General features: G+C 38.2%; 1 protein-coding gene and 3 long non-coding RNA genes across 9 annotated transcripts; 2 read left to right on the forward strand and 2 right to left on the reverse strand.

The window, feature by feature from the left end:
• Positions 13,600-31,168, forward strand: LOC110392537. Its single transcript, XR_002434462.1, has 3 exons — positions 13,600-13,682; positions 30,443-30,520; positions 31,083-31,168. It is a non-coding gene; the product is annotated as an uncharacterized LOC110392537 (long non-coding RNA).
• On the reverse strand, positions 23,128-43,410 carry LOC110392536. 3 transcript variants are annotated; one of them, XR_002434461.1, is made up of 5 exons: positions 41,696-43,410; positions 33,287-33,484; positions 31,087-32,936; positions 29,801-29,854; positions 23,128-28,823 (listed from the first exon to the last, which is right to left on the reverse strand). It is a non-coding gene; the product is annotated as an uncharacterized LOC110392536 (long non-coding RNA). The 3 variants fall into 3 exon arrangements; XR_002434460.1 differs by lacking the exon at positions 31,087-32,936; XR_002434459.1 differs by having other exon boundaries at positions 31,087-33,484.
• LOC110392535 lies at positions 43,673-45,419 on the reverse strand. Its single transcript, XR_002434458.1, has 3 exons — positions 45,361-45,419; positions 44,973-45,073; positions 43,673-44,622 (listed from the first exon to the last, which is right to left on the reverse strand). It is a non-coding gene; the product is annotated as an uncharacterized LOC110392535 (long non-coding RNA).
• On the forward strand, positions 45,485-107,726 carry POT1 (protection of telomeres 1). Of its 4 annotated transcripts, XM_021384776.1 has the most exons (22): positions 45,485-45,614; positions 46,747-46,832; positions 51,593-51,724; positions 55,873-55,945; positions 58,230-58,315; positions 60,580-60,690; positions 61,487-61,534; positions 62,116-62,230; positions 73,046-73,176; positions 78,663-78,953; positions 81,930-82,085; positions 91,145-91,308; positions 91,966-92,054; positions 93,093-93,137; positions 93,569-93,725; positions 95,921-96,126; positions 99,884-100,019; positions 102,270-102,364; positions 102,813-102,904; positions 105,184-105,289; positions 106,327-106,467; positions 106,624-107,726. In XM_021384776.1, exons 3-21 carry the CDS (start codon positions 51,602-51,604, stop codon positions 106,437-106,439), a joined length of 2,337 nt encoding a protein of 778 aa, XP_021240451.1. In that variant the 5' UTR covers positions 45,485-45,614; positions 46,747-46,832; positions 51,593-51,601; the 3' UTR covers positions 106,440-106,467; positions 106,624-107,726. The 4 variants fall into 4 exon arrangements, with proteins under 4 accessions (XP_021240451.1, XP_021240450.1, XP_021240452.1 ...); XM_021384775.1 differs by having other exon boundaries at positions 106,327-107,726; XM_021384777.1 differs by lacking the exon at positions 45,485-45,614 and adding an exon at positions 45,650-45,859 and having other exon boundaries at positions 106,327-107,726.

The raw sequence follows: 144,179 nt of genomic DNA on the forward strand, positions 1-144,179 counted from the left end.
GTGGCAGGACAGAGGAGACCTCTTACATGGCAGCTTCACAAAGGTGGAGCTCAGCTTCAGTGCAGTGCCCCAGCCAGAACCTGGGAATCACACGGCCATCACACACAGGTATAAAAGCAAAGAATATTATGTATTGTTGATCAGATGAGATCAACAATGAATAATAAATAAAAGTGACATGCAGTCCTCCCATGACTCTAAAGGTGCTTTCATAAACCTGCCCGTACCCAATGTAGAGTGTCTTTCCCTACAGAAAATACAGGCTAAATCAGAAAAAAAGAGTTACTTTAAAGATTTACACACAAATGGGCTTTCCCAGACTTTTCTGTGGCACTTCATTATAATTCAGGCTTAAAAGCAGGTATATGATTGTCCTCTGCAGATGGCTATGGCATGATTGATTCAGGGAATTTAAGAAACTGGAGAACTATCTTATTTTGTTGAGCTGCAGTACTATTGCTTGCTACTAGAGACTGTGATAGATTCCTTATGATTTGTGTACCTTTGCTTAAATTGGCAAGAAATCCTATACAGGGATTGATTTGATTATGTTTTCACAGAACTGCAGAATTGCAGAGGTTTGAAAGGGCCTCAGGAGATCATCAAGTCCAATCTCCCTGCAAAAGCAGGTACCCTACAATAAGTCAGACAGGTAGGTGTCCAGATGGGTCTTAAATATCTCCGTAGAAGGAGACTCCACAACCTCTCTGGGCAACCTGTTCCAGTGCTCTGTCACCCTTACCATAAAGAAGTTCTTCCTCATGTTTTTATAGAGTTTCCTATGTTCAAGCTTTAGAACATTACTCCTTCTCCTATTGCTACACACCACTGAGAAGAGCCTGGCCTCATCCATTTGCCTCCCGTCTCCCCTTAGATATTTATAAACATTTATCAGATCCCCTCTCAGTCTTCTTTTCCCCAGGCTGAACGGACCCAGGTTACTCAGCCTTTCCTCATATGGAAGATCCTCCAAGCCCTTTATCACCTTTGTGGCCCTCTGCTGGACTCCTTCTAGGAAATCCCTGTCTTTTTTGAACTGGGGAGGCCAGAACTGGACACAGTATTCTAAATGTGGCCTCACAAGGACAGAGGGGGAGGATCACCTCCTTCAACTTGCTGGCTGCTCTCTTTTTAATGCACCCCAGTTGTGGCCTTCTTGGCCACAAGGGCACACTGTTGGCTCATGGCCAACCTGTTGTCCACCAGAACACCCAGGTACTTCTGTGCAGAGCTCTTCTCCAGCAAGTCATCCCCTAACCTGTACTGATGCATGCAGTTATTCCTCCCCAGGTGCAAGACTCTACACTTGCTCTTGTTAAACCTCAACAGTTTCCTCCCTGCCCAACTTTCCAGCCTGTCCAGGTCTTGCTGAATGGCAGCACAGACTTCGGATGTGTCAGCCACTCCTCCCAGCTTTGCATCATCAGTGAACTTGCTAAGGGTGGACTCTCTTCCTTCCTCCAGGTCAGTGATGAAGATGTTGAACAAGATCGGACCCAGCAACGACCCCTCAGGAACACCATTAGTTACAGATCTTCAACCAGACTCTGCATTACAGATGACTACCCTCGAGTTCTGCCAGTCAACCAGTTCTCAGTCTACCTCACCATCCACTAATCTATCCCATACTTTCAAAGTTTCATAACAAGGATGTTTTGGGAGACGGTGTAAAACACCTTTTTGATGTCAAGGTAGACAGCACCCACTGCTCTCCAACCATCTACCCAGCCAGTGATGACATCACATAAGGCTACCAGGTTGGTCAAGCATGATTTCCTCTTTATGAATACATGCTGACTACTCCTGACAACCTTCTTCTCATCCAATTGCTTGGAGAGGGTATCCAGTACAAGTTGTTCAATCACCTTTCCAAGGACGGAGATGAGGCTGACTGGCCTGTAGTTTCCCAGATCCTCCTTCTTGCCCTTTCTGAAGATTAGAGTGAGATTAGCTATCCTCCAGTCTTCAAGCGCCTCTCCACTCACCAAGACCTTTCAAAGATAGAGAGCAGTTTTACATTTATTTTCTGCAGTTTTCTATTCATCTCTATTCAGTCGTGTCCCACCTCCTTTTCCAAGTTGCTGCCAAGACAATATTAAGAGCTCTTAATATTCAGGATGAAGCTGGAAGGGGACAAGAAGATGGTAAAAAGAATGGAAAAACTGTAAAGGGAACAATCCTTGCAGCAAATAGGCAAATAGAATCCTCTCAGAGAAATCATACAGAGTGTAAAACCTGCTCGAAGAAAATCATCCCAGACAAAAAACATTTGTCCTCAAAGATCAGTACCAAGCCTGGAATCATACATACTGCTGCATACTTCAGAAACAATATAACAGGGCCACCTACTGAGATTCAGCATCTCTTTTCCATAATATTTATTTCCTCTGTAATACTGAAGCAGCATAATAAAAACAAATTAATCATAGACACTCCAGGGACTTATTTCACAGTGTATCAAGCAATTATATATTGAAGGTGATGAAATAATAGTATCTTTGATATAACTTCCTACATAGGACATGAAAAAAAAAGAAAAAAAAACACACCAGGAAATAACAAAGAGAAGAAAGTTAGAAAGAAAAATAATAAAAGTAATTATAAATTAACGGCTAAGACTACATTGCTCTAATGTTCCTTCCTTTGCACTCTGAAGAGATTGAAACTGTTTGAAAAACAACTGACAAAGATCAATCGAAAAGGAAGAATGAAGGGGAGAAGTTTATTATTTTTAGTAAGCAGAAAAGACTAATAAAGGATTAACCCTATTATTTATGTATAATATAATATAACTAAATTTAGCTGTTTTTTCCTATCCTCCAAAAAGAGGAGCTATATACTGATGATTGATTAAAAATGCACAGATGCTGCAAATAAAATGCTGCATATCTGCACACAATAAGCATAAGGCTGATGCCAAGATAAAATATTAATATGTCAGTAAATGTGTAACTGTAAGTGGCCACAAATTTGGCAAGGAGGCAAAAAATGTTCACATAGAAGAGTTCTATGCCAGAAGATAAAGAAACTAAACTGAAGAAGATGAATTACATCCATCAACAAGCTGGCCATCTGTAGCATCATCTTGCGCTCTCCAGCTAGCGGAAACTCAGGGCTAGCCCACCAATTTGTTCTATTTTTAACAGAGGCATATCCCTCAAAGAAATTAGATTACAGTAAGTAAATAATTAACTAAAGAAATACACTTATTACTGTGCTTACTTACTTATTAAGTGCTGGTGATTTCTTGCAAAGGGATAACTCTACCTTGGATCTCTAAAATGCAAACAGCAGAAGACAGATCTGCAGCTGTCTTGCAGAGCCTTGACAGATCTTTTTCACTTTAAATACCAAACAATTCAAGGAAAAAGATACTATTAATTGATAATGGCAAAACTGCCTCCTACTGATGTTTGTACACAGGAGGTACAGCAAAGAACAGTACTGCTGTCCACCTATTAACCTCTGCTGTGGTGTAAGATTTCAAGCCCATAGGGACAAGAAAGTGTTGCTTTTAAAACCTGGATATTGCTCAATGGGAGCATAGCTGTTACCCTGACCTCACAGACCTCAGAGATCATGGTGCAAGAGGCAAGCTGGTAATCAGCTCTTGGTACTGAGACCAGACTTTTGCAGGAAAAACAAAATATAATTACAGGCATCCCAAGCATCTTTTAAATATGGATGTCTTTCCTCTCCTCTACGGCTGACAAGGTTACACCTAAAAATGCACAGACATTTTCTGCTCTATGGTAATCCAATCTATTTTAACTCATAAAGTGTTACTCATCCCAACAATATGGGACTGTTTTTTTTGCACCCATTACATCCATACTTACCCCTCAAAACAGCAGAAGGTTAACGGAATTAAAAAAAAAAAAAAAAAAAAAAGATCAAAATGGGAATAATCATGACCACCCACAGTAAGTACTGAGACCCAGTTACATGATAGTATTCATGTGAAGTTCTAGGGAAAATAAGTTGTGGTGTGGATCCCCACATGGCACTCTAACCTCCCATGTAATATTAGAGCTCAAGAACACTGTGAAATGATCAGACATACATTAGAGGAGTTTTGTTTTCTCTAGTAATCATCTAGGAAATCAGTGTTGGCTTTACCAAAACTGCCTGAAGGAAACCTGGATTTCTTTTAAAGATCAATTCAACGAAATACTAGAAATTAAAGTTTTCCTTTTAAGTGTGATGAGTGATGTACTGTATTATGAGTTAATTTAGATAAAAGCAAGGAAGAGTTAACTTCTGATACTGTTTTATTAACACAACTGTGCAGCAGACAGTAAAAGAGGACTTACTTCCTCTGCTTGCTCAGTCTCCATGCTGAACTCCTTCATACTCTGATTAAGAAGAAGCTGCAGTATTTGAGTCAAATAAGGAGACCATCATGTAGCACTAATCCCCATGTTAGCTGAGTACCACAAGAGTAAACAGAAGCTCAATTACCAAAACTGTGCCAGAAGAGAATGTCCAGTTGATTCGTCTACAAGTGACATCAAAACCGAACGTGTATATCTATTTTCTCACACATTTTGCAGCTCCCTCAGACAGTAGAAAAAATAAATGTTTGGAAAGCAAACCATGCTACATGGCATATATATGAGCTAAGTCAGGTTAGTGACTGAATTTGTTGGAAAAAGATTTACTGAAAAAATAACATCCACAACTGAAGTTGTTAATTCCACAGTGAAACTATTGCAGCTTGCATATTTCTCTGTAGTATTAAGGCCAAAGTTATAATAAACTTTGCTGTCATATTAACTTTAAATGTAGAGAATCATATGCAATATTTTTTCCTCACCAACAAGCTTCAGATAGAATAATCAATTTAAGGTAACACGTTTTTTTTGTAGTGCCTGATAAGACAAATATGTCATGGTTATTATAAGCCAAATAATGGACCACTATTCTCATCTGTATATTAGCCTATGCTAACTTTATATAAAGTTCTTATTAGCTTTGTGAACTAAGAGTAGACTTTGATATGCCGACTTCATAATGCTTACTTTGGTTGAGTTCTTTTATTTTTTCCTCCTTAAATTACCACTGCATCATTGAGAATGCTATTTTACGACAATATCCTTCTGATAAATCGACACATGATGAGCAACCATTTCTCAGATAAACCATTTTAGTACAAAGAAGATGCAGAAAATGCAGTAAATGTAGTGAAAGTGTTTGTCATTTACTTAGCTGGATGTACAAAACAAATTTGATGGCCTTCCCCTCCACTATTATATCTTTATTATCTGTTCTAATGTTTCTTTTTTTATTATTATTTTTAATGAAGACAGACTTGGAAATAATCATTCAAAATACATTTACACTGGTGTTTATGCATGATGTGTTGGCATACTTGTTTCAGAACCTTCCAGCATTCCCAGAGCCTCCTCTCTTGAGTTTGCAAGCAACAGTCAAGTCTTGAGATATAGTCAAAGAGAGATTGAAATACTCAAACACGGCCTTTATCTATAAAAGCAGGATAAGGCAAGCTGTCCCAGTGAAGACACTGCAACCTACCCACCATTCAAACTACGGAAACAGGACCTAGACCCTGGGAGAAGCAAACTCCAGCATTTTTCTGGTGAAATATTAGTTTTCAGTTCTAGCTCTGAAAAGAAGCTTTTTGAGGGATGTTTTAAACAAGGGCATTTTTGATTCTCTGCTGCACTGGCCTCCCTAACGGTATGAAGTATCCTCAGAAGCTCTGGGCCAGTTGTTTCCTAGCAGTATGTGTAGTGTTCCTCTTTGTAGCACCTCCTGTCCTTCTAGGATCCACAGTCTGGCTTCTACTGCCAACAGCCCGCTAGTGTGTGAATCCAGCTTCTGATTTTCTATGTTTGTAATACATGAAAATGTAACAGGACAAAGTTCTGGCCCTAAAGTATTTTTTATAGTCCTCTCATCCACAAGCACGCAAATAGGCAGTACAGAGACTTTTCCTTCCATGTGCCTGTGCTGTCCCCTGTTCTTCCTATATGATTCATCAATATTCCAGCCTGTTCATGTCTAATATATTCATCCAGCCACTGCTGAACTTCACTTCATATAAAATGCTTCCAGTCTTCATTCATTGGTCCACCAAATCTTGCACTGGTCTACTTTTGTCCATTTAAAGTACCTGTTTAGGACACTAATCACATTTGTTGGTCTCAGGAGTAGTTTTTAAGCAGCTTCTGTTCTAACCCCTTCTGCTAACTGTCTTGCTTGATATTGCATGCTTACCAGATTGTATGATGACCCTATAAAATGTCATAAATTAAACAGGGTCGTGTTAAATGACAGAACTCTAGAAAGGCTGAGTAGTGGAGAAATACTGCTCGTATTCAATGAATGTTATTTACTGATAAAATTTATTGCTAAACAACCGAGCTCTTGAGATAAAAAGGGAACCAGAATAGGAAAGGGATTATAGTGATTTTAGTTAGTTGGAAGCTACTGGTGTTTCCAGTCTGTCTACCTACACGTTTCAAACATAGATGCCTTTATTCATTTCATAGTAGTCTGATTTTGGTTTTCATACTGTCTAGTTCCCTTGTTGACTACTACTTGATATTAATTTAGAGTAAAATTACACATCACTCTACTGCCTGTCCTTAGCTGCTCTACATCTGTCTGAATATGGTTGTGTTCCTGTAGTGGATGAATAAATCCTATTTACCTACATCTCCATGGATTTGTGACACCTAATTTTTTCTTGAAAAGCTCTCTGAGATTGATTGAGGAAAAAAAGCCCTTCAGCCACCCCAAGAATCATAATGCAGTACTCCTAATAATGTCTCCAATTTAAATGTCTGAGGTACATTTTCTCTGAAAAGAACTGCAAAGGAAATAAGTTTTCATCATTCTAGCTTTTTTTTTTTCATCATCATCTAGATCAGTCAATTCAACTATCATAGCAAAACATCTATATATCAGATCAACTCAAAACACAGGTTTTATCTTCCACATAGAACATTCAGTCATCTTTAGAGCACAAATTCAGTTCCCCATAACACCTATCAGCTACCAAGATTAAAATAGATCTTTGACAGAAACTTTGTATGGAGCATACCTAGGGACTGAAGAAACTCTGTAACTAGAGATAGGTGTTTGTATTACTAATTGTTGTTTTGCATACTGAAACTTCTCTGCAACTGGGACTCCCAAAAGTCAATCATAAATTAACTCCAGTAAACTGCAAAGAAATCCAAGATTAGATTTTGGTTCTAAAGCTTTAACATTACTCTAGCTTTAGACATCACAGGCCACAGAAGTGATTGCTTCCCAAGACTTCTACTGGGCTGCCAGAGAAAGAATGAGGGGATCTTTTCACTTCTTGAAGAAAAATTACACTTTCTGAGGATTGTCAGAATAAGATGCATTATCATCCAAACAAAATAGTGCTTTATATCCCTCAAACACCCTGCATGGGGAGAAGCTAAGTCACTGAGGTGTAATTTTGGCAGTGCTGGCACTATAAAAACTACAGACATCCTCACATTGTAGAAATCTTAAGCTGGTCTGTAAATGGATTTTTCAATATTTTTTTTCAAATCCATCAAGTCCTTAGGTGCTATTTCTTAGAAACATACACAGTTTTACTTCATGCCTTCCCAGCTCCACCAGCAGCGTCTTTTATATAGCTCCAGAATCATGAACAGTCATCAACTTTGTTAAAAAATCAGTTTGTTCCCATAACTTACCATACTGTGGCATCATAATTACTCTAGGCAATTATGATCTTTAGCTTAATGTCTCACATAATCAGAATGTAGGTGCTTGTTAGTACAGCTGCCACATGTCGCTATTTAACAGCCCAATCCATGACTTAATAAAGAAACTGACTACTTATCTCCAAAAATTTTGAGCCAGAAATCTTAATATGAAGACATTTACTCTCTAAAACATTCAAAAAACTACTCCAGATTCTTTGTCCGACATGAAAGTTGACTTCAGTCAATAGAGGCTAAAAAGAGGATATTGTTTTCTCAAAATCAATGCCCATGACCAGTTCTTCTAACTATACAGATCTGTATAATATACAAAGTCATAATCACACAAGTTTAATTACAAAAAAAACTGAATTGGTGAACTGGTCTGTCACTACCTTCTGCTGCACTTCTTTATCAGAAGCATCAAGTAAACTTCTTTCTCAAAAACACCTCCTTGAGTTGGAGGACTGCCACCCCCAGTAATTTCTCACACTGTCCAATTGCTCTGGCTGTTATGGACTTTTTGCTTATCATCTAACTTAGCTTTTTCTTTCTTAGCTTCAGGCTATCGCTTATAGTCATGCCACCTTCTCACACAGTGTAATTCACTTAATTCATATTATTGTTACTTAAATGGTATTTACAGACCGTGATCATGTTCCTCCTGAACCTTCTCTTTCCTAGACTATAAAATGTCACTTTTTCCCTGCACGTACCCTTGAATTGGATTATTCTTATTGAATCTTACTGCACTTTCTGACTCCTTCTCTTCAGTATCAGAGGTGCCTGCAGTTTGTCAGGCAAAACACCCAGTGACCCACTGACACATCCAGCACATTCACATCCTTGTGGGGCATCACCAGGATGCATGAGCTCCTTACTTCATTAAAAAAATAAAAAGTTCATATTTAACTAAGTAATATTAGATTTTATTCTCACCTGCTCTCTCAGGGCAGATGAGGCAAGACCTTGCAGCCATGGTCCATTTGGTGGTGGGATGGGTCTATCAGTAGGGTTCTGCCCTTAGTGCTCCCAGCCAGGAGCAGAGCGGCTGAGGGAGTAGCAAAGGACAGACCCTGGGCATTGGCCACCTTCCTGGGGGCAGGGATGGGCCCTGACAGATGTGTGCTTCTTATTCTCTTGCCTTAGAATTAACTTGTTTGTAATGATTGGCCACAGATTTCATGCAACTTTTAGTCTATTGATATAGTCAGGTCAGTCTGCAATTAGTTTTTCCATCTAAGTGGCTTTCCTACCTAACCAGAGTCAGCCTGTAAAGAATCTTTCAATTTTGCTGAAAAAAAACAAGGCAGAGGACCAGGGTTAGAAATAAAGTACTGAATTTTGATGAGCTGGGAATTCCAGTCTCTCAAACCAAAAGAAGTATTTCCAAAATATTAATGTAAATGTTGCAAAAAAGAATGAAATAACAGATGAAAATATAGGACAGATAACATTAAACATCTTTTTTTTTTTTTCTTTCAAAAGCTCCACTTTTACCAAATTATCTCCTTCCAAGGAAAAACAACCAGCAAAAAAATATTTGTTCCATTTAGGTGTGATGAACCGCTAGAAAAAGATACAGAAAGCATAGGGTAACTATGAAATAAACACCTAACAATTTCAGTTGGCTAGGTCTCTCTGATTTCATTGTCGTTAGGCTACAGCATGCTACTGTAACCTGAAGTAATTTGACAAAAAAGTAGTCTTATGATGAAGCAAATCAGCATTGGGAAGTAATAACAAAGTTAAGCTAGAAGTGGGCATGGTTCTGAGCTCTGTGTTTCCTTTGCATGGCAGATGCTATCTGCAAACATGATCATGATTTAAGTTGCATTTATTCTACAAAAGTGCAACTCATTTCTCTTTAATAATCCTATTCCCATTTCTAATCCTGAGAGGTTCTTCCGTTTATTATTTCTCCGTCAGATAGAGAAATATATACTCAAATCCATGCTATAGCATTTTCATTCATCTGTGATACATCATACAGTATGCTATTCTACAATTGATAGATAGAATTCATTCACTGAACTCATTTTATCAGATATCGAGGGCAAGGGATTCGTCTCATTTGGCAAAGTCTCCTTAGTAAACCTATCTAGCTCATTAGCTACCAAGGGCCATTTTCCAAAAGTAGTTTAGACAAGTGGACATGTCCTGGGCCTTAAGGCAGTGATGCAAAGCCCACTGCATACTTGTCCATACAGACATATAGTTCCAGTGGCACATCCACAGAACCTTCCCACCTTCCCAACATCCATCCCTTTTTTTTTTTTTCTTTCCTATATAATCCATTGGTAAGGGTAACCCAGATGACAGACAAATCATGGATTTGTGTAAACAGAACAGAAGATTAAGCTGATCTTCTTTCTCTGTATATCTATATGTGGGTGCCATACCAAAGGCAGATTTACTGCAGGAAGGAGAAACATAAAGGTCAGCTTATACTGAGCAACCATATCATCATATCCAGAAAAGGATGAAATTCAGCAGTGTGTGTATGTGTATATTTGTTCACTTCTGTTTTCTTCTTAAAATTAGCCTACTGGAATTGAGTTATACTGACCTTTCTCAATGTCCTTCCTGACTCTCCTCAGTATGAAATATGTGTATACATGCAGACATATATATATTTTTCAAATATAATAGATGAACTAAAAGAAAATAACAGAATAATAGTTACACAGTTCCATTCCACGCCTGTCATTTCAGTAATACAAACAGTACATTACTTTTTTGTTGTTGTTTGCTTTTTGCTCTGCTGGAATGTGAAACAGGGCAGAGGAAAGAAGATTCCCACACTGCCAGCCATTGATTAGGTTGCTAGATCAGTCAATAGCCAGACACCATCTTCAATGTGTATGGCATGCTACTGGGAGAGCTGATGGTCAGAGAAATCACAGTAAGAGTTCAAACACTGTTTTGCCACCCAAGATGAACACTCAACATGACTCCTCTTACTTTGACATCAGAAAGAAAAGGCACTGCTAAAAAATTACAGCATCCTGTAGAACAAAATATAATCACTGAGCAGATGATCTCTCTTTAGTAGAGACATGCTTAATGAAAATGTTTGAGAAAACACTCTCATCTTCAGCCAAGTTATGCTGGCTCCAGTGCCTACTGAAGTCCGTGACAGAAGAACCTCTAGAAACCAAGCTAGATCCTCTCTGCTCACTGCTATGTTTTTATGCTGAACACACTCACTATTTCAATGACTGTCTGGTTTTACAAATAGTTTCTTCACTGTTGTTATGAAAGATGAAGTAGGAACAAAGTCATTGTATAGTTGAATAAAAGGAAGTGGATCAAAAAAAAGCTGAAGGCCAGGGTATGGATCAGTCCCAGCAATGCTGCTCTTAGCAAAAATGTCTCTTAAAGTCTTTCCTCTGTTCAAAAATTGTTGGTGTTACGTTTGAAGTAGATAATAGATAAATTTGAAAGTTCTCTCTTCAGTATGAATCTCATTTATAGGGTATCCATATATGTGCTTGTGTTTCTATAATCAAATACATTAGTTTAAAACAACAGCAAAACCAGCCCACTATGTTATCTTGCATTTCTGGTAGTGTTTCCTCCTTTACATTTATGGCCCATTTTCCTTCCATTCTGACATTTGTCTACAGTGCTGCTTGCAACTCATTATTATGTGCAAACATCAACAACTCTGTGGGACAGTGTTGTAATGAGGACACAGATGCTCCATCTGAAAGATCAGGAAGAGGAGGGAAGGGAAGGTATTAGCACCACATTTTTCTTCTAAAGTTCCTCTTCTATCAATCAAAGGAAATCAACCAATGTTACTTTTTGTTCTAAAAATGTACAATAAAAATTAGCTGTAAGTAATTTTTACAAAGGAATGTCCAATGGATTTAATCATGAGGAAAGACTGTGACACTTACGGAATAAATATGACAGTATATTCAAACCTTTTATGTACCCTTCACTCACCAGAGATTACTGAGTTGACCCCTCTGCAGCTGAGGAGTCAGCAGTTTGATTTTTAATGTCATAATCAGAGCAATTAGTACATAGTGTCTGGATTTTAACACATCATGCAGAGACAGAAGAGGCTGAAAAATATGGCCTAGAAAGAGAAAAACAAACCAAACATTAAAAAAAAATAAAAATCAACCAACCAACCAATAAGCAAAAAGAATTAGAGCAATGCTACAGAACTGATATGCAGATGGATCAGTGTCTCCAAGTGACTCAGCTTCATAGCCTGTAGCACGATTTCTGGGTGTCATATCCCAGGTTTATTAATCTTTTAAGAGTTTTTCTACACACTGAATTACTTTAAATTTGTCATGAAGCCAACACACCGATTTGGAGGACAACAGAAAATTACTTGCATGGTTTCTCCATGGGAGAACAGGGCCACTGAGCACTCTTCCTTTCTTACCATCTCTTTGATTTATCACTTCCTCCACCTAGTGAGGCATATGTGTTTTTAGTTCATGGAAAAGGCCACTGACTGACTGAGTATAACATTTGTAGTAGGATAAGAGAGACTTGTTATCTCAACAACTGCTAATATTCAGTGGTATAACATGTGTGATTAGCCAATCCTACTCCATGTTGTTATTTTGAATAAAAGAGCTCTTTGTAAGTAACCAAGTGTGTATTATGAATACATTTAAAATCATTCATAGATTCATCTGTACAAATTCTGGCACAGGCTCCAGAATCAAGGAGAAGCAATCAGATCTTTCAGCTTTCCTTCTTCATCTTCTTCTGGATATAAGGGAGACAAAGGACCAAGAGTCTTGCAACCAAGTTGTGAGTCATTATTCAGGATTTCTTTTCAGTTCAGTTTCAAAGCACTGCTGCTCTTTCAGCTGCTGCTTCTCACTGAGAAAGGACTGAGTATAATTTGACAATATTAAGGTATATTTTGACAGGCTTTTTTTGTCTGTGATGGAAGGTGGAGATAACAGAATGGCCTCCATGGCTAAAATGTTATCTGCTTTTAAGTTAACGGGACTAGATCTCATCACATGACAGTGGGAGCATGCTAATCAACATGCACTACTGCAGAAGTTATGTAACTCTTCATTGTTGAGCAGTTTCACCTCAAAGCAGTTGCGGGTCCCACCTTCTATTCAACAGAAGAGCTGAATTTCAGTTTCAGTGGTCACTAAATACATATTCTTAAAATAATTTCAATAAGTGGTTATGCTAAACAAATATCTCAGGACAATATATACATCCAGAGTAATTTGGGGAGGTCAGTTGACTGAGTTAAAATTTCATCTTCACCTTTCGTTTGACCTAATGTGAGTTTCACTCATTTAATAGCAGGACTTCTTTCACTTAAGTAGGTGCCTAGTCAGGGCTTGTCATTGTTCTCTAACTTGTGGAGAGAAATGAGCATGGCCAGAGAGAAATGAATCCCATTCTGTGTTGGAGATCTATTTTCGGCTGTGATGACCCACACTCAGAGGCATCTAGACCAGCACCTTAGGCTAGACATGTAATTTTCAGGTAACTGAAGTTAGATGAGACATATCATATTAAACTGTCAATGAAGTTATCTTCATAGCATTTTCCATTCTAATAGCAAATAGCTATCCACAAAATTCACATGCACAAATCTGTGTTAGAAATGAAAACACGTTTTCAATTGATGTTTTCAATGTTTCTCAAGGAAGTACCAAGTTTCATGCAAGCAGCTATTTTGGAAGCCCAGAGTCCCCCATGAACACTAGCCACTGCTCTGTGGTTAGAGAAAATTTATAAAAAATTCCTCTTCTGGATTCTCATAATGTAACTTGCGTAGTAAGGAATTTTACTGAACATCTGAATCCTTGAAGGACAGTAGGGGCGGTGTTTCCACACCGGGGGGGGGGGGGGGGCAGCTGCCCGCTCACTTCCCCTCCCCCAAGGAAGAGGGGGAGCAAATACAATGAAAAAGGGCTGAAGGGCTGAAGTAAGGACAGGGAGATCACTCACCGGTTACTGACACAGGTAAAACAGGCTCAGTGTGCGGAGATTAGTGTAATTTATTGGCTATAACTAAAAGACTAGGGCAGGGATAACTAAAAGCAAACTAAAAACACCCTCACCCCTTCTACCTTCCGCATCCTCCCCTTGAGCAGCATAGGAGAACGAGGAATGGGGGCTATGGTCAGTCCCTAATGCTTTGCTGCTCCTTCATCCTCACTCCCGGCCCCTGCTCCACGTGGGATCCCTCCCATGGGGTACCGGCCTTCCCGAGCTGGTCCTGCGCGGGCTACCCACATGCTGCAGCTCTCCCAGCACTACCGTACCTCTTTAGGCCGCATCCACTGCCGCACCGCGGGCCTGCTCCTCCGTGGGCCTCTCCTGGGCTGTAGGGAGCTGCTGGAGCACTTCCTGCCCTCCTCCTGCCCTGAGCTCGGTGCCCGCAGTGCCGCTTCTCTCTCGTTTCTCACCCCTCTCTCCCAGCTGCCGTGCAGCGGTTGCTCTCTGCCAGTGGCAGGGCCCTGTTGGAGCAGCTGGAGCTGCTCTTCTGTAACATGGGGCACTGCGGCACTCTGCGAGGCACTGCTCACACAGGCCACCCCGCAGGCCCCTGCTACCTTGCCACATAAGCCCAATACAGTGGGTGAGATATTTTGTTGTTAAAAGTGGACCTTATTAACTTATTGAAAGTCCTTTTGTGTAGGCATTATGGACAAAGGCTAGAATACTCGCTTGTAAAAGTGTAAGCAGGGCAAAATTAAACTCCTAAATTTCCCTTTTCTTTCACCTTAATATTTGTAGAAGTTCAAAGCATAACACAAGTCTGTTGGCTGTACATTAAACTAATTCGTGCTGTTACTAAATCCTCCATGTAACATGCAGTAATTTCTGGCTGTTAAGACAATCTACAGACATCTTTTTCAAGTGTTATGGATTTCTGTATGCAAGCAGCGTGCAGCAGTAGTGAAAGGTACTTTGTTCTTACTGCCAAAACCAGAACAAGCTTCTTACATTTTCTCTAACCTGGTTTTATAAGGAATATCCTCTTAAGTGGGACTAATACTATCTGAGACATTTATTTACATTTATACTGGAAGATTAAAGATGGAATTTGTAAGCCAAAAGATTTTTTGAAATTATCTGACGGTGTTTTCCAAAACCAGAGACATCATGATGCTATTTTTACGCTAGTCCCTCTGTCAAAACTGTGCTGTCACTATGAGATGTGCTGTCAGAAAGGAAGGCAGCAGAACACAGTACTTATTTTGTACGTGACAGCCACGTCCTAAACCTGTTCCTTACCTATAAAATGTGAAATGTTTGTCATGTTATTGGCATGAACGCACCAGTCAACGCAGCTCTGCAAAGATGATGACACAGGCTATGAATAATTTCTTTTTCTGTTATGTTTTCTTGTTACTCAGTGGGCTACGTATGCTAGACATTGTTTTCTTTGCCTGATATACATAATATTTGGAGTTGTTAATGCTGAAGTTAAGATCAAGTTTACTGATTCATGATCACAAATCTGGAAACCCAGTTTAGTTTTAGTGCATCACAGAGTCCTGGCTCTGTCAGTACTGGAGAAGAAGAACAAGAACTGAGGCTTTGAAAGGCCTAGGATGACATTTTGCAAGGAAAGGGGTTTGGGGCTTTTTTTCCTCTAATGTTTTGAAGCTGCGAAAAACACTGGTTAGAGTGTTATTGCCCCTCCTGTGCCTACTTGCACACTATATGTAAAAGACTTACTAGTGTGAGAGACCATGCCAAGAGCTGGAAAACATTTCTTACTCTTTCAACCCAGTGTACCTGTTAAAATAGTCATTATGTTCATTTGAGAAGCCTGAAGACTCTCAAAAGAATGGTCATGCATATTTCAAGCCCAGTGCTGTCAAGAGGTTCTTCTTATATTCTGAAATTGCATCTCCCCTGAGCTACAGAAGTGCAATTTCCATTTAGCTCATCTGAGGCGTGTCAAAGCAATATAATACTATATACTGCCAAACTGGCATGCACCATTTTCATTTATTCTTCCTTCTCATAGAAAAAGAACACATACAGTAAATGTTTATGTGTTGTCTTGGGATAATGGGAGCATACGAGATGGCATACAGACAGACCACAGCATATACTGTTGAAACTGAAAGCTCCTGATTTCAGTACAAAGGAAAAGGAAAACTAGGCTGTCACGCACAGTGAAGAGAAAGACCACAAGAGAAGGAAAACTGGTAGAGCTACAGGAGAAAAAGGTATAGTGTAGAAACACAGTCATTGACAGAAGGTATCCTAACATATTTGGAAAATTTGGTGTGGGCAGTAAAAAGCTAAGAAAGCTTGTGCAGTGTTGAGATGAACAAAACAGAAGGATCTGAATTACATTCGTAGAACATAAAAAACATATTTTACGAGCAGTGGACAGGCAAGAATAATAAAACATAGTTTCTGAAAGGTATCTATTATTAAAGATAGCTAGAAATAAAAGTGCTGAGGAAACACTAAGTAAATAATGCTACAGGGAGAAGTGATACAGCAAATAAAACTGAGTCAGGCACTGGAAAATAGAATTGAGGAATCTGTATCAAGATCCAGAATCAGCTTTAAATATAGAGACTGTCTGAAATCCTATGACTATTCATTCATTTTCATTATGGAGAAGATTGAAATAATTCTGAGAACTCAGACTGGAGCCAGTGCTTTTTATGCAGCATTTTGGTATTCAGTTCTGTCTCATTCACTTTCTTTTTTCGTGATTTGCTTTGAGCCTCTCTTCTTACTGTTAATCCAGGGCCTCCAGCTATGAGCTAGGCACTTGTTTCACCCAGACTGGACTGCTTCTATGCATAAATACGAGACTGAGTTCAAAATGATGACTTCAAATTAAGTGACTAGTCACAGGGAATAAGCTTTCTTAATACTTAAATTGTATGTTCCAGCAACATGTCTATATTTCACCAAATAACAAAATTTTTGGTTGCCAAAGAAAGACATCTGAATCTCATCCATCCTCAGCAAGATTTTAAAGACAAAGTTTGTTAAGATCTTCACTTCCATAAAACTTTTTTTTCATAGCACCAACATTTCTTTTGGGCTTAGATCTTCTACTCTTACTTGTTCCCCTAAGCTGATCTGCATTACTCGTGGAGGAGAAGTGTTTGAGGCAGAAGCAAGACAAAACAAACCAAATAAGTAGTAGCATATTTTATTTGAAAAGTCAAAGACAGATTAAGAAAATGGGCCATGCTCTCAAAAAACAAACAAACAAACAAAAAAAAAACACAACCATTTTTTTTACCCCTGGCCAATTGCTTATGCAATTATTTGATTATTTATTCTTTTTAAACCAGAGATAAGGAAGGTATACATTTATGAATGCCACGTTCACTTCTAAATTCATTTACAAGTGTCTATACAAATTTGCCAATGTGTAAACAACTGCGTGTTTACCTGAGGTGAATCTAATAAATGTTTAATGCATTCCAAAGAAAAATAACCTTTTCAAGCCAGTGCCACAGCTGAGTCTAATGCTTGCTGACAGACTCTATTTTGGCAATTATTTTTAAAGGTCTGTTTCTCTTCATTTTATTAGTGCATGATAAAGTCAAGCCCTAAGGCATCCAATTTCCTAGGTAAGTGATGAAATACAGTAGTTACTGAAGAGGACTAAATTAAAAAGATAGAAATGATATTGTATTTGAAAAAAGATCTCCATGCAAAGTGAGTTTTCAGAAACTTGGTATCTTACAAACTGTAGCTAATATAAGCTAGTATTTTATTGGCAGCCCATGCTTTATACTTAAGTTTGTATGTCTTCCTGTTGTACTAGGTGATAAGATACATGTTGCAGAATGCAAGGGAGAAAATTAACCTCTCTGACTTCGTGCTGTTTGGAGATAATTGTTAACTGACTTGGTAGGAAAGGTATTGATGGAACTAGTAAGAAGGGCAGAAAGCTGGCAAACCATCAGCATCTATTCTGAGAGCTATTGATGATAAACCTCTTCATTCTGGAATTTCAATGACAGACATAGAAGTCTGAACAGAAAAACTGTCTATCATTTCAGAACATGTCTTCTTGTCCAATAAAAAGACAGGTTTCATTAATTATCTAGATGTTTCTAACACCGGGGGAAAAGGATTTATAGCAGAATGCTGTTTCATCTTCCTGAGACTGCTTATTTACATTGTATAGAAAAGTCTTAAGACTAAACAATGTTGTGAAATATATGAATTTAAAGAGAACGACTGTTTTTTGGATGCATAAAAAATATCAAAGTGTCAACAGAAAACTAATCAATACATATAAACATCTTTTGAATGTAGATTTATAAAGAGGCTTGTGAGATCAGCAGTAATCCTGGCTTATATTATTCAAACTAAATGGCATCTAGTGATAGCACAGCAACACTACTTCTAAATGGCCTATGAGTCATAGTATCATAGAATCACTTAGGTTGGAACTAAATGATCTTAAAAGTCCCTTCAAACCCAAACCATTCTATGATTCTATGATTCTATGCAAGATCATCACATCCAACCATCAACCTTATCTACCAAGTTCCATCACTAAACCATGTTGCTTAGCGTCATGTTCACATCTCTTAAATACTTCAATGGATGAGGACTCCACCATTTCCCTGGGCAGCCCATTCCAACGCTTAATAATCAGAAATCAGAATAATCAGAAATTCGTCCTCATGTCTACTCTAAATCCCCTTGGTGCAATTTGAGGCAGTTTCATAGAATCATAGAATGACCTGGATTGGAAGGGACCTCAAGTATCATCAAGTTCCAAACCCCTTGCCACAGGCAGAGCTGCCAGACACTAGATCAAGTACTAGATCAGATTGCTCAGGCCCCCATTCAACCTGGCCTTAAACACCTCCAGGGATGAGGCATCCACAACCTCTCTGGGCAGCCTGTTCCAGCACCTCACCACTCTGTCGGTAAAAGTCTTCCCCCTGACATCTAATCTAAATCTCCCCTCCTTTAGTTTAAAACCATTCCCCCTTGTCCTATCACTATCTACCCTTGTAAAAAGTTGATTTCCCTCATGTTTATAAACTGCCTTTAAATGCTGGAAGGCTGCAGTGATGTTTCCCCACAGCCTTCTCTTTTCCAGGCTGAAAAAGCCCAGTTCCTTCAGCCTGTCTTCACAGGAGAGGTGCTTCAGCCCTTGGATCATCTTCATGGCCCTTTTCTGGACCCTCTCTAAAAACTCCACATCTTTCCTGTGTTGGGGGCCCCAGACTTGGACGCAGTGCTCCAGCTGGGTACTCATAAGAGCAGAATAGAGGGGGACAATCACCTCCCTTGCCCTGCTGGCCACCCCTCTTCTGATGGAACCCAGGATACCATTGGCCTTCCAGGCTGCAGGCACACACTGCTGGCTTAGTTTCATCATATCACATCATTTGCCACCTGAGAAAAGAGACCAACACCCTCCTCACTGCAACTTCTTTTCGGGTAACTGTAGAGAGTGAGGAGGTCTCCTTTCAGAGATTTCTCCCTTTTTCCAGATTAAACAGCTCCGGTTAATTCATCCTTTCCTCATAATTCTTGTTTTCTAATGTCTCCCACAGCTTCCTTACTCTTTTCTGCACACACTTGGGCAACTCAATATTTTTCTTGTAGTGAGGGGACCAAAGCTGAACACAGTACTAGATACAGTACTAGATGCGCGGTCTCACCAGTGCCACATAAAAGGGGACAGTCTTCATAGTGACTGGTATGGTTCTGTGTTTTGGATTTAGGAGAAAAACAACATTGATAATACACTGATGTTTTAGTACCAGCTGAGCAATGCTAATTGTCAAGGACTCGTCAGCTTCTCCTACTTCCCTTCCAGCAAAGAGGCTGTGGTACATAAGAACTGAGAGGGGACACAGCCAGGACACTGGGTTGTGGTATTTATCATGTTAGAGTTCTTATCTTAAAATAAACCAGATCAAATATTACTGCTTTTCCCTTTGATGTTATGGGATATATGCTGTGAATATCTCAAACATAAATATACCCAAAGAGAATATGATGAATTCCATCTCCAAATACAGTAGAATTGAGTGGCCTGTGTACATATCCATGTATGAGAAAGCAAGAAATGGAAAACATACCTATTTTAGGAAGCACACACTTTCACCACATGAACACCTCTTCAACTTGAGTGAACGGCTTTCTGCAGTTCCATTAGTAAGAATGTAATTTTAAAAAGCTTCTTCTACCTCACTGACAAGTTCTAACATCTCTTTTTCAAGTAAACAGAAGTATGACTTCCAAAATATGCAAATTAAGCTAGTGAAGTTTATTCAGTTATGGTAAGAATTCATCCATAGTGAGATGTTCCAATCAGAGTGTTGTTCTCCAAGAAAGATGCAGACCAAAAGAAAAGATGAGAGGAGAATAATGAGAATACATAGAAACATGCCATATGAGATAAAGCCTGAAGAAATAGGATAACTAAGCCTTAAAAAAAAAGGTGGAACAAACATACTTGCAATCTTTAAATAAATAAAACTGTTGAGAAAGGAAGTAAATTGTTCTTATCTTCTGCAGTGGATAGGAATAATGTGTTTCAGTTTGGCAAGAGACATTTAGACAGTAGACAGTAGGGAAATATTTCATAGAATAAAATGATTAAACATTGCCAGTGTAAGCTAGGTTGTCTTTGTCACTACAGGTTTTTAAGTGGTCAATCAAGTCCTCATCAGAAATCATTTACCTCTAGTTGATCTTGCGTAGCAAATGGATTTCATGGCCTTGATCCTTTCAGGTGTATCATCTATTAGGCATATTTGCTAGACTTGAAATTCTTCTTACCAGAATCTAGGAGAATTTACCATTCAGAAAAGGCTCATTCTTCTCTACCTTCTGATCTCCCAGCAATTAAACTGTCCTCAGCAAAGACAGACTGTGAATGCACTTACTCAAACAAAAATAAATAAATCTATTTGAAGAAAGAGGACTTGACTCACCAATATTGTAATCATAATTCAAGTTCAGAAGGATCTTTGGATATCATCTTTTGGATATCATTTGGATATCATTCACTTCCTCCAGGCAGCTACGTAAGTGCACCAGCAGGGTTCAGTTGCCCTGACCACACTGTAACTTTCATTCTATGTAATCTCTTTGCCAAGGATTTGCTGTCTGTGTCAAAGTTAGCTATGATATGGCACAGCTGTAAACCTTGGCTCATACTTCTATGAAGACAAGTTCTGATAAAGAGCAGTGAGAAGCCTTACGTGGTTTTTCTAACCATGCACCCTGTGCACATTGGATCCTAAGCTGCCTTTGACCTAAGGCTCTTGCTTTTCATCTCTGACTGAGCTATAACGTAGGTATGCTGTGTGTGCCTTGTATGTTGTTGATCCTGGCCTTGTTGACTTCAGTTTCTGGCTTGACCTCAAGCATGCCATGTCACCACAGAGTTCTCTGGTGATCAATGGACTGTTGGATGAACCTGCCATCACAAGATCTGCTTTCCTTTTCTCTTTAGGGTACTGTGAGACTGTGTCCCTCGTCTGCAAGGGAGCAATTTGTCTGCAAAAAGCAATTTGTCCCTGCTGCTGCTTCTCCTATCAGTGGGCACAACACAAAACAGTATGGCTCCATCTTTTCATTCTCTCCCATCAGGTATTTACAAACATTGATAAGATTCCCCTGAGACTTCTCCAGGCTGAACAGCCCCAGCTCTCTCAGCCTCTTCACTTATAAGAGATCCTTTAGTCACCTTGTTGGCCATATAATGGACTTGCTCCAGTATTTCCTTCTCTTATACTGAGGAGCCCAGAATTGTACACCAGCTTTGGCCTTACTAGTGCTTAATGGACTGGAAAGTCCCTCTGACTGGCAATACAACTGTCTGGCATATAAATCATTCCAACCACTTTTGTATCACATTAAACTTGCTGACAGTATACTTTATCCATTGTCCAAGTCACTAATGAAGAAGTTAAGTTGTATTCTTCCCAAGACCAAATCATGAGATACTCCGTAAGTGATTTTTACACCAGTGATCACAACTCTCTGGGCCATTTGCTTAACCAGTCTTCAATCCAGCTCACTGTCAGCTTATCTAACCTATATTTTGGCATCTAACCTATGAGGATGTTACAGAAGACTGTCAAAAACCTTACTAAAGTTAAAATATTGTAAAAGACAATCAGGTTGGTAAAGCATGATTTCCCTTTTGTATGTCCATGCTGACTACTCCTGATCACCTCTTTATGCTTCACCTTTTTCTGCTTCTTGTGCCTCAGAACTTGTGAGTGCAATACATTGACTCATGTATTTATGTATGTCTAGCTTGTTTAAGTTCTCCCTAACATTGTCTTCCTCTGCCATACAATTCTCTGATTCTATGAAAGGTAAGTCTTCCTTGTTCTGGACTTTTCCCTGGTCTCAGGATCTTGGAATTCCTGAAGGTTGGTCTTACCAGTAAAGACTGAATCACAGAAGGCACTGTGTCTTCAGAAAAGACCTCAGTCTTTTCTGGATCCTTTGTCAGCCGTTCTCCTTCCCTAATCAACATTGGGCCCAGATTTTCTCTACCCTTTCTTTTGTTGTTTATATACTTCTATAATCCTTTTTTTTTTTTTTTTTTTTTGTCCTTCATATCACTTGCCAGACTCAATTCCAAGTCATCCTTGGCATTCTTAACACCATCGTTGTATAATCATACAGCAGCTCTTCTTGCAGGGCAGCCTGCTCATGCTGCTCCCTGGCACAGAGCTAACCTCCAAGGTTGAAGCAGGTTTCTCAAGGACTTGTCCAGTTGAGATACTGCAGTCTCCCTGTGCAAGTGGTTCATGTCCTTAACTGCTCTGCCTGTGAAGATGCTTCAAACTCAGCAGAATTTATGTTCATTTCTGACTACTGTGATTTGTTCTCTCACAGTGCATCTCCAAGAAGAGTCTAGCTCAATCTTCCTCATTTCAGCCTCAGCCTAAACAAATTCAGCTTTGCAGCCCCTACATCCACATTGTATGCTAAAGTTCAATAAACACCTTAGTGGTCCTCCACTGGATTCTTTCCAGTTTGCTGATATTTCTCTTCTACTCAGGTAGCCAAATAGGCTACCTGATTCTATGATTCCATGATTCTATACCTGGTTAGTAACACATATCACAAAAATAATATAAAATATCTATTCCTTCTCGCTGCCTTTTCTCTAATTCATAGCACTGGGATGAGGTGGAATGAGAAGGACATTCAAGGAAGAACAGAAACAGGGAAACTGAAGTAACAGTAAGGCAAAACTGAGATGTTCTGCTTTTTCGAATATACTTTCTGTCTCCTCAGGTAGTGAAATTCTTTTGCATTTTCTTTTGTTTATTCTTTCCAACAACAAAAGAAATAAGAAAAGGTCTTCAATTGTATGATTTTTCAAGATGCTTTCAGTCAATGTCATAGGACTCTGAGTCAGAGCTTTCATCACTCTCAAGAAAAAAATAATAGCATACAAAACCAACAATCTAGTACAATCTTGTTTTAATAAGATCCATGTGAAAAATTGGACCGGAAACTTTAGGCCAATTGCTGAAACTCATAAAAAAAATCAGGAACAACTTTTAAAAAAACCAACACAATAATAAGGAAAACAAAACTTATAGCATTTACTTGTATAAAGATGACCACAGCATTATTGATAATTTTCTAAAATATAATAAAAACCAAATGAAGTCATAAAAATATATGTTTAATCAACATTTAAAACATTAGCTAGCCCTCATAAGCCAGATGCTGGAAGGTTTTACATATCTTCTTACTACACGTTACTACTGTATTTCCAAAAAGCAACACTTTAAGGTTTAATAGACATAGTCTATAATAAAATGGTTAAAGCAGGTAGTTTAAAATGCAAATTGTGTATTCTCATGCTTTGTGTGAAGTGGGCCCGTATGTGCAATACGCTTATGATGAGAATTTCCTGACAGAAAGAAAGATTTGCCTATTTTTTCAGAGGTAGTTAAGAAACAAAACAGCAATGAAACAATATTAGCATCATGAAAAATTCCCAGCCTCTAGTTTGAGGAGAGCTGCTACTCTCAAATTATAATTATTATTTATGATTAATTCTTCTCCCATACAATCTGGCTAGGATCACTGATTTTCCACAGAACTTTTCAGCTTATTGTCTCAAAGGAGTACATTTAAGCTAATAGCAAACTAGACATGCTGTGATGGAACTGATGCTGACGTGTTTAAACAGAAAGGGTGGAAACACAAAAATAGAATCGAAGCAAAAGGACAATGTGCAAAATTTACATCTTTGTTCTTGCTTTTCAACAAAGAAAAGCAATAAAACACCTGTCTTAAAGTCTGTTTGCTCCTTTCATTATCTTTGCCTCTTTGTCTTTTAAAAATAGCTCTGTTGAAGAATGACTCCAAGCTTTGCCTTCATACTGAGCTCATTTTTAGTTTCTCATACTACATAAATTGTGGCACATAGACAGTTTGGTTAAAAAATACATGTACTCATTCACGCTCACACTTATTCCAACCAAATAAAAGTTCTCGTTCAGACCCACGGCAGATTATTCTGAAAGTTCTGTTTAAACCCTCTCTGCTTCCACTGCCATCTGTTTGATCATTTAAACTAACAGATTACATGACTGCTTGTGCAGATGAAGTCTTTAAAAGCATAAAAAACTTTAGCCTATGCTTCCCTTGAAACAATAGGGAGTTATCACTGAAATTTGTGGGTGCTAACTTGATGTATATGCTTTTTTTTTTTTTTTTGAGGCATTTAATGATTAGGATAAATAATTTCTGTAATGATAAATCACAGGAATAGTAGGCCATTGGAATAGAATTCAGCAAGGCTTTCATCTTAAAATGAAATGACAGAAGTGGGATTTGGGAGGCATTCCAGTCCAAATCAGCCTTGATGATGTGGCTGAACTGTGTACCAGGGGCCCAGCTGCTCTGGGGATAGAAGTATATCTCCCACGATGCTGTAGGCCATGTGTCCTGTTGAATTTAGCTTTACAAGATGGAAACAGCCACTGGATTAACAAAAGGTCCCCAGACTAAGCCCCATTCCTTATCAAAACTACTGCTGTGGAGCAGAAAGGGGCAATCTGCTCCACAAGGAGGTGAAGCCACAGCTGAGGTCAGCTAAGCAAAGGCAGCAGTCTCCATCAGTGCACAGGTCCACAGTATCTGGGCAGGGTAAGCATAGGAGAGATGTCCACTGAGAGTCCAATGAACCAGACAAACCTTAGGAAACAAATCAGGCCTAGCAGCCATCCAGCAAATCAAATCAACAGCTCAGGAATGGCAGTGGACAGGACTGGAAACAGGCAGATGTACAGTGTAGCAGTGATGCAGACAAGGGGTCCAGGATTTAGGTGAAATGGGGCTCATGGCTGTGGACAGGGTGGGTGGATGGGGGCCCAGATGAGGCACCAAGGTCTCTCAGTGCCCTCAGAGTCCTGTCAGCTATTTCACATAGGAGTTCAGGAGCCTCAGCAGAAGAGATTTTCACTGCTAGCAAGAGGAAAATGCTCTCAGCAGGGCCTCTAAGTTGTCCCCCTACTTCTGTAGCAAAACATCCCAGTCTCATTAAAGTTAGAATTACCCTGGGTAACAGACTGTGAAGGAAAAGTAAATGACTGTAGATAGACCCATAAAACCAAAGAAATAATTAAAGAGGTCCTTGTGGATAAGTAGCATTCCAGAAAACACAGCAATGGTTCAGCCTATTTATTATTTGGTAGATGGTGTTCTGACTTTATGGGAAAGTGCTTATTACTTCTCCCATTTTCAGTATTGATCCTGGTATTGTAAAAAATAGTACTTGGATTACAATGCCAGCTGGTTCCTGGAAAGATATAAAGTACAAAAACACATACCATCCTGGTCATTTCATCCATGATTAGAGTTAGTTAAATTTAGAAAGAATAAAAACCTAGAAAAATAGATCAAAAGAGATATTCTTGTTCACTGATTCTAGACTCGTACTTTCGATTCTATAATTCAATTCAGAATCGACTAAGTTTGGCATTTGAAGTATGGGTGCTTTTGCCATCACTGTTTTTTCGTTTGGTTTTTTGTTTGTTTGTTTTTATTTTTGGAAGGGTACTCCAGGCTACTTCTTTGCATACCCTGTAGTCAGGATGTGCAACTGTCAGCACTAGTGGGTCTAAGAATCAAACTTGCCTAACGGATTTTAAAAAGAAATGATTAATTATGTGACTGGCAGTAACAAGCTATGAAAAATAAACAAATAAGTAAGTGATCAATTCTTAAGCTTCATTGAATCTGTAAATGCAAAAGGAAAGAACATTACACAATTGATAAGTAAACAGTGTCACATCGAGTGGGGCAGGGGTGAATCACTGCAGTGTCCTCAGAAGCATCACTGAACCACTCTTAATGATGTTTATCAAAGAAGTTAAATAAATGTTCTGACCAGGATTAACAGCTTCATTTGATATCCAGATAGCCATGAAGTTTTGCCAGTAACTGTGGTAGAGGGACTCCTCAGCCAACAAAAATTCAAGACAGTACAAGCTACGAAGTGAGATTATTCTGTTTATCAGTTTTGCTTCACTCTCTCTGTCCTCCCCCAGCTTTTCTTCATTCAGTGGCAGAGAGATGCTAATAGTTGCCCCATAATGGATTAACATTTAAAAGCGTTTGCTTTCCTCCAATTCTACCAGTTAGTTCAACTATATAACTATTGCCATTCTGTGGGTATATTTATATTTAAACTACTGTGGCTACACCACCACCACCAACAGTGAAAGGTCACTAGAAGCAGCATTAGTATTGGCAAAACAGTTTGAGTGCTAGAGTAATGGCTTTGCTGTGCAAATTTGGATAACCTCAAGCTAGTCTTACTCATAAGAGAAACTAAACTGGCCTCTGGCTTTCTAGGATCACAGAAACATAAATTTACCTTTGAGTGCTGTTCAAGGGAAAAAGTTTGGGCTAATACAGCTATTCATTAGTCTTGTGTAATGTCTGATTATTTTTTAATACAGTTATAAGGAGATTTATAAAAAGTAAACATCCCAAGAAAAAAAGCTAGTTTCTTCCATTTCAATTGCCATTTTCCACTCTGAATGTTGTGAGCTGGATTCATATCTTTGTGAGCACCTGCCAATTACTTTTGAGGAAGGAAATATGATCTAGGACAAAAAGAAAAAAACATTCAGCTAGTCAGAAGGGCTTGTAATAACTTACCCCAGCTACTTAATAAAATTATGATGCTTTCCTTTGAGGGAAATCACATTTTTACAGCACTAGAATCCAACATTTTTTAAGCCTGAAGTAAAATTTCTGAGGGGATAATTCTTTTCTTTCTTAGATGAACTTCTACTAGAAGAGAGAAGCAAAATTGTATGCATTATATGTACATTGTATATACAACTTATGTATATATATACACACACATTACATTATATTATATTATATATAGAATCACAGAATCGTTTGAGTTGGAAGGGACCATTTAAGATCGTCTAGTCCAACTCCCCTTCAGCGAATAGGGACACCTAAAGCTAGGTCAGGTTGCTCAGAGCCCCTTTCAGCCTGACCTTGAATGTCTCCAAGGACAAGGCATCCATCACCTCTCTGGGCAACCTGCTCCAGTGCCACACTACCCTTATTAAAAAATTCTTTCCGTATATCCAGTGTAAATCTCCCCTCTTTTAATTCGTAACCATTTCCCCTTGTCCTATCACAACAGACGCTGCTAAAGAGTCTGTCCCCATCTTTCTTACACTCCCCCTTTCAGTACTGAAAGATTGCTCTCAGACCTCTGTGGAGCCTTCTCTTCTTCAGGCTGAACAGCCCCAGCTCTCTCAGCCTGTCCTCATAGGAGAGGTGTTCCATCCCTTGGATCATTTCTGTGGCCCTGTTCTGGATGTATTCCAACAGGTCCATGTCTCTCCTGTACTGAGGACTCCACATCTGGACACAGTACTCCAGGTGAGGTCTCAGCAGTGCAGGATCACCTTCCTCCACCTACTGACCACGCTTCTCTTGATGCAGTCCAGGATATGGTTGGCTTTTTGGGATGTGAGGGCATACTGCTGGCTCATGTCCAACTTGCCATCCACCAGTACCCTCAGGTCCTTTGCAACAGAGCTGTGCTCCATCCTTACATGTCCCAGCTTGTATTGATAGTGAGAGTTGCCAAAACCCAGATGCAAGACCTTGCACTTGGCTTTGTTGAACCTCATGTGGCTCCCCTTGGCTCATTGCTCGAGCCTGTCTAGGTGTCCCTGTATAGCATCCCATTGCTCAGGCATGTCGACTGCACCACACAGCTTGGTGTCATCTGCAAACTTGCTGAGGGTGCAATTTTTCCTACATGGAAGAATTCAGTGACACACTTTTGCTTCATACGGAATTCCATGTCAGATGCCATTTTGTCAGACTGTCCTTCTGCTGCCATATGTCACCCAGCAACAAAATGTAATGGAATACTGGCAGGAACATTCAACCTCTAATGCCATATCACCAACAACCATCTCATTTCATGGGCCAACATAATAAAATAGGATACATTAATTTTGGAGTAACCCTTGTATACATATTTCATGCAGCTCTAATACTAGAGACACACTACTGGCTCTTTATGCAACATGTAGTGCTTTTCCTGAGTTGTGGAACTTAACTGCCTGTGTTAGCAAGCTTTTAGGGGGTTTTCTGCAAGATTTTGTTATGTGCCATCTGTAACTCATCCAAAGACTTCCTGGGTGTGTTACTGGAGTTAGAAAATTCCAGTGAAGGCTTCCAATGGGTAGTTTTCATGCAGCCACTCTATTTCCCAGGATAACAGCGATCGGAGCAGGCTTTTCTGTGTCAGCTGGTGGCAGGATCCAGGAATATTCTCAGTAGATTTAATTTACTAGCATAATTCTCAAGTACTTCATCTTCCTTTAGTTTTCACTTCATCTCTGTAAAACTCCCTCTGATCTACAACCTAGAATTACCATGTTCAGATAAAGTAAGTTGGATTTTTCATACTTCTCCTTTTTAGTAACAGAAAAGAGAGAGGGGAATACTGTGGATCTCGTTGGCTAAAACTAGCAATGAACATTTCCTGTAGCTGTTTTCAGGTGATGAGCAGAGCGAACACTGTCTTGAGGTACAGGAAATCATCGAAGGCTTTGTGAACAAACTGCTTCATCAGTTGCAAGCTGGAACAAGTATCTGGGACCCAAGGAAAGTAAAAAAATCATCCTTATATTATGCAGCATTTTTCATCTCAAACAACATCAGGCTTTGGGAATTTACAAGCCTGCCAGGTGAAACAGTCAAATTGATTTCCAGAAAAGTGTTTTGAGAAGAGTGGTTCAATTTGTCAAATTTGGTAGTTCCCTTTTTTTGACAGAGAAATGTCAGGTGTAGTAGCATAAATCAAACTACCTCCAGTAATGTTTGCATGCATGTAGCAAGAACAAAAGGATTTTGTTATTACCCTGGGCTCTCTGACACATAACAGGCACAGCAGAGCCAAGCATGCTGGTTAGTGCCAAGGCTGTGAAGCAAAAGCAATTCTATAAAAGATTGAAAGTCACATTTCTAGTCCTGTTTGTGCCATAAATCCTTCAAGGACTTTTGTGACTTTGTGAATATCAATTACACATCTCTGCTCACACGTCCAAGTAATCTCATGCTTCTGAAAAGAGTCGTGCTGATTTAGTCAGCACAGAAAGACCACTTACTGTCCTCTGAAGCAACACCGTATATGTTGCTCTGCCAAACAACAGATTTGCTTTCTCTCTGTACAGAGCCTACTATCTATTGCTAGTCAAAAAAGCCAATGCAGTTTTCAAAAAACTGAACTAATCTCTCCACTTCATGCAAGAGACCAAATCAATACAGAAAACAGTAAAAAAAAGCAGGCATCCCTCCAAATTTCTACATCATACCATGCAACGCAGTGCATTGTCAATAGGTTATATCATTTGATGAAGTTTAATGATCTCAATGAAACTTAATTCTAGCATGGAACACCATACATTCAGACTTGTTATATGTGTTTAAATTTTTATTTTTCCTCTTCACTCTTTTTAGATAGTTTTGCTTCTTATAGCTTTTGGTAACTCTTAAAACATTGAAAAAATCAATTTGAAAAAAAAATAACACAAATCATACATAAATAGAAAGCAGGAGAGAAAACCTACCTTTTCTTGATTTACTGCTGCATATATTCCAGTAGTTTAATACCCTGTTCTTCTCTGCAAGAGGGAAATAAAAATAATGAAAACTATTACGTTGAAAACTTCTTTGCAAACATAACTTCAAAAGGATAACAATATCTGAGTAATGCAAGACTCAAATTGTTTATCCAGTCAGCAAAATAAGTGGTTTTGTTTTTACTGCCTGCTGAAGTGCTTGAAGTTAAAGGCTGTATTCTCCTAATTTTTCGAACACACATGCCAAGAACTTACAGATATGGACCAAATACTTCCTCAAGGGACGTTTGTTGAAGCACTGGTTTTTTTCCCAGATCAGTGAGATTTTCTGAGATAAGTCTCCTGCATGGCAACTGTTGTTAGATAATTTTTAATGAAGCCTTCCTACTACCTTCCAGATTCTTTTCTTTTGTTGAGATTTAAAAATAGCTTGCGCTATTTCTGAATTAGTCACATTTGAAGCAAACACTAGAGGTTTCCTTGCAGGTCTCTCCAAATTGTTTGCTGCACAGAAATGTTGACTTTATGAGCTGTGAAAAGATGGGAGAAACTGACAAATTTTTCAGGCTTGAATTGGAATGTAAAGCCAGATTTCTTCATGAAATAAATCATGTGAAATCCATTTCCAAGGAGACATTTGACAAGCTGTGAAGACATTGGCCAGACAACCATTGGGCAGAGCTACACAGGAGTGAGACAGTGACAACGGTGAGGAAACATGTCATTTCAGCTCTGTATTCTATTTCTTGAGAACTAGTTGTCATTGGATAGAAATCATCCTTCCTGTGAGATTGATTTTATGTACTAGAACTCTACAAGCTGATCATTTCAAAGATGCACATTCCCAAAGTGTAATTTTGAGCCTGAAGTAGTACGCAAACACTCCTCCCAGTTTTGTATTATATTCAAACTTAACTGAGGGTACGTTCTGTGCTGTTATCCCAGCCATTAAGGAAGATGTTACATTGCAGTGGACCCATGATTAACTCCCATGTCTCTATCAACTGCCCTCCAAAAGGATTTTGTCCTACTGATTACAACCCTTTGGGACCAGCTGCTCAGCCAGACTTTAGTCCAGTTGTCATTTGTCTCTGAATATATAAGAAATAGAGTTCATAGCCCTAGTAAAGTTAAGATAAACTGCTCTCCACAAGCAACCCCGTCACCCCATCATAAAGGGTTATCTCACTGGTTAAGTATGATTTCCCACTTCAGAAATGCATGCTGACTATTCTCTACAACCTTTTTGTCCTTTGTATGTTTGGAAAAGTTACCCAGGAGGATTTGCTCCATCTTCATCCTACTTCAGCATTCACAGGTTCATCTACCAGAGCCTAGGGAGCATGTGTCCAGCAGTCCTCTTTCAATAAAGGTAAATTTTCCTTCCTCCAGGTTTTCCTAGTGGTCTCAGCACCTGGAATTCCTAAAGGGAGCTCTTACCAATAAAGACAGGCAAAGGAGGTGTTGACTACCTCAGCCATCTCTGTGTCTATTGTCACCATGTCTTTTGTCACTGTGCCTTTTGTAACTCTGTCCCATTCAGCAATGTGGATTTTCCTTAGTCTTCCTTTTGCTGCTGATACATCCACATAAGTCCTTCTTGTTACCTCTCACGTCCTTTGCCAGGTTCAATTCCAAGTGGGCTTTAGCTGTTCCACTTGGGCCTCCCTTTCAGTGACTATTTTTATTCAGAGGGACTGAATTCTCAGAGAAAAACATCAAACTATGATATACCAGCTGTATATCAACAGGGCTTCCTTATCCAGGAAATTTCCCAGGAAATATCTTGGCCAACTTTGCCATGGCAGGAGTAAAAGTTGTCCAGAACCTAGGCCAACATCTAAATTCATAATTCAAGTTTCTAAGCTCAAATTCAATATTCAATATTCAGTACTTCTAGAAACAAATAAGAACAGTTAAGTGTTGCTAATCTTAATTAGAAATCTCCCTGAAAATGAATAGTTTACAATTGCAGAGACACAGGTGACCCTTCTTTCCGATCCATGCCTGCTTGAAAAAAATAGGAAGTTAGGACTCAGACAAGCATGCACATACATGGCAAGCTTTACTGTGCATATTACATCTCTGCACTTTAAAATCCTGATGAACAATCACGAACAATTTTCAGCAGTATTAAAGAGTATCATTATTTTTCCATTGATTTAAAGGAAAGGCATTATGTTAATCAGACTCATAGCCTCACCTGATGAGCTCACAAGACCCACCTTTACTTGACATCCTTTGGGTTTTTATGAGGGCCTTATAAAATAATAAATTCTACGGGGGAGACACTTCTGCCTAAGTAATCAATGAACCTAAGACCTAATTGTTAGTCTCCCCTTTCTTGAAGTTCTTAATCATCTTAGTTTATGCCCTAAGGAATATTGCATTTGTATTTTTTTTACACATCTTGCCTGTGAGGAAAATGTTAAATGTCTCTTTTGTTGTTTCTCATAGTCTTTTTTTTCTCTTGTCCCATTCATTTTCTATCTCACTTTCCATTTCATTTCTTCATATTGCTTTTGTCTGGATTTCTACACAGACATGCCTATGACAGTTAAAGAATTAATACCAGGACTGTTTATGACTTTCTATAAGTATCCATTAATTTCTTTGCAGAGAGGTCCTGAATCAATTCTCAGGTGGTAACAATACCTACTGATGGAGGTGGAAGCTGCACTCTACTGTAGGTTATCATCTTAAGTGGTAGTGTTAAATTAAACATTTCCAAGACAATCTGATTTCTGACATTTATACAAGAAATGAAGACTTTTAATATTCCAAACAGTGTGTAATACTTTGTTTTGCAAGCACGCTGTGTGGGAAATCACTCTGTATTTCAGTGATTGTTATGTTTAGAGTAAAATTATGGTAGTAAACAGACTACCAATTCATCAGTGTCTAACCCTAACCCTACCAATTCATCAGTGTCTTACTACTGTCTTGCCTGTGATCTTTGCAGTTGTCATCTCTGCATCTTCCATAGTACCCGTGTCTTAAAGAAAACTCTGCAGAAAGCCCTTTCCATTGAGGCCACAGCACTGATCCTCAAATTACAGAAACTTTTGTCTTCTTGTTTTCCTCCTCAGATACCGAGAGTTTCATGAAACTTCTACAAAGAAGGCTAGGTGAGTAAAAAGGCAGAATTAATAGGCAGGGATGGTATTTTCAGTGTTTAAAGACATTTACAAAGTAATTATCTTTAATCACTATTGCATTCTTTTCTTTTCCTGAAATGATCTCATTTTGTGATTTCCAATATCATTTAGCCAAATACACTAGCTGCAGGGTATTTGAATCCTCTGAAATGGTTATTGGATATTGCTCCAATGAAGTTAATGACCTACACTTTTTTTTTTCTTTAATCTTGTCCACCACAGTTCATGCCTTCTGGCTTTTTTTCCCTCTTAACTTTTTCTCATATGCGGAGACTAGCTTGTGTCAGACTAGCAGGAAAATGGATAGATAACTCACTAAGAAATTGGACTGGTGACGCTGCCATTGCTCAGTTTGCTGCTGTTTTAAAGTTGTGTCTCATCAGGCTGACCACGTTACCTCACTGCCCTTCTTCCTCTGCCGACGTTCTTCTCTTGTCTTCTTCTGGCTGAAAGAACTCACTGTCAGCAGGTGTTGCTCCCTTCAGTATAATGTGGATTTAGTTCTTATTTTCTACTGTAATAAAGATAATAACCAAATTTGTCCACTCAGAGAGAGATTTAGAACTGGATGTCAAATTATCTTTTCTAGTATACAGCAATGTCTGTTGAATATACGGTAAATCAGATCAATAAACACATATCTTATATATTATTTATTTAAATTAAAATCCACAGGCCAAAGCTGAGCCCATCAGTGAACCTGGTGGTGCCTCTGTGAATAAGTATTTAAGAAAGAAAAGAAAATGCTAGCAAGAGGAGGAGAGAATGGGGGGAGAATTAGAGAACAGAAATTGAAACAGCAAGAAAACACCAAGGTCAGAGGGGCAAGGGTGGTGCAGATGTTTCTGAAGGACTGGGACACCTGGGAGACTCACAACAGAGCAGAAGAAAAGAGCAAGAAGGAAAGGGTGACAAACAGAAACATCTATGGCATGACTGCCACCCTTTCTGAGCCCTTCATGGTCTCAGTGTGTATACTGAGTATAACCTGCAGCAAGAACAAGGTCTGCTGTGAAGCCAACCCTGGGAAAAGGAGGGCTGCGCTTCTCCTCAATGTTTAAATGCCTGTGTCTTTGATTGCTTTTTGTTTTACAATATCCGAAACAGTAATCACATATTTATATTAACTGACAATAAAATAAAAGTGCAATTGACAGTAAGATAAATTTCTGGAAGTCGAGTCTGTTTTGCCCAGTACAGTAACTGCTACGTGATCTGTCTCCCCGTCCTTATCTCAACACACTCGAATCTTACTCCCATTCATTCTATTTGCTCCCCTGTCCAAGCTGAGGCTGAGGAAAATGAATGAGGCCAGGTGGGTACTCGGCTGCCAGCCAGGGCCATCCCATCCCAGCCTTTTCCATAACTATTTTTTTCTAATGTTGCTGACCACCTCACCAGTCCCTACCCTTAAAATGAAATTATCTTTCATTGAAGAATCATAGAATCATAGAATTGCTCAGGTTGGAAAGGACCTTCAAGATCATCAAGTCCAACCGCAACCTAACCATACTACTCTAACAACCCACCACTAAATCATGTCCCTGAGCACCACATGCAAATAGTTTTTAAACACACTCAGGGATGGTGACTCAACCACCTCCCTGGGGAGCCTGTTCCATTGCTTAGCAACCCTTTCTGTAAAGAAGTTTTTCCTGATACCAACCTAAACCTCTCCTGGTGCAGCTTGAGGCCATTTCCCCTTGTCCTGTCACCTGTCACCAGTGAGAAGAGACTAACCCCGCTCTCACTGCCATCACCTTTCAGGTATTTGAAGAGAGCAATAAGGTCTCCTCTCAGCAATAACGTCTCCTCTCAGCCTCCTCTTCCCCAGACTAAACAGCCCCAGTTCCTTTAGTCTCTCCTCGTAGGGCATATTCTCCAAGCCCTTCACAAGCCTTGTTGCTCTTCTTTAGACCTGCTCTAGCACCTCAATGTCCTTTCTGTACTGAGGCGCCCAAAACTGAACACAGTACTTGAGGTGGGGCCTCACCAATGCTGAGTACAAGGGCAGAATGACTTCCCTAGTCCTGCTCACCCCACCATTCCTGATCCAAGCCAGTATGCCATTGACCTTCTTGGCCACCTGGGCACACTGCTGGCTCATATTCAGCCGACTGTCCATCAGCACACCAAGGTCCCTTCCTGTCAGGCAGCTTTCCAGCCACTCCTCCCCAAGCCTGTAGGGTTGCCTGGGGTTGTTGTGACCAAAGTGCAGGACCCAACGCTTGGCCCTATTGGGACTCATACAGTTTACCTTGGCCCATCATTCCAGTCTATCCAGGTCCCTCTGCAGTGCCTTTCTACCCTCTGGCAGATCAACACTCCCTCCCAACTTGGTGTCATCTGCAAACTTACTGAGGGTGAACTCAATCCCCTCATCAAGATCACTGATAAAGATGTTGAATAGAAGTGGCCCCAGTACCGAGCCCTGGGGGACATCGCTCATGACTGGCTGCCAACTGGATTTAACTCCATTGACCACAACTCTCTGGGCCTGGCCATCTAGCCAGTGTTTCACCCAGCAGAGCATATGCCCATCCAAACCATGGGCAGCCAGCTTCTCCACGAGGATGCTGTGGGGGACAGTGTCAAAGGCCTTACTGAAGTCCAGGTAGACCACATCGACAGCCTTACCTTCATCCACTAAGCGGGTCACCTTGTCACAGAATGAAATCAGGTTTGTCAGACAGGATCTACCATTCATAAACCCATGCTGACTGGGCCTGATCCCCTGGTTGACCTTTAACTGATCCACAATGTGTCCGGAGATTATCCGTTCCATAACCTTCCCTGACACCAAGGTGAGACTGATAGGTCTATAGCTACCAGGATCATCTTTCTGGCCCTTCTTGAAGATGGGAGTCACATTTGCTAGTCTCCAGTCAACCGGGACATTCCCTGTTAGCCAGGACTGTCGAAAGATGATGGAGAGCGGCCTGGCAACCACATCCGCCAACTCCCTCAGCACTCTAGGGTGCAGTCCATCTGGCCCCATGGACTTGTGAATGTCCAGCTTTTGGAGCAGGTCCAAAACCATCTCATCATGGATTGTGCATGGTCTATTCTGTTCCCCATCCCCATGTATCCACCTGTGTAAGTCACAGAGTAGCTAAAACTCACACAATCCTCACTGTTAGAGGTATTTTAGAAATAGCTTGACATTTGATAAGACAAATTTAGACATGGTGTGTTTGATCAATTATGATGTTGTCCTGGGAACAGAATCACAGAAAATAGTCACATTAAAATAGCAAATAAATCCTCACATTCCCTGAGGTTTAGAAAAATGTGACCTACATGAGCACTTTTGAAGAAATGTCCTGTTTTCTTAGAGTATAGCTAGTATGCCCTGTACACTGTCTCTAATGCTACAAGTGATAGCAACATTAATAATACGTAAACAAATTTATCTTCTCCTCTAAGAAAAGAATGTGTTGGCAAGGGCTGCAAGTTCCAAATTTGGTGCTCTCTTTTGCTCCTTCAGGCTTGACTGCTTTCTTAAAGACACTGAAATCAGTCAGGAACCACTGTCCATACTCAGTGCAAATTCAGCATCCAACTGCAATTTTTCAAAATAATTAGATGCTTGGTTGAACACCTAATTTTACTCAATACTGGTGTAATTATGACATATCAGAAAACACTGCTTACAATGTTTATTGCTTTATGCTACTAATCAAATTATCAAATAAATTAATAAAAACTATTTTCTAACCATCTAGCATTTCTTCCTGGGCTATAAAAAAGATGACAATTAAGCCAATAACATTAAAACACACAAGGCACAAAACTGAATGACACCATCAATAGACAAAACGAACAAAGAACTGACGTGGCATGAAAATGTGACAATGAGCAATCATGCAAGATTGTGTAAAATTAAACTAAATGATAGTTTTTAAGCATTTCTTAACCACATTCAATCACATGCAATGAACAAATACTAAGCCACAAAAAGCTACACATTCTAAATATTTATTTCACAGTCTTCACAGGAAAAGACTTCCTGACTAGCTCCTGACTAGTGGCTTCTTTGGGTTCAGGCAAACAGCTTTGAATAATGCTATCTGAGAAAAATACAGCTTTAACAAGTGAGTAAACTTGAAGTAAATGTAAGTTTTATATAAAATCTTAGAGAATCATTGAAAAATATAGTGGAAGTGACCTTAAGAGGATACCTTAACCATCCATCTATTCTGAGACAGATCAGCTAGTTAAACTAAATCTATTATAAGCCTCGTCCAAAACAAATCCACACATTCATGCAAATCTGGGGAAAATTATTCCATGCCTTAACACATTTTTTTTTTGTCACAAAGTCTATCTACCATTCCTTTTGGAATTTAAGCTCACTAACTTCCTTTTCTATGTACCATGGACACACAATTTTTTCTTCTTTGGTTCTATTTTTTTTGTATCCTACATAAGTCCACATGACAAAAAATACCCTTGACTTCAAACTAAATAACCCCAGGTCTCTCCATCCATCTTCGGAGGTCATGTTTTCTAAGCCTCTCATCATTCTCACTGGGATCCTTTCAACTTTCTCCAACTGACCTATGTTTTTCTTGAAGTTTTATGACAGAAATTGAACACATTACTTCAGCTTATGAGAGGCCCTGGACAGAAAGGTTACTTTATGTCTCTTACAGGTTGTTTATGTCATTTGTTCTTCTTCAGAAGAGAATCACATGGCTGACTCACATTCAGCTTGTGATTCATTCCTTTTTTCTCTAAATGGGTTGCCATTTAGCTGCCTTGTTTATCTCTACCTGTTTATGCAGTTGGTTATTTTTGCTTAAGTGCAGTATGTTTTGCTTGTCTCTGTTGACTGCCCATTATTTTTTTAAATCTTCTTCTTCGATTTCTCAAAATGCTTTTGTATTACAACAAGGAATCAACATCCTCAGTATATGACATTTTTTGAGATTCTTTCCTCATGCTTCCTAGGTGTGCTGTATTTTGGAGACCACAGCAACAACTCTGTTGACAAAAATGTCAGAACATAGAGGTATATTCTCATAAATCTGGAGGTCCTGAATATCTGTTTTGACACCGTTATGGAAACTGAGCCCATGCGGTAGCTCTCAGCTAAAGCTGACTGGTTCATCAAATGAGCTCTTAACACAGTTGAAGAATCCTCATTCTTGCAAAATTTCAGGTGGATTTAAATCCCACTGTGTCCATATTAGACAATGAGGACTACACAGGTCCACTCTAAAAAATGTGGCCAGTAATGGATGAAATCACAAGCACTCTTAAACAAATACTAGAAGTAAAGATGAGTGCATCATCACTAAACTGTTTTAACTGATGCTATCTTAGCAATCAGAAGTCTTTCCTCTTTACGCAGTTGTTGACGGACATTTATTTCAATTACAGTCAAAACCCCAAAAGCATACTTTGAATATTTTGGATGTAAAAAAAAATATTGTGTTTACCATGTTTTGAATAGTGCTGTTTCTCTTAGCTAACAAAATACACTGATTACATAATTTGAAAATTAAGGACAAGCATATTTATAAAAGTTACAAATATTTTAAAGTAAGAAGGCCAGACAGTTATCATAGAACAACTTCTGTTCAGTTTTTCTTAGAACACTGAAGCTAAAGAGGTTAAAAGCACTGGAAGCCTGATGCTATAGCTTCACGATACCCATAACCCCTTAAGGAGTTAAAACCTGAATTATGGATATTTTGGAAAGCATTCAGGATACCTCAGCATAGGAGGTAAGCACAACTAATAATAAAATCATCTTGTTTAAGCTGCAGAGCTTCTCCCTCCTTTATTTACTTAATTTTGATTTCACTTTCCTTTTTATTTTTATCTTAAAGACAAAAAAAAATCATTTTTAAATACATAAATGCAAAGCCAAAGCAAGAATTATACAAAAAAGAAAATTTAGAAAAGAAAGAAAAAAATAGGAATATATCTACTGAATAATCTCAGTACAGTCCACGAAGTTAGAGAAATCAGAATTGAGCCCTAAGAGCTAAAGATTTTGGGAGAAAAGGAACAAATGTTTTAGGGGATATTTGATACTTACAGAAGCTCCAAAAAAGTCTGAGTTTTCTTGAATTATTATTTATTTTATGTATTTAAGTTTTCTTTAGGCTGGAGAATGCAGTAATGCCTATAAAATCAGCACCATCAGCACAGAAGTGAAAACCAATCAGCTTACGCAATAGAAATAGGCTCCTCAGCAACATCTCCTCCCACGTCTCCTCTTGTTTGCTGATGCATTTTTTTCATTTCAACATAAGTATCACACTGCATTATAGATTAACTCCAGTTCTAGTGGTCTCAGTGTACTTTGACTGTAAACCTAGTGGGGTGGAGACTGGCTTTTTTGTCCTCTATTAGACTGTAAAACAATAAAGGATTCTACTTCATACATTTCCACAGTAAGGACAATGATGCCTGTGATAATAACCAAAGATAGACATTCATTCCTGAAAGTGAAGAACTTGTATTTTCCAAATAAACTGGTTCATAAAGAAAAATAATAATAATAATAATAATTCTCAGGCTTTAGTATATATCATAGGAAAGCAATTCCATCAGTTAATGAAAATAACAGAGCAAGAAACACTTAATTATTTTGCAGGTAATACTTGAATGGCTCTTGTAGAAATAATTCTATTTATCTGTGCTCGCACAATTGCACCCTTTAATAAACTCTTTTAATGACTTCCCTGAAAATATAAGCCTAGGTTCCTGTCTGCTGTTGAATACACCTGAAGCACATTTACCAAAATTCACACAATGAACGTACATAAAAAAAACACTGTGATATGAAGCACGATCACTTTAAAAAAACCAAACATTTCAGTGATATTCATTTTAATTATCTCCTACGTATGAACAATGCTTTTTTTTTTTTAATTCTGTTGTGCAGAAATTCCTGTTTTTATTCCTCTGTTTGAAATGAAAGATCAATATGTCAAAAATGTTGGGGTTTCCTTTCATTATCCTACTCCCAAGACATGCATCACACTAACACATCAACTTAGAAAGTACATACATAAATATTTTTTTTGCAGTAGCCCTCTTAGCCATTATAAGCCTTTAAGCATCAGTGAAGAAAATTAACCTCTACAGCTGGTCAGACAGCTAAAGCGTAAAAAGCAATCTTTCCACATTCTTAAAGCTAAGGAGCATTTCATGTAATGAAATTTAATGAAAAACAGCTACAAATATTCATTATTTCTCATTTCTACAGAAAGTTGTTGGATGGCTGCCTCACTAGAAAATAAAATCCTATTGCTAAGCAAATTACCTAAGAATACAATCACTAAGCAAGCATACTTAATGAGTGCATTGAATTTAGAAAAGAAAAATGCCTCAGATTTAATAATGGCAAACAAAAGCCTAATTTGCAGTATCTCTAATGATTCAATGGATAGGAAAGCTTTGAAAACAACAGAAAAACTAATATCACCTTTCAACAGCTTTGGGTCAGGTTCCAAGCTTCACACCAACTACAATAACTCTTCATATGCTATTAATATCTATCTTCTTCATGCTCAAAACCCCTGTAAGTTTTGAAGCAGCCCACAGAGCAGGCACAAGAACCATTCTGTTGCAAGAGCCTCCACATATCATATAACACCCTCCTTACAGGAAAACTTGGAGATTTTCAGACTTTTTAGAGCTGCAGAATTGCTCCAAGCATAGATATCTCCTGGATCACAGTAGTGGAGACCTTCCTTCTTCACACCACTGCCAACGTTCAGCCTCTTGATTTTTCTTAGATCATCTCCAATTTAATTTCCTTATCCTGTAGGTATGGGAGAAAATTGTTTCCTGCCCTGAATCTTTCTTCACCCACTACTTCATTCATGAGTTATCTGAAGCTGGCTTCTTCTGGCCAGGGGGCCAGTTATGATTCTGCAATGTGAGACAGCTACTGAAATACCAGCAATAGTCTGTGAAAGCGTTTCATTGCTATCATATAGAGTATACAATCCCTACCCTATGCAGTTTGGTCTAATAAAAGGCATTATCCTTCTCTGCAAATCCTGTTTCTTAAATTACCATAACGTAACCATTAAATACCCATTAAATGTATGCTTTTTTTTTCCCCACATCTGCCTAAGTTACAATGTAAGTGAGCGTCATGGTTTCATGATTTTTGGTTATTGGTACTCCACATCATAACATCATGTAGTGAATGTACCTGGTTCTCAGAAGAGAAGGACTACCACAGTCCCCACGGTACTTTGCTCCTCTGTTACCATTTTCCAGCCAGACGGAAAAAATAAAAGCTCACAGTATAAAAACTTGCAGATCACGAGACCTTGTCCCTTTTTTCCACTGTCTCTCGTCTTGGCAGCACCTCGCTCTCCAGCCGTCTTATCGTCAGTAGTAGAGTAAGGCCTACCTTGATTTGGGGACATTCTCACTCTCTCTGTATTGGATTTATCAGCTTAAATTGTAATTATATTGTATTATAGTGTGTTGTTTTGCATTCCGATATCTTATTTAGTAAATTAGTTTTGTTTCTCCTCAGATTGTTGCCGCTGTTCTTTGCTCTCAGGGCCATCTCCTTGCCCTTTTCCCCTTTTCCCTTTTCCCGGGGCGTGGACCCGTGGATCCCCTGTCCCCTTCGTCACGGAACCGGGCCGAATGCCCATAAACCGTTGACAGTGAGCTTAAATTACACAGAACAGTAATAAAAAACAAACAAAGAATTACTTATTTGTACTTCTTGTACACTTACTTCAAAAGATTTTCTTATCCTGGTCTTTGCATTTCAGGCTTGCCAGCAGTGATAACAAAAACTTACAGATGTGACTATCCTTTAGAGAAGGAAAAACATTAAAGCACAACACTTTGTAGTCAGAAGTATGATGTAGTCATATGATTCCTTATTGATTCACTGCACACGAACTATGTTTATAAAGAAGCAATTAGTCAAAATATTTTCTGGGAAATCACTAAAATTAACTAAATACAGCCATCATCTTAGTCATTTTAATAAATTTGAACTAGCTTCTATTAGTCTATCAGCTCTTTTAACATATAATTTCAGAAGGACTGCAAATAATCTCTGCGCAAGAACTGATTGAACTTGGCTTGTGTCCATAAAAATCTACTAAAAAATCAAGTGCTGCCATCAAAAGCAAGCATTAAAGGAGCTGAAATGGGCTGTGTTTAGGTATGGAAGCAGGCAGAAATAGTTTTGATTATTTTACACTTTTACGGTAGCTCTAAAATGAAATGAAAGCTGACCCTTTTTGAAAGCTGCATTATTTCTCGCAGCCTATGAAATGTCTCATTTTCAACACAGAGAACGTTATACAGAGACAACTGCTATAATGGAAAGAGCCTGTACTGCTATAGAACAATTCTGCTATTATTTAACGAGATATTGGAATAAAATAAAGTTAGACAGTATTTTCAACATTGCTTATGGACTTGACTGTCACTGCAACATGTGTTTTTCAAAACACATTTGAAAAATCATAGAATAACAGAATCGTCTGAGTTGGAAGCAATCTTCAAATTTTATCTAGTCCAACTCCCCTGCAATGAACAGGGACACCTGGACACAGCTAGATCAGGTTGCTCAGAGCCCCTTTCAGCCTGACCTTGAATGTCTTCAAGGTCAAGGCATCCATCACCTCTCTGGGCAACCTGTTCCAGTGCCACACCAGCCTTACTAAAAAATTCTTTCCTTATATCCAGTCTAAATCTCCCCTCTTTTAGTTTGTGATTGTTTCCCCTTGTCCTATCACAATAAACCTCACTAAGGAGTCTGTCTCCTTTTTTCTTACAGCCCCCTTTTAGATACCGAAAGGCCACTCTTAGGTCTCCCCAGAGCCCTCACTTCTCCAAGCTAAACAGCCCCACCTTTCTCAGCCTGTCCTTGTAGGGGAGGTGTTCCATCCCTTGGATCATTTTTGTGGCCTTTCTCAGGACATGCTCCAACAGGTCCACGTCTCCCCTGTACTAAGGACTCCACATCTCAGGTGAGGTCTCACCAGCGCAAAGCAGAGGGGCAGGATCACCTCCCTTGACGTGCTGACCACTCTTCTCTTGATGCAGCCCTGGATCCTGTTGGCTTTCTGGGTTGTGAGTACACATTCCTGGGTTATGTCCAGCTTGCCATCCACCAGTACCACCAGGTCCTTTTTAGCAGGGCTGTGCTCCATCCTTTCATCCCCCAGCTTCTATTGATAGCGGAGGTTGCCACAATCTAGGTGTAAGACCTTCCTTCTGGATTTTTTTAACATCTTGAGGTTTACATGGTCCACTGCTCAAGCCTGTCTAGGTCTCTCTGGATCCTATCATCCACAAATGTTATGGTTTTGTCATGGTTTTGTGATTTTCGGTTATTGGTATTCCACATAACATCATGTGGTGAATGTACCTGGTTCTCAGAAGAGAAGGACTACTACATTCCCCAAGGTACTTTGTTCCTCTGTTACCATTTCTGGCCGGAGGGAAAAGATAAAAGCTTGCAGATCACGAGACCTCATTCCCTTTTTTACGCCCGTCTCTCATCCTGGCAGCACCTCGCTCTCCAGACGTCTTATCGTCGGTAGTAAAGGCCCACCTTGATTTTGGGACATTCTCTCTCTCTGTATTGGATTTATCAGCTTAAATTGTAATTATATTGTATTATAGCATGTTGTTTTGCATTCCGATATTTTATTTAGTAAATTAGTTTGTTTCTCCTCAGATTGTTGCCGCTGTTCTTTGCTCTCAGGGCCATCTCCTTCCCCTTTTCCCCTTTTCCCTTTTCCCAGGGCGTGGGCCCATGGGTTCCCTGTCCCATTCGTCACGGAACCGGGCTAAACACCCGTAAACCGTTGACAGGTTTCCTCATTCAGGCCCGTCTCCCTGCCTTTTCCCTTCTCCCCCCACCTCCCTGGGGCATGGATCTGTGGGTCCCTTCACCTCGTCATGGAAACCAGGCTGAACTGTGACAACAAACTTGTTAAGGGTGCGCTCGATTCCACTGTCAATGTCACCAATGAAGATATTAAACAGCATTGGTTCCAGAACTAAACTATGAGAGACACTACTGATCTCGATCTGGACATTGAGCCATTGATCACCACTCTCTGCATACAATCTTGTAACCAGTTCCTCGTCCATCGAACAGTCCGCATATCAAATCCATATTTTTCCAAACTGGACAGAAGGATGCTGTAGACTTAAAAATAGAGGTCATAGAGGTCATGGACAGAAAGTACTCCACTAGAACTCCACAGCATTTCACAGTCTAAGTATATGGTTGATTTCTCCACAGCTTTTAAGAGAAACAAAGGATGTGGGCAAGTGATACCAGTCTTCTCAGCCTATTTACTATGCTGTGGCTGGGTTTTCAGGTGGCCAGATCATTTGTCCTCCTGACAATCAGACGTGCTTAACTTTGCTGTTACTCCCTGTTATTTGTAAGATACCGGTTATCTCAGCTTCAGGTCACCAGGCAAGGAAACTGAGAATCTACTTTGGGATCTACCACAATTTTTTTAAAAAGTTGGAATTTCTGGTCTTCCATATCTGAATCAGGACATAAAAAGTCGAATGGAAATGATTAATCCAGTCAGCTCTAATTTGCTGTATGTAGTCAGCAGAAAGTATTTTCATATGAACTTGACGATGATCTCCAGAGGTGCCTTCCAACTCCTTTGGGTTCTATAAGTAGCCAAGAAAAGCATAGCACCATTAAACACACCATTTTTTCCACAATGCAAAAATAAGCAATGACAAAAAAAATGTGTTTTTTTTTGTTTGTTTGTTTGCTTGTTTTAAATACAGTGGGCTTTTTGTAGTAGAAGCTACAGGATTAATCATAGAATCATAGAATATCCTGGGTTGGAAGGGACCACAAGGATCATCAAGTCTAACTCCCATCTCCACATGAGACCACCCAAAAATCAGACCATATACCTGAGAACACTGCCTAAACAAGTGCTCCTTGAACTCTGGCAGCTTGATGATATGATCACTGCCTGGGCACCGTGTTCCAGTGCCCAATCACTCACCGGTGAAGAACCTTTTCCTGACACCCAATGTGATCCTCCCGTGGATCAGGCTGGAGAACAGTGGATAATATGGAGAACAATGATGATCAAACAACAGGAACCTGTTTCAGAAAAGGCAATGAAAATGAGTACAGAACATAAATTGGTTGCGAACCCCTCGCCAGAAATTTCCTGAACATGAACTCATTGAAGTTCCAATTTGTAAACCATCTTTTTAAGAGCTCAGTGACGCAAGTAAAACAATTCCAAAAGAGAACATAGTGGAAAGGGAATTGTAGCGGAAGAAAACCACAGGTAGGAAAATGAGGAAATGGTTTCCTGTGGGATTTCTGGTGAGAAGCAAACAGGACAGCACTGCTAGGTACCCAAGACTACAGAAATGACAAACCGGAGATAACCGAACATCCAAGCCTGCCGCCACTTCCCCCTTCCCGTCCCCCCGCCCCGCCCCCGTCTGTCTTTCCGCGCTGCCCGCCCCCTCTCGGGCCGCGGCTGAGGGCAGTGCCTTCCCGCTTCCGCACAGCGCATGCTCTTGCTACCCATCGGCACCGCCAGTACGCATGCGCGGGTCCTCGCTCCGGGCTGGGCGGAAGCGGGCGGGCGGCGCAGTGGCGGACTGTTCGTCGCTGCCCTCGTGAGCAGGTAGCGGCCGGACGCGGGGCTCTGTCCGCACCGAGGGCTGAGGGGAGGAGTGCAGTGGGTGGCCCGGCAGTGGAGCAGGGGTCTTCTATAGAGAGGAGATCCCCTGCCCGCGCAGCTGCCCTGTGCTGCCCGGGCTAGGTTCTGCTTTCGGCGTGAGCCGTTGTACCCCTCTTCTACGTGAGCTGCCCCGTAGCCGTTCTCTATGGAGACTGAGTCCCAGCTGTGACAGATACAGTGTTAGAAGGGTCAGAAGTGTTCATATATATTCTATTATTTCTTTTTTCCTATTCCTGTTTAAGCCAGTTTGGCCCTGACAACACTGAAGAAAAAAGTTTATATTACTAATGTTAACAGTCTAGTGCTAATACTAAACTAACACATGCAGGCCGTTGGTTTTAAACATCGCGGTTTTTGGCAGTAGTTGGCTTAACTGTAGTCCTCACGATTTGTGCACTGAGCTTCCCATTTCTGTCTTCCTGAGACACGTGCGTAGTGCAGTGGCTGCTTCTCAGGGCTGAAGTGTTGCTGAGATAAATGGCAGTGTAACAGTACATTTTCCACCAGAAACCTGTAGCTTTGGCCTCTGTTAAGCTGTACGATTAGTAGATTACAAATGAATAAATGAGTTTGCATTTCTTCTTAAGAATTCTAATTGTATGCTAGTAGCCGGCTCTGTTAGAGCAAAAAGGGGCTGGAGCTTACTGCCAGGCACGTGCCCCTGAAGGCTTGTACCAGCACGTGCTCAAGCCCAGCAGCCTAGGGAATAAGGTGTCATGCGGCTCTCTTGGCTTTTCTTTATGTTTAGTTAGCTGATGTTGTGTTTTCTCCTCAAGTTACAACATGAGGGGAAAAAAAAAAACATCCAGAATGGTCCTCTTGGTTTTATTAAAACTGCAGTATGACAAAAGGTTGCTCCTGTGAATGATTGGAGGATCGATTTGTACTGTAGGAGCTCAGTACCTGCTGTTTTGTTCAATGGCTTTTTTGAGAAAACTGAACAGAAACTGTGAGAAGATTATATTACTGTCTCTACATATATGTTTGTGTTAAAAGTGAACCATTAGCTTCTTCGAAGTTTTAGCTCTTGCAAAGTGATCCCAAATATTGTTCTAACTCCTTTATGTGTTTACAGGGGCTTCAGAAATCTACCGTTTGAGTTCACCCCATCAATTTGATGCTGATGTTCTTCGCTGTTCCTTCATTCTTCGTGTCATTTTGGTGAGAGTTCCTCCGAATCCATGAAATCATGTGTTTATTCCCTGATTGGGAGAATGACGTTAAGCACCTCTCTTCAAGTAGCATCTGCTTTGATAGATAAGGAACTTCCTTGTGCCATGAACTGTTACAGCTTCCTTGTCCCAGAATGACATTAATCCTCTTTGTGGTGTTTTCAGTGAAATATTTCTTGGTTATAGAGAAAAAAGTAATCTTTCCAGTTTATCTATTGCTTCTTGGGATTTCTTTATTTTTCTGCTCCAGAGCTGACCTCATTTCTGGAAAGAGTACAGAGGAACAATCCATTAGTTGTAGTAATGCCTAAAAATAGGAAACAGTAGTGCATGCATACCTTAGACTTGAACAAAGGTTAAAATGCTGGATGGGTCTGTGTAATCCAGGCAGTAAGGCAGTTGCTTTCTATCCTGTGTACTGGATTAATGTACTGTTAGGATAAAATGCATACAATTTTGGATTCTTCCCACATGAACTTAATTCTGGAGTCAGGATGGAGAATATTAATGGATTTATTTTTTAGTGTTGTTCTTTTCATGATTAAGAGCAGATGAATTATTCACACTTGCAGTGTTTCCAATGTAGTTCTATTGTCTGTAGTATTTAATTCATGTTCTGACCTTGTTCGGTGCAGGCAATAAGTGGTAAAGGTTGACTTACATCTTTTAGGATCGTATTATGAGCTCTTGGTTTTTTTTGTTTGTTTGTTTTTAAATGTCTTTTGACTCCCCTTCTGAAGATAATAACAGAATTGTATGTTTCAGAGAACTAGTCATATAAGCCAAATACAATGGACCCATTCGGCAAATAAATGCACAGTGTAGTCTTGCTTTGTAATCTCTTTTCCAGTAAATGCTTGTTTCCCTTATTCTGGAGTGGGGAAAAAAGTAGTAAGTAACTGTGATTGTCTTTACATTATTTTCTTTATATTACTGGTTCCTCATATTTACTGAGAGATATGTGGTCTTATGAGTGATAATTCCATTACTAGTGAACTGAGTTATTTATGATTTGCTATGATTGTAAAAATTCAGTTTATCTTCATTGCATCCTAGAAATTCTCAAAAAGCATTTTCCAAAAGAATTCAGCAACCTGTATATCCAGAATGTACGTGAAGTGATTCCTGATTCTAACAGGAGGTTGACTTGACTGGTCTGTCATGGCTAATGTGTTTTCAACTGCAAGAATGTCCTCTGGGTTTTTAGAATATTAGGGCATGCTGGTGTCTTTAGTCAGCAGTATATGTGAACATTTTTGTGTACCAAGCTTGCAACCTACAGTTTTCCATGCTGAAATCTTGTTGAAAATGTTTACCCCCTTACTATGCTGGCTGAAGTCTAGAATTTGCTATTTCATATTTCTTAGAGAAGCATGGAGGAAGATTAGAAGTAGTGATGAATTATTTTGATGTTAAGAACAAACTTAGATTTCTTCTGTACATTTCTTCTTAGGTTTTTCTTAGTAAGAAAACTATTTCTTACTTTTCTGTTGTTCCTGTCTCTCACTCGTGTTGTGGTACTGTTCAGATCAACAGTTTTCTGTTGATTGTGCCTGTGTGGCGTTAACTACACTTGCAAATGCAGCTTGTGGTGTCTTAGTGTGCATTAAAGGATGATAGAGCTGATCTGAGAGTTCAAGTTCTGGTGTGTTTTCTTTCCAAACACGTTTAAGAACTTTTTCTTTTAAACTGGAACAAGAGTTTAAAGAGCCTGCAGGGGAAAAAATACATATATGTGACTTTCACAGAAGGACTTAAATGCCCAGGCCTAACACCCTATTTTGCAGTGTTGAGTTCAAAAATTACGGTCTTTAAACCACATGTAAGCTGCTGCTTGATTCTGTAAGTGCATAGGCTTTTGGCTATGTACTTTAACACTGAAGTTACCAGGCTCTCAAAGCTTGTTTCTGACGTGTGTTGCAAGTAAAAGGAAAAGCAAGTTATTTTGCTTTCTGTCTGAATTGATGAAAAGACTGTGAGCCTGACAGCTTTTCTTGTGCCTGCACCCCAGACAGTTTCTTAGCTCCCTAACTGAGGTCTGAGATTGTTACAGTTAAGCTGCAAGAGAAAGGAATGAAGACTCCTTTTTATTAACACTTATTGTAGAATACTATTTTCTTTCTGAACCTGGAGACAGAGACATTCTATCATTGCATTATTTTGGTGGAATATGTCTCAATATATCCAGAAGAACAAATTCTAAAATAACTGCTTAATTTTGTTGGAGGTTAACCTTTGTTTAAAGCTTTTACTACTAAGCAGTTGTTTTCCTGTGTACTGTGATTTAAGACGTTCTGTATGCTTTTGGAATATATCTTAATATTCCCTAGACAATTAAGGTAGAACTATTGGGTTATAGTAGATTGTTCCACTGTCAGAAATATAAAAGCTAGAAAATCATTAGGTCGAAAGTCAGATATAGGGTAGAGCAGCATGTAAAATTTCAGCCCACAGCTACCTTCAAAGTTACATTTCACTTAGTAAGCAAGTAGTGATCTCTTTTTCTCTCTCTTCTGAATTCATGTGCAAGGTGAAATTATTTACACAATTCTTTGATTGTTAAGATTATGAAACTTTTTGGTTGCTCTGTATTTTTGTCACTTTTAGCTTTTGGAAGGCAATAGAGGCTTTTAGTTCCTTGCCTTTTTCTTTGTGCTGTGTATGTTTTGAACCCATCCCCTTCTTCTGCTGTTCAAGGAGCGCCCCACGATGCTGTCTACCTCTCACAGCCTGATGAGTAGCTCTGTACCCACCACTTAGAGAATTCTAAAGCAGCAGACTCAGATTTGAAGGGATTTGAAGGGATGCTTGTCAGTGCTACGCAGTTAGCCTTTTGAGAACAAGAGAAACATGGCAGACTTACTTGCACTGAGCTGCTGTTAACACCGAGAACAGCTCTACAGATATCTGCATCTAGATTTGGGGTGCCCATGCTGTATCAGTTTGGTTTTGAAAATGTATTTCTGTGGTTCTTAGAACTACAGAGTATACATTTTTGCACACACCCACACTAATGTCTTTGTGTTTTAATTGCGGAGAACAGAAATCTGGGAGTGTCACTGATTATCAGTTAAAATACATGAACTTATTTTTATATGTACAGAAATTTAAGATTTGAAAAAAAACAAAAAAAAAACAAAAAAGCACAAACCACCCCTGTTTTCAGCTTGTATGTTATTTACATAAATTACCTAAATGGTAGGAGTAAACATGAAGTATGTGGTGGAAATAATATGGCTACGTCCCACTGCATCAACTGACATATGGCTCCTTTTCATAAATTTCCCTTTCTAACCATAGAGGCGCATGCAGAATATTTGCCCAACTGAAATAAATGGTAAAATCTTCTTTTAAATGAGATCAAAGGGGCTGCAAAATTTGAAGGTAGTTTTTAAACCTGAATTCCTTTATTTGTTTTGATTTAACAACCGTCTTTGAACTGTAACAAAACGCATCTTGCTGTTACACATCTCTGGGAAAAAACAAACATCTCTGTAATTGCTCAACTACCATAACTGTGAGAAATTGAAGAAGCATTAATTCACTATATTGTACATCTTCCTAGCTCATTATAATGCTGCTGAATGAAATGTTGCTGATTAACTCTGAAGTCCACTGTTTCAAAATGAAATAGATCAGCTTGTCAGCCTGCTAGAGTATAGTATGAAGTAGATACTTCCAAGTGAAAAGCTTTTTAAGGGTAACTTGTGGAGCTTCCTTGTCTTGTGCATGCTGGGGAGGAAGTTAGAAAGAAAAAACTTGCTTGCTGACTCCTATAAGTAGGGAAATGTATGTCATGAGCAGGGAGGATGCATGGCACTGTGACCTTGTTATTGACTCTCCTGAGTTCAAGTGGCCGCTTAGTTTTTTTTGAAATTGCTTTTATGGTTCTGGAGTCCTGAGAAGGCTGATGCAATTAATTCTAGGGATTATTGCATTGCACCTTGGGGTCAGCGTGAGTACTACCAGTTGAGGCAGCCTATCTGTCTGTGATTTGGGCAGCATCGTGAATGGAAGTCCTCAGCTCCGGGATCTGCTGTGTGATTGATTCTCACTAACAGCTTCCCATTATTGTAAGGACCTTTTACAGCCTTCTGTTGGTCTTTGCTTTCTGTGAAGTGCTTGTTAAGCATAGTCAGTTAACATGCAATAACTTAGCTGTTTTGTTTTTATTTTGGAGAGTTGAGGAAATCTTGACAAAAGCACAAACTGTTTTGAAAATCAGAGCACAACAAACATAATTTGGCACTTGAGCACCCTCTTCTCTAAAGTGCTGAAATACTGTACTGATTCAGCTCTAATTGTACAAACAACTACAACTTCTAGTTGTACTGCTTTTCAGTTGGCAACAAGATTCTGCCTTTGGTTTGCCATTCAAAGTCTCTGCTTGTTTTTTTAGCGTGTTTTTTTGTATGTAAAGTATTCACACTCTTGTTTATATTCATCGGTTACTTTTAATCACGAATAAAGTAGTATTTTGTTTTCATTTTCAACAGAATGGAATGTTTTCAAAATAAATGACAATGAAGGTCTATCAAATATTAGCAAACGTCTAGCAAATGTTACTGTCTCTTTGGCTAATCATGGTACTGAGCAATGAGACTGATGCCTCTGAAGATTTTTAGTCATATAATAAAGCTCTCATGTTACAAAATAGATTTCCCCTTCTGAGTACTCTGGAACTTCTACTAACTCTTAATTTGATATATTTGAGTAACTTCAGGAGTCTGTTTCTCATTTTTTGTTTAGATAGCAACTATGCCTGTTCAATTGCTGAAGATCATTAAAGGAAAACTTGAAACTCAACTACCAAGCTACTTACAGAGGGAGGATTTAAAACATTTGCAGACAGGACTTGATCATTCCAACAGATACTTCCAGGTAACTTACTAACAAACAAATTCTGGTTGGCTTTGAACTAACTCTTTCAGCTCTGTTGATGACTTACTGGTGCTCTGTGTTTCTGTGCATTTGTTGCATATCTTTTTTTTTTTTTTTTGGCACTGTTGAACTTAATTGCACTGCTGTATTAACTTCATTGGTTTGTAGTTTTGCCCCTTCCTCTTACCGAATTACAATAGTATGCAGAAGACTGTGCTGAAAGTGGAGTGTTTAGGGGAGGGTGTATATATATATATATATATATATATATATATACATATATATATATATTTAAACAGCAATGAGCACTACTATCCTCCTTATAGATCATGTTTCTTGGTTATGACCTTCAAAGCAGTTTTTCTTTCTTGTATGAAACAATTCAGTATCCAGATTTATGAAAAGATGACTCTGTAGCAGCTATCTGCACCAAGATGCTATTAGTTTTTTTTAATTATTATCAATTGTGTATTATGTATTCTCCAGGAGTCCCAAATACGTTTCAGATTCGAAGTACAGTCCTAATGAAATGCAGAAGTAATATTTTCATTCCTAAAACAAATATACTCTGTAAAACGCAGCATAGTTCTCGAGGATTTTCTTTTTCAACCTTTTTTTTGCATGTATGGTACTGAAAATCCTGTTTATCGTCTTTGGTACTTATGAGGCAGAAAATCAACATCACCCCAAGCTTACCTTCCGGCCAAAATGAAAACAAATTCTGAAGAAAACCGTAGGTGGCATGCATCTTCCAAAAAAAAAAAAAAAAAAAGCACAAATATTTTAAACATATGGACTGATCCGATCTAATGATTTTTTTTTTTGTATGCAAAAAGATCACCTTGTGTCTCCACCTGTATATTCCCAGTTCCAACCCTCGTGCTTTTCTGACCCTGTGGTGAATCAGTTCAAGGAAGTAATGGCACAAGACTGATCATATTAACAGAGAGAGAGTAGTTTTCACCTGCTCTTGTTCTCCAGACTGATTCGTTATGGTGTCAAAGATATGCCAGGAGTACTGCAATTAGATAAACTAGAAAGGAGCAAAACTGCCTTTTTTTTTTTTTGGAAGCACAGCAGCAGAGTGTGATAGGAGGTGATTTGATGACATAAATGAGTAAGAGTGACCCAGCCTCCCTTAGGTCTTGTAAAGGAACAAATGGAATTATCAATAAAGAATGCTGCTTGTAAACAGAGTTTTTATTTCTCAGGATATAGTTTTATGTCCTCATTCACCTGCAGGGCATATAGGCTTTCCTACTTTTAAAAGCTATTTCTGCAAACACTGTTGGACAATGACAGGGATTCTTGTTCGCAAAAGAAATACCGGAGCAGACAGAAACAGATGCTGAATTAAAAAATGATTCTGCCAAAATAAATGTTTCCAGTAGGTAAGCAGAATGATTATTAACAGACTAAGCATACATGTGATGTTGTAGCTGATTGTTGAAAGTGTACAGAATCTTTCTTAGAATTTTTCATTAAGTTAATAAAACTCCATGCTGCGTGGATTAGTAGGTGACTGAAACATCTTGGCATAAAAACAGAACAACTGGAGGGCTGATGAAGCTTGTGCTCATACACCATTAAATGTGTTGGAGATTCCAGTTCCACAAGCCAAGCTTGAAGCAAGTGTGAGAATGCACTGATGGCAGGTTATCTTAGGGATGGCACAGCATGCTGTCACTCTGGAGTTTCAAAAAATCAAGTCCTCCTTTGAGGAGGAAAGAAGAGTAAGGGAGGATTTTATCAAGTGTGTTCTTGGAAAAATATGACAAAAATCACCCCCAGTGCTTCTCTCTGGCATCTGTATCTCTGTACTTTAATTCCTCTGAAAATTTTTGATTTCTAGCATCCTTCTGAAGAATATAGAGTTTAATTTAAATTTATGGGAAAAGAGCACGGGCAAAGTCCTTACCTTCTCAGTCAAGCTGTGCCCTGACTGAACCTGATGCCACCTCCTGTTAATTTATTATCCTCTGGGCTTTACCCTGGCAGCTGAACCAAAACTTGAGAATGTGCTGTCATGTCCCTAGAGCACTGCTACAGCTGCCAAGTCAGCTGTTGGACCAGACTGAGGAACTAGGCTGTGGCAAGGAGGGAGACGGATTCACTAGAGGCATTGCACATAGACAGTGTGAGGGTAGTCTAGTGGCATATGGAATGAAGAGGGATTTGGAAGAAGTTTTTTGAGTTTGATGTACAGTGCAAGATTTGTGGGGGAGGAGTGAATTTGAGCAGGTTTTTCCAGAGCAAGTTTTACTTAAGTTTGGAGTCCAAGAGTTTTAGGTGAATTAAGAAAGCAGTGGGTAGTATTTCTGCTGAGGAGAAAAGGGTTAGAGTGTAGGTGTTTAGGATACAAAGAAAACTGATGGGGGCAGGCAGTTCTACAGAAGAGTGGGATCCTAGAATCTGAGAAATCATTTGAAGGTACTGGGATGTAGGAGGAAAAAATGGAAAGTAAAAATGGTCAAGAAGCAGAGTCCCTTTCTCATAAACGTTTACTGTTCTTTACTAAAAGAACATAGCGTTCCTAAGATGATTTGGTTTTATTGCAGACTTCATTACGAGAAAAAATCTGTAGAATTTCTTTTGCTGGTGAGTGCAGTTCAAGACAAATAGTCGCAGCAAGAACAGTTGTACCTAGTAATTGCAATTCTAAAGTTGTGATTTTGAGAATGAGTGAAAAACCCATCTTTAAATATTCATACACAGATCTCAAAACATTATTCTGTGGATGCTGATTGTTAAAATAAATATTTGATCCTTCAGTCCCTCTACAAAATGCAGCTGTGTTCCTTGTGAAAAGCAGGAACTTAACTGCTCAAGACACGTGGTCATAGATCTTTGACCTTTATTTTGGTCTACATTATTCCTACTGTCTGAGCAGCAATAAAGCTATATGGTAAATATTCAATTCAACATAGGGTGCTTTGTTTGTTTTAGTGTAATAAAATTAAGATATGCTTTGGGTTGGAAACAGTATTTTGGAATTTTAATTCTTTATAAAACAGTAAAATAAGTCATGTTAAATTTTATTTGGATTCTTCCTCTGTTAATTTGTTACTGCAGTATTAATGTTACTCTGAAAAGCCTCTACAATAGCAATTCACTGCTGTATATTTTATCCTAATATGGTTTAAGAGGTGTTTACTGACATTTAAATCAAGTTTTCCACAGAATATGTGAATTATAAGATCACAGTGATTTACCTGAATGTTGCTTTTGTGTATTTATAGATGATTGCCTCTGCTGTCTCTTTACAAAAGAATTCTTATTTGCTGTGTTTTATAGTTCTCTTAAATGTTCATAGACTCAATTTTCAAATTTCTGTATTTTTCTTCACTGAACCAATCTCTATGCCTTTATCTTCGAGGTGGTTACAGTGCTTTATCGACCATACTGTGTAGAAATACATTTGACTGACATCTTTGTTTCTGCTGAAGATGAAACTTTATTGATGAGATGCCATGTTTCTAAAAAGCAAAAAAAAAAAAAAAAAAGCCAACACAGTTGTTCCGAAGAAAAGTTAATGTAACAAAAATTGCTACAGTTTTGCTTCAGTGCAACTTGGTACTTCACTGTAATAATTATACATATATATATACACATACATATATTTTTGCATCTTTTAGAGCATTTGTGTTATTGACAAATCAATATATTGCTGAGTTTCCAAGTTTTGTGCTGCTTTCTTTGTTATCCCAACTATTATTTTTTTAATATTGCAGAATATTATGTGTCTGTGTGTTTTATCTCTTGACTGTGATTTCATTTGGATATTTATGTTGTAATCCTCTGTAAATAATTTTTGAGGAATTGCTGTATCTTTTAAGATTTTGAATGGCCTGTTATTTTAGTAACTTCTGTGCAAAAAGTGTAACTGTTGTGTTATTGATGTAAGCAGTAAAAAGGTATTTCCATAACTATAATTTATGTTTACCATCTAGTCCTTAGCATCTAAGTAATTTAGACTATTTCATGCACAGAGCTTCCTTTGTATCCCTAGAAGTTAATGTATGCTGGCTTGTGCATGTTTCACCAACTGAAAGAAAATATGTTCCCTTTTTTTTAAGCTTATAGACATTTCAGCTATTATCAGTGTTCATATATTTATATATATATTTAATTCTGTTTTTACTTTTTAGGGAATAGTTATTCTTTCCTACCCACTAACAAAACTTGGAGATGGTACAGACTTTTTCAAGATTGTTCTTCAAGGTACTCCATCTAAATACATTTCTGTTTTTGCTGGACTTTTCAGCCTTTTTTTTTTGACATCGTACTGCTCCACCACTACTACTTGCTTTGCTTAGTGTTTGATAAAATTTGTATAATTGAAACGTTCTCTAGACATGTTCATTCCCCATAAAACAAATTGATTATTTTAACTGTTACAGATAAGTTACTGGAAGCTATATGGTCTTTGTATTTTCAGTTGACGTCTTGTTACAGAATCTCTTAAAATACTTTTCTGAAAATTCATTAGTTACGAGTACAGCATATTTTTAAACTTCTTATCATAGAGAAGGTCTAAGAAAAATACACAGTTAACAGTTGCCCATTATATTCTATGTCAGTACACATTTGATATAGGACAATATGCTAATTAGCAGTACATGTACTGCATTGTTTTAAAGTAAGCAGTTCAGAAAGGGATTTTCGGATGGTTTCGAGGATTTTGCCATTTTTTTCAACTTCTTTCTCTACTTCTTCTTTTGAGTAGGGTATCATCACTTGCTCCTTATGAGCCTTTTTGATTATACAAATTCTGTGATTGTGACCCAACTGTAGGCTAGGGAGTCCAGATCCTACCTGGAAGTGCTGCTTGTGATTGATTAGTTTTACCAGAGGTGAATGAAGTTGATGAAACCAACATCGTTTCTCTTCTGGCTTTGGGGTTCCCAAGGACAGCGACAAAACTTCGAGTCTTGCTAATTTCGCAAGGCTTTTCAGGAAGGTTAAGAGTTTTTGTACATTCTCCACAGTCTCAAAAATAAGTTCACACATCTAAATCATTAGTGTTATTTCTGAAATGATCACAGCTAGGATAACCTTCTAAAATAACAACGTGATGTCTGTTTCAGTCCATCTGGAAGACTACTTACTTGATAGAACCATACAGTGACGTGGGTTGGAAGGAACCTTAAAGATCATCTAGTTCCACCCCTCCTGCTTTGGTCAGGCTGCCCGGGGCCTGTCTGTCCTGGCCTTGAGCATCTCCAGGGATGGGACATCCGTAACTTGTCTGGGCAACCTGTGCCAATGCCTCACAGCCCTCTGAGTAAAACAATTTCCTCCTAATATCAAATTCTCCCCTCTTTGAGTTTAAAACCATTCCCTCTTGTCTCATCTTTATCTGCCCATGTAAAAAGTTGGTCTCCCTCCTGCTGATAAATTCCCTTCAAGTCCTGGAAGGCCTCAAAGAAGTCTCCTCACAGAGCCGTCTCTCTTCACCTCTCTCACCTTGCTGACTGCCCCTTTTTTGATGCAGCCCAGGATAAAGTTGGCATTCCCTGCACTTGGCCTTGTTGAATGTCATTAGGTTCTTGCAGGCCACTTTTCATGTTTATCCAGGTCCCTCTGGATGGCATCGATTCCTTCTTTTGTGTCAACTGCACCGCTCAGCTTGGTGTCATCAGCAAACTTGCTAAGGTTGCACTCAGTCCTGCCATCCAGGTCACTGACAGAGATATTGAAGAGCACCAGTGCCAGGACTGACCCCTGGGGGTCACTGTACGTAACGAGCCTCCACCTGGGCATAGAGCTGTTTACCTCAACCCTCTAGCTACGGCCAGCCAACTCTTTAACCACTGAATAGTTCTACCTTCAAGTCCAAATCTCTCCAATTCAGAGATAAGGATGTGGTATGGAACCATGTCAAAGACCTTGCACAAGTCCAGGTAGACGACATCAGTTGCCCTTCCTTTGTCCACCGATGCCATCACTCCATCGTAGAAGGCCAGCGGATTGGACAGGCACAATCTGCCCTTGGTGAACCCATGCTCTCACGCATCACCTCTTCATCCTGCATATGCCTTAATGCAGCTTCCAGAAGGATCTGTTACATGATTTTCCTTGGCACAGATGTGAGACTCACCTGTCTGTAGTTTCCTGTATCTTCGTTTTCTACTTGATACGTATGTTCCTGGATTATCTCAATTTTATATAGTTCTACAATATGCCTTGTGCTAATGCAAAAAAAAACATGACTGAATAATATTTTCTAACACTATGCACAGAATTGTTCAAGTTGAAGTCTGCATCATTTCTCTTTAATGTACACTGATGCACAATGTGCCTAGTGTCATGAAGCATATTCTACTTGATTTACCTATAGTTAGCACACAAACCCAATTGCACAGCTATTTATATAATTTTCTGCTTGTAAGTTAATTGAAATGAAAAATGTTAAGCTCTGTGGATGAATTTTATTTTGGAAACCTTTTCCCACTGCTGTTTTGTGGAAGGAATGATAATTGGATACATTTTTGCTTTTTCCTAGATGACACATGTTCAAGGATTAACAGCATCAATATTCTAATATTTGGAAAAATGGCGGAGGATTGTGCAAAACTCATACGTAATGGGGTAAAATGCTTTCATTTTTTTCTTACTTTGTGGACTGTTTTCCACAGATCTGTGTTACCTTTTTATTTTGTCTTCGTATAGCTATTTACATTAGAAATAGTCTGTTCAGTCTGTTCAAATCTATAATTATGAACTCATAAACATACTTAGGTAAATTTTTTGACAGTAACACTGACATGGAGCAGTTCTTTTTGTTTGTCAGTGCTGTTTCCTTTACCTAGCAAGTAAAGGATTGAGACTATGGATGAAAGAGAAGCCATCCGTTTGTGTTCATTAGTCAAATGTCTTGCCATTTGATAAGGTAGATGTTAAAATTTAATTGATTTAAGTTACACTAAAGCTTTTTTATAATTTGAAGCTACATGCACAGTTTTGTTTTTTTTTTATTGCCCATGTGCTGGTATCTTGCTTCATTAGAGAAGAAAGCTTGGTTTGATAGCTGCAGGGTAAAAGACGTTGGCAAATCAGTCCATGAGTTTGATGAGAGAGTTCTGTAAGCTGAAAACAATTACCTCAACTTAATTATTTTCATCAGATTGCCTGTCATCTTGCTGGCAGATAACCAGATATCAACTTAAAGTATTCTGTACATTATGAGTTCATGTTAGTGTTTTATTATTTGCGATAGAAATTCACACTGGAGATAGAAAGTTATTTAGTAAAGAAAACTCATCTTTGTTTTCAGGTTCTTAGAAATATTTTTATGAGCAAAAGGCTTAAGGCTTTCTCAACCATGGAAATAGGAACCGTTAAGTTAGAATTTTGTCAAAACTTTTCAGCTCGGGTAATAGAACCACAGAATATCCTGAGTTGGAAAGAGCCCTCGAGGATCATCAAATCCAACTCGTGGCTCCGTACAGTATCACCTAGAACTCAAACCATATTTCCTGAGATGGTTGTCCAAATGCTTCTGGAACTCCAGTAGGCTTAGTGTTGCAATCACTTCCCTGGGGAGAATGTTTGAATTAATTTGCTCAATAAACAGGATGCAGAATTTTTAAATATGAGGAACTGATGATTTTTATTGTCCTGATTAAAACACACATAAAAGGCCCTGAGCAGCAACGAGAGGATAGAAAGATCGGTCCCAGAGAATGCTATAGGAAACAACAACTCTTAGACAGTAACTCTCCAAGTGATAGTAACCGCCAGTGATCTGTCACTGTTGACAAGAAAGTTCCAATTTATTATCAACCTGTGTACACACTTGAGTCTGTGTAATACTGAAGTTCCTCCTGACAACGGAGAACAAGTCAAGTCAGCTCTACAGAGCTCCAATCCTGACTCAGCAGCCAAGTCCCAAAACCTTGTGCAGCCTGTAATCTAATAAAATGCTGAAACAGGAATAATATATGTAGGTTAATTGCGCTGTTGAAGGAACACCATGAATAGCATCAGCAACAGAGACAGGAAAGATATGTGCTGTACCTGTTTTCTGCAAAAAAAGCCTAAGTTTCCTGAAGCTTGTGTTTCTGTATATTGTTTCTGCCTGTATATGGAAGGAATGAAACAACTTTAAAGTGTGTTAGCAGGATAGTGTGTTTTAGGTGCAGAGGATATTAATCCATCTAGTTGTTTTCGCCCATTTTAATTTATTTAGCTCTGAGTACATCTTACACTTAGGTGACTTGCATGTTGTCTTGTAGTCAAAATGTCAAAATACACATTCGATTCCAATTTATGACACTAGTTGGAAATAACAATGGCAGTAGTTTTGTTGTGTATTAAACTGTCTGATCACCCCTAAGGAATAAATTGGAGGACATTGATCCAACTAAATGGAAAATATCTGCAAGAAGACTCTATTTGAAGTATGGCTATAATACAGTAACAAACAACCACTAAGACAGGAATATTTTCTCGATGTTAATTAGATGTGTGACTACTTTTTTAGCTTAGTTAATTTTATGCAGGAAAGAATCAGTGTTCAGTATATTCAGAGGGTAATGATTCTCTTTGTTTATTCAGTGTGACGCTTCCCCTCTAGCCTTTGCCAAAATTGACACCCAGTAACACTAGCATAAATGGTTCAAAAATTTTAGCAGAATTAAAAAAAAAAAAAAAAAAAGCTTCCTGAGACTGGTTAGAAATATGAATTTAAAGGGTAGAATAGCTAAGTAGTGGAACTTAAAGGCAGTGTTTGGAATTGCATTTTTTTTTTATTGAATGTCTTGAGACTTGAGAGTGAAATTTGACTTTAAATCCTCTTTTAATCGTAATGCCATGCACAGCACTTGCCATCTGTTTATCACCTGTCTCCATAGGACACCTTTGTGGTTGCTGGATTTAAGGTGGCAGAATCGCCTACAGCAAGAGAAGATGGTAGACATGCTTGCCACCTGGAGGTGTCTGAAGAAGCTGGATCAGCCATTTATGTAAGTAGGTGCCTAGATTTTTTAACTTCTTTTTTCCAAATACCATAATAAAAATTACATTAGAGAAAAAATCTGTTAGAATTTGAAGTACTGCAGATTATTGCAGCATGACCCTGAGGAAATGGTCAGGACACGTTTGTGTGTATGCCTACAATTATGTAATACCTGCTTCCATCCATTTTGTCAAAGTAGAGTAGCTGAAAGAAACATCCGTATCTCTGGTGGATGAGAATGGGTGTTATCCTTTCTGCCCAAGATTCTGAATGGCCTGGATGGAGATTGTGTGCTTGAAAATCCCTCATGATAATACTTTGTGCAGAACAGTCCACTGCAGGGAGTAACATTTATAGTAGATGACAAACTGAGACTATAGTGTCTGTGAAGTACTCTGTCAAAGTATATGATATAGAAGTGATATAGTCTGTTGCCAAACCCAAATTATCCCAGTCTCTGAAGTAAATCTCTACTTGAGTGCAGGGATTTGGCATTAGTTAGCTTTAGATAGCTCCTTAGAACTTTTTGAACTGTTCTTGCACATAATGGAATGCAATAATGCATACAAGGTAAACGCTGTAAGAGTGGTTTCTGCTTCAGAAACTGTGTTGTTTAAAGTAGCTTTTGTCTGAGTGTAATCAGAACAGATATTGTTTATTCTGTAGAATAAAGTTTTACTAGATTTGGAGGTGTCGGGTGATTCCAATAGCAAAGGTGTTTATTGCTGTAGCACTATCCAATGTAACAATATTTCTACTGCCTTCATTTTTGTAATCAGTTAAGTTTGTTTTTTTCTCCTCAGGTTTGTACTCAGCCAAGCACAACTCCTTCTTCAGAAACTACATCTGCAGTGAGTTTATATTCAGGATATTTTTTTAACCGTATTGGACAAACTGCATGTAAATAAGAATATGTAGAATTCTTTTCCTTTCCTATTTTACATCCATGCTCCCATTCCGGCAGTCATTTGTTTAGCTTTTATTTCTGCAAATAGCATGCCTAGAAAACAGAATGAAATATGAGGAAGTAGTATTTCTGTTGTATAGTTTCTGTCTAGATCTCAAAATAGGCTACACGTTGGCTTAGGAAATATGAATTAATAAAGTACCTTCCAATCAAGAGAAGATTTTTTTTTTTAAGTGAATCTTCCTTTGATTATAATATTTGCACCAACTGGCTGACTAGTTTGTTGTAAGAAATGTTTCACAAAAGAAATGGAAAGAGGTGTGCTCTTTTGCCTGTGAATGAATGAATAAAATTCTAAATAAAATTTAGAAAAACTTAATAAGCTAGGAAAAGAATAGGTAACTTTTAGTTATTAAGACAAATTAAAAACATACCTGAGTCTGAGTGGCGTTAAAAGACAGAATTCTAGGTGAACATTTGCATAATTTTTTTCTTCTGTCCCCTAATTTTATCATACCTTTCCAGTCTTTTGCACCAAAATACGTGTATACTCCTTTGAATTGTCTTAAAGATGGAACTGTTGTGAATTTGTACGGCATTGTGAAATTCTTCAAGCCTCCTTACATAAGCAAAGGAACAGGTATGTACTACTTTCAAAAAACTTAAAATCTCTTCCTTCAAACAGAACTGTTTCCATAGAAAACAGTTATTACTGTTAACATTGATCAGAGTCCGGTGATACTTTGACTGTGGTTCTCAGTTAACATAAACAGAACAGAATAACAAATAAGTAATGGCGGACTGTTGAAAGAGACCTGAAAATACAGAATTCTTATGGGAAAAGATTCTTGTGTAACTGTACAGTTCTTCCTCTAGATTTTGGCAGTAGGTGTTATGCTGTGGTGACAACACTGTATTTGTTATTTGTAGAAGCTATGCAACAGCTGAATCATAATTTCTTTTCCTGAGGTGAACACTTGCTGATTGTGCTAGTTGTGACAGAGGATTATAACATTTCACCAGGTGCTCAGTAAATACAGAGCTAGGTGATATTCCTGCTGAATTTGATTAAGCAACAGAATTTATTTGATTGAGAATTGAGCAAGGTATTTTCTGCTTATTATAATTCTGCTTTGCATTTTCAATATTCTTCCATGTATTTCTAATGGAACAAAAAAGAATGGGTTATGATGATTATTAATTTTTATTGTCTTAATTTTGCATGCAACAGTTTCTTGAATGATGTTAACAGCTATGAATTTGGCTCCTAAATACAGAAATTTAAGAAATGAGCATAAAATCAGACCTAGACTTAGTGGCTTCTATGCAGAACCTTTTTTAAACAGATCTCTGTAGTCTTCCTTGCTCAATAACTGCCAGCAGCACTTAATCTGAGGCCACAAAGCCCTTTGTGGGAGTGCTGTACCAGCAGGACCATGGCTTCCACAACGAGGTTTGCTTACAGTGGTAGCTTGAAACATAAGTTGAATAGCTGAAAGCTATGCAAGTATGGTTGCCCACTCAAAAAGCCAGTTCCAAGTCCTGCTGAGGTTCAATGAATGGCATCGCTTTTTGGAAGCAAAATAATGTTCAACCTTTCTTTGAACTGATCTACAATCTGTCAGTGGGAGAATGCCTAGGGGGGTCTGTGCAAGGGTCTGTATGCTCATTTCAACATATTTACCTTAACTGTACTGAGGTAGTCTGTATTGTGAGCATGTTTAATTACTTCGGTTTGGTGCATGTAGTATTTTTCTAAGTATGTACCGATAGAAAAGATCCTTTTGACTGAAAATTTTTAACTCTCAGTGTGCTTGTAGCTAAAGTGTGGTCTAACGCGTACAGAATAGATAAGAGATGTAGAGAGGTATGTGCTATCCTTTGGGCTGTTGTGCACTAGAATGTCGTATATGTTGAAGGCAGCCACTGAACCAGTCAGCAGTCATAATTAAGTTATGTAGAACATCACAGGATTTTTTTCAAGCGTCTGTTAGATTACCTGGATCCACAAGCGGATGAGAATGCTGCTGCACTTGTACATTCCATTGACCATGTCAAGAGAAGCGATAATATTTGTAGGATTACATCTCAGTGCTCTGGTGTCTGCAGGAGCAGATGACAAAACTTGCCCCTAGGAAACCATTCTCTGCATTCTTAATAAGTGTTGATGAGGCAGCAGTATTTCTCAAAAGTACTGCGAAACAAAAAAACGAATCTGAAGAACATAGGAGAATCTAATTTAAACACTGACATTTAAAAATAGATGTTAGTTTAGGAACTGGACAAGTGATGGTCCATCTGTTTTGTAGCAAATACAGTGCATGTATTTTTATCCTCGAGAACAAATAAAAATGATTACGTAGTCATTTATACACAGAACTTATTAAAGGAAATGATACATTGCAAATCTTTCAGATGAAAGTCAATTTTCACTTAGTGAGAAATAAACAGTTCCACATTTTGCTATTTTATCCATTCTAAAAACTTCCCTCGTATTGCCTGTGAGGCAAAAAAAAGATCTACCATTTTCTCTTCCAGTTACTCTTTTCTTTTTCAACACATTGTATATGGGGGCATGGAGTAGAGGGGGAGGAAAGCGTTTGGAGAGTTAATCTGTTAGTTGTGCGTGGCAATATTATGGTTTCATAATGCAAATCTGTGTAATTTTGTTACATATCTAGAAAAACAACTGGGAATCTCAGTTTAATCTGCACTACATTTAGATATCTTAATATTCATTTTAATTTAGTGATTGCTTTTTTAGATTTACTGATCTTCAGGCAGTTCTCATTTTCTGAATGGTCAGTGAATGCAGACTGATGTTCCAATTAGAACCCCCAGCCCAAAGTCTGATTAAATTCAGCTGTTTGAGCTGTGAGTTATGTTTTCAGTTTGAGAAACAATATTATATACATCTTTATTTTTTCCAATTATGAAAAATGTTTTCTTTACAATATGGTCTGTAGCAGGTTCCCTTCCCTCTTCTCTTAAACCTTCTAATCTTCCTTTTATAATTTTTTTGTTGAAATAATTGTTAAAACCTCAGCAAACCAACTGGAAGGCCAGCTTTGGTTTGTAGTGTCTCTTAGTGATTGACAGACAAAATAATTCTAAAGCAGTGCCTCTGTAAAATGAGTGCTGAAGATTTGCTTAAAAACATGCAGAGCTGAAAGATTGTTTAAAATGGACCTTGTAAGGCATTGCCTGATGCTGTTCTTTGCAAGTATAGCTCTCTAAGGCAAATGAAATAAAAACAAATTTAAGTAAATTCAAGCTCCTGTCTTCCCACACAAAGGATGTCATGTTATAGAATTTATCATATACACACACTTGGACTCCAGTTTGAGACAAATTATTGGGGGGCAAACAGTCTTGTAGCTATAAAACCTAAAATTATCTTGCAAGTGTGTGTGAGCTAGTAGTTGGAAAACGTGTGTGGTGCTGGGGGAAGTCGTCTCTCCAGGAGCAGTATGTACTGGCTTGCCAAGAAGTTCTGGTTCCTGTTGTAGTCTAAAAGTAACCTTCACATCAAAGAGGTTTGAGCACCTTTGAAGACTTGCTCCATGTCGTAGTTCTGGGCAACAGGCAAGTGAAGCATTCCACCGTGCTACAGCAGATACTCCATCAGCTGCTGGTAGTTGGGAGAAATACAAGACTGTCAGTCTTATTTTTACGGAATAGAGCAATTACCTTGCACATTTTGACAAGAGCAAAACTTAGTTCAGCTATCAATGGAAAGCATGTGACAGTTCGTTCCACTGAGGATTTACGTATACTTAGTGATTTGTGTGACAGCACAAAAGTTCTGCTGTGGAATTACATGTTCCAACAGACAAACAAATCAAAACAAAACAAAAACCTAGAAGCTGTTTATTATGCCCTGTTGTTTGTTTTCATCACCTTCAGTGAACCATAATGCAGCAGTTCAAAGATCACACTTCAGCACAGGTCTTAACATTTTTTTTCAAATATGTGTTGTGTTTACATACAGAGTTTTTTGTTTTTTAAAAGGTAATTAACTAATATGAGGAAAAAATAGATTATATAGAGAGACTGTTTTTTAAAATTACTAAATTTTCATATTCTTCCTGGAGTAATTTCAGATCCTCATAAGACCCTAGAAACTTCATACATCTGGAAATGGGTGAACTTCTTTCTTGAAGGTTCTTCTGTAGTGTTTTGTAAGCTGCTTTTCTTACTATGAGTTTTCTTACTGTTGCAGTTGTGATTCATTTCATACTTTATCATGAAAATCTCTAAAGCTGCTTTAATTGATTTTGGGTTTTGTGTAAAAAATATTCGCTACTCAGTTAAATATTTCAGGTTCTACACGATCCAGGGTTGTATCTGCTTGAGAAGGTGCAGAATGCTTTGATGATTGCTGTGAGTTGCCAGGCATGAAATGGCTCTTGTCAGAAAATTCTGTAGTCACATTAGATCTGTCACAGTCCTGCACTAATACCTTCTATTTCTGACACAGTGTTAATAGAATCATGTAGCTTTAAGCTGGTCCCTGCTGGAAGTGTGGGTGGTAGAGCCGCTCTGCTTCATCCATCTGGATCTTTGTTCACTGCATGGATGTTCCCCTAGATATGTTTCTCCTTACATGTATTAGGGCTTCAAGCAGAAGCTTTGCTTTCTCTTCCCACTGAAAGCAAGTGGTACCCGATTTAGTCTTGTCATTTTATAAGACTATTTTTTTATTTTTATTTTATTTATTTTTTATTTTTAATTAAATGTTCACGATATAGATTACTGTTATTGCAAATGAATCAGGCTGTTCTGTTGTCTGATTGTCTATCTGTGAGGTAGGAGATTCAGAGTTAAATCTCCCATAGTTTTGTTATTTAGTTTAAAATACCATGAGTTTTTTTTCCAAATGTATTGTTTTGAGGAGGTGTTTAATTTTTTTTTACAGAACAGAATGAAAAGTGTTGAAGATGCATATATATATACATATATATACATACATATCTATATATATATATAGACAGGTAGATATAGATCTAGATATATATAAAAAAAAAATTAATTTTTGGAGCCAAAGCTGAGAGTAGTACTCTTTTCCCTTATGTTCACAGTGATATATATGCATTTCTTTATTAATAATTAATGTTTCCTATCATCCAATATTGAAAGTGTTTTTTTTAACTTGTTGAGAGGAAATGAAAAAATAACAGTTAAGTAGGAAGGAAGGAATCTTAAGACATTTACTTTGATACAGAATTTGCAAATGCTGGCATTAAAGCATCTGTTTAGCCAGATAAATCTCATTGTTACTAAATGTTTTAGTACCTCTTAAGTGCATTGCCATGTTACAAATAAGCTGTGTTAAAACATCTTCAGTTTACTTATTTAGTTTGGACTTTGGCAGTATCAGTATGTTTCTATGTGTATATTGGAAATAGATATGTACAAAATATATGTATGTTCACAAACACTTTATACGTTTTTATGTATTGTTTTGCTTCCCCTGTTTTGTTGCACATATTCAGTAACTTAGCTGGTTCGGCTGTTTAGTTTTAGGCTGTTCTCAGTAACACTTGAATACAGTATTCATGATTGGTGTAGTTTTGAAGGGAGAACAGTTTGCTACAGAAAAACCTTCTTTTAGCATTGCAGTATAAGAAGCAGAAGGTAATCTCTGAAGTTCTTCCTTACCAGCAACCTTTTTATCATTTTTGTGGGAAGAAGTTATTGATCTAGGATAGTCGATTTTGTAAACTTAGAAGGTTGTGGATATATATGCACTTGACCAAGAGAGGATTCATAATTTGATCAATGCTTTCTACCTCTAAAATTGATTTTACAAGCATATTTGTTATGAACTGCCAAAGTCCTAAATAAAACCAGAATAAATGTATTTAATAAGTACTGAATGCCTTTGTACAAAGCTTTTGCTGTAGTTCTGCTTTTTTTTTTATGATGGTTGTAAGTGAAACTATTTTTTTCTGGTATTGGTACTCTACATAGAGATGCTGTCTTTCTGAGTGTGATAATTACTACTGAGGAGTAGGTCCAAAGAGGGGTACAAATGCAAAGACATTTTATAAAACAAAAACTATAATCTGAAGAGCAAACTTGAGTTGTTTTAACAGTTGAGGAAACTTTCTCTTTTCAGTGACTGTTAAAATAACTGACATAATACATTCATGTTTCATACTATTTTAAGTTACGACCTAGAAGCTTGGAGGTTAGCACCCTCCATATCGTTGATGTAACTTTCTACTGACATTGACTTGGAATTTTACTGATTTTTAGATGATAATGATTAATTTATTTTGTTTCCTAAGTTTTTTTATAAAAGCTGTTTCACTACACAATTGTGTTGATTTTTTTTTTTTTAAACAAGATGAAATGAAAGACTTCATCTTGTAAAATTACTTCAACAAGTCAAAGTAATTGTGTTTTGAAAGAGCTTTAAGGATCAGTCTAAAAGAGTATGGGAAGCGTGTAAGGCAGACGATTCACTCCGTACTTCCCATTTAAACCAAACATGGCTTCTCTCTCCTTGTTATTTTACTAAGTGCCAATTCTGAGGTGTTACAAGCATCCTTGCAAGTTAACTGTGCATTCCTGGTTGTCCATTACATGATGTTAACTTCCTCAGAATAAGTATATTTAAAAAAAAAGAAAAAGAAAGAAGGTGCAGTTTGGAATGCTGTTATCGTAAGACCAGTCCTTTTGCTGAATCTGTTTAGTGTTGTAACGTAATAAATCTGATAATTTTTTATCATTTAGATGACCATACTATGCCCATTTTTATATTGCTTCAGCTGAGGTGTTGCTTCTGCTGACCAGCTGATCGCATGTCTGAATTGAACAGTATGGAACTTGTTTATTGAAACTTCTAAATTTTGCTCTGGGTGTTTGCAGACACAACGCAACTCTGAAGTCCTTGTCTTTCACTAAAAACAGATATTATAGAATGTAATAGTTATGGCTGAAAGCAACAACTTTAATTGCAGCAGTGTTCGTGCTGCTGCCATAATGATTCTTCATTCTCTTTCCTTTTCCCTGTTCACTTGTAATATTTTGATTTTGGAAGACTGCGGATCTATAAAATGATAAGCTTGCCCCTCAGTATATAATTCTCATGATTTTACACATTAGGACAATTTCAGTTCCTGGAAAAGTAATTGTTATGCCACAGGTGACTGGCTTTTATTTCAGACTTTCTTAAAAAAATTTGTTACACTTTTAATAGCGATGAGACTCATTCCATAACCATTTTGTTCATAAAAAAACTGGCTTTGGCATGCAGATCCTAAACTGTTGAAATTTTAAATTCATTTGTATTGTTTAAGAATGATTATATCATTCTTTTTATGAGGAAAATTCAGTCAGTAAACTGTTGTCAATACTTCAGATTTACTTTCAAAATAGTTTAAAACCTTCACTATTTAAAATGTTCTTGATCTGGGTATGGTACAATACGCAAGTAACAATCTGTAAGTTTTTTAACAGCTTAGATTTTATGCGTCTGTGGCTTTTTTCATTAAGGACTTCAGTCAGAAGCACCAGAAGGTTTTTTTTGTGTGCAATAAAACTCCAAGATAATTAGCACTTAATCACATTGAAGAAATTAACTGAATTGTTCCAGATTTCCTTTAATGCTTATCAGAAACCTTCATCTTCAACCATCACAAGACAGCTGTGGTTGGAAGAGACCTCTAAAGGTCATCTTGTCCACCATGTCTTCCCAAGCAGGGCCACCTAAAGCTGCTTGCCCAGGACCGTGTCTGGATGGCTTTTGAGTATCTCCAAAATGGGAGGTTTATATCAAGCAAGTTAAAGAATTTTAAAAAGTTAAAACTTTCTTTTACAGCATATAAACGTGCTGAGCTTTACGTCTATTGCGTCTGCTTTTTGAAGGGTATCCGGTCTAGGGCCTTTTTGTGAGGCAGTAAGGATAATAAGGAAGGGAGGCGGCGAATCAAGTGTGGTCAGTCGCCCTAATTTATGAGAGCATATGAGAATGTGGGAATGTTTATGCCAGCAGGGTTATCTGATGGAGGTCTTCTTAGCCGGGAGACAATCTCAAGAAACAAACCTCAGTCACTAATTGGCAGACTAACAAACTGCAGGCACCACTTCCAGTATCGCTTGCTGTTGATCACATTGTGAACTGGGGAGCTGAGACTGGGAGGATGCAGAAACTGCAGAGCTCCGTAAAACCACGGTGGCACGCAAGGAGAAGCAGGAGCAGGAGAAACATGGAGGAGATAGGTAGAAAAGGGTGTAAAAGGGCTGTTTGCATGTGAAACGGGGCCGGTTAGTACATCTGTCTGGTGGAGCCCTGGAGCTGAACGCTGTGGTTTGTCCTATCCTTGTATTTTTTCCCATGTGCACACAAGCTGCAAGGCAAGCCTGGGATCCAGGAAGGGGTGCAGTACAGATGAAGGGGCTGTGCCTCAGCTTAAGGGATCTGTGAATGTGTGGTTGCAGGAGGCGTTCATGCTCTTGGCATTCTTCACCTCGCTTAGGTGTCGTATTTTTAAACCTAAGTATTATAAATAAGTTACCAATCGTAAAACTTCCCATAAGAGAAGTCGTCACTGCGGTAAATTTATCTATTCAAAGAAAATTGTCCCCAGTATGTAAACCTTTTTTTTTTTTTTTTTTTTTTTTGCAGTTTGGTAACTGAGGAATTTTTTTTAATTTGGAAGTATATTGTAAAAACAATAAAATAAAAAATCAGAAGTTTGACCAATTATATTTATGATATTGTTTCATCAGTTCTATTTAGAGTTTGATTTACCATTTGTACAGAAAAGTGAATTCAGTCACTGAACTCTCATACTGCTTTGGAAAGCAGAAAGTAATTTTCACATTCCATATGGAAAAGCAAAGACAGATGACTTTTTACTTGTTCACTTTCCAAAAGGACTTGCTGGCTGAGGATTTCTTAGAAGAAAATCAGTCTTTATGCTTTGTTCCTGAAGAACTTTAATTATGTTTATTGTAGAATTGATGTTTTGAGGTCTTACATAAGAATGGAAGACTATAATCACAAAAGCAGAGAGCCTATATTATGTAGAAGGTCTTTCCTGACTGTTTAAAATGCAGTTTTTCCTACTATTTTGAGTAGGAAGGATACTGATCTTTGGGGTGTGATAGTTGCACAGAAAATGGAGGAAGTGTGTTTGCTTCCCCCCCTTTAAATAGGCAGCTGCATGTGTATGAAACTGACTAGGGCATATAATCACAGCTTCAAAAGGTAACCACAAGTTTAGTGTGGCATGGGCTTGATATTTCACTTCAGGTTCCTGTGTTGAATTATATCAATGTGCTGTAGTGTGTTATTATAGAATTGTAAATCAGTGAACCATAAGTTTTTCTTCTTTATTGCTGATTTTGCCTTTGTCTCTGTGCATCTGACCTGTTAAACTTAACCTACACAAATAAAACAATCAGTAGTAAATACTTGAAGTTTCTTATCAGCCACTGACTATTCATATCTGCTTATCCTAGCACAGAATGTTGGATTAGGTGATACATAATACTTGACCTTGTGTTTTTTGTGGAAGCATGCAAAAGGATGATGCTTAGCAACCTTTAAGTGCAGCAGATCAGAATTTATCAGTGTGAGAAAATATTTGAGAGGAAGAGGAGCATCCATTTTATGGAAATACTACCTTTTTTTCTGTAAGAAAATTAGTTTTATTTTTTATTTTAGTAAGCCTTCACTGATTTTTGTTCTTTGAACAGCCATTCAGATCAGTAGAGAATTAAGACTTTTAAGTTTAAATGATAGTAAGATTTAAGGATGTATTTGCTGGATACAGTAGAGAATTTCTTTCGAAGGCATAGTAAGCAAACAAACAAGCATGTATTCTAATTCGGTCTAACATATTTGTTGTCTTTAAGTTTGGGGAATTTTTGCTATGAATTTACACATGAAAGTCATCCCCTTTTGAATGCATTCCCATAGTTTTTACGTTATACTAATCTGTCAGTTTTAGAAGACTGATAGTTTTCTCTTTTTCAAAGATGTCTGGCAACAATTTATTTACATTTATATCTTATAAAAAATGAACGATGGGGATTTTATCACCTTTGCTTTAGTTCTTACAGCATCTTTGTTCAGTTCCCAGACGAGCAAACTGGTTTAGTGTCATTATTGCTGACTACCATGTAGGATTATAGCTAAGAGGAAGGTGGGAGTTTTGCTTTTTGAGAGCTGGGGAAATTTAATTCATTACAAGTTAACATAAATGTTTAATTACTGATTCAGATATTGAGAAACAAAGAAGACAGACATTTAAACTCTTTGGGAAAACGTTTTCTTTGCCTTTCCCAAGCTCATCTTCACTCTAGACATTTCTCCTTGTAGTTTCCAATCTCCTTTCAGTTCAAACTGTTGAGTTCCAACTTCAGAAGTTTTAAACTGTAAATGATTTATTACTGTTAATTTAATGCCTAAAAAATGTACTTACTTCCTGCTTGAGAATCTTTGTTAGCTTTATTAAAGCCAAAATGTTGTGTACCTAAATGTATAGATAAAAATAATAGGTTAGGATGTCACGTTCTATAAGTATTTGTCTGCTTAAAAAGTTGTAGTTTAGCCCTGAACTGTAAGTTTCAGTAAATGCCAGCATAATAAATACCACAAAAGAAAAGTACTCCATCTTCTTGATTAAAACTAATTAGTATCAGATTTGCAAATGTTTGAGGTTCTGAACATACAGCTGAGTTGATACTGGGTGTTTGAAAAGTTCTCAGGCAAGTTAACCAGCTACCATACCAAGAAAGGGCAACTGCACTCTCAATCTACTTCATCTGTGGCATAAAAGTACACACATTCTTCTTTAATGTGAAATGGAAAATAGAGTTTTATGTCATCTGTAAATACTGCCCTATACTGGACTGTTTTGTTCTGTTTTATTTGTCTTGTATTGAATTTCATTTTGTAGGTCATAAATAAAATTATATTCTTACTGTACTTTCTAACAATCACCTTGTGACCGTATCCTTGCAGAAAATACCTTGTTTGCATATTGCATATTTTGGGCAAAGTTAAAGCTAAGTAACTTGTGGTTTAATTTGCTTTTAGAATTTGCAGAATTTATTGCATCTTCAAAAGAGAGTGCAAACATAAATCTTGGAAAAGGATTGGATAAGTGGACATACAAACATCCTCCTTATTTTATAAGGAAAATCATTGAAAGCTTAAAAAAAATAGCATGCCTGTCTAGTACTGGAGAAAATATTTTGTGTATTCCTGACTGGCAGACCTGTGCTTAATCACACATTTTGTTTTCAGTTACTTGTGTTAATTATTTGCAAGACAGGCCACACGTTAATTATTCTGCTTCTTTAACCAAATGACTGAGAGTTGCAGAGATGATAGCAGAAAAGATTTGTCCATGTGATTGCTCATTCCAACTATAACATCTGTATACAAATAACTTATATAATGTCTATTATACTGAAACACTTTCCTATTTTACAGATTATTGCTCAGTTGTAACGCTTGTGGACCAATCAAACGTGAAGTTAACATGCACTCTTTTCAGTGGAAATCTAGATTCTCTACCAAAAATTTACAAAAATGGAGATATTGTTAGATTTCATAGAGTAAAGGTAGGTACAGGGTGTTTTGTTCTGCTTTTAATGTGCTTGGTTTTTTTGTTTGTTTTTTTCAGTAAGAGAAGTGTAGGAAGAATTTAGTCCTTTGTATCTTGAAATTCACATGTAGAGATAGAGGATAAAACAAGCAATTGATAAAACTGAGCTGTGGTTATGGTTTGGACCAAAACAAAATTAACCATCAAATTCTTAAAACAGCAACAACCAAAAAAACAGTGTTCTACAGGTGGTTATGTCAACTCCTAAATAACATCTTCTGTTTTGAGACTTACTTGTTCATGCATATTGTAAATATCTAAATAGAAACTAGTTAACCTGTTCCTGGTTAGTATAAAGCTTCGTTAAAGGCTTCTTCATGTATAATTAAAGAGGAATTAAGCTGCAATTAGGTTTTGATGCTTGTGTTGCTTATCAGTACCTGATGTGTTGTCAGTCTTGGAAGCTCATTGATTTTTCAGAAAGGAAAGTCTAATGCTTAATTTCAAATTCTCTCTGAATCCCGTAGGATGAGTATTACAGACATACTGGTTTCTGAAATTCAGTGGAGGTAGAAACATGTTTCTTGTTTCTGAAGTAAAAATATGTGTTTTGTGTATGTGTGTATACAGAAAAGGAGAAAGCAGAAAGGCTGCTTAAAGGAATTGAAAAATTGCATGGGCAGTAGGTTAATAATGGATTATTTTTGAGACATGGGAAGTTCAGGTTAAAAAGTCCACTTTCAGGGAGGTTCTGTATACATCTCTGTTATGCAAATCTAATAGTGTTTCAGCTCAATTATTGATAAAGCATGCACAAGGAAACTTCGTTACCACCTGATGTGGGAACAGATTTTTGAGGGTTGATCTGAAATGCTTCTCAACTGATTAATCATTCTTGATGATTGTGTCAGTGTTTCAGTTATGTTCTAAAGTCTGTTAATGTTCCCCACACACAACTTTTTCATCGCAGCTGAGCTGTTTTAGGTGGTTTCCAGCCCCAACACTTCCAGCTGCCTGTAATCCATATCTCCTCAGATGCATAAGCTTAACAGCTTGTCTAATTACTTTCTAACTTAAAATGATCTAGAGTCAGTTTAAATAGTTATATTTTTCTGGACGGGCGTTTGTTGGCTATCTCAAGATAGCAGTTACTTTGCAAGTTTTGTTCTCCAATCTGAGCAGGTAAAAAGCTGGTGTCGGAGCCTGGTGACAGCTGCTTGGAGATGTGGGAGTAGGGTGACCTCTTCTTCCCTTTCAGCTGCAGCCAGCTCAGGATTTATGATTGCTGTGTAACACAGTTTTCAATAAAAACATGAACAACAACAAGAAAAAACTATAAGAGTTCTGAGTATGATGTCTGCAGTTCCTCACTCACTGTCTTTTCCTTTTGTCTTCAGGCCTTTTCACCCTCTCCTAGCTTGCCAAATGGAAAACATTTGAGAGTAGCAGAGGCTGTAGCCTGTCAGAACTGTGTTTACCAGCGATGATGGATATACATGTTCTTTAGTGTGTCTGTTCACATTCCTGTGTCCCAGAAATGCTTTGAGAGACTTCGAGGGAGTTGATGTTGATAGCAAATGCATTTTTAAAATGTCTGCTCCCAGCTGCACTGTTGTCTGCTAATGAATAACTTCTTTTCATGGTAGCAGAAGTGTCTGCAAGGTCCTGGAGAAGATTCTGTTGGTGTTACTCCGGGTAGAGAATAATTTTATTTGCTCAGTATTTGTTTAAGAGAATGAAAATTTTAATTGTCTTGGTAACTGAGTTGAATGATTGTCCAGTTTTAATTACATTTCTGTTACTATTTCTTGAAATACATTTTTATGATTATTTATCATGATGTTTCATGAATTATAATACTTAGTGAATTACAGTACCGTATTTGGACCTTCAGCTCTGACAGCATGGGGATCTTTTTTGCCTCCTACCTTGAAAGTTAAGCCTGTGATCTTTCTAGTCCCCCTTTATCTTTTGACAAAGAGAATTATTTCAAGTCTGTTTCTTTTTTTTTCTTCACTATGGATGCTCATAATGCTTACTACTTAAGTTGCTAAATGGAGGCAGTGGTCATCCAGCTGGTACTGACTAAATCTGTATTATTTTGTCCTCGCTTGACTTTGAGTTTTGGCTTGTGTTCTGCATTCTTAGTATTAGACAAACCCTGCCATGATGATAGAATTGTTCATTTCCTCATTGACTTTTCTCTCATATTCCTTATTACCTCTGAATGATTCTTGAACAAGAATTTATTTCCACACTCTAGTGAGGTGAATTGGTTTTTATTTCTGTTTCGATGTTTGGGGATTGGAGAGCAATGAGATTGAAATAAACAAGGATACACTTTAGGCATTCATCTTGTTCAGCTTATTCTCCTTCAGTCATCTAGTAGAGTCACTGGACATTTTCTGTTGACATTTTTTCCAGGATGCACAGCATTTTTGAGCACTTTGCATTTTCAAAACACTGTATTCATTGACATCTAATACAGTGGTGAGTGCATACTTCTACTCAGACCCTGTGTAATTGTAACTGAATTCTTGGAAGGGAAACACCAAACAAGCGACCTCTCATTATAAACTTTACTTTCTTGACTTCCTCAGCATAACACAACCTCTAATAATTGTGATTAAAAAGTTCAAAATCTTAATTCTCTGATTTATTTCATAATATTGCTACTGTTATCTTCTCATGCTTTGACATCTGTACCTAGGCTGCAGTTAGTGCAACAAATGAAATGGGAGTCTTAAAGATGGCAACTTCTTCATTACACATCACTCATTTGTTACCACTGGCTTATCGAGTCATGCACTGCATAGGAAAATGTTCTGTAGAAATATGAGTAATGGAATGGAGTATCATAAAATAATTACATCATGAGCTGAATTGTGTTTACATAGACAACAACTGTGTCATTCCAGCACTTTGGAATGCTTATGATTTACAGTTTTAATGTTCTAACTTTGAAGTTAAATGAAGGAAAACAGCAATTAAAATCCTCTCTATCAAATGCATGTTCAGCTGGTTCGGACTGTTCAGATTTACAATATAAACATATTGCTTCTTTGAGCAAGAGTACTTCATAGCCATGATATATGTGACTATACCATCTGTGTAGGTCAGTCAGTTTGATAGAATAAGATGTGTTTTGCTTAGTGAGTTTCAAGGCTGTTTGCTTGTCAAGAGTGGAGTGACGCTTGGCAATCTGAATATCAGACATAGGAAGCTTGCCTCCATAAATACAGCAGGATCAATCACACCCCTTTTTTACTGTCCATACTACTTCTGTCCTGTCTCTGTTCTTGAGCATCTCTTTCTTTAAACCCAGTAATACTTATGGTAGCATGTGTTCCATTATGTTACTAGCCTTGGTCTTTAAGCCAATCTGCCGTTATTTCCAGGAGCGCTCACCTCTGCACTTGGCTAGCGATTTCCTTGTCTCAGCGTCTTCCAGTTTAATCCAGTTTGTCCCATTAACACCGGTTCCTTCTCTTACTACCTGGTACACTATGGAAAGTACTGACAGACTGATGCAGAATTATATGCTCACTCTTCATTTCTAGGCAGCTCTGACCATAGCTGTCAAGTTGGTAAGCATAATGAGAGAGGAAACTCTGGAAATTAGGAATGGAATTTACTAAGTGAATATTAAACTTTGAGAGAATGTGGGTGCCAGACTCTTAATGTCTTCTGAATAAATATTGACAAAATACAGAAAGTTGGGCAAAATTAGGTGTGATCCTTTTTGCTGAAAAGGATATTAAAGAATGTGTTGCCTGAGATGGTGTAACTTACCTTTCAAATCCTTGCTCTTAGTGGAAGTAATTAAAATTTTTTGTGATTGTGAGATTCTTTTTAATACCAGAAACCAACACTTTTCTTGAAAATGTCAGTATTATGGTTGCTTTTGGTTTCCCTTCAAAAATGCTGCAAAACATACACTTCGAGGTTTTGATGAAGTTTAAGTTGGAAACAAGTGTATGTTCTGTAGTAAATAACATCAAGAACTGTTAACTCTAGACAATGATAGACTTCTTCCGTGATTAGAAGTTCCTAGAATTTCCGACAGTTTCTGAAATTTTTGAGTCCTTTTGGATCAAGTTACCAATCCTGTCTTTAATATCTGGGAATTTTTCCAAAATACAGTAATTTATTACATTATCCAAATTTTCTTAAATATGTTGTGCCAGTTTCTCTGAAGAATATTTCTAAAGCAGCATTATAATACCTGCTGGTTCTTAAATTATAACCAAAGTTATAATTTATTATAATAAATAAATAATAATAATAATAATAATAAATAAATAAGCAAAGTTATTTCATCTGATTTAAGTATGTATTCTTTGTACATACAGTATTTGTGGACAGCATGTTTTTTGAACTGGTAAATGAAATGTGCAGTGTATTGTTGATTGTTTCCTTTAATTTGTGTTTAATTACTACAGAAGTTTCATGTCATATTTTGAGCACAACGGTTCACAGAAATAGTAGAAGATAAGTTATAATTAATGGTCCTGGTATCTCTGTATTTTTGATATTCTTGTTAAATTTTATTTTGCTTCCATATGACTTTTCTTAACTTCTCATAGGAAGGTGTCTGCAGTTTTTGTACCTCATTTTCTTGTTGTTATGTTTAAACATGTTCAAACTGGCTTAATTTATACCAGCACACAAATTATTTATTGTGTTACTTCAGATTGCTTCTTTAGTTTGTTGCTACCTCTTTCTCACTAAAGCTGAAGGTACATGTATACTAGGAGTACACTATTAAAATATGAGAAAATGTAATCAAGATACTGTATTAGCCAAACTTGTTTAGACTGTGATGACTATAGTTGATGTGAGAAAACTGTTTAAGAAATGTAAGGAAATACTGAAAATTTGCTTGGCTCTTTCTCTGACAGGACACATTTTTCAGATAAACACAGTTAGTGACAACTTTCAGACTTTTACAAAGAAATTAATCTCTGGATCTGATATGAAGTCAAGGTTCAGGCTTAGTTGTCTAGCATATTTCTGAGCAATAAATTATTAAATTAATAATGATTTTTAAATATAATTAATTTTTTTGGTGCTGGAATACTTGTGTGTTTGTCTCTAGGTATCCTGAACTAGCTTGTCTCGCAAATGACGTATTCAGAAACCTTGCTGCTTTTTCGATCAGCTGATTTTAATTTTAGAGATTAGGTCAAAACAACTGGTTGAAAATCAGGGTTTGAGAGTTCTGAATGCTAAAAAAAAATTTTGAGACTTGTGGGTAAAATAGTCTGTGCTGTTACTGATTTTAGTCTGCCTCTTAAAATAATTTTTGATGTTAGATTATACTTCCTTCTTATAACGCTTTGCTTACTTGTTAATGTTAATTTGCTTTTTTTTATTTTGACTCTTCTTCTGACACTAGGAATGAAAATGATTAGTGATCCATTATTTATGCACATGATAAAGGAGAAGCATAAGCATACTTCAGTGAAGTACAACCATTTTTTTTTTCCTGTTTTCTTGTAGATTAGGGAATACAATGGACAAATGCAGGGAATTACCAGTGCAGGATTTGCATCCCTGACATTTGATGGAACTGTAGGAACACCAGTAATTCCTCGAGCCTCTAGCAAAGTGTACACCTTCATAGATGAAGAACAGAAAACAGTAGAAGAACTACGTATTTGGGCAGCCAGTAATCTTTCTGTCTCTGGACCAGAAGCAAAATTATCTGATGTTAAGCCAATGATGTTCTTCAATCTCACTTGTCAACTGGTAGGGAAGGCAAAAGTGGATAGATCTTCTTTTCTTCTAAAGGTAGATTTATTTTCTTTAAGTAATTTGTTATATTATTGTGTGGATTAATTTGTGGAGATTAAGGAAATGTATGATTCTCTGCCATTTTATTTCATTGGAGACAAAACAGAAATCTCAATTCTTTTTCATCTAATTTATTTATTTTGAAAATTTTTTAAGATGGAATTGGTGTGGATGGTAAGTACTACAAACATTCCTAGATAAATATTGTAAGATTTCCTAAAGTTGAGAAATAGTACTAGTTTTAAATTTTAACTTTGTTTCCTACTCAGTAGCAATTATTGCTCGTTTTTCTAGATCTGCAGTATATAACTAATTCAGTATGTAGTACTCTCTAGAGCTCTAGGTAGCTGCTTGTAGTTACGCATAAGCACTTTGGGAGATTGTTGCTTAATGAAAGTACAGAATGTAAAGTGCCACGCAAGAGGAAAGTACTTTCCGAGGAGTGATCCTCAACATCAGCTAAATATAAACTAGGTCTCCCTATTTTTCCTGGTTTAGCTCCCTATGCATCAGTTTGATGTTATTCTGAAACACCTCTGTTTTTATTTTTAGTTTTTTAAGTTGATTGTTAAACTGCAAGCATTGAAGAGCATGCTATAAAGTTACAGAATGGAAAACAAAGATATTCCTTGGTAATTCTGTATTAAGCCATGCTGATATAATCTTTTTAGAAACAGGTTGCATTTTTCTCTCACTAAAGCAAGAAATAATCTTCTCCTGTGCTACACAGAAACAAACCTTGAGTGTCATCCTATAACATGCTTTGCAACTGTTACAAACATTTCCATTTAATTGTGTCTTATGAAATGATTGTCAAATGACATGCAGTAAAATTTGAGAACTTTTTGGCCTAATTGTCGTTCATTAGTGTGTGTTCAGCATTGAAAGGCCTTTTGCAAGGAGAGACGCAGGCACTTTCTTAAGTAACTAATTTGTCCTCTTTTCTGTGTTGTAATTTTTGAAGTCTATTTTGTCAATTATGTGTAGTAAGGAGATGAAATTGGCAGGGTGGAGCTGTGTAGACTCAGGATAGTAAAGTCTAAATGAAATCCACTAGCACTAGGTCAGTTTTTCTCATGCTGATTCCTCTGTCAATATCCTTTTTTTTTTAGCACTTTAAAATATTAAATACTTAAACTTGTATTAAAATACAACAAACAAGCTTGATGAATTGATTGATGAACCAACAGTGGTTGATGAACATTGATGTGCTGTTGCTAATTTCAAACAGACCAAGGTCCTTCCCTTGCATATAAAATGTTGGTAATGCTGTAAGAGAAAGCTTTTATAAATATTGTAGACAGAAGTCTGATTATTTCGTTGATTCACTAAATAAAGAAACAAAGCACAACAAGCTCAGATCAATTGATCATTAAATATCATATATTGTTACGTTTCTGTTCTTAGGTTTTTTTAACAGTGATGTAAATTTACTGTGTCATTCCACACGACAGTTATTTTCATGGTTGATAATACAGTAAAGTATAATGACAATTTTAAGCACTGAGCTCAAGTAACTAGTGTGATTGCTTCAAACATAACTAAAATGAATTCTGGTGATTTTTGTGCATCACCCGTAGCATAACCTTTAATATTACACTCAAATTATTCTGTATAAGCCCGGCTCCTTAAGCTGACATGGAACGAAGACTGTTGCTTGTCTTATGAATGTAAGCTTGAATTGTAAAGAGGCACTTATCTATTTCTGAGAGTTTTATTTTCAAATCAGTGGAGACTTCACACTGGAAGTGCTTCTGTCATTTATCTATTTTGTAAGAGTTTTATTACTGCTCTTTTCTATCTGTCAGTTATCTATGTTAAGCTAAGTCAGGAAAGCAGGGTTTATGGTGCCTCACCTGTTTCAGCATCTTGCAACATGGTGATCACTAGCTATTCTGTGATGTCTGTCTGTTCATGACTAGTGATGGAGCTATTTGTTGTTTCTCATCCAGAGTTTGTTTGATTGTTGTTGGAAAGAATGAAGGCATGAGGATACCTGTTCATAACTGTGGCACTAGCAGATACAGGGAAATTCATAGAAAGTCATGGTTCCTGTATTTTCATCAACAATTTAAGTAGAGTGTAACTGGTAAGCTCCTGAAGTAGCTGTGCTCTTACTTGTACAAGTTTAAAATACTAAATAAATAAAATACATTTAAACACATAATTTTCCACAGAACCTTTTTCTTGTAAAGAGAGCTTACTGGCTTAGAAATTCTTCCAAAATATGGCCTGACATCAGCCCCGTTAGTTCCTCTTGCAAAGGACATTTTAAGCTTTGACCTGACAGGGGTCGTTAACATTATTTCTGTCAGTTTGTAAGATCCATCTTACAAGTGTGGAACTACCAATGTATCCCAAGTAAAGCGAGTTTGAAAAACAGTAGGAAACGAAGCGTCTAATTTCATAACATATGCCTATAGCACTAAATCTGTGTTTCTCTAGCTCAGTTCTGGAAAAGCTTGACTAATTCCAGCAAAGGGCAGCGTCTCATTCAGAGGTGGTTTTAAATGTTTCATAACAGGCTGTTTGTTTGTTTGTTTCAATCTGTGGGAGCATACACAAGCTCATTATCTGAGTCCTTCAGAGTACACTACACTCTTATTTGGGAACATTAATTTGATGTTATGGGTCATTTTAACTGTAAATAATTTTTCCCTTTTATCTCTTGATTTGGCTTGAGCATTTCAGCCGTGAGTTGTTCTCCATGCGTGTACACGTGGCTTTGCTGCTTCTTAGATCTTTTCCTTTGTGTCCTTTGATTCACAGCAGTTCAGAAAGGGATAGAAACTCTATAAAAATTGACCTCTGGTGTCTTCACTGTCTTCACCCTTCCTTGTCCTTCTTCCCACTCCACCTGAATGGCCTGACTCCTTGGTATCATGAACTGTCTTATCTTCTGTTGCACCAATATGTATGAATTCCTATGCATTAATATTTTGAGCATATTGAAGTAGTTGATTTTGATTGCAGGTATGGGATGGCACAAAATGCCCCTACCCAACGTGGAAGGTACCTGTGGAAGCAAAAGAACTGGAAGGAGACAAAGAAGTTCTTCATCATCTGCGAAATCTAACAGTGGACGTTTTAGTCTATGACAACCACGTACAACTGGCAAAATCACTTAAGGTAATGCACAATTCATTGTTTCCAACTCTCAATTTATGGTCTATTTTCTGCCTAGAACTCACTTCAGAGAACATATCCATGCAGTTCTGCTCTTAATTAGTCTCAAATGTTGCTCTTTATTGTTCAGTGTATTTCTCATACCTTTTATTTGAATACAGAACTCCTTAAACATGTGTAAAACAGCCTCATTACCCTAAAATCGCCATGGAAGAAGTTCTTGCAATTAAGCGGTTCTCTCCAGACATTGTAATATCATACGTACTCTGTATGTAGTGCATTCTGAAAATGTATTCTGTGCTACAGAATTATTTTTAAATGATATGAAGAAGAGTTGAACTTGTAGTTCCATTAAAGGCCTGTAATTCTGAATAAAAGATTTTATCTGTTCTATAAACTTCTGCAGTTTGCAGTGCTATCTTCATTTAGTGGGTCACTAATGTTGATTATGCTTAGGTAGAGAAAACAACAACATAATTAAGCATTTGATCTTCAGCAATACTGCCATCTTGCTTCTAAATACAGCAAATTAGCCAAAAATACATCTTTCATTTTACAGCTTGTCTTCTATACCCATGCATAGTTTTTAAGATAGTGGTTGCCACAAAATAAAGGTAAACGGTAGACATTTCTTAGGCTGGGGCTATCAGCAGACATGAAATCAATTTGATGTATAATGCCTAGTCATAAGTCAACGACTGACAGCAAAATAACTTGCCTTTGTGTAAAAATGCATAACAAAATTTACAGCAGTAATTCATTACCTACAGATCATGTTTCATAATTTTTATTTTGCTAACTTGTTTTCATTTACTTTATATGTCAATGCTGATTTTCCAGTGAAGCAGTATGTTTTGCAGAGGAGATCATTAAAAAAGTTTAGATAGGAGGCAGTCTGAGCTGCAGTGACCATGCCGTAGTTGAGTTTGTGATTGTGAGGAATATGGGCCTGGCAAAGATCAAAGTCAGGAACTTGAACTTCAGGAGAATGAACTTCTGACTGTTCAAGGAATTATTGGATGGGATCCTCTGGAAAACTGTCCTTACGGACATAGGAATGGAACACAGCTAGCAGGTCTTTAAGGATGCCTTTCTGAGAGCGCAAGAGCTCTCCATCCCTGAGTGTAAGAAATCAAGCAGACGAGGCAGGAAACTGACTGAAATGACTGAGCAAGTGCCTGCAGGTCAAACTGAGTGATAAGAAGGAGAAGTATGGGCAGTAGAATTAGAGACATGTGACTTGGGAAGAATATGGGGTTGCTATTCAGAGCCAAGCTTTCCTGATCCAGGAATTTTTTCAAGAAAAATAACAAGAAGGAGTTCTATGGATACATTGATCTGAAGAGACAAAACTAGAGCGTACCCCTTGATAAATGAGAAAGGTGAACTGGCTTCAATAGGCATGAAACAGGGTTCTCATGTCCTGGAACTTCTAGGCGGGGGTTGTTGAGGAGCAATAGCCCTTCTGCTGTAAGCAAAGAGGAAGTCAGAGACCACCTCATGAGCCAGAATGTGTACAAGTTGGGGGCCGAATGACATGCATCCCAGGGTTCTGAAAGAACTGGCTGATGTGGTTGCCGAACCGCTCTCTATAATACTTAAAAAGTCATGGCTGTCGGGTGAAGTCCCTCATGACTGGCAAAAGGGAAACATCACTCCCATTTTTAAGAAAGAGAAAGGAAGACCCTGGGAACTTCAGGCTGATAAGCCTCACATCTCTGCCTGGAAAAGCATGGAGCAGATCCTCATGGAAGTGATACTAAATTACTTGTGAGGTGAGGAAGTGATCCATGATAGCCAGGACGACTTCACCATCCTGACCAATCTTATGACCTCCTATGATGGAGTGATGGCATCAGTGGATGAAGGAAGGGCAACTGATGTTGTCTAGCTGGACTAACAGGATTCCACACCACATTCTTATCTCTGAGTTGCAGAGGTAGGGATTTGAAGGCTGGGCTATTTGGTGGGTAAAAATGAGTTGAATGGTTGTAGCCAGAGAGTAGGTGGTCAGTGGTTCTATGTCCAGGTGAAGATGGGTGATGAGAGGTGTTCCCCAGGGGTCCTTCTTGGGATTGTTGTTCTTCATCATCTCTGTCAGCAACCTAGACAGTTGAATCAAGTGCACACTTAGCAAGTTTGCTGATAACACCAAGCTGTGTGATGCGGTGACACAAACGAAGGAAGGGATGCCATCCAAAGGGACCTGGATCTTGCTCGAAAAGTGGGCACATGAGAATCTAATGAAGTTTAACAAGACCAAATACAAGGTCTTGCACTTCAGTTGGTGCAATCCTAGATACATCTACAGACTAAGGAAAGTCTGATGAGATCAGCCCTGTGGAAAAGGACTTGGGGTCCTGGTGGGTGTGAAGCTGGACAGGAGCCAGCAGTATGAGCTTGCAGCCTGGAAGGCCTAGAGTATCCTAGGCTGTATCAAAATAGGGGTGACCAGCAGGGCAAGGGAGGAGATTGTTCTCCGCTTCTGTTCCCTCGTGGGGCCTAAACTGGAGTGCTGCATCTAGGCCTGGGGCCCCCAACACAAGAATGATATGGAGCTGTTAGACCAGGTCCAGAAGAGGGCCATAGAGGCTGGAGCACCTCTCCCGTGAAGACAGGCTGAGGAGTTGGGCTTATTTAACTTGGAGAAGGCTGTGGGGAGACCTCATTGCGACTTTCTGGTACCTGAGAGCTTATAAACAGGAGGGAGACCAACTTTTTACACAGTCTGCTAGTGACTTCTCTCATTTTTTTTCACTCTTACATGTTCTTTCTTACTTAACTGTCAAGTATCTGTGCTTTTGTTGGATATTGCATAGTGTAGCTGAAGCTCTAATGTGAAAGGAAACCATTCTGGAACCTGTCTTGACCTACTAAGCAGCACAGGCTCTGTTTCTCTCCACAGCTGTGGTACTTTCACTCACGTAAACTGTAGAAGTTTTAAGATATTCATGTTTTGTGGGTTTTTTTTGTTTGCTTGTTTTCACTTTTTAGTGGATTGTCCTAATAGAGTTATTGAAGAAAAAGGTAATGATAACCTAATAATTAAACTTCAGAAAGATTTAGTGAGCTCAGGTTACAGTTTACGCAATTTAATTTATTTCACAGAAAAATCTAAAGATAAATTGCTGAGGTGCCTCATAAAATTGAATTTAATAAAAGGTTTATTTTTAAGTACTAGTGAAAATCATACAATGTCATAAGAAGGTATAACTGAAGTACTCTTCATTAACCTGTATAATATTTTATTTCATTCAGAGTTTTGTTAAACAAAGATTTTTAGAAAATCATTTTTGTACGCTATTGAACTGGTGGGAATTCACTGTATTCATATCCACCTTCTGAGTGTGAACACAATAATAGTGTGGACAGAAACTGCGTACTAAGTTTTTTGCTAGTTTATTGTATCAGAAACAATAAAAGGGCTCTATTTTTGAGCCATCTCTTCTGCATTCAGATATAACTTAGAATTGCCTTTTTATTGCGTATTGTTGAGGAACTGTTAAGTTACACTCCCATGTTGTACCATTTGCAATGACAGTTGCATCTCTGAAATGAAGTTTTATGTAGGAACAATGCACTTTATGCAGTTTTTCAGTCTGCAGAAGGGCAGAAAAAAAAATCAATCTGAATTATTTGTTTGTACATTAAAATTGTATCAGTGGGTTACATGCTCAGACAAGAACGTTGTAAATAACCAATGCACAGTGTAGAGAAACTGGCTTATATATTATAGTCAGTTGATCACAAGTCCTAGAGCGCAGTGTCAGAAAGCAATCATTTGTTAAAGTCTCTTTAAAGGTATGCTACAATTGATTCTGTAAGCGGATGTTTTGTCACCTGTTAGTGGCCTCCCTTTATGCTAATAAAAGTTGTGACTTTTCAGCATTTGCTACCTTAGCAAAACAGAAACAAAATTTTCAGAAATCTCATCTCTCTGAAGTAGATTATTTCCTGGGACAGAAAGACATAAGCAGAGCTACAGTTAAGCAGAGATAATGGTGTTCAGTGTTTTTTCCAGAATTTCCCTCTTCTGTGCACCTTGGGTACATGAGGCTTTCCGTTTTTTTAGGAACCCTAGCCTGCAGCTAGCTTTGCAAAGTACCCTTTCTCCCTGTAGGTCTTACTTTGTTATTCTTCTGTCTTTTTTTATTGCTGTTATTTCCAGAGGTTCTCAGGATTCATGCAGGCTTTACCATACTACTCAAAAATTAGATCTGTGACATGCATTTCTCCATTGGGGGTATTTTGCTAGATACTAGATAACTGATCTAGTGGGTGGCAACCCTGCCCACGGCACAGGGATTGGAACGAGATGATCTTTAAGGTCCCTTCAACCCAAACCATTTTATGATTCTGTGATACTAAGTGTCACCGTGAACATCAGAGATCCATCAGTGCACAGTAAGAGTCCAGGTTAGAGATTTCCTTCACATACAGTCATTCAGTAATATGTGGTACTAAGCACTCCTCTCATGGGTTAGTATTGCCTATTTTGTTTTACCATGTATTTTCTAGTTAACATAATAAAAATGAGCATGCCTAAACCTCCTGGTCTTTATAGTTTCACGACATTATTTGATGTTCTGTATGTTCAGATGCAGACTGAATATTTTCTGCTGCTCCTCCAGCTGTATAGAATCTCAAGTCTTCTTTGGTAATGCTTTGGACTAAAAGTCTTGCTTGCTTTTCTAGTGACTGAGTCACATTTCTAACCTGTGTCTTAGGGGTGCATAGCTGTGATATCTAGCTACGTATTTTTCAGGGCTGGGTGGCATTCCTGTGACCTGATCTGTCTGTGGTATTTTTGAGATTCTCCAGAAATTTCACAGTCCTTTTCGTGGATTTAAGTTGATGTTTTTTATTCCTTGGATGTGAAGGACTGCACCCAGTGATTGTGTATGTGCTTCATGTCATATGCAAAAAGTTGTGCTCAAGTAGTAAAATTGAACTGCTGATAGGATAAAATGATCACGAAGAAATCATCTTGAATATCTGCCATAACATATATATAAAAATCAGCACGGATGAATTTGTTTAAGTGATCCCTGTGCAAAAAGACAAACTCTGGACATAGACACTTGTGACAAAACATCAACATTTAGCTGCTGGGGCAAACCACTTTCCAGAATTCACCAGTGCTAAATGTAAGTGCAACCCTTTGTTTTGAAGAAATTGCGAGAATTTGCTGTGCTAAATTTTTTTTTTAAGTTAAGCAGTTACAGGGAACTGTGTATGGGGCTTGTTTTTTTAATTTTCTTTCTTTGATATCTATTTTTAAAGTAGTCATATTTGAATTGTACTGCAAATAGAGTATCATTACTGCTATATTTTATGATACTGACAGATTTTCTTTTTACTGTTTTGATTTCATTTGAAATATATTTTCTCTGAAGTAGGCAGATAGGTCATGAATAGAATTGCTGTCAAGTCAAATAATTTGAGTTCCTTTTGTACTAGATTTTAGTGATGACTCTCTAAATCATGGATTTTGCTTTAATTTAGATTATAATTTGGTCTTAGGCAAGTATTCAGCATATACTTGATCTGCAGGCGTTCAGTAAACAACGGAAACGCAGTAATATTTTAGCTGTAGCACCCTCAGCAGTTGCTCGCTGCTCTTAAGAGTGAGCAATGCTGCCCCCCTAAGGAATCCGTGGAAATCGCAGGTCTGTCTTGCACCCGCAGATCTGTTATAGTGTGTTTGCATTTATATCTTCCTGACTTTTTCAGTATTTGACAATGCTGATTATAATGTATCTGATAACGTAGTTGTGAGTGATAGTAAAATATATAAAAATAATAGTGCCTTCAGAAGTAATTTAATAAAATGTGTATGGAGAAAGTAATATTTCTGTAGTGATCATGCGCCTTGGGAAGTTAAATGTTGTACTGAAACATTACTTTTTGCATTACTTTCAGCTTGCAATTTTAGAAGGCAAACCCAGTATTTTATGTTTTTGGATTTCTTAGCTCTCCTCAACCACATAATAATGTTTGAAGTTTGTGTGTGTGATTACCAGTATTAAATACTTAGAAAAAACTAAGGTGCTTCTGAAAGAAAAAGATCTTCAATTATAACAGCCTTTTTTCTGATCATACATACATAAGTTGCTCCAAAAGTACTGCCTCCTATTTATTTCCATGGAAACCACAACAGAAACAGAGAGCCCAACAGCACTGTTTTGATAGAGCAAGTCCTCAGCTACAAAACACTATTTTTCAATGTAGCCACCACCAGTAGCTATGCATTTTTCACCAGCGGTGACAAGAGCCTGTGTGCCACGCTCATAAAAATCTGCACCAGTGGAGGTGACCCGCTGTCACCACCCACTCATGACTGTGCTCGCATCCACTGTTTGGTCTCTTTAGTATTCAGCAAGTGTCTATGAATGTCACTGGGTGCAGTTTTTTCTATATGGAGGAATTCACTAACACACCTTTGCTTCATACACACCGTTCATCAGACTGCCCCTCTGCTGCCATCTGACACATGGCAAGAAAATGTATCTGAATATTGGCAGGAAGGTTCGTCCTCTACTGCCATACCACCAATGTCCTCCTCTGACGTAGTGAGCCAGTATAGTAAAAGAGGAGGCATTATTTTTGGAGAAGCCCTTAAATTGCTTTTTGATAGAAAAAATGTTAGACATAGGGTTATTTTATAAGCAGAACTTAGCTAGGAACTAAGGATCTTTATCCAAAAGCATTTCTTATAGTCATTGGTTTATGTTATGTTGTCTGTCCCTTGCATTTTTGTTTATTCAACGTTCTTAAATGAAATTTAGCATCTAAGAAGATAAAAACCACTCCCAATAAGTCTCTTAATCACCACCTAAATGTTGAAGTTGCCTTGTTGATATCAGCAGGCCTTCTTGCATGCTTGTTTGGTTCTGTTGGAGATTAGCAATACAAAGGAAAGGAGGACTTAAAAAATACAGGGAATTTTTCTGGCATACTGCCAGAGATGTTGTACATTACTACACTGATACAACTGTAAGGAGTGTTTCTGTGTCAGGATGAATCAAAAATGATGTAAAGGACATTCAGTTGCATGACTGAGTCATAGTCAAAAGCCCTTTTGTTATAATGAACATAATGCTAGATATGGATTCAGTTACTGCAAGATGGCTTCAATTCAGTTATGGCTTCAAATGCACGCTAAGTCCATTACTTTCTTTCCTGCAGAAAGTTTGTGTATTTAAGTTTCTTGACTGAGTTTAGAGTAGACATTTAGATCTCCATAACGTGGTAGGGAGGCAAACTGAACAGTGAATTATTTCATGTAGAGGTTAAGATAGGAAGAGCGAAATAACCTAGGTGTGGTGTTTTTAAGCGTATATTTAAAGGAAACATTTAGTAAAAGATCAGTGATGTGTTTCTTTGTAGTGTGACTGTAAGCTTTTGTTGTCTGTTGAGTGGGAGGCAACATGAGCACCTTGCTTCTAGCCTGTTAGTGGAACACTGATGCTATCAGTCTATCACCAGTAATTTAAGTGGTTGTGAAAATACAAAGAATGAGCTGTGTGAAATAAGCGTGATGCTTTGAATGAACAAAATGAGCAGCTCGTTACTACTGCACATCAATTAAAACTCCATGCTAAAAGCAGAGTGCACTCTTTATGTCCCAAGTGCCTGAATTTCAAAATATGCTACCTTTTTCATATGTAATTACTGTTTAAACAAGCAGTTTGATACCAGCATCGTATAGTCATAGACTGTTCTGTGATACAGAGCAGGATTCCAGAATCAAGATGCTGCTCTATCTGATTTTATGCATCCAGATGTATGTCTACGTGTAATCTTTAAGACCTGGCCAGTCCAGTCTAATAAGCACACTTCTTTGGTTTCTGCAGATTAAAGTTACTCTGTCACTGGCTGTTAGTGTATCTGAAGTGAGAGCTGAAGCTGAAATAAGACTTAACAGACTGGCTGCTGTAATATTAATGCTAATGGAAGTCAATTTAAAATAATTTATTATTTATATAGTGCTATTTAAAAGATACTTAAAGCAAATATAAATCCAGGTTATTGAATGTAACTTGCCATCTACCAGCTGAATCTTTGGTTATGTTTTAAAAAAATTATTTGGGTGCTTGTAAATTTGTTTCAAAGGCCTTTATACCACATCGAGGGTAAATTAACAATATAATTCAGTCTCTGGATTATCTACCTCTAGAACATTTGTTTGGGGATTTTTGGAGGGGGTGGTGGTGGGAGGGATAAAGGGAGTGAAAGATTGGAATAAAAGTAAAGTTGCAAAGTTATATTCAGTGGTCACATTCCTTAACTTCCTTCTGAATAGATGCTTGTATAAGTTAGCCTAAGTCCCTTTGTGTAATTTGACAAAAGTCTTTCAGAGAACACAAAACAACTAAGCAAAACAGGAAGCATACACTCCGTGTACCTGAGCAGTACATCTGAGAGAGTTTGGAATAGTGTCAAAATCACTGAATTTCTAACACATATCCTTTTGTTCTGACTCTGAAAAATGTTACCTGTAGCATAGACGTGAGATATGGTTGATAAATCTGCGTAACCGGATGTGAGTGTGTACCTAAGCAGTATGCCATGCATGATGGTGGACACGAGGTGAATTGCTGAGTGTTCATCATACCTGGGAAAATTACAGCACGTCAGTATCTTGAAGGTTGAATAGTGAATACAGAAGACAAATTGTGCCCTTAGAAAAGGAATACCTTGGCTCCCTTGATCTGTCTTCTTAAGTCTGTTTGAGAATCAGATTTTGTAAGAAGACTTAACACTGGTTCTGAATGCAGTCGTTGCTACAGTTAATGTTCTCTGATAAAGTGAAATACGCAGGTCACCCTGAGAGGTTCTGGAGTCTTCATCTTTGAAAATATTCAAAATCCAACTGGATGAGCCCCCGAGCAACCTGCTTGGGTTAACTCTGCTTTGTGCAGTGAGGTTGGTCCAAACAATGTCCAGAGATCCCTATCAATCTCAGTTATTCTGTGATTCTGTAAAATCTGAGAGAGCTTTATGAATTTTCAAAGTAAGTACCTAACTTTGTGTTATCAAATCTTTGTTTTCCCTTTAAGACTGGAAGTTTTCTGAGAATTTACAGTATTCATACAAAACAAGCAAGTGCTAAAAATGAAGATCTATCATCACATATCGAATTTCATCTTCATGGTGGCACTTGTTATGGTCGAGGAATAGGAATCTTACCAGAAAATAACCCAGATGTTGAGAAACTAAAAACGTAAGTTCTATGTATTTTTTCCTAGACGATTCTGGAAAGCAGCGTTGCAACTGTGCAACTCAGGATTGTAAATGGATGTAAGAACTGGAAACTCTGGAATAGAATGTGCCTTTAGCTCTGTTAAGACAAAGAGTAGGTATTTGGGAGGATAAGTAAATGGAAACTAATTTTTCAAATGAAAAATTTAGATTTTATTTTCTAGTGCTATTATTTTGTAGTGCTATAATAATAAATCCACGGCACAATCATGCATTGTTTCATAGCGACATAATTTTTAAATGATAAAAGCCATGGTTAAACAAATGATTTGAGGACATTTTGAGCATATGCATTTAAGTGCTTTATTGAGCTGAATTTATACATAAAGAAAAGCTGAGTAACCATCACCCCTGTTTGTTTATTGGGAATTCTCTTTCTAGCAGTACGGATTTCTTTTGGCACTTCGGAAAAGAGACTGTTGCCTGCATCATTAATTTACATTTTTTTCTGCAACTTCTGATCCAGTTGAGTTTTTTTTGTCTCTGCTGAAGAGTTTGTCTGGACATTTTTTCTTGTGTGCTGGTAAATCACAGGTTTCATATATGTGTAGTTTCCTATCTATACCTGTGTATGAAAGTCTCCACTAGACTATGAAAATATGTTGCTATTTATTTTTAGATTCTTAGAATGTGTGGAACTGACAGACAGTCAGAATGTGGAAAGCATGTCTTCATTGGAATTAGGTGACACTTCTGACAATGACACAGGTAAAAACAATTAAAAGCTCACTTACTCTTTCTTCTTATATATATATATATATATATTAGAATAATATAGTCAAGATAAACTTATTTTGACCATATGTATGTGATGTTACTTTGACAAAACCTTAGGGAATTGTTTTGGATTATAAAACTGGACATTGACATTACTATATCCATCTCGCAGCAGAAGCCTTTCGCATACAGCAAGAAATACTTCCCTGAGAGGGAGTGAATAAGTTATTAAACACAAGCAGTGTCCTTAAGCGTACTCTATCAGGTCATAAAGTGGAGTGTCATAACTTTCTTACTCTAAAGGAGGATTCCTCAGAGACAGACACTGAGAGCACCACTAAACAGCTGCTAGCAGCTGAGGATCCTTTCGAAAACCATTGGATGGAAAAGTTGTAGTAGGGGCAGAATTTCAAGGTGCAACACCATGGAAGAGTAATACCACAGGGACAGTTCTCCAGATCCAATATTACTTTTTAAGTGGTATTTTTATCTTAAAAATAACTAAACGTTAATTAAACCCTAAAGCTAGTTGGATATAGTCTACGCCTTTGCTTCTGCTTTTTAAAATCCTACATTACTTAGCTGTAAGTAAAATATTTAGAGATTTTTGCACAGATTTTTGCACATATAACTCTGTATATGTGTTGTAGAGGCTGTTCGAAGAAGGGACTAGGCATTCCTTTTTTTTTTTTTTTTGGAGTAATATCTATATTCTTGCCCAGAAAGATTGCAGAGGTATAAATACAATTTCTATTAGCAGTTATTCACTGTATACAGTCAAAAAGTGTTTATTTTGATGGGCGTTGCTGTTTAATATATGCATTAATTTCTCCCCAAACGTAATAGCTCTTGACATCTAATATTTGTCTCCTGCATGCTTTGTTTTTTTTTGTTTTATTTCCATATGTTATTAGGATTTCCATTCTCCTTTGTTCAGCTTTTTGTTTTGTGTGTATCTGTCTATCTGGTTTTGTATGTCTACATGATAAAAAAAAGTAAAGAAGGAAAATAATTCATTCTTGATTTCAGATCTTGAGTCACCGTTACAGAGGTGTCAGCAATTATCTGCTACAGGTAGGAAACATTTTATTGTCAAAGTAAAATTTATTTTTCTAGAAAATAAAATTACTTGTTGAAACATCAGCTCAAAGGTTGAAGTAATGTCCTTTACTTACTACAGTAAGAACTGTTATAAGATTAGAATCTTTTAAGTTTATGAATTATTTTTATTTATAACGGAATAAAGCATATTTATAAATTTTATTTACATTTGGTTCTTTCTATATGTTGAATTTCTACAGCATGAAGTACAACACGATCCCGCAGTTTGTTATGATTTTACTTAAAGGCTGCCATAGCATGTTGTATTAATGAAAGTGAGGCTGCAGCTGAGGAGAAAGAGAAGCAGGGAATTAAGGAAAAATGCTTACTTGTGCTGATGATTCCCCATATTCCAAATATTATGTTATTTAATAGGTGTGTGTGGCTTTTTTGTTATTTTGCAGTATTGACAGATCATCAGGATATGAGTAACACAATACTGAAAACTGTTCTGAACAGCAGAGCTCCTCAACAGTACCGCATTAGAGCAAAGCTGAGATCTTTTCAACCCGAGAAGCTTTATCAGTCTGTTAAACTTCATTGTTCCAAATGCAATACTTTGTAAGTGTTTTAGGTAATAAGAGTAATTTGGAAATTGTTCTATATGTTTTAGGTAGTCTATATTTTCAGTTTATTTTCATCCCCTTTTTGTGTAAAACACGCTGTGTTTAAATGTATTTCTTCTCAAGCAAAGATTTGAAACTTAATGAGAAAATTTGAAATCATCAGGTGAGGTGCATTTGCAGAATCCTTTGAGTGCTTTCAAAACAATTTTTATTTACTTTTAAATTTGACAGTGAAGTTTTTCCCCATACTGACATTGCATTAAGTACTTGTTTCTGTTATGCAGTTCTAAAATAGAATATGCAAAAAGGTGTGATAATCTCCAAATTGTGGTCTGCATTAATGAATAAAATATCTTTGACTAAAGTGAATCTTCCAGAGAAGATATCTTATCCTGGTCCAGAAATGTTAATAACATTACCATTCACTTTAGCTTTTTTGTCTTTTTTTCTGACTTCAGTGAGTTCACTTACCTGTTTTATCAGGTAATTTTCCCTGTGATGTGATTTCTCATTGTGACAAATAATGCTTTGTTAAATAGTCTCACCTAAAAGTTTCTGCTAATAATGAGGGAAAGTTTGTTTGACATAGCCGAATTTAAAATATCAAATAATATGCTTTTTAGTGCTATTCATGATCATCTGAATCCTGAATCACTTTTTTTGCCTGGCTTAGCCTCTCATAAGCCCTAAGGAAACAGTTTTATAGCTACTAGTGTAAACTATTTTCTTCTTTAGGTGATGACATTTTAGCATTCTCCTATACATTTGGATTTTTTTGTATAATCAAGTTTTATTAAATGCGAATTACTGAGATAACAAAAAGCCGCTGCTAGCCTTCTCTTAGTGCTCTGGGTGCAAAGTAGCTTGTTTGCTGCTTTGACAGTATTTCTCCTTGTCAGATGTTATTGCATTGTCTTGGTTGCTAATGGGAGAAGTGCTTCATCATCTTCACAGCATACAAGTACCTGATCTTTATTACTAAGTATAAAAAGAAAATAATTATCATCTCTACCATTTCTGTCCATTTCTTGGATATATTTGCCAACTCTGAATAAGCCTATAGAACTGACAGGAATTTGTTCCTTATGAACTATGTAATTATCTTAGAATTTTCCTTGACTTCTTATGTATTTGACTTGTCATATTCTCCATTTGAATTTCCACTCCTTCTACAAATTACTGCCTTCTCTTTGCCACAGAATTAGGACAGACTTCAAACCAGAAAGTTTTGCAAGTTTGTAAAGTTGAGGTTCATCAAGACTTCTTGTTTGCTAGTTTTACAGTTATAGCAGAAGAATATCAAAGTTTGGGTTTCACACACCAGAGTTGTTGTACTCACTTGTGAAAGCAGATGCTCTTGGATTTGAAATAAAAATCATCAACGTAAGCTTCAGGAGTTGTTGTTATTTTCTTTTTAACTCTACTCTGAAGCTTGCTATCTATGTTCCTTCAGAGTTTTATGAAATAACCCAAGCTTTCACTTTTTCTGTCATTGTCCATGCCACAGTTAAGACAGTTCAGGCAGGTCTGAGGAGAAAACGTTCTAATGTATTATTTTTCTGTCTATGCCAACTGCTGTCTCTTTGCCTGTTTTTTGCAATACTGGTAAATTTTGAATTTCTTGTGTTGTTTCTCTGTGGGTGAAACAAAATATGTCAGTGATGCATCTTAACTTGACAGGAAAGAAACTGATGCACAGTTGCAGATTTTCTATTTACAGTGCATATGTGAAGTTAAACTGCGGTTTTGCATTCTTTCTCTAAGCTACAGGAAGTATAATAGGCTGGAACATAGATGTTCATGTAACTGGATGTTATATGAGCTTCTGTGGTCTTTCAGTTATACTACAGTGGTATGCAATTGTGTGGGTTTTTTTTAAAGCCTAACTGAAATCCCTTAAGTTTCTTACTTGTTTTTCCACGGATTTGCATATGTGTGAACAATGCTACTGTGCTGCCTCCGCTCATAAGTAAGCTTATGTTAGTTAGTGTTTGTTAAAATGGAAATGAATTATCTTTATATAATTTGCTATATAACTCTAAATGCTTAAACTAATGTAACAACAAAATTACTGTTCCTTTATGTACTTTTAAGTTTTGCGACTATGTTGTAACATTTATTTAGAGTTCTGCATTCCTTTTTGCTAGACTGTTGTTAGTATTTACTTATTAATTTTGGAAATGGTTTTAGGCAAGAAGTTCCAAATGGAGATGCCTTTGACTTCATTTTGCAAGGCTGTGCAGCTACTGCCCCAAACTCAGAATTACAGAGTATGTCCTGGTATGAGTCTGTAATATGGACTACACAAGAAGAGAAACAAAGGAAAATAGCTATTCATTTTGTAAAGCATTATGAAATGCTTCAACGTCCTGAAAATACCTTGCTTATGATAGAAGGTAAGATTAAAATGTAAATACATCACTTTTTATGACGCAGTGTCCACTCTGAGTTTATAAATAACTAAACAGTGTTAAGATATACTGAAGCTGTATTCAGTGTGAGTAGTGGTGATCATTAAGGCATTTTATAACAAAAGGAAAACACGGCTGGAAATTTGTTACTGTTGTGCACACACAGGAAAAAGTAATCTGTGAATGCTTATAAGGTTGGTCAGGTACTTCTGTCTGTTCCACGCTATTCCTGAAATTAAAATGTGAATATGTTGCTTTCCATCTGTGCTTACTGATTTTTCAGTTCAGAATTGAAATCTGGTTGAGTTGTCTAAAAAATGTTTTTAGTCTTGATACAGAAAAGGTTTGGAAGACTTCTTCTGCAAGAAAAAGGTTTGGAAGGCCTACAAGCCTACAATTAACTTTGTCAGCCTCTGGATGTCAGTGTTGTTTCAGACAAATAAGGCATCTTACAGCATGTTTTTGTAGTTATGGTTTTGTTTTGTTTTTGAATGAGATTTGCCTTAGGGAAGAAAAATAGCCAGTGATCTTTAGACAAAGCAATTTAGCAATTCAAATAAGGAATGTTTTGAGTAGAAGAAGAACAATAAATGTAAGCATATAGAACCTTTCTGAATCCAGAACAAAGTCCTCAGTTGGGCTCAAGTATAGAAGTGAATAAGTAAATGTGAGTCGGGGGTCTCCTTTGCATAATGGTTAAGGATAAACCTACTTTTATTTCCGGCTGTTTTATGTTTGACTAGTTCTGGTAGCAAGCTCATGTCTCTGACATGTATGAAACTGGCGTTTTTTTCTATGTAATACAACCTTATCATTATGAAAACAACAGAATATAATATGGTAAGTCTTTTTCAGATACTAAAATGCCAGCAGCCAATTATCTCTGTCTGTAAATCTAAGTACTTCATGTTGGATCATAATGAGTGTTTGGACTCCTTTTTTTTTTTTCCCCAACACACTGATTATGAATTTTTTCCAAGCCACGTTATTTTAATTTTTTAAGTTTTTGGAGTTTAAGATTTTGAAGTCTCCCTAGAAATCTTCTTGACACTTTTTTGGACACTGACCATGCTCAAAGGGCAAATACATTGTACAGCAGATATAGCCAAAATTTTTTGTGTTTGTTAAACACAAGCAAATTGCTCTTGTACGATTTGTGCACAAAACTCTATTCCTCTCCATAATCTTTATGTTGAAGCAAGAACTTCTCACCTAGTGCTTGGCACTTATTTGACTGTAATTGAGGAAATAATTCTATAATGGACAGAATTTTTAGGTGGGCTTCCAATGGGAGTGAGGGAAATCAATAACCATTGCTGCAGATTAGTTGAACTGAAGAGTGAAATGTTCCAGTTAACAACTAGTTTAATGTTCCTTGCATATTCTCAATATTTCTACATGAAATCAGTGTGATTCAAATCACTGTTAACCCCTGCTAATTCTGTATTATACTTGTCTCTTATGAGCCAGGATACATTCAGTCGGTGCAGCTTTGTATTACAAAAACTCTGGAGTCCTCTTAGCAATGCCATAGTTAAAACTACCCTGAATCCTATATATTAAATTTCTGGGATGAGAGTTCGGGTGTATATGAAAGATATGAACTCTGTCACTGGACTTGGAAGACCTTTTCAGAAGCAATTTCAAATATCTGTCTGTTTTACTTATTTTATGTAATGAGAAGTGCATTGTGGAAGCTCCATGATATTGGGCATTTTACATCACCAGTAATAATGCACCTTTATTTATTTCTTCTATAATTACCTCATCAATACAAGAGATATGTACCGTAAATATTTTACAACCCAGTGCCATAATTACTTGTCATAAAGTCTTGATTATAGTTAGTGATAAACATCAGTTGTAGAAAATACTTGTTAGCTCACTTTTTAATTAGATATCGTTAAGTAGCTGATTAAATTGAATCGTAGAAATATAGAATGGTTTGGTTGGGAAGGAACCATTAAGATCATCTACTTCATCTAGATAATCTAGTTCATCTAGATCATCTGGTTAATTTGATATTTTTATTGATTGAAGTGCTATTTCCAAATAACTTAGGAGGAGCTGTTGACTTCCTTTAGGGCTTGGAAGGCCTTCAAGAGAAATCTTGACAGTCTAGAGGGCTGGGCAATCACTATATAAAATCTAATGAGCAAGTGCCTGACTATACATCTGGTACGGGGCAACCCTAGATCTATGTGCAGACTCAGGGATGAGAGGCTGGAGGGCAGCCCTGCAGAAAGGGATCTGGGGGTTCTGGTTGAGGGCAAGTTTAGCAAGAGCCAGCAATGTGCCCTGGCAGTCCAAAGGGCCAACCGTACCCCGGGGTGCACCAGGCCCAGCACTGCCAGCTGGGTGAGAGCAGGGCTTGTCCTGCTCTGCTATATGCCGTGCAGCCTCACCTCAAGCACTGGGTGCAGTTTGGGGCACCACAATATGAGAAGAATACAAAGATATTAGAGAGTGTACAAAGGAGAGGGAAGATGGGGAAGGGTCTAGAGGGCAAGACATATGAGGAGCAGCTGAAGCCCCTTGGTTTGCTCAGCCCTGAGCAGAGGAGCTGAGGGGAGGCCTCGTGGCGGCTGCAGCTCCTCACAGGGAGTGGAGGGGCAGCGCTGAGCTCTGCTCTCTGTGACTGTGACAGGGCCTGAGGGAACGGCATGGAGCTGTGTCAGGGGAGAGTCAGAATGGATGTTAGGAAAAGGTTCTTCACCAGAGTGTGGTCAGAAACTGGAACAGACTCCTCAGGGCAGTGGTCACTCTCCCAAGCTGCCAGAGCTCAAGAAGAGTTTCAACAATGCTCTCGAAAATATGGTTTGGATGGTCTTATGTGGAGTCAGGAGTTGGACTGAATGATCCTTGTTGGTCTTTTCCTTTGGAATATTCTTGTCTGTATATTAATGCATTTACCACATTTCCACTGACTTGATAAATAGTCATAAAGATTCCATAATCAGTTCCACAGTCCATACTGCTGAGATTGAAGAAAGGTTATCCTGTGATTTATAACCTTGAAATAACAAATTATTCTTTCTTTCACTAGAATTCAAAAATCTCAGGGCTTCAGTCATAATATATTTACATATCTGCTGTTACTAACACGGCTCCAGGTTAGTAGCACTCAAATTCATATCATTTAGTACTTCTGCACTTAACACATCATGGCAATTGTGATGTGGTTGAATAGGTGCTTTTTAATAAACTGGTAATTTAAAATTAATAGGTTTTTGACTATTAGAAGCTGGCAAAACAGCTACTAAGCGTAAGTTGCATTGCCTATTTTTTATTTGTTTTGAGAAAATTCCTGGTAAAATCATAGTAGAAGTGATGTGAAAGTGATACTAACTAGATAAAACTTTGTTATTAACAATAGTAACTCTAATTAAGATACTAAGACCATCCTGTAGTCAGTAAAAAAAAAAAAATTCTTTGCAGAAATATTGTGTTTGTCACATGAGCCCTTACGTCTCCATATGGACCTGATAAAGTGAATGCAGATAAATATTTGTCATATATTGTTTTGACCAGCTCTGTCCATCTTTGACTATTTATTAACTTGATGAGTTACGGAGAAGATAATGAATCTTTTGTTTTTTTCAGTTTTCTGTGATATGTGTCAATTTTTAGTGTAGGTCTTCAAAAAACATGTAATCGGCCAAGAAATTTAAGTTCTATTTATTTTTGATTACAGTTTTGTCATGCTTTTATGTTTAAGAAACAATTTTTCCATTTTTAATAGGTGGAACTTTAAAAGAAATCTGGAAGCTTACAAGAAGATTTAAATGTGTTATTCCTGTGAAATCCACTGAAGATGATCTTGAATTATTAGATCTCTCAGCTCCTTTTCTTTTACAAGGAAACATAAAATATTATGGGTAGGTTAAAAGTATTTATTTATAAGAATTGCAGTAATAGAGATCAGTAATTTAAACTACAGTGCTCAAGGGATAACTTATCCAAAGAATCTTCAATGCAAAGCATCCTTTTTGGCTAAATTCCATTTGCATTTCATCTTGCTCAATTGCACTATAAATCTTATATCTTTAAGTACACAGCACCCCAGCTTCAGTCTTGCCTGTGGTCTATGGTTAGGGCAGTAACTTCAGAGACAGAAACGTGTGTATGAGTCTCTTCTGTCTGCAGAATGTCCAAATCTTCCATTTTCTAGAAAGAGAAATACCATTTTCTGGTCTTTCTTGGTAGACAAAAATCAAAACATAAATACATATGTTGCTTTAAAACAGTAAGCTGTGTGGTTTGATTGTTTGTTTGTTGCATGCAGATAAAAATAGAGGCCCAAGAGGATGATTTCAGTCCAAGTCTTAATCTCTTTCTAATTCCTAGTGTTGGGAAAGCTTTCTTTGCCACTTGCCATTTATTGAGATTCACAATACTGCAAACTAAGTTGCCGATTTGTGGATACTGATCTCTACAGGGAAAGCTTAAACAAGTGTCTGAATTCCACAGTTCACAGAGATGTGGAATGTGGTACACAAATCTAGGTCTGATATCTGTGCCATATCTTGCAATACTCTATTCCTTCTCAGTGAGTGCTAGCTAGTATGTTTTCCCAGTACTGTGCAGCAGCATATAGTTTAGAAAGCTCAGAAATACGTAGGTCACTCTGAAAGTAGTACCTCCTATTTATTTCCATGGAAATGACAATGGATACAAAGAGCACAGTAGCACTCTTTGATACAGGGAGTTCTCAGCTACAAGACATTACTTCTCGACATAGTCACCACCGTTAGCTGTACATTTTTGCCAGCAATGAACAAGAGCCTGCATGCCACACTCATAAAAATCTGCCCCAGTGGAGGTGACCCACTATCACCACTGCTGAAAGTCACCACCCACCCTTCACTGTGTCACATGCACTGTTTTATCCCCATAGTACTTTCCACAAGCATCAGTGAACGTCCGTGGGTGCAGTTTTTTCTGCATGGAGGAACTCAATGACACCTTCACTTCATATGTGGTTCTTTGTCAGATACCATTTGTCAGACTGCCCCTCTGCTGCCATCTGTCACATGGCAACAAAATGTATCAGAGTATTGGTGGGAAGGCTCAGCCACTACTGCCATACCACCAACATCCACCTCTGACATTAGGGGCCAAAATAATAAAATAAGAGGCATTACTTCTGGAGAAACCTTTATATCAGTATACTTTATGGAAGATATTGAGTCCTCCCTCTTGGCAGACCTAGTAAGTTCAAGAAGAGCTCTGTGTTGCACTAATCCAGTCCTGTAGGCAGTTAAAAAAAAAAAATTCTGTGCAAAAAATATTGCATATTACACATGAACCCTAATGTCTCCCACAGGAGCCTGATAAAATGAATGCAGAAAACTATTTGTTGTATGTTGTTTTGACCTTTCCATATATGAATGTTCACAACTTTTTGAAATAAAGAGGATTAACTTCACTGAGCTTACTTCATATCACTTGGACCGAATTAGGGCTATTGATTTTTATCACATTTTCTATGTAATTCTAAAAGATAATAAACGTTTATTTTAACTACTAACTGTAATAGACTAGCACAAAAGCTTAATTTGGAAAAAATAGCTGTTCTGTCATTTTGGTTCATTAGGAAAATGAAAAAAACTTGGAGAAGTTCTTCAGTATTTTCATCCACATGCAGCATTTGCTTACTGTTTCGCGTTGTATAAAATTCACAATAATGTGTAAATGTCAGCAAAAAAGAGAAACAGATAATTGTAATAACTCACATTTAATACATTTGAACATAGGAAAAGCCAAATTTCTCTTCTAACCCTGTTGTGCTTTTAGAGCATGCTACTAGTTCAGATTAATTCCATCTTTTATAAATCAAGATGTTGTCTGTGTTGCTGAACAACAAAGTGGTGATACGTGAATATATGCTTAGCTATGTAGAGATGTACAGACCAAATTTATTTCTACTCAAGAATGATTCAGAAGCAGCATTAAGGGTTTTGATATGGCCTAAATCTTGTGTTTCCAGTAAATAGTTGTTTAAAATAGTAGAAATTTGAGGCTGCCACTGATTAAGAAAATTTGAATTCTTTCTTTCTGTGCAGAATGTCTCTGGTAGAAATGTTTTAGTGCTTGGTTAGTCTCACTATTCTTGTTTTAAATGCTAGATGCAAGCAGTGTTCAACTCCAAAGACTATCAAGAATCTAAGTTCCCTAGCAGAAAAACGAGAACCATCGTGGGAACCAACTGAAATAGCACAAGGTCAGCTGATGTGATACTGTCATGAAATAATTTTGTGCCTTGATTCTTAAGTGTGTATACAAAATGACTTGGTTATCACTGAATTAAGACCAGATCTCTTTCATATTCTACGGATAAGAGGAGCAGGAGGATCCTACCAAAAGGTAGAATCTAGCATCTAAGCAAAGATTAGCTGTTCTATTACTAGGATAAGATAAGAGTATCTTTAAATCTTCCTATATTTTTACAGTTTCACCTGTTAAAGTGTTTCTAGGCAAGTTGCAATGCGCTCTCAAAATATGAACTGCTCTTTGACATTGAGAGCCTGTATTTTTTGGCCTATCAATTTATGATTTAATTAGAATATTCAAAGTAAGTTAGCATTGAAAGAGAGAGATTGTGTCAGTTTGAGTTGTTATGATTTATTTTGCGTATTCACTGTATAAAGCAGATCTATCTTTTCCTTCAGTTTTAGGTATCGAACCACTCCAGTATGTTTTCGTTATGACGTTCACACTGGTTGATGGAACAGGAGCACTAAATGCATACCTTTTTGATTATGTAAGTAACCCTAGGTAAAGGTAAGCTATATGGGTTATGTGCGTTTGAATTTTATTTGTTCCTAGAATAGGAAATGTATGTATAGAAGTGTTCATTCTGTGTTACCTGCAGCATTTTATAGTGTCCATTGCATGTGTTATAATGTTATTGGTTCTCCTCATCACTGAAGATACTCAGGATGCAGATTTAGTTATTTTTCAATAAAATATCAGAGTATAGAATATCAAAGCATAAAGACAGAGCTGAAGCTTGTTGCTAATTTTGTATCTCCATAGACTTTTTTACTTTTCTGTGACTAAATTTTATTGGCAGCCTGAATGCCGTTTGAATGAATTTCGGGATTTATGCAAGTAATTTCTCAGTTCAAAATGTCATTACTTTTTTTTTTTTTTAACTCCAAATAGAATCTGAGTTGTCCATTCAGTAATTCCTGATTTTTTTGTTTCATATGACCATGAACTAGAAGAGACCTTCCTTTCCCTGATTCTAGGTTGTAGCTGTAGTCATGCAAATATATCTTTGATTCCAGAAGCAGTTTAATTCCATTACTTCGCTAACCTTAGAATTAATCTACCTCCAGTCTCCTCTGAAGCAACTTAAGACCACTGTGACACCGAAGAATACATACTTTGCCTAGTTCTACACACTGTACAAGTTTCCCTTATGAAGACTGTAAAAATACAGTTAATTTAATCTTCTTCCATTTAAGAGTTTTTATCAGTATCAGAGGTGTTTTTTTCTTCCATATCAGAGTTTTTGTAAGCTCTGAACATTCTCACTGTTGTTCTCCTGAGTTTTTCTCAGTTGGCCCATATATTCCATGAGTACCCTAGCATGAGTCATTACCATACAGTGCTTCTATTTATGTAATTGTAATGGGGATGAATAAATTTATTGCTTACTGATTCTTGTTTGGTACATTCCCCTCATGTCTGAGCAGAACCTCAGCTTTAAGACATTTTCTTATTTTTTGTGCAATTGATTTGTCTTGCTTAAGCACAGTTCGTGTATCCTGTGAAAAGTGCTAGTCATCTTTTCCTTCTACTGTTCTTTTTCCTTTTATTTGGAGAAACTAAAATGCAGAAGGGAAGTGGGGAAAAAGATTTTAAGCCATCTCTGGATTTAGAATTCCAGAAATCTGCAGTTTGCAGTAGCTGAGAGTCTCATCAGATGCTGTTTACAGCTCAGCTGCAGGAAAAAGAAACAACAGTTTCTTCTGAAGTAACAGCTGCTAGCATCTCTGCTGGTGGTAACTTCAAGGACTAGCAGTGCCTTCCTAGCCTAAACTTTGGTCCTTCAGCGGTCGCCTCAGAAGAAACTGGGCTACTTTGAAGTGCAGTTTTTCCTTCCAGTCACACTTTTATAGGAATGCTGTCAGTTCTTCTCTCATTATTTGATTTTTGAAGGAAAACATTGTAAAGTTGTATAGTTGGAAGAACTCAAGGAGGGAAAAAAGTAGTTACCTGTGTCAGTTTTGCCACTGGATTGTCTGCTGATTTACAGTCACTTAAGCATCTCATACAAAAATTACACAAAGGATAGATTATTTAGTATTTTTGTATTTTTAAAAAAGATAAATTGCCATCAAAAATTTAAGTTCACTTTCTGAAGCTATAAAGTGATTAGCCCTGAGGGATACAAAATCAGACAACAAGCATGGAAATATTAAAATTGGAGTTTTGCCAGGGATGCTACTGTATATAATATCTAAAGAAAAGGTTTCTCCAAGATTTCCTCGTTCCATTCTTTATTTCACTCTTCCATGCAGAAGTGCATCCTGCAGTATCAGCCCTTTGCCATAGTTTCTAAAACTGTCAAAAAATGAAACTCACACTGAGGGAGTTCCACTTGTATGAAGCCGAGTAGTGGTGCCCCTGTTGTTTTCAGATGACTTCTTTTCCCCTTAAAGTGTTATGTTCTCTGCAGTTGAGGGAATGTCGTGGAGTACTGGCCATCCCCTCCCATCTTAACATTGTCTGATGATGGAGATTTATGAAAAATATTTGCCAGTTATATGTACAACCTACAGTGCAGGTGTATTGGTAGTATACTCTGCTTTCTGAGTGGCTGTAGTCTCTGAATACTAAGGAGTACTGAAAAACAGGCTATTATGTTTTCAAGTAGTTTATTTTCTTCCTATATCTGAACAGTAAAAATACTTTTTTTCTGTTTCATTATCTGAATGATTTTTATTTGTTTAAAAGGACAGGCAGTCAAGGTTCTTGCTAATGATTTCTTACCCTTCTTCCAACACCTTGCTCTCTTCTGCTCTCTTCCAGGAAAAGTTTTTCCAAATTCCTGCCTCTGAAATCTTAACTAATAGCTTTCTTCAGCAGAAGATGGAGATGACCATGAATACACTTTCTCCTCCAGGAAGAAAATTAGGTCAGCTTGATGTTGTTTTAGAGGGAGATGAAAAGGGAAAGGGTCTTTTGGTCTTCTATTACATATGCAAAGTTTTAGAATTCAATCTATGCATGGGTAAAAAATCAGAAATGAGACATCCAGGTGTCTATAACAGGAGTTCCGATCAATTTGTTTTGATACATTTCTCTAAAAGTAGAAGTCCCTTTGGAGAAAAAAAAATAATGATTCAGTAAATTCTCATGTGGAATGCAGTGGTGTGTGAATACAGTCATGTAAAGGTAGTCACTAACACGTCATTTCAGTTCATATGGAAGTGAACCAGAACACCCCTGTACTGAATGTCACAGCACGTTAGGGAAAACTGAAAGAGAATTCAGTGCCTGGCACATGCAGTGAGTGAGATTCTACATTTGCAAGTGCACATTCTGATTTAGAACATCCCTTGCTACAGGGAACACCCATAGAAATTAAGCAGAAAGCTTCAGTCTAGATCCAGCCAGGTTTTTGTGTCATGTTTTTGTTGTGACAGAAGGTAGCTGTGTCCAAACCACATCCATGCAAGGTACCTATATGTCTCTGCCACAGCTTCAGCCTTAGGAGCATGCTCCCACAAAGTACATGGGTATCAATGGCAATAACACCAAAGTCCTTTTTTTTTTTTTTTTTTTTTTTTAAGAAAGTGGTCCTATTGTAAAGGGTGTAGAGGATTCCCTTTGTGACCAGTTTCATCAGTCTTAGTATCAGTGAGATTTTATTATTAGGAAGTCTTTATAAATGCTAAAGTACTGTGCAACTAGTGGTATCAAGAGGTTTTGGGGTGGAGGTGGTCTGGGAGGCTGCTTGTCACCGAACAGCATTTCTGATGGTGCGTGAAATTTTGAGATACAAACTGGAATGCTAGTTATGAATTTTAATTTCAAATGAGTCATTAATTTTTCTTCCCTTTAAATATTTTATATGTTTAAGTATCACAGTTAAGATCCTGCTCTAGTTGTACTTCTCTCCTATAAAAGTTAGGAATAAGCTTTAAATTATAATTTGGTTTTGATTTGTAGATGACTTGCCATGGTTGGAATGCTTCATCAGGTCCTATAATGTTGCAGATGGAATGAAACATCAAGTTTATTACCAAATTTTTGACACTACAGTTGCTGAAGATGTTGTATAGAAATGTGTTACTAGCAGGAAGTTATCCAGTAAGTATCCAATTATTTTTTATGTATCAGAGAGAAACTATTTAAAAAAATCCGTGTTCCATTCTTATGAGTTCAGCCTGTATGTATGACATTGTAATATCTGTTAAGGTGAATGGAAATTATGTTTCAGTGTATTTACTACATTTCTACATGCAGCCTTGTGATCTGAGTGCAACTGGAGGAGGCTAAGCGTCACTGAAGGCTGCTATGCTCAGGCTGATGGAAACAATCTAATACCCAGCTATCTTTCACAAAGGCAGCAATGAGGTTACTTTAGACTGATGAGTTTTACTCAGAAAGTACCATCAGAATTATGCTGCTTTGTTCATTTCTGTATTAAAACAAATGATGTCAGTAGAGATAGAGAAAAGAGGCTCTCCGGTGAACTTTGAGACTGTTTTCTGCGAGTATTTTGGTGATGTTACAAATTTGACCATGTGATGCTTATCACTAAAATTGAAGTCAAGTCATGAAAGTAAGATAGTTTAAAATTGTAAAATGAATATTGAAATTCAGTAAATTGTAGTGATCTTTAAAGTGACCCAGTTGGGGACCAGAGTTTATTACCTGGGTCTGTGTTTTCAAAGGCTCTCATATCTGAGTAAATTTACTGTAAGATTACACTGCCAAGATCTGCCTTTTCTATCTTACATAATCAGATTGTATGACTAAATTTAGAGGTACTAAACTAATCTAGTGATATCATGGCTTGAAAATACCGCTGGAGAAATTACTTGATGGTTTTATTTTGCATTCAGAAGTACATAGGAGAAATTCAGGACATGTTTCTCCACTGATAATTACTGTAGAAATCCCTGTCAAATCAAATGCTTCCCATCAGAGAAAAATCTCATAATATTTACAACAGCTGTTTCTTAAAGGAGTTCAGAAGCAAGATACAATACTTGTAAGCAGATAATTATTTTAATAATAGATGACACTTTCTTTTTTAATTTTTTCAGAGCTTGTTAGTAGATTATGCAATTTGTCAATTTAAAATTTCACCAAATGTCATCTGATAATTTTCTGATACTCTAAAAGTTTATGGTGAGTTTATATGCCATAACACCAGAGAATACACACTTTATTGATCCGTGTGTAAGGGGAACCACTACTAAAGGTGATTAGTGCATATTTCCTTTAAAGGAAAACCTGAACTTCAGAATGGAGCCAGCTCTTCGTAAAGAGCAGTACTGGATCATGAAACTTTGCATATGCAAAAAAATAAAATAAAAATAATTGTATAAGCAAAAATATAATTGCAATGTTAGTAAATGTGTATTATAAAACCTTAGACAGTGGAAGGATCCAAATGACTTCAGAAGTTAAGGTTTAAACTGAAGACAATCTTTTGTAGTTTTTTTTGTATATAGTGCATGAAAATATTGGAAGGAGATATTTTTTTATTTTTGTTACCAACTGACAGCAGTAATTGATAGTGTATTTTTTTTGTAAATAAGTCTTTTTATCACATCTCATGTCTGACATCCCTGCCAGAAAACTGACACTTCCGTGTGGTTGAAAATTGTAACTATTAAAATGTTTAATAAAATCTTTTCCAAATACTGAGGTGTTTTGTATTTGACTTTCAGTTTCTAGGTCATTAGATGTTGAAAACTTTGCTATCAGTAGTCTTGCTTCAAATGAATGCTTATACAGTTTGTTGGATTGGAACATTTGTATTTAATTCTCTTTCCAAATATAATTTATAGAAATAATTGTAATTAGTAATGAAAAAGATATATATTTTACAATACTAAAGACCACCATATAGAAAAGAGGGCAGAGTTGAAAATGAACATGAACTCCTGTTCCTCCCCCACCCTACCAATTACACAGGTGAGTGCATAGAAATAGTGAAAATGTAATTAAAATAAGGACTTGAGTTTTCAGGAAGAACCAGGCAAAAAAAGCAAAATATATGTGGGAATAGTGTTTTCAGGGATTCCTGTATGATTGGGCTCTTGAAGCCCTTGTTTTAAGGTGGTTTAAACAATTAAGATTGGAAGTCTTTCAAAAGTCAGTTGAATTTAAGCTCTTGGATGCCTAAAACCCTCTTGAAGTTTCAAAAGAAAACGTCAGAATATACAATAATAACATACATGGCAGATACAAGGAGGCATTTCTGATGAGCGACCTGCTGTTCAGTGGTGATTGAACTTTCTCATCAGCTTTAGCTGTTACGGGATCCAGAGATTTACAGACAAGACTTTGAAATGCTTTGCTTAATACTAATCCTTTGGCTACTGAGCAGCAGGAAGTGGGATTGAAAACACAGTGGAGCTGGGGCTAACAAGCTGAGGTTTGCAACAGAAGGAAGAGAGTTCGTTTGAGTAGGGATGAGCTCTTATCTCTTCATACTACAATGTTTTACATCACAGTGAATTTCTTCATGTTAAAGTATGTGAAACTGGCATGAACTAGGAGACTACAACTGCAGAAACTTTCCTCAGGGGAGGAGAAAGAAAAATCAAGTAAGCATTAGTTTCAGATAAGCATTATTATTTCAAGTGTACTGAGCAGTGAGTGTAAAGATCGGAAACAAGGAAATTCAACAGAAGATAGAGGAGAGAAGGAAACGGTTTCAGAGGACAGCAGCAAAGGGAAGATACAGCAATGGTAGAGAGGCTTAAGGAGACTGTTTGCTGCAGACCCTGTTCAGATAATTTCCTACATACTAAATACCCAGGAAGTACTGTGGTTTGTGGAAAAATCCACCTGATGAAGGATCACTAGGTCTGAGTTACTTTAAGAATGTAGAGCAGAATTATGTTGTGTATCTCAGAAAAGTGCTGTGTTTTCCTTCTTTTCTGATACAACTTTGATGATGACAAGTTAGAAATGTTGCTTGAATTTTCGACTAAAAGAGCAGCAATACTGAACAATGAAATCTGCTGACCAAACACATTCAGGTACGGTCTTTTGCTTGCTTCTGTCCACAAATCACTCCTTAAGCAACTCAAAGCTCCTCTGAAGCAGTGTTTCAGATGCCAAATACGATCAGTCACACGCGGGATGTGTATTACTGAGGAGGTATTGCTTTTAACTGGGGAAGGGGTAAGGGGCTTGTACCAGGCAGCAGTGTTTAATGCTATTATCCTCGCATAACCTTGCTTTAATATGATACCTCATCTTGAAAAATACTCTTTTCTGTCACCGCTTACTGTGTTAAAGGTGCAAAATCCCCTGAGAAGTTGGAGCAGTGATTGAGTTTGACATAAATCCACAATTTAAAGAGAGGTCAAAGATCATGTTGACATGTCACCCTTTAGACACTCACTGTACTGTGCTGAGGTACCCTTGCATATTTACTGCTATCTGGAAGATCTCGCTGCTCATAATGCTACAGTTTTCTTAAAGGTCGATAATTGGCTTTGACTGCCTTTCCACTATATGCTGTTTTGTCAAGGTGCACAACGGAGGCAAAGCAAGTAGTGGTAAAATTAAGGAGAAAGATGTGGAATGATCTTCCCCTAAAGGTCATTGAATTCATTTATTAGCAGTGCGCTGCTGCTTGCGTCCTTCTTGCAGGAAAAAGCAGGAAAAAAAAAAGAAGCTTGAAGAGCTTTGTTTGAAAGCAGAAGGAAAGGTCAGAAGGTTCGCATGAAACCTTGAAGGACAGTGAAGAATGAGGAGTGCTGGTTAAATATCAAACAGTGCACTTATAAAAAATAAAAAATAAAAAAAAAAATCAGATACTGTAACTTGAAAATCTGGATGCAAATCTATTGCCTGCTGTGAGCTATATGATTTGGTGATTATTAACATTTTGAATATTATTCCAATCTGTATGCAAGTGATTAGCTAGAGTACTAATTCACTGGCTTGTTTGCAAGTTAGTTCAATTTCTCTGGATCTATTTCCTGGAAATTGTTTCTATTTGACCTGAGAGAGATCTGTTTTTCTATTAAAAATTGAATAGGAGAAAAAAATCTTGTAAAAATACCTTATCCTCTATTGAGTAGGTACATTCTTGCACTTCTCCAAGTGACCAGAACAGCTCACATCAAGTCTTCACAAAAAAAAAAAGTCATTACAAAATGATACCTTGTAAATATATCTTTTTGCAGCAATCTTACTAAAGCATTGTAAAAATAGCAATAGTTTTCAAAGCTCATTTAGCTTCTCTCTAAGGCCTGGAAAAAATGGGAATGTCTTTGGCCTACTTTTCAATCTGGGTAAAGAGATGGCTGATCTGATGTGATGGGGCAGGGAATTCTTAACTCATTTCTTAGTGGCTGTAGTGAAGGTACTCATAGCCTCGTTTTACATATTGAGGTCATTGGCTAATATGTGTCAGGAAAGCATAGAGCTGTACCAAATACTGTCAAGAGCACATGCGGCAGAGCAAATCAGAATTGGAAATCAATTCCAATTGAAACTGACACAAGGAAAACTAAAGCAGAGGGAGATGTGGCAGTGACGTATTCTGCTTTTTGTAATTCAGCTTTCGTGGAGGATGCTGTTCTGAAACATAAACCAAATAATAAATAAAAATTCACTATGACATAAAGCTTAATGAAAATACTCAGATTAGAGAGGCCACAAGAGACAAAATACTGAAAGTGTTTTTTGTTTTGAAAATTAACTTGTCTTCCTTAAATATTTCATTTTTTTTGGCATTTTTCTGACAGTATTTTTATGTTCCCAAACCAGCCAGCCCCTGGATTTTCCAGTTTAGTGTATCCAAGAAGGCTGTCTGCTAGGTATTTTACAGGAATTGAAGTCTTTACTGTCTGTGTCAGCACAGGAGCTCCACTGCCTGGAGACTGATTGCTTTGGGATCTAAGAAGCCATCCCGATCACTTCAGGTGATAAGAAATGCCACCAATGTTCATTAATAACTCCTCAGTGCAGTTTTTCCTATCTGTATTGATGCAGCTGGAAGACTATTATACAATGAGTTGATGATGTGCATGCTTGCTGCCTTCCCGCATATACAGGTGCACTCTTAATAGCCTTTGAGTGCTTACCAACAGAGTAATCCAATTAGAACACGCCAGAACTCACCTGTTTTTCCTCAAATTCATTCAGGAAGGTTGAATATTAAAAAATGGAACAGTTGGTCATGATCTAATGAAGAACAGTTGACAAGATCAAAATAGCAGAAGCATATTAAAATCTAGTTTACAATAGCTGTGTCTGCACAGTTGTAAAACATGCATTTGAGTAACGTGCAATGCCATGTGGTACAGTGCCTTAATCCCTCCTTTTCAGTTTGTGCTTACTTTCAGGTTTTGTATTGTAGCAAAGAAAATTTCTCCTCAGCTTAAAAAAAAAGAACCAGGTTTCTTGGTTAAAAATTGGTATTTCTGATCTTTGTCTAGGAGTAGAGGAAAACAATTGCCAGTTGTCACTGTTGGTTTTTTTTTTTAGAGGACGGTAGAGAAGTAGGAGCTGTAACAGATGGCATCAGTGGTTATGGTTATATTTTCAGTAAGCCTACCCAGTACGCCACTATATTTCATGGCAGGCAAGAGAGGGGGTAGGGGTATACATATGCAGCATTGTCACTGCAGACAAGCCCCGCGAAGTTATGACTTAGTCACACTGTCTTCAGAAATTACTCTCAAGCAAGGAATGGAGCAGTGCTTCCAGTCTTCCACAGCAAATGAAGGTCCTACCTGAAAGAACTAGTGCTTTCTCACTGTCCTCCTGTCATACTATAACTGCTACTTTTTTCAATTAAATAAAAAGCATCAAAACTTCTCAAGCTTTGTGTAGTTGGAGTGGTGGATCTAAAATATGCTTAAGGCATAGAGGTTCAGGACTGATAGCAAAAAAAAAAAAAAAAAGACACCTCAAAACAGTACCAAATTTTGACCAATACCGTTGCTTAATGAAGAGCGGAGGCATGGGTGAAAATGACTAATTGAAATATCTGATTAAGACAGTGAGATTTTATCAGTGTGAATTTCGTGATGGTCCAGCCTCCCTGCTCTGAAGACCTGAGACTTTTTTTTAAACCAAATCAGAAATGAAGAATTTTATTCAACTTTGCTGAGAGAACCAAAGTCCACATCTATCCAGACTTCTTTATATCTGTGCTGATGTCATATTGGAACGAGAGTGCAAGGCCCGTTTCTGTGTCTGGCTGTGGGGGGCTGGCCTTGGCTGGCTGGCAGGTGTCCACCATGACATCTCTGCTGCTCCTTCCTCTTCACACATTTCCCCTGCTCCAGGCTCCTTCCCACAAGTTGCAGTGCCTGTCAGAAGCCTACTCCAGCACGGGCTCTCTGCTGGCCACCATGCTTTCAGGAAACATCCACTTACTCCATCTTGCCCTCCTTTGCAGGCTGCAGGGGAATCTGCTGCGGAGCCTGCAGCACCTCCTCCCTTTCCTTCTTCTCTGGCCTTGATGTTCACAAGGCTGTGTCTCATACTTTTTACATCACTTCTCATTCTCTGAGGCACCTTGCCTTTTCTTAAATGTATTTTCCCCAGGGTGCAGCTCTGTTGGCTGTGGGGCCCAGCCATGCCCTGTCACATGGCTATGGAGCCAGCTGGATCCAGCTGTGCCTGGCACAGTGCAGCCCCAGCCTCTCCTTACAGAGGCCCCTGCAGCCTCTCCCAGCACCTGGGCACAGACACAGCCCCCTGTCTAAACTCTGAAGACAGAGAAGCAAGCTCACAGGCACTCTGTGAAGCCTATTTACTTGTCCTTAGGGTGACCAGGGTACTAAAGGCTGATGGACGTAATTTTCTTTCTGTACCTCTGGCAGTATTCAGGCTCTCAGGCTGATAAGATACTGACATCTTGCTATGGCTGGCTCAGTTATTCTGATTTAGTTAAAGAGAACAGCATGAAAATTGACAGCATAATAAATAATGTTAGAAAGCTGTTAATTCAAAAATCTTAGTCTGTTCAGTGATGGAGCTGAGCCAGGCCCTTAATGAGAAGTACAGTTTCGGTAAACAGAAATACGTTTGGTCATGATCCATAGATGGCTTTATTTCTCAAATTAAGAGCAGAAATTATGTGGGACAGAAATGTGCAGTGTTCTATGCTTTTTTCAGCTATCTGAAAAACACATTATTAAATACTTATGGGTACATTCTTCCCTGTAATAGACGCACGCAACTTAACTGGTAGTTGGCAGTAAAGGACTTGGACATTTTAATCAAGAGAAGAACTTGACACTTAAGTCCTAATTGTGCAAATAACCCATCTGGTTTGAACAGTGCTGAACCAAAGTGATATTTTTAAAGCTAAATCAAGCTCTTAGAAATTAGACAATCTGTTGCCACTTCTACCCAGCTGTACTTCAAGCGGTGGCACTATTATCCACTAACCCATCTACTACTAAGCAACATGCATGTGGAAGGAATTCAAACAACTGAGCAAATATTGGTGGTGGATGGATGGTTGGACTGGATGATCTCGGAGGTCTTTTCTAACCTTGGTGGTTCTATGATTCTAAATGATTATCACGTTTCCCCTTCTAGTGGTACTATCGCAGCCTCAGAAGTGATACTCACTGAATGTTATTTCACTTATAAATGTGTAAAACAAGACATTAGGAAATTTTCCACAGCTTTCTCTTAACATGGATTTTATCATTATTTGCAGATATGGTGTAGTAAGTGCTTTTCATTTAAGTAAGATCTTTGTGACAAACCCTCTTGCACAAGCCTTTGACTCTTCCCTTCATTCTGTAATGGGAATTTCTTCGTCAAGTATCTGAAGGATATTTAAGCTTTTCTTGTTTACCCTTATTGTTCAGGTTGTAATAAGATGTTTCCAAAGGGAAACCCAATTTGAAGACAGATGTACTAGCTAAGGAGATGATTGAAAGTTGGATCAAGAGAAAAGAGACATAAAAACTATCCCAATTACATTTTCTGAAGTTCTGCATTATCATCCAGCAAAACTACGGCATTTATTTTATGCCATAGGCTCATTCATTTGGCTACCCATGTGTACACCTAGGTAAAATCCAAAGTTAAAGCTTATGCTTCAAAGTTTACCAATAAATTCTGATATTCAAATGGGACAGTTGAATGAAACAAGTGCTTAGGCACTGTTCCTCAGTTCCTGAAGAAATTACTAATATCTGAAATAAGCACTCACTTCAATTCACTATGGTCATACTTCAAAGTTAGCTGAGAAGATCAAGCAAGATTCATACACAGAACACGAAGGGAAAAAATCTGACAAAACAAGCTGAAAGAGAACAAGTATTAGTTATAAAAATTGCCTTTACACAATTAGTATTTATTTCATTGTAATTTACTTATCAGCCTGAACAATCATGTTTTCTTGTTAAAAGCATATCTGAAGTATTTTCTATTTGATCTCCATTGACAGAAAATATCTAATAAACATTACTTTTGAGGCAGCCAAGCCAGGGACCACAGCCAGCTGTGAATCCTTTGTGCTATGGTCCTCACAGGCAGCTATATAGAGGTAGTTCTTATCATAGATTGTGTATGTTTATGATCAGATGAAACATAAATAAAACAAATGAAAACAAGAGATGTGAAAGAAAGGATATCAGGTTAACAGTGTAATTAACAAACATGCATTGCAACTACAGACCAGCTTACCATGCTCGCATTCCTTGAAGAGGCATCATTCCGTTTCAAGTCTACAGAACACAAGAGACTTTGGTTTTCTTTCTTAGCTTTGCTAAAGATACATAGTCAAGGTTTAAAATATTGCTTTATCTCCCACTTGAGAAAGTGATTATATTTTCAAAGGCAGATTTGAAGAGCTGTTCACCTTGTCTTCCAGAAAGCTGGCTAGGTTTTTGCACTATGACTTTGTTAGAACCTGTCATTCAGAGCTCCAAAGCATTATTCTTTTTCCTTGTATGGGATCAGGTGTAACAAGAATTTATACTAAGTCTTGCGTCTTATTATGGGCTAAGTCTATTCAGATGTCAGGTGGTATAATAGTGTTAACACTATTTAACCTCAGCACTTCACCTTCTGAAGATAAATCACTGCCAGGTCTTTCTGGTGGTCTTTTAAAAGAGATGGGTATGTATATCTACTTGAATCTTGAGTGTTAATGCAATTCATTGATTTAATTAATTGTACATTAGCACTTAAGGAAAGACCAAGATCCAAATTTCTGAACGTGAACAGTATATCAAGACACTGTCAGAACTGGTTCAAATTCATGCAAGCAACTACTGTTTTCAAGAATTTCAGTACTGATTTGGACAATTGTGAATAGTGGATTGGTGGTAACTGCTATTTGTGATCTCCTTTTAAATCGATATGATAATATGAATACATTTGTCTGAGATCTTAACCTAATCTCTAACAGAGAAATGTGACATAAACTCACTACCTGCAAAATGTTGATTCCCTTAAAACTTGAAGGTGATCCTGAACCTGGGGTTATATTGCATAGTCTTGGTATTGTGCATAATGCCATGTGGATATGAAAAGAACCTAAGAATTTGAATCTTGACAACTTTTTGATTGTGTTTTGCATACATCCACGTCAGGCAGAAATCAATTTTTGAAAGTTTGCCCAATGTATCCGGTGCTGGTCTTTATTTTCAAGCAAATTAAAGATATTTTTATGCCAGCAATTTTCGAGTTTGAGTTGAGATTGACATAGCCCTTCTTTGAACGATAATGAATGATCACCGTCTTTAACATTTTATCTTTGGAAATATAGTAAATTGTCCTCTTGTTGTTTCCTAAAACTTAACAGGCCTTATTCATCCTTTCTATAATTGCAATGGTTTCAGTGCAGTTACTCTACAAATAGGTTGAATAACTCATGTGAATCAGATACACTGTGAAAGGCTCTTTCTAGATAATGAATGGAGACTTAAAACTATTGTATTTAATAATAAAGATTTACTGTTTTCTTCAAAGTATTCCAGCTGATTACTGATTAGACATTTGGCCTTAACAACAAAATTTCATGTGAACACAGAGAAAAACTTTAATTGATATGATGTTAATCTTTTTAGAGTGACAGTTACCAAACTGTCATGGGAAAACAAGAAAGGGTATTATACAAATAAAAGGAAAATAACTTTGAAGTTCATTTAATTGGCAAAAGGCTAGAGCTCAATTCTCATACATCACTGCTGGTATCCTGAATTGTCATCACTGGATCCTAAAAACAATTGGTGCCCTCTCTAACTTCTCTGTTGCAGGCAGTAGGCATTATCAGGCTATGCATAGATACAATTATTTCTAAAGATGCCACTTCATAAATCGTTTAAGCCCAAGGAGGTCCATACTGCCACCAAAAAGATCGATCCTCGTCATAAGTTCCCAAGCTCTCCTTCATGTTAGTAGTAAAAAGGATGCATGATCTGGCTGATCAGCTCCCTGATGTAGCTCAAAACTAAGCTTAGGGGAGGTAGGAAAGGAGGGAGAAGGCATAAAAGTGATCTCTGTTGATGTAGGGAGAAACCATCTGTTTTAGCAACAGCACTGTCTTAAGGTCTTAAGCAATTAAGACAATTAAATCTGTATCCAGCCAGAGGTCATTACAGGAGAAAAAATACTTAGGATTTTCTCTCCAGAGCTCCTAGAAAGAGTTCAAATCTGTCTCCTCTTCCTGCCAGAAAGATTTGCCATTCACAGTGGTCTGTGCAGATTTTGGCAACATGATTTGTCATTTTAGAGTGATTTGATCAACAGTAAAATCATTAAGAGTATGACCATAAATTGCTGTCATTAACTTGTCATAGCTAAGATGAGTGTAGCTTTTGTGTCTCGGGACTGTTATTTCAGATTTTCTCTCTGCAGATTGAAGGAACAATTCCTGCCCTTGTTTATATTCACTTGGCTTGTGCTTACCAACTACTTTTTTTTTATTACTGATCTATTTACTTATTTATTTACTGGGGTTGTAGTAGGAAGAATTTAAACTTTGGAGAATAGTACACAGGAAAATATTCTTCTTGCACTGTGCCTGTTGTTGCACTGATGGGCAGGCAAATAAATGTGCCTAAATCCTAACATCAATAGATAACTTCTGAATATAGGAAAGTACAGATGAGCTGAGTTCCACTCCAGACTGTTTACCACAAGTTCTGAAACCAATTGCTGTGGCCTCAAAATCCATGTGGCAAAGCCCTTACTGAAAGAACAGCTTTGGCTATTTTCCAAAGCGCTCAAATTCATTTAACAATTAGAGGCTGGAGCAGTGCCTACCAGGTAGCCCCACACTCCCACTGGGACAGAGAAACACACAGAAGCACTGCTACGGGCTGTTGACCCAGTACAAACATGGGCTATGATGTGACAAGAGCAGGCTAAAAATTGCTCAAGAAAATGGAAAATGTCAATTATATTTAAACACGAAGATTGTACAGAAAGTCATCCCATTCAAGCCCTTCTGCTGGAACAAACACAGACAGTGCTTAGCTGGACGCTTGCCAGCTGGCTGAAATACCAGATGCTGAAGAGCCTCAGCTTTCAGTGTCTGTTCTCTAGGGCTGCATGACCCTGTGGATGGCTCTGGGCCTCCTGGGCTCCCAGGTTATCTGCTTCCCATCATGGAGTTTGGAAATCAAGAGTCTTTTCCTAAAGTGAATGCCTCAAGAGTTGGCTTCTCACTCCTTAGCAGGAAGCCTCCCATCCACAGCATTTCCATCAGGGATGCAATGTGTCTTTTTAGCTTTAAATAACCATTTTGGAGTTTTCTGTGCATCTGAAAATTTTCATTTCCTAATAATAAATATATGGTTGCTTTGAATCCAGTGGAAATCAGGATTTCAAAAGGCCGTCTAGTCCTTCTCCTCCGCCCATGCTGGCTACGCCTAGGCCATTCCAACAAATGTTTGTTTTGACCAGCTATAACTGTCCTTACTGCTTATGGCAAGGTTAAGAAAAGAACAAGGGCAGTGAATTCCATGAGGTGAAGTAATGCAGAACAGCAGCATTTATCATGTACTCGTTGTTGTGGCAGGCACAGCATTCACAAAGTTTCTTTAAGTTTGTAGAAATGCATAGCCAGGGTCACCTACAGGTAATCAGTACACCTACATATTTCTGTTGAGGAACACTGGATAAGTCACCTCACATGTATGTGCACAAAAACTGGAAACTTAAGTTTATAATGGAGATAATCCATGATGAATTTTGTGTAAGTAATAAGTGCTAACTAATAATTAGCTAATTAAAGAAGTCAGGAGGATGAGGTAAACAAGAAAGAAGGAAGCACATTATAAAAATGGAAGTGCTGAACAATACTTTAGTAATCAGTGCATAGCATACTGCATGTCTTGCATGTCTTTTTTCTTAATTAATCAGGAGGAATTTATATATGAAGTAGGTTTCATTCACATATTCCAAAACTTGGCCTATTACAAGAAATTGTTCAGAAACAAAATCAGCCTTAATATCTCTTCCAATCTGTCTCTAAAGAGAAGTGCTAAATCACTAAACAAAGATCTTGCTTGGGGAGCTTCTCTTTCTGTCTAGCCAATAACACTGGTGATTGCCTCACATTTGAATCATTTGACACATTCTTTGCGAGACTAAAACTGCACATTTGGAAGTCAAAATAAGAAAAATACGTTTGTTAATAATCTGCCTAAGCCCTGATTTCAGACAAGAAATTGCGTATTTGTCGTATTAAAAAATCCATGCAGATTGAAGTGGATATTTTGGGAAGCGTCAAAAATGAGAAACCTGAGCAGCTAAAATCTTACAGAAAAATTGTATTTAACTGTGTCAAACCTGTAGTCAAGTTAGTAATAAGCACACAGGTCATTAAACAGTTTCATTGAATTTGAGTGACATCTGCTTCTGAACAATTAGATGGCACAGCATATTTTCATAATGAGAGAATTGACTTAATTTCCCTCTTCTCTCACTGAAAGTTTATTAAGTGATGCATCCATTAAAGTGCTTATTTATTAGTGAAGCCCAGATGGCCAAACACTATAAGTGTAAAGAATAGCTGAGCAGACTCAGGCCTTAATTAAGTAATTACAAATTAGAGGAACATCACTTAAAGCACAGAAGCTGAAATTATATCCTTTTTTGCTATTATAATGCCATAATGCTTAGTGGAGAGAAAAAAATATAAAAGTATGACACATTCTGAAAATAAATATGACCACAACAATGTACAAAAGTGAGTGACATACCTTTACCCAAACTGTCACTGCTTCTGTTGAACATACCTGAATAATTTCTTAAACGTATTCATGAGGAGCTTTCACTCCTGTGTTTTGTGTGCTCTCAGTGGGAACTAGAGGTACTCAGAAGCTGAAGAACTATGTGAGAAGTCCGCCATACACACTTAGTTATGTCCATTTTGCTTCCTCACTCTGAACAGAAGTGAACATATAATAGTCAGGCACATTTTTTTTTCCTAAATGTAAGTAATGGCCATGGAGTGTGAGACTGGGTAACACACACACACACCAGATTAGACTAATTCTTTTAATATGTGCCGGGTACTGTGGTCTGTTTTCTTGGGTGAACATAGAGCAGAGATCCAAGCCCCCCGGCTTAGCAGGTTTTTTGTCCCAAAATACCTTCTATACAAAGGATGGAGAAAGATGTAGTGGTTTAGGCTGTAGTGGGGTTGCATTTCCTGATGGATAATGCTCAGGCCAGAGAATAGGCTTCTTTGGGCAAAGCTGGTGGAATAGACAGCCAGAGACCAGGTTTATTAACAAAGGATGGTGAGAACAGTATGCCCTTTATGTATAAGGATTCATGTATATGGATTTATGGCAAAACTACTACAGCTTAAATAACAAACATGAATTTTGTTGGATGTTTGAAGTTCCTCTGTAACTTTCTCTCTCAGAAATGTAAGAGTTTCCATAACAAAACATAATTCTAAACAAATAGAGGAACTGTTACAACCCAGGCATTCAGTGCAAATGTTATTTAAATAACTGCAGATACTAATTAGGCCCACTGTCCAAGCCAGTGCTCAGATACTGAAAATCAATTTAAGCTTAATGTCGCACATAACTCTTTCCAGTGTAAAGACTGCAAATCTATAACACAATTTCCTTTAAACATTTAGTGATTTTCTGGTTGTTGCCATCAGCAAAACAACTAGAACACAGAGACTTTTAGTCGTATGTGGTCATGATACAAGCCCACCAGGCCTTCTGTTCCCAGAACAGAGTCCTCAGTTTTTGCAGTGTCACCAGCAAGGATTTATCAGGGAATGGACCTGTCCCATTTGGTTTTGACTTGTTTTATTTCCAAAGACCACAGGCATTAGAGATTGCTTTGCAGCCAACAAAGTGTTATTCCACTGCAACCGCTGCGCCTCACTGCAGGAGGCACTAGGTGGACCAAATCATGAATTAAGGACATTGGATTAAACTCTTAGCATTTCACTCCTCTGAACTGAAAAATCCACTTTCCGGCACGAAGTAAGAGGTGGCTTTCACAATGGATACATTAAGGATGGAAAAAGCAGCAGATCAGGGAGAAAACAGCTGATCAGCTGGTGAATGATGTAGTCAGTACATTCCTGGTGTAGCTGAAATCAGTAGGTGTGTATTGCTATTAATGATGCAAAGAGCTGGATTTCACCAAACGTTTGCCTGTACCTGATTCCTGGTAGGATCTATGATGAGTGTTAATTGCTTAGCAGTTCCTACTTCCAGGCTATACTTGACTAATTGTAAATATGAACTTCATGGCACAGGGCATCCCTAAACCACTAAGGTGCATCAAGGGAGATTTTCCTTCACCACTTTTTCTTATACTCCTCCTCAGCTTTTGTAAGATGAAAGAATTAGGGCTATATCTTATCAGACCTTTACAGTTAAATTTCTTGAAACTCTCTTGCAGTTACATCTGGAGGAAAACTGAAAAAGTTTAAGGTTCACAATTCTCATTGCAAATTTATGATGACTGAACAAACCATTCCTTTAGCTCAAGTTGATTATAGTGTCTTAACATATTCTATTATGTCTTACTATTGGGTCTTGTAATGCAAAAGTATATAATTTTTCATTTCTTTATTTTTTACAGGGCTGTAGTGTATTTATTCAGCAGTTAATAACCCTGAATGGCCTCCCATCTTTTCAGTCTTCCTAGTAAATCCTGCCTTTGTCTTATGAGATGGATTTGGCTTCTTGTGTTAATAACTATCCTCATTATTTTGCCTTTGATGAAGGCGTATATTTGAAAGATCATATATGCAGCACTGGAAGCTATATGTATATCTACATAGTGTCCTCAGCTACGGGCCAGTCCATCATTTGTAAGAAACTGAGAGAGCATAATCAGTCTCAGTAAAGGCTATGCCCCTTGTTGAGGTTGCCTCCACAAATATATTGTGTGACCCATCAATACAGTATCACTAACACCAAAAAGTAATTGTGTTTTAAAATATTTGCTGGATGAAAACAGAAAACAGAAAGGGAAGAATGAAAAATGCATCAACATTTCAGTGTCAGTAATTCTGCCAGATGTACTTCTCTTATTGCAGTGATTATTTGTGGCCAGATCTTAAGTAAGTCCTGGTGTACCTTTGCCTTCTGGAAAGGTTCTTCGAGGAGCAAAGAAAAGTATCGGCAAGGGTTACATAACAGCAGTGACAGATGGAGACCTAAGTGCTACGTCCTGTGCTCAGCCTAATGCCCAGTACTCAGGGAAACAACAGCTGAGAAGAAACCTGTTAGCTTGTCGTCATCTTTTTATGGATTCTTATAGAAGGCTCATTTTGTGCTGCCAATTTCTTCATAAACTCATTTGCAAGAGTGAAGATTTCCTATTTACTGCTCTCTTGTGCCATATGACATGGTCAAAAGAAAGAAGCCTAGCATTATGCTTTATACATAAACATGCCTCAGTATTTTGCAGATCAGATGCTGAAAATGATCGACATTCCCTTTTGACAGACATATTTAATACCTTCTTATTAAAACAACATATGTCCGGATTTACTTTTTTAATACTAATGGATTGCTCATTATTTATATTAAGCATATGTTGAGAATGATGTGTTTAAACACTGTGAAGATTCTCTTCAGAAAATGAAGGAAGAGGATCTGAAATTGACATTTATTAACTCTTCTAGAATCATAGAATCATAGAATCCTTAGAGTTCGAAGATACCTTTGAAGGTCATCTAGTCCAACCACCCTGCAATGAACAGAGACACCACAGCTAGATCACGTTGCTCAGAGCCCCCTCCAGCCTGGCTTTGCATGTCTCCAAGGACAGGGCATCCACCACCTCTCTGGGTACCTGTTCCAGTGCCACGCCACCCTCACTGTAAAAGGCATTTTCCTTATATCCAACCTAAATCTACCCTCTTTAAGTTTGAAACCATTTCCCTTCATCCTATCACAACAGACCCTGCTACAGAGTCTGCCCACCTTCTTCTTACAGCTTCCCTTTAGATACTGAAAGGCTGCGCTCAGGTCTCCCTGGAGCCTTCTCTTCTCCAGGCTGAACAGCCTCAGCTCTCTCAGCTTGTCTTTGTAGGAGAGGTGTTCCATCCCTTGGATCATTTTTGTGGCCCTCCTCTGGACGCGCTCCAACAGGTCCATATCTCTCCTGTATTGAGGACTCCACATCTGGATGCAGTACTCCATGTGAGGCCCCACCAGCACAGAGAAGAGGGGCAGGATCACCTCCCTTGACCTCCTGGCCATGCTGCAATTGATGCAGTCCAGGATACAGTTGGCTTTCTGGGCTGGAAGGGCTGTTTCATGTCCAGCTTGCCATCCACCAGTACCCCCACATCCTTTCCAGCAGGGCTGTGCTCCATTCTTACATCCTCCAGTCTGTACTAGTAGTGGAGGTTAATGTGACTCAGGTGCAAGACCTTGCACTTTTTTTTGTTGAGCTTCATGAAGAAGTTCTCCTGGGCCCATTGTTCAAGCCTGTCTAAGTCCCTCTGGATGACATCCTGTCCCGCAGGAGTTTTTTCAATAAAGCAGATGCAATTCCCATTTGTGTAACTGAGGAGGATGTTTTGAGAACATGCATTAGAATTTCCAAAGGTAAAGAAACGCTCCTTTGCCATCACCCTTTCAGTATCAAAAGAAACATGTTAGAGGGAGTAGAAATAATGCACCCTTCAGGAAGTACTATATAGTGAGGTTAACAATCTATTCTACAACTTTCAATGGGAAGATACATAGGATCAGGCAAATTTATAGTGTCATACTAATTTTTAACTGCAATTTACAAGTAAACTTTTGGTTCATTTTTAAAATCTGAGTGTCTCACTCCTGCTACCCCCACTTTACCTGAAGGGAAGCATTTTGATTCTCAGGTTCTCTAGTGAGCAGATTTTCATGCTCTGGCTGTTCAGGATCTTAATTCTCCTGTCATTTGAAGTTAATGGCAAGACTTCCCAGATACCATTGGAGTACACTCAAGATTATAGTCTTCTTATTTAAATTCTAATTCTGGGAAGGTCTTTGATAGGATGGACCAAGCCTGGATTAAGAATGCAGCTGGAGCAGAATGAGTTCAGGTGAGGGCTTACAAGCTGGTTCTTGGGTACCCCAGGCAGCATGCTGGGGACTGGAATGTAGCTATGGGCTACTGAAGTGTAATCAATGCACATGGGAAGAGAAATGGCTCTTAATACTGTGCTTATTAACAGCTGCTGCAGTCCCATTTCAGACGTACTTTAAAAAAACAAATGTGGAAATATGTTGTGATTTGTAGGACAGAGAGAAAAAGATCTACTGGATCACATAAATTAAACCGCCAATAAAAACCTCCTCTCAGCTGCTGGCCTGAGTTTATCTTGGCACCTTTAGCTGAGCATTAAAATGCATTTATAAATCTACTGGATAAAAACAGAGAAGTTTATTATTGTAGATGTTATTTGAATTTGCAATGCACTGCAGTGTGTCTTGTAGCTTCATATCATAAGCTTAGCACTAGGGGAGGAGGAGGACTTCGATTAATGCTCACATCATTTTTATTATTTGCATTGCTGTTGCACCCAGGGGACCCAGGAAACTTGGATATTTTCAAACACCAGTTGAGCAAATGCAAGCAGAAAATAGTTTCTAAAACACCTTTTCTCATCTTTGGTAAACCCAGTAATTATGTTACTTCTTACAAAAGACTGCAGGACATACCTCTTACAGAGGGTGCATAATCTGTTAAACTGCTTCGTGTTAGAACTGATCAAAATGAGTTCATAGGCATCAAGCCCTGATCTTGAAGATAGTGGGCCTTTTAGGAAAATATTGCTCTCTGTATATGCTGATCTTATGCTATTCTTGAAGTGCTGGACATCAAATACTTTTTGAGACAATATGTTGTGATAGATGGACTGACTGAGCACCTGCAGTTCTTGCAGCTTTTGCACTCTTATACCATTATGCTCTCTGCATGCTGACTGTGAAGCAGATGCTTCTTTTATCTCCTTTTTACTGGGAGAACATCTCAGACCTCCAACCAGAAAAGATTAGTCTAAGAGATGCAAAAAGTATTTTTTATTCTTAGGGAAGAATTTCCTTAATGAGCTGTTTCTGTTGAGTGTGTTAAATACTCCTATTATATTTGTAAATGAAGTTACAAGCTAACGTCTGACTCTAATTACACACTCCAAATAGAGGAAATACTGTACAAATAGATCAGCAGGTGCTGTTTGGTGCTGCAGCTCAATTAAAAGGGTCCCTAATTTTTCCCTTTAACACTTAAGGAATAGGTGAGAGATTGCTCCTCTCTAGCTTGCAGCAATGCCTTCTGTTTTGCAGGGGAGGGAGCTATTCCCTACGTATTTTAGGATGTGATGTGTAAAACCATTTAGTGTGCTTAAGAGAACTACACAGCAAGTGCAGCCTTGCTGGATAAGCTAGGGATACCTATGAAACACGTTCTGTATTGTTCGGCCTCCAAGATTAAAACAGATAGAGATGACCAGAACACAAGTACCCTTTCCTGCAGATTTTCAGCTGAACAACATGTTCCAGCCACTCTCTTTATCTGTACATCCCCACTTCATCTACAGAGACAGGACTATTTAGATGAGCCTTCCAGTCTGTTTTTAGATAAATGTGTCTGCATACATTTGATGGTGGTAATGCCACAGTCTTCTTCTACCAATACAAATGAAATTCAATGTCAGAATAAATTCTACCAAATCCTGGCTATTTGTTGGATCTGGTGAAAGACTTTCATCCCAGACTCGTGCCCTGGCAGAAGGTGAATTCCCCATAGGGAGGTTGTACTAAAGACCCTTAAAACATGAGGTAGAGTCACAAAGTGGTGAAGGAATTATCCACATGTTGGTAGAGTCTTTATCTGCAGTACCAGTAGCACATGGCTCTGGGAAAATTACAGATGCTTCTTGCAGGGCAGACAGCATGTGCCTTCTGATCAAGTCCAAAAGTGGGCAATGCTGGCTGAGCTCTATGTCCATCAGTCCATCCACCTGTGTTGTACCTAGGGGAAAAGAGTATTAGAGCTAAGTATGGCATCCTGTTTTATCCATATGAGGCCTTAAACTAGTTCGTAACATGGGAGAATTAGGCTTAAAAATAAATAGGGAGACAGATAGATAGATAGAGAAAATAAATAATTAAATAAATGGAAATATTGATGCTGGCAGCTGAAATTATCTCTGCCTCCTCTCATTTAGTTTCTAATTCAAATTTCCACACGAGTTCTACTTATGCTGCATAACAGTTAACATTGCAAGCTGATGCAATTTTAGTACAGCCTAAATCACACAGATGAAACATGCAGAAACATATTCATACATTAACTAGGTACATCAGTCAATCATTTGCACTTTAAATTGAAAATCACAATAGGATAGATTGTATTGGCTAAACACTATGAGAGAACTGAACACTCTCTGGATGGGAGGCAAGGGAATAGAAATTAAATACTTAGGGTTTACAGCATTCCTCCCAACCTTCCATTTCTTTCTCAAGATTGTATTCATTAGTATAACATGTTGGTAGATGACATCTCTCTGCCTCTTCATACAAAAGGTCAAGAAAAAATTGAACATAACTCAAGTTTATCAAACTCTGCAATTTCAGATTAGGAAGACATGGCTGAAACTGGCAGGGCTGGAGGGTAACTTCCCCTGTTCTCTGTTTTTTTTCTATGCAATGCTCATGCCATTTAAAAATTCTTAGTCTTAATTCTTATTTTTGAATTAATCTTTTTCTTTTCTTTTTTTTCCTCCTTTCTTCCAAAGGAGAGATACAAGTGCCAGAAGCCCACCAATTTATCTCAACAAGCCAACATGGGCACAAAATGGATCAAAATAATTGTAATAAAGAATACAATTCTCTTTCATATCAACTGATGGTTGTTATGGAAAAACAGAGAAAGAACAATTTTTGCAGTGAATGTCATCATTTTGAATGGCATCTTCCTCTTTTTTATCCTTTTTCACTCTTGAGCAATTGTACTTACGGATGTTAATAGACTTTTTATTTCTGTTCAAATTCCTTTTCTGCAAAAACAGCTACAGTATAAATTGTCTGTAAAATCCTCTTTAAAGCTCAATTTATGTCTATAGTGAACACATTGATGTTGAAGAAAAGTATAAGAATTCTGCTCATTATTACACAGAGAGAGTTTTCAGGCTAGAGAAATAGCTGTCTTTTGCTTCTTTACTGGAACCTAATGTTAATCATCCTCCAATAGTATTTATTACTTATATACAACTAATTTTGATACAGCCTTACATTTTAAGGGCTTTATAGACTTATGAGGTTGTTATATCCTTATAAGACAGATTCATGATCAATATTTGCATTTTAAAATTGATATTTATGTGCCATCCTTGGCACAGTGTTTATTCTTCAATTTTGCAACAATTCACTCAGTTTTATGACAAATGTACTTGAAGAAGCTTCTTTGCATTTTACTTTTGTGTTGTGGTTTTTCCAGGCTGAGGAATTGGAGCTTTAGGAGCTTCAAGGCTATCTGATACAGTTATCCAAGCCCTTGCTGTTTGACTGTGATATGAAGTTCTGTTTATTCGCTCCTGTCAGTAAAATCAGTAACAGCAATCCAATAAATAATCATGATAATACATCAGTTTGGGGATTCCAGAAGATGGAAAAATAATTAAATATTGTGGCAAAAAAACATCATGCTGGCTAAATTTGAGCAGCTTGAATCTGATTTCACTCAGACTTATCTGCCTGAGTGAAAATAAGGAACATAGCCCAAAGGCAACAAAGAATTATACCAACAAGTGTCAGATCAAGTGTCTGATCAGCCAGATGCTTTTCTTCTTTCTGTTTGTTTTTCTGGTTCTCTGAAAGGCCCATTTAGAATGAAGAAGCACTGGACTGAGTTCAAGCCAAAACCAAATACTTATTCTTAGAATGCAGCCTTCAGGGCCATGAGTTCCACCAGGAGCTCATCAGAGCTTAGTAGTTCCAGGGGTTCCTGCACTGCCAGAATTGCAGCACTTCATTTTGGGGTGCAGCTTCTAAAGCATTTCATATGCTCTGTCACAAATAGATTTCCTTTCTGACCCACACTAAGATTCCTATAGCAAATAAAGCTCAAAAGGTGCCTCCTCCTGCTAGTAAAGGGATAGGCAGCAAGCTGCTCAGCCACTGCTTGCTTCCAGCAGGCTCCTACAGGTCAGGGTTTCACATGGCTGCTCAGGACTACTTCTCAGTGATTAGATAATGCAATGTGAAAAACTTCCCTGGGGAGCAGAGAGGGTGTCAGTGGCTGTTTAGTTCCAGGTGAACCATCACCCTAGGAGGAGAGGTAGGCGGGGGACAGGTGTCTGAGCGGCTCTGTGCCAGAAGCTGAAGGTGGGCGGCTATTTCCTGGTTTCCTCAATTTCCTATTTCCCTAATCTGTTATGCAAAAAGTGAGTGTCTAGGCTCTCTGTTCTGGAGCCCCTCGTTCTTCTTTGTTCCTGTAACTCCTACATTCTTGCCTGCAAGAAGGAAGAAGCCACACTGGGCTGAGGACAGTCATCTTTATGGGCAAGCACCTTAGAGTATAGAATATATATTAGAACATAACTGAAAATTTGGCTGCTACTGCTACAGTGTCATCAACTTCAGTGGGTTTGGATCAGACATCTAATGCTTTACTACCTGTCAGCTGCAGAGCCACTAAAATTTCTTGCTCCTTCAGTAATTATCTATCTTTGCTGCTTCAGTTCTTCTGCTGCTCATTATGGCCTCCCCAGCATTCACACTGTGTGCTTCTCACTAATCTCTCTAATACTTGTTGTTGCATTCTCCGTTAGTTACAGCTATGAATTGCTAGACTGCAGCATATTTGATGATTTCAGTTGATATCTTATTGTTAAATACTTAAGTTGCAGCTCATCAGTTTAATTTTTATTCTTGCTACAGTAGGATTGCTGAGTTTTCAATGGTAATAACAGTAGCATCCTGAGAGGATATTCAGAGATGGCTATGCTAATGGTACTCAAACTTCATCAATCTTGCAATGAGGCGAATATATTTTTTTAGAACTGAAAAAGTATCACATGAAACATAATTTGTCTTTTAAAAGTACATCTCAGCAGAAATGGCTAAAAACTCTCACTTTTATCCTGACTAAGCTGTTGTGAGATTTATACAACCCTTGTGAATTTGTTGCAGTGATCCCAGGGAAAGAGAAGAACATGTTACCCCTCTTTCACATTTTGATATTAATTTTACATCGGACTTCTAATTTTCTTCTCTTTTCAACCATACTCAATCCTGTCAAGTAAAAATCTCAGCAGAAGGATCAGCAAGTGGGAGCACGTTCCAGCAGCCTTTGAACATCTTTGGTTGCTTGTTAAGAGAGAGGAAATTTCCTTCCAACTTACTGCAGCCTCATAAAAAGTGAGCTGGGGTTTTCTATGGGTATATTATATTGCCTCAGGACTGGTGTCCTTGCTTGGTCATTGTCTTCAAGCTATCCAGCACAGGTTTCTTCAACATCTTAAACATAAAGCAAAAATCCCATGCTTTCTGAGGTTGCTAACACACAGACTGGGAGATGTTTGCTGGACAGTTTTAGAAATGAAATACACAAATGCCTGGTGGAGATAGCCATTATTTATCCTGCCCCGTTGTTGGAGAATAAATTAGAGGTTTTCTGAAGGTCCTTCTCCAGTCCTCAGCTCTAGAGACGCTATACTGGTATCCCACCACAGCAGCTTAGGACAAGAGTGCTTTGTGAAGTCCTCCCTTACATCTAAATGGGAAGATATGAGAAATATTTGGGCAACAGGATAAAAATGGGCATTCCTGAACTTCTTGTGATAACATGCAGCAGGGGAAACCAGCAAGAAAAACTAAAAACTTGGGGTCTCAGTCACCCTGAGCTAAGTACCAGCATCTGTAAGTGACACAAAATGTGCCATTTGCAGAAATATGAAAGATGTATTTCTACAGGGGCAATGCAGCATTCATATTTGTGTGTGGTCAGCACTGCCTTTAAAATATAAAACACTAGGGCACGTGTTAATGAAATGAAAGACTGAGCTGGGTCATCCAACTCAACGATTACTCTCTAGGATAACAAATTACTGCAGACCCTGTGCAGATGGCACCAAGATGCATCATCAAATGTATTTTCAGAAATTTGCTGTCAATCACAAAAGTAAAAAAATCAGAAGTGCATTGAAAAGTGTGAATTCAAGTTGAATCAGTAATAAGATCAGCTTAAACACTTTGTTAAGTGCAGGTACTGTGTTATTGCCCCCGGCTCTTTTGTGAATATACAATTAGCATAATAGTTAGCATTCTCATATTAATAGGCCCCAATAATTTTCTCAGTTGTTGTCTGCTTGCTCTGATAATCTACAAAGCTATTAGTCTACGTCAGTCTGATATAAAGGGCACTCTAGAACATGTGGATAGAAAAATATCAAAAAGCAGCACTTAGACGCCATAATGAATTAGATTGATAGGGTGGTCACTCATTTAGCAGGCTAGTCTCTAAAATAACAGCAGGCCCCATTATGTTATCCTGCATATCATTCCAGGGAAGGGCTGTAGGGGATGTCAGCATAAGGATTTTTAAACAGCTCTCGCTGCTGCCAGGGCCCTGCTTCTTCTTGGTGTCGACACTCTTCCCTCTCTTCCCATGAGTACCAATCATGGAGATAGAAGAAAAAGATCTTTAGCAGCAAATAGGGAGAAGATGGGAAAGCATATTACTTAGAAGGGACAAGATTTTATATTTCACAGGGCTTGGTGTGTATTCCCTTTGCCCAACAGGCACAGAGTGAGGGGAGCTGTCAGTCCTTGAGGGGAAGATGTTAACTGTGCATTTGCAGTCCTGTCCTAAATTCAGTGATGGACATTTCTGCTGTTGCTACCAGCAGATGTACAGTGTAATTTCCTGACAAGGTACATCAGGGAAGAATACTCATGGCAGCCATGTCTGTGTCTGAATGGGTGTGTACAAGTGAGGGGAGGACTCCAAAAACAGTCCTGCCAGGAGATCACTGTGCCTCAAGATCCTGCCCTTATCATAGAATCAGCAAGGTTGGAAAAGACCTTCAAGATCATCTAGTCCAACTGTCCCTCAGTACAACATCTAAATGTTTCCTGAACACCTCCGGGGATGGTGACTCCACCGCCTCCCTGGGCAGCCTGTTCCAGCGCCTGACCACTCTTTCAGAGAATAATTCTTTCCTAAAATCCAACCTGAACCTCCCTTGGCACAACTTAAAGCCATTTCCTCCAGTTCTATCACTAGTCATGCAGGAGAAGAGGCTGACCCCCACCTCATCTTTGTGCCTGTTCAGAGTGTGTTTGGACCCTCAGCACTGCTGGGGTCCTTTGGGGTTAGCTGGGGCTCTGCAGCAGCAGCCATCTGTTTTAGGGAGCTGCTGCTTGCAGCAGGTACTCATGGCCAGGAGGGCTCAGGCAAGAACCTTTCCTGCTCCTCTCATCCCTGTTGCGCCGTAAAAACTTGAAACAGCCTTCTGCCACTGACACACTGATGGGTCCAACACTGAAGTTGGAACTAGATGGTCTTTACAGTCTCTTCCAGCCCAAAACATTCTATGGTTCTATGATAAACGAGACAACATTCACTGCTGAAATAATTCTGTGATTGTACAGGGCTGCAACTGGTGTTTTTGGCTGAAATATTTCTAAATGTAGCATATTCTGCATGAAAAATTAAATGTAAATAACTGGGCCTTGTGCAATTCTGAGACCTGACTGGGGGAGGAGGATGCAGTACCACAGAGGCACAGGGATGGGATAAGGCTTAGGAGTTCCTCTTTTGTCCTCTGTAGCTTGGTATAAGTTTTACACAGGACAGCAGCAGATCTTTTGTTTTCTTACTTCTTCTCTGTGCTTGGTGTCCCAGCTCCTTTAACTGCCTGGTTGTGGACTGGGAAATGAGAAGCTGACCCCACTTCTTTGCCATTATCTGGTAATTTCCCTGTCTGAGAGTACAAGCGATGAATTACACCACCCCACCTTCCTCCCAAACATGCAGCCATTCAGCATAGGTGTGTGTGCCCCTCTACTGAGCTCCGCATTTGTGCTGTGCCATATTGTGCATGTTGTAACAATTTTTCTTGCTCACCGTGACAGGTGGCTTTTGTTCAGACTTGTCACCTGCTTTGCTCAGAACTCTCTCTCCAGCTCCCTTGGGTTTTCTCTTCTGCACGCTCTGTCTCACAGAGAAAGTCTGGAAGGCAGAAGAAAAATCAGTTGAACAGGTTTGATTTGAGCAATCCTGAAAACATATGATCCCAGCATTTCCTGATCAGAATTTTCACAAAAGCCGATCTGTGTGTGTGCTATAAATTCACCCCATGTCCAAAGTGGGACTTCATTTAGAAAGGTCAAGATTCCTCCTCGGAGCTCCAGAAACAATCTACCATCAGACGTGGGCTGGTGGAACAGATGGCTGGGTAAACCCAGGGACAGGCAGTCATCATTTAGGTAGTTAGTTCATTTGTGGAATGGAAGTTCACATTTAAGCGTGCAACCAATTTGGAAAGAGTCATTTCAAATCTCTAGGTTGGAAAGTTCAAGAAATGTGGAAGGCTTCTGGCACAATAACCAGGCTAGCTTTGCTTCCTGCTCTGTAAATCCAATAAGGAGCTCAATAATGCATAGGCTGTAGGTGGTTAAGAGTGGGCAAGTAGCCTTCATTCAGATATCTTCTGAACATGCAACTTATAAATTCTCTTAATATTATCTGCAGTATTTGAGATGAAAATGCTTAGAGGGTGAATTCCCCTGAAAGAGCCTTGACTGGAAACAGCAGTGCTCCTGGCACAGTTCTCTGGCCTTGAAGGGAAGGCAGCGGTAGAAGGCCATTATCCTCTGTAATGCTTTCAGGATGTTTAAGTGCAACATTTTGGACAGCAAAACGCTGCCAAGATTCAGGATTCCTGTGCCCTGCTCCAGATTCTAGAGATTTTTGCCCAGCCTCATCCCGGCCTTCCTCTACCCATCCATGTCTTCTCCAGCTCCTCTTTCTTCTGTCAGATCCCAGTCTTCCACCCAATGTTCCTCTGCTCCCAACTCATGAGTGGTCCTTCCCTCAACCTCATCCTCTCTCCTGTCCTCTTCTGTTCAGTCCCCTGACTCCTAGGTGCTTTCCCTGCTAAATTCCTGTACTCTCTCCTTTCCTGGTGCTGTTCACTCAGGTTCAGTGCACACACAGCGATGCTGGCATGTGTGTGGCTTGGTGAGAGCGCTGGAACATCTGCAGTGAAAACAGGATGTGCACCAGGCATCCTGCAGAGATAAAACACAGAGCAGGTGGAACAGCATTGCAGGGAAACAACAGAAAGGGCCCTTTCTTTGCTTTTCTTCAATGCGTTTCAAGCTTCTGCAAGAAAGCTTCCAAAGGAAACAGGTGTCAGCACTTTATAATGATCAAAACAAGAGATTGATTAATACTCTGCCCAAACATTTTCTAAGAAACAAGCCTAAAAATTCAGCCTGATACAATTAATCCCAGTAGGCCAATTTCTAGGAAAATGAAAAACTCCGTAACGACAGTTAAAGGCAGCATTGATTATAGATGCTTCAACCTGTGCTGTCCCTAGAAAAGTTTAATTTTGCTTTCATTTTATTTTAAAAATAAACAATATTTCTAACCAGTAATATTTCATTTTAGTAGCCAAAGGAAATTGCTGATGTTTCTAAAGCTGTTCTCCAGTGATCTGACTCACTGTTTGTTACTCGCAGTTTGGCAGTGCACACAGGCCCGAAGAGCATGGGGACATCGTATGTTTGACACTTTATAGGTGCTTTGCTGCAAATCAGTCACAGCCCTAAGAGCCTTGAAATACCAAGTCAATAAAACCAGAAAGAATGATCCTCTTTTATCAATAATGGGCTCTGAAGAGTGGCCAGCTGAAGCATTTCCTTGAGGGCACACTAACAGAGGTCTCTCAGAGCCTGTATCTCTCAAGACCTTACCCAGAAGAGCATCCTTCTATTTCTAGGTGTCTAAGAAAAGGGGATGATAACTGGCTTTGCAGGGTTATTGTGCATCAGAGTAAAAGAATTTGAAATGTGGTACCTTTCAGGGCTTTCTTCCCTTCCCATTTCCCATGCTGTAAATACGAAGTCTCTTAGTGGGATCATTACTAAACACAGCACAGAATACCACCATTACTCTGATGAAGAAAGCTGTGATTTTATGGCCTTGTAGATGGGGAGCTTGCTTTTAGGGAAATTTTGAAAGATACTGCTTTCTGAATGAATCAGCAGTTATCCATCCCCAAAACCTGAGAAGGTCCTTGCTCTCAGCAGAGGTCATCTGCCTCAAGAGGATGCTCAAAATTCCCCAGCCTATCACCATGCTGTGTGTGCTAATGGAGTCTTTTTTATTATTTTTATTCAGTTGCATTATTCTAAGGCCCTGTCACAGGACTCTTGGTAGGGCAGCTGACGTCACTGCAGCTGTACATTATCTCAATGTGATGGACTATTGTGACACATTATGTTCACCCAGCAATTTTTTTTTTTTTTTTTTTTTTTTTTTGCTTCAGCTGCCGCTTATTATTTCTAAATTGTTCACCAGGCTTTACTTGGGCTATATTTAAGAACTACTCGCTGAGATCTATGCTGGTGTGCCTCTGTGCTCATACACCACCCACTGTTCAAAGTTTCGCTTTTGAATATGAAGTCAGCCAGAGAGCTTAATTCTGACAGTCTTCCAGAATAAAATTCCTTCTACATCACATCAGTTCCAGTTTATCCATTCAAGGAGTTATGAATGTAGAGTGAAAATATACCTCTGCTTTCTTGGTTTTAATACTAATGTACAACACAAAATAGAAAGCGTGATAAATACACTTTAGCAAATCATCTATGGCATAGCATGCGCTTGTGTGGAACAGCATGTTTGCATATGTGTATTTACAATATGCATTATTATACAAATGTAATGGATATTAAATTGGAATATGCAATCTGTACCCTGAAAAAGTCTATAACTGTATTTCAGGATGTTAGTGTTATGAGTTTTTATACTCCCATAATAATTTTATAACCACAGTATGAAATACTGTGTAACATTTCTATTTGCTCTTCTACGTGCACAATTGCATTCCAAATGCTGTTTAATATTATCCTCTCTTGCACTATACAGATGTCACAGAATACGTGAATATTTTATGATAAAATGCACATACTGCAACTTGTCCCCCGAAGGGAATCCCCTAATTTATAAGTGCTTGATGAAGATGTTTAGATTTTACTTGATATTATTTATTTTTGATAACATAGCAGGAAAGCTAGCGTGCAGGGGATAATCTTGATGGATCTGCTATGACAGATCTGGTGTTTTATAATAAAATGTTCTACCCCAAAGAAATCAGTTCTCCCGTAGCATTGGCTCATGGGAAACTCAGGTCCATTAACAGCCATGCCTTGGTAACACTGCTGCATGCAGATGCTGGAAACTTATTTTAGCTTAAGATTTACACAGCAAACATAAAGAAAGCACAGGGTTTTGGACGGACTCAAACTAGCTGCCATGCACTGCTTCCCCACACAAAGTATCTGCAATATTTATATTCTGCCCTTCGTTTTGCCATGCCAGCCTTCCTTCGCACTGCTCCGTCACCGAGAGCTCCGCGGGGCCCTCTGAGGAGAAAGCCCATCCCCCACACCCGGCCTGAGACTCACATCTGTCTGTCTGAAGTCATTAATCCAAAGCCCTCAGCGAAGGCAGGAGCCCCACCGCTAACAAGCTGGCGCCTTCCCTGCCAGCGTAGCATCAGGATCCTCACAAACATCACAGCACAGCCTTTGCCTGGCTAAAATATCCATTCAATATGTTCTTAAAACTCTTCACAGAAACCGTTGCTGTTGTGATGTTGGAGGGGACACAGCAGAAATCTTTGCTCACAGTGAAGCTATACGATGCACGTACGCACACACACGTCTCACTCTGCAGCCAGCCAGCTCTACCTTGCCCCTATTGACAGCACCCGCATGAAATACAGTTTGACAGTGGCTGCTAAGAGCAAAAAATGAGCATATCAAAACAGAGAACATTTGTTTCATAAATTAGACTAAAATAATTCTTAACATACAGCCTTTAAGTAAAACCAGAGAGAAAAATAAATGCCCTTAGCTTTCTTTCCATTCATAGTCATATAAAAAGGGATTCTAGGTTATCCAGTGGATTTTGGTTTATTATTTTTAAAGCAATTTCAAACACCCCAGTAATATATGCTCCTTCTGCAAGGCATATAGCTTCCTCTGTTCTTCATGGTTCCATGGAATTAAGTTCTTTGGGAGGTCAATAATGCATTTCTAAAGCTCTTTATAGCCACCAAACCAGATTCTTGGCCTTTTTCTCCTGATCCTTTTATGCTATGAAGTACGTATTAAAAAGCAGATAAAACAAAACAAGTGAGATTTTCCTGAATTAAGAAAATTATTGCTTGCCAAACACTGTGGAGGAAGGCTCTGTGAACCCCTCGGGAGGAACGGGCTGCAGGCACCACTCCTCAGCACGCCTCTGTGAGCAGCCCTGACCCAAAAAGCAGTCTTTAAGAGCTTTAGATCAAGGTAGTTAAAAGATACTTTGCTTTTACTCCATCCCTGTGTCTCCTCTGGCCTAATTAGCAAAGAACAGCTGCAGCCAAAGATCTGGACACTGTACTGGTCATTTACCCACCGCTCCAGCGAAGGCATTTCTGGTGCAGGGAACACAGCACTGTCAGTGTCAAGATATGTGTCTTGTAAATCATATCTGCAATCTATTAATGGGCATAGCTAACAAGTACCTTCTGATTATAGATCATTTGACAGAGAAATCCTGGTAATGATGGCGTCTGCTTAATGTAGGGTATTCACAGACAATTTTAAGGGAAGAATATACCAGCTCATGCAGCAGGCTGAGGTGCAGAAATAGTGCTGATGCAATTTAGGTAGAAAAAAAGCATAGCCTAATATAACATAACCACAAGCAGCATTTTCCAGCACACTCAGAAGCCTTGTGTGGCCCAGGACATCTGTGAATCATAAGACCAGTGACAGAAGAGCTGGCATCACTGGCTGCCTTTTCTCCTCAGTGACCTTCTGACACTACCAGAGACTTCATACTATGTCCTCATTAAAATGAGATGGTGGTGAATTCTATCAGTGTTAAGGAAGGAAAGAATTTTACCCTGTAAAACAAATACAGAAAATTTTGTAAATATAGAAAATCAAGAAAATCAAGCTACCTCTAAAAGAGGTAATAGATATGTCCCTCACAAGGGCATAACATGAAAATGCACTGCAAGTAACACTCCAGCTTCTGAGGTGCAGTTAGTAGCTCTGTAGTAGGAGTAACTGCAAACCTTCAGAAGCTATCAATTTACTGCGGGATATAAAACAAGAGAGAGAGGAGGAAAAAGAGGGAAAGAGAAAGAGAAAGAGAAAGAGAAAGAGAAAGAGAAAGAGAAAGAGAAAGAGAAAGAGAAAGAGAAAGAGAAAGAGAGAAAGAGAGAAAGAGAGAAAGGAATAGAAAAGAGAATCACAAGTTAAAACAAGATATGAAATTTGACAGCTAAGGGACCAATCCAAATTAATTGCACTGATTGGGAATATACCCACCAACTTTAACACACACTGGATCTGAATGTGACTTAGAACAAAGAGGACATGAAAGGGAGAACGTGTATGAAATATCACAGATTTCTAAATTACTCTTCTCCCCAAGGCAATATATTTACTTATAAAGAAGAAAGCAAACAAAATATACAGAGTGGGCTAGTATTCAGGAACAAGATGAACTGTAGAAGAGGATTTGTATGAGCGAAAGCATAGCATAAAATCTTGTGCTTAACCTGAATCTATGAAGATTTCCAAAGAAAGCTGATGACTTTGGTGATTAAAAGTAAATCTATTCTTGTATGTTTCGTTAGACTAAGGTCAAAATGCTCAACAGCTTTCGGAATAAAGCCAAGAAGTTGTTTACGATACGTAGGCGGTTGTTAAAACATATAAAGTAAATGCAAATGTTGTCTGAAAGTAGAGCTACTTTGGTATGGGAGGAGCAAGCAAAACTCATAATTTCCACATACATTTATTTATTATTTGTCCTTAATGAAAGCAGGAGGTTGATAGAAAGTAAACTGCAGAAATTTGCTATTCATAGTGCAGAAATAAAGAAAAGAGTAGCATCCAGCCAAATGGCCCAAGTTAAAGGCATCCCTGAGTGCACACTGAAAATACAAAGCCCTTGAAAATTATTTCTGAAAAGTTACATAGCATAGCAAGTATAGCTTCAAACATCAACAAAGGAAAGAAGAGAGGTTTATTAAACAAGGAGTCTAATTCCAAGCATATTCTGTTGTGAGAAAGAGCAGAACAAGTGCCGAGGGGAAAACGAAAATAAGGAGAAAAAAAAAAAACAACAAAACACTTTACTAAACATTCAAAGGATAATGGAACTATAAACAATAAGCAGCATGGGTTCATAAGGAACATGTCGTGCCAAGGAAACGTGATTGCTTTTTTGATAGAACTGCAGAAATCCTGGATGAAGGATACACAGCATGATTTTAATAAAGGATTTAATATAGTGTCTCACTAAATCTCCCAAAATGAATTCAAATTGCTTTGGACATAAGCACTGTCATGTAAATTGAAAACAGGTTGAAGGATCACAAAGTCAGGCTGATGAGAAATGGCAGTGGGTTGCACTGCATTGTTGGGAGGTGTGCAGTGGGTCTACTGCAAGGTATCAAGTTTCTTGTTGTAATAACTTCATTAATAAGCTGGAAGGAAAGGTAAATAGCATGTAAATGAGCTCTGCAGAGGAAATTACAATTGGAGAAACTCTAAACTGGACAGAAAATCAGGCAGAAAATAACAAAGTAGGGTTTAACTTTAAAATAAAAAAATAAGTGAGAAGACAGCATAAGGCTACTTCATTAGTAAAAGGACAGCCCACTGCTGAAAATCAAATAGCTCATATGGGCAAAGCAGCGACCCAGACTTAGCAATAGCAGTGAAGGGCAGCATACATATGAGGGTTTGGAGTGCACTTTATTAGTCACAAAAGTGAATGTATGTTTGGGCAGCACGTTCAGTAGTTCATGCAGAACAGGGAGCGAGAAAATCCTCAGCACATGGTGCCAACACAAGGTTTTAAGTGTTTACAAGTGAATATGTTCTGGCATTTCAAACTGGAGAATAAGCCCAAGGACACACATGGTGTGAGGTGAAGGAGACCACAACACTGGAAGATAACAACAGAGTCTAGCAACAGATTTTCTCCTCTCTGCTCTAAAAGGGTGAGGCTGCATCTACACCTCCTCTGGAGGCTCTCTCACATCATTTTGTTCTTTAGGCTGTCCTTCTTTTCTCATATTCTCTCCAGAGAATTACTGCTTCCTCTCTGATGACCTTTTTTTCCTTCTTTTTTTCTCTTTTTTCCCTCTTAAAAGCCAACAACTGAGATGTTGTTCAACTGCCTCTGCCAACCTGAGACAAGAAAGAAACTGGGAACCAAATGTAGAAAGTGATACCCAATTCTTGATAGCAACATGCCATCTCTTCTTTACCTCATGGGGAAATGCAAGAGGTGACCACTGCTGTCTTCATCTGGGCTGGGATGCAGGTGGTGGGGAAAAGGTATTAGTCACTCAGGGCCATCCCAAGCATAACAGTGCTTCCAAAACCTTCTGGACCCATGAACTACTGACATTACTTGGGGTTTCCCAGCACTAGAAATGATGGATCTTTCATTCTTCCATTGGGTTTCCCATATCAGCTCTGAAACATTTACTATGGCTTCCCACATAGCAAATTCATTCTTAATTCATTTCAATTCTTAGAAGCCCATGCTGTCCAGGACTTTTAATTTCCTATGAACTTTAGATTTCTATTAAATAATAAACTAGTGCAAGCAGTGACTGGAGCAGTGTTCTTGATGATTATCTGTATCACAAATGAGAAGTAACTTGGAGCCCTGAACACCAGTTTGTGGTTTTCAGAGTTTATGGGCATATCCAAATGAGATTAAATATTCGAACTTGGAAACCAAGAACATGAAGAGCACCATGACGATTTTTCTACACTAGGAAAGTAAAAAGACCAGGATAGGAAAAAATGTTTTTTATAAACCATGTGGCAAAACAAGCATAAAACATCTAAGAATTTTCTGAAATGCAATGATCAAAAGAATTTCACCATGGTGAATATTGTGGAAAAACTGATGTTGAAAGCTGATGCTAGCTAGCGTTTGAAAAGTCTGCAAAGATTTAACATGCATTCCTAAGACTTTCATTTCCCCTTTACATTTCTTAATGGCTGCAGAGTTAAAATCCTGAATAAACTCTAGAATAGGAAAGTTTTTATTCTTTTCCTGAATTTGAATTTCAGGCAAAGAAAAAAATGTCTTTATATCTTACCTCAAGCACCATCGATTACCGAGACCTTTTATCTGTTTGAATACTTTCTACACAGAAACATGTGAAGATGATCACAGATAACAGGGATGATGCCAAACATGAGATCCTGAAATAGAATGACTTGATGTGGATGGGCGTGACTTGTGGTTTTGCCCTTTCTGGCTTTATCCATGGTCTATCAAGGATATTCACTAACAATAGATACTCCTTTCTCCCAGATTCATGCTATATAAATGTAACCTATTCTCCAAGTCATTCACCTTTAAAAAACTATTGACTACTTCTGTCTCCAATGATCAATGTTGCTAGATATTCTATATATTGCTCTGCGTTTTGAATAAAACAGGCCAGAAAAGCAGTAATGCAAGTATCAATCACATTTTACTTTTCCATGTGATACAGATCACTTGTCTTTTTATTGCTAATAATAACAGAAGGGTTGCTGGTAATTATCTTTCAAAACAAGTATAACCTTAAAAGCAAATCACTTTGGTCTATGTGAGCATCCAGTGCTTACCTTTTAAAGCAGAACCCAAGCTTCAGAGGAAGAAAAAGGATAAAAGGAAGAGTATTATAATTTTAAATGTGAAGCTAGTCAGAAATAGCAATCTATACTCAAGAGCCATCATAAGCTTTCCTAATGGACCTCAATAAATGCAGAATCACAACAGCAATTACAAAAAATTCTCACTTTTATCATCAAACTTTGATTTCCTTTTTGAATTTCAACTTCAATCTTTCCAACATTTATTTACTGAGCCTGGTTCAGCCATACAAGCAGCCAAGTTCAACAATAAAAGCTTTCCATTGACTGGGGGATTTGGGTCCGTCTGAAATAATACAGGATCACAGAAATAACATTCTGTCTGAACTCAGTTTTTTCTGATCAGGTGATACACATCAAAACTCAGTGAGTTGTAAGAGGATGGTGTCAACAGATCAGTTTATTGAATGCAAGGAGAAAATTTGTCCCACTGCATTTGCCTAAATAATGAAAGAGTGTAGTGTGAGGTAGCCAAGCATACTGTAGTTTAAAATCAAACAAGAACAAAATTATTTTTATTTGCTCTTTTCCTTCTTCACTGATGAACTGTTGCATAGCAGCCCTGAGGAGAACTAAAAAAAGGCAGCACTCATCCCTGCCTGTGCAGCACCACAACATACTCAGCCTGAGAGTACCACAGTATCACATATTCTATTAACGAGTATTGGAGATGTCAAACAAAAATTCACAATGAAGCATTGAAAGCATATTGATTTCTTTATCACAGTTAAAATGTCATAGAAAACCAATAAGAAGAATGTATATTTGGAAACTTTTCAAATTCTGCTTTTTTTTTTTTTCTTTTTTAATGTAGGAACACATCTATTGGTTTCCCTATAACAAGCTTTGGCTGCAAAAAACATCTCAAATTTTAGTTTTCATTTCTCCATCTAACAGAAAGAAAAAAAAATGTTGCTGTTTTCTTCAGAGTGTTATCAATCTCATTGTCTGCTGGTGGCTCACGAGGCTGTTTCCAGGCTGATGCATGGGTTGGTGGGAAGGCTGTCACTGCACCACAGCTCCTTCAGCAGCGGCACGCACTCTGAGCCGTGAAAGCTGACGGAACCGGAGGCGGCATCACAACATGACAGAGCAGAGCTTTGTCCTGAAGGAAGATCTCACTGCAGGAAATAGCTGAGCTGAAGGACTAAAGACATATGCAAAACAAACAAACCAAAACACGGATAAACAAACAAACAGAAATTATACAGATTGCAACAAATTTGTAATTGAATATTTGAGATGAAAGAAACTGGGAAAGCCAAACCTACAGATGTTGTCTTTCAGCACCCAACAGGGCAGCAGCAGTAAACAGAGGGTCATCCTAACAGCAAAGTAACTCTGTGTAAAGGCAGTGAAGGGGGACCTTTGCAGACAGCAGAATTAAGTCATCGCAGTGAGGTGCAGAGGCCATCCACCAGTCCTAAATCCACACAGAACTGTGACCCAATGAGATGGGAAACCTCTGGGGGATATAATTCCTCTGACACCCTGTTATGTAAAGGTTTCAGCAAGGCAAAAGCGCAGGTGAACTCTTTTATCACTCCATACAAATAAGACAAGCTCCTCCGTTCCAAGCAGGGCAGCATGGCCACAAGCTGCAAAACACAATATATATATATATTTGCCAATGCCTTTCTTTGTAACAATCCAAATAGTTAATGAAATAAGAGAAATGTGGCAAAACTGTATGCAGAGAACAATAATTTATGGGACCTTTTTTTGTGTTCGGAAATCAATTGTCTCTGTTGTAAGCAGGCAGACTGCTGACACTGGAAAACCGATGCAGGACTCAGTTCTTATCTCACCATTAAAGGATCACTGACGTAAACCAAGCACTGCTTAACCTTCTTCTTCAGGATGCATAGTTCTTCCAGGAGTACACAGAAGGGCAATGCATCTGCTGACTGCTGTCTGCTCCTCCATACAAAGCCAGGAGCGATACTCCTCGGTATCCTTTAAGAACAAGCAGTGAATTTATCATATCTGCTTGTAATGCCCTTTGGGACTCTTCAGGAAGAAAGGCGCAGTAAATGTAAGCTCATTAGCATCATTAACTCCTTTTATACACCAGCTGAGCTCCAAAGAATCAAATGGGAGAAAAAAAAAAAAAGACAGGTAAAATGTATTTACCTTTCTCTCATTTTCCTGCTATTTTTCTATTCAAAGACACTTTTGTTAGATAAAAAAATATTATATTATTAGCTTGGCCATTTAACTCCGTGAGATGACACATTGCTAAGGAAGAATAATAACTTATATTAAGGAGCATTCAGTGCAGCAGTGCCAAATTTATTACACCTGTTCCCACATGCTTAGGAACATTTCAGGCTGCCCACAGTTATGTTCCAGCTCCATGTGTGTGAGAATAGTGTCAGGAACACGATGATGTCTGGGTCCTGAGAGTTTTCTGTATGACCACCATGGAAAGGCACTACTCCTCAGTTTGAGTGGGACAGGATTGACTCCTTTGAGCCACACAGAGATCAAATTTTTCATCCTTCTGGGGTCCACAGTGTGCTGGGGCACCTTCAGACATTCATTTGCACCAGATGTGTTGGCTGTCCCATGCAGTACCTGATCCCAGGTACTTCTCTCTCTGCTGAAGGCAAGGTCAGCCCAGTGAGTGCCTTGACCCAATGCTTCCCTTCTGCCAATTGGATGGGCTTGTATTTGTCCAGCCTGGAAAGTCAACTGGATCTTGGGCTGCATCAAAAGCAAAGGGGCCAGCAGGGTGAGGGAGGTGATCCTGCCCCTCTGCTCTGTGCTGGTGAGACCTCACCTGGAACACTCCCCTAGGAGGACAAGCTGGGAGAGCTGGGGCTGTTCAGCCTGGAGAAGAGAAGGCTCTGGGGAGACCTGAGAGCAGCCTTTCACTATCTAAAGGGGAGCTGTATGAAAGGAGACAGACTCTTTAGCAGCGTCCGTTGTGATAGGACAAGGGGAAATGATTACAAGCTAAAAGAGGGGAGATTTAGACTGCATATAAGGAAAGAGTTTTTTCATATGGGTGGTGAGGCACTGGAACAGGTTGCCCAGAGATGTAGTGGAAACCCCATACTTGGAGACAGTCAAGGTCAGGCTGGAGGGGGATCTGAGCAAATTGATCTAGCTGCAGGTGTCCCTGTTCGTTGCAGGGGAGTTGGATCTTTAAGGATCCCTTCCAACTCAGATGATTATATGATTCTGTGAAATAAACTGTAAGAAACAATCCATACAAAGAACCCTTGGGGCACTACAACTTGTCTCTGCTCGGCCGAGCCGCCGAGACAAAACAGCAGCAGTGTGTCCCTGACTGCATCTGGCAGGTTGGCTCTGTGTGTGTGCAGCATGCATTTTCTGTCACTGCAGACTGACGTTTTCCTTTGTTGGTCATTACGACAAAAAGCCACCACCTGCAAGCACACCCCTCGTACTCGGGGTCGCGGCACTTGTCCACAA

Source organism: Numida meleagris, chromosome 1, assembly GCF_002078875.1.
Source record: "Numida meleagris isolate 19003 breed g44 Domestic line chromosome 1, NumMel1.0, whole genome shotgun sequence".
Taxonomy (NCBI): domain Eukaryota; kingdom Metazoa; phylum Chordata; class Aves; order Galliformes; family Numididae; genus Numida; species Numida meleagris.

Excerpts from the sequence above, each read along its gene's own strand:
- POT1 (XM_021384775.1), top strand. The coding sequence starts at position 51,602 with ATGCCTGTTCAATTGCTGAAGATCATTAAAGGAAAACTTGAAACTCAA. Across the intron at positions 58,316-60,579 it reads CAAAACTCATACGTAATGGG|GACACCTTTGTGGTTGCTGG; the intron begins GTAAAATGCTTT and ends CTGTCTCCATAG. Across the intron at positions 102,905-105,183 it reads ATGCATACCTTTTTGATTAT|GAAAAGTTTTTCCAAATTCC; the intron begins GTAAGTAACCCT and ends GCTCTCTTCCAG.